At 37.9% G+C, this 109,870-nt stretch overlaps 13 protein-coding genes across 15 annotated transcripts; 5 read left to right on the forward strand and 8 right to left on the reverse strand.

The window, feature by feature from the left end:
- The first annotated feature begins 14,615 nt into the window (after window positions 1-14,615).
- LOC6561034 (zinc finger CCCH domain-containing protein 15 homolog) lies at window positions 14,616-16,266 on the forward strand. The gene is made up of 3 exons (XM_001987192.2): window positions 14,616-14,796; window positions 14,910-15,347; window positions 15,415-16,266. Exons 1-3 carry the CDS (start codon window positions 14,725-14,727, stop codon window positions 16,108-16,110), a joined length of 1,206 nt encoding a protein of 401 aa, XP_001987228.1. The 5' UTR covers window positions 14,616-14,724; the 3' UTR covers window positions 16,111-16,266.
- Window positions 16,267-17,001: 735 nt separating this feature from the next.
- LOC6561035 (nucleoporin Gle1) lies at window positions 17,002-19,401 on the reverse strand. Its single transcript, XM_001987193.2, has 2 exons — window positions 19,219-19,401; window positions 17,002-19,154 (listed from the first exon to the last, which is right to left on the reverse strand). The coding sequence occupies exons 1-2, from the start codon at window positions 19,219-19,221 to the stop codon at window positions 17,154-17,156; spliced, it is 2,004 nt and encodes a 667-aa protein (XP_001987229.1). The 5' UTR covers window positions 19,222-19,401; the 3' UTR covers window positions 17,002-17,153.
- A 182-nt stretch (window positions 19,402-19,583) lies between these two features.
- On the reverse strand, window positions 19,584-20,297 carry LOC6561049 (vacuolar protein-sorting-associated protein 25). The gene is made up of 2 exons (XM_001987194.3): window positions 20,217-20,297; window positions 19,584-20,158 (listed from the first exon to the last, which is right to left on the reverse strand). Exons 1-2 carry the CDS (start codon window positions 20,264-20,266, stop codon window positions 19,684-19,686), a joined length of 525 nt encoding a protein of 174 aa, XP_001987230.1. The 5' UTR covers window positions 20,267-20,297; the 3' UTR covers window positions 19,584-19,683.
- A 190-nt stretch (window positions 20,298-20,487) lies between these two features.
- On the reverse strand, window positions 20,488-32,046 carry LOC6561050 (latrophilin Cirl). Its single transcript, XM_032734369.2, has 12 exons — window positions 31,462-32,046; window positions 31,176-31,246; window positions 30,117-30,741; window positions 28,552-30,020; window positions 28,254-28,481; window positions 27,978-28,188; window positions 27,660-27,900; window positions 25,611-25,776; window positions 25,294-25,526; window positions 25,116-25,213; window positions 23,145-25,037; window positions 20,488-23,079 (listed from the first exon to the last, which is right to left on the reverse strand). The coding sequence occupies exons 3-12, from the start codon at window positions 30,512-30,514 to the stop codon at window positions 22,584-22,586; spliced, it is 5,433 nt and encodes a 1,810-aa protein (XP_032590260.1). The 5' UTR covers window positions 30,515-30,741; window positions 31,176-31,246; window positions 31,462-32,046; the 3' UTR covers window positions 20,488-22,583.
- A 544-nt stretch (window positions 32,047-32,590) lies between these two features.
- Window positions 32,591-34,273, forward strand: LOC6561051 (ryncolin-4). Its single transcript, XM_001987196.2, has 2 exons — window positions 32,591-33,720; window positions 33,783-34,273. Exons 1-2 carry the CDS (start codon window positions 32,591-32,593, stop codon window positions 33,913-33,915), a joined length of 1,263 nt encoding a protein of 420 aa, XP_001987232.2. The 3' UTR covers window positions 33,916-34,273.
- A 384-nt stretch (window positions 34,274-34,657) lies between these two features.
- On the reverse strand, window positions 34,658-52,196 carry LOC6560942. The gene is made up of 6 exons (XM_043214273.1): window positions 51,486-52,196; window positions 40,975-41,006; window positions 37,885-38,038; window positions 37,038-37,382; window positions 36,166-36,546; window positions 34,658-36,099 (listed from the first exon to the last, which is right to left on the reverse strand). The coding sequence occupies exons 1-6, from the start codon at window positions 52,194-52,196 to the stop codon at window positions 35,068-35,070; spliced, it is 2,655 nt and encodes an 884-aa protein (XP_043070208.1). The 3' UTR covers window positions 34,658-35,067.
- Window positions 52,197-53,294: 1,098 nt separating this feature from the next.
- On the reverse strand, window positions 53,295-62,951 carry LOC6560945 (mucin-5AC). Of its 3 annotated transcripts, none has more exons than XM_032734125.1 (10): window positions 62,643-62,951; window positions 62,407-62,580; window positions 62,188-62,331; window positions 61,805-62,128; window positions 61,394-61,540; window positions 61,114-61,314; window positions 59,045-61,033; window positions 57,373-57,477; window positions 53,965-57,308; window positions 53,295-53,903 (listed from the first exon to the last, which is right to left on the reverse strand). In XM_032734125.1, the coding sequence occupies exons 1-10, from the start codon at window positions 62,695-62,697 to the stop codon at window positions 53,547-53,549; spliced, it is 6,840 nt and encodes a 2,279-aa protein (XP_032590016.1). In that variant the 5' UTR covers window positions 62,698-62,951; the 3' UTR covers window positions 53,295-53,546. The 3 variants fall into 3 exon arrangements, with proteins under 3 accessions (XP_032590016.1, XP_032590015.1, XP_032590017.1); XM_032734124.1 differs by having other exon boundaries at window positions 57,587-61,033; XM_032734126.1 differs by lacking the exons at window positions 59,045-61,033; window positions 61,114-61,314.
- A 436-nt stretch (window positions 62,952-63,387) lies between these two features.
- LOC6560589 (protein transport protein Sec61 subunit beta) lies at window positions 63,388-64,376 on the forward strand. The gene is made up of 3 exons (XM_001987201.3): window positions 63,388-63,470; window positions 63,539-63,747; window positions 63,814-64,376. The coding sequence occupies exons 1-3, from the start codon at window positions 63,468-63,470 to the stop codon at window positions 63,899-63,901; spliced, it is 300 nt and encodes a 99-aa protein (XP_001987237.1). The 5' UTR covers window positions 63,388-63,467; the 3' UTR covers window positions 63,902-64,376.
- Window positions 64,364-65,851, reverse strand: LOC116805079 (rRNA N6-adenosine-methyltransferase ZCCHC4). Its single transcript, XM_032735030.1, has 3 exons — window positions 65,462-65,851; window positions 65,197-65,391; window positions 64,364-65,145 (listed from the first exon to the last, which is right to left on the reverse strand). The coding sequence occupies exons 1-3, from the start codon at window positions 65,842-65,844 to the stop codon at window positions 64,374-64,376; spliced, it is 1,350 nt and encodes a 449-aa protein (XP_032590921.1). The 5' UTR covers window positions 65,845-65,851; the 3' UTR covers window positions 64,364-64,373.
- Window positions 65,852-65,951: 100 nt separating this feature from the next.
- Window positions 65,952-67,271, forward strand: LOC6560590 (complement component 1 Q subcomponent-binding protein, mitochondrial). Its single transcript, XM_001987202.2, has 2 exons — window positions 65,952-66,249; window positions 66,393-67,271. Exons 1-2 carry the CDS (start codon window positions 66,048-66,050, stop codon window positions 66,974-66,976), a joined length of 786 nt encoding a protein of 261 aa, XP_001987238.1. The 5' UTR covers window positions 65,952-66,047; the 3' UTR covers window positions 66,977-67,271.
- Window positions 67,272-67,877: 606 nt separating this feature from the next.
- Window positions 67,878-68,619, reverse strand: LOC6560591 (TP53-regulated inhibitor of apoptosis 1). Its single transcript, XM_001987203.2, has 2 exons — window positions 68,382-68,619; window positions 67,878-68,297 (listed from the first exon to the last, which is right to left on the reverse strand). Exons 1-2 carry the CDS (start codon window positions 68,526-68,528, stop codon window positions 68,160-68,162), a joined length of 285 nt encoding a protein of 94 aa, XP_001987239.1. The 5' UTR covers window positions 68,529-68,619; the 3' UTR covers window positions 67,878-68,159.
- Window positions 68,620-68,885: 266 nt separating this feature from the next.
- LOC6559214 (eukaryotic translation initiation factor 3 subunit C) lies at window positions 68,886-72,374 on the reverse strand. Its single transcript, XM_001987204.2, has 3 exons — window positions 72,290-72,374; window positions 71,915-72,034; window positions 68,886-71,842 (listed from the first exon to the last, which is right to left on the reverse strand). Exons 2-3 carry the CDS (start codon window positions 72,005-72,007, stop codon window positions 69,149-69,151), a joined length of 2,787 nt encoding a protein of 928 aa, XP_001987240.1. The 5' UTR covers window positions 72,008-72,034; window positions 72,290-72,374; the 3' UTR covers window positions 68,886-69,148.
- A 535-nt stretch (window positions 72,375-72,909) lies between these two features.
- LOC6559215 (neuropeptide CCHamide-1 receptor) lies at window positions 72,910-96,389 on the forward strand. The gene is made up of 9 exons (XM_001987205.2): window positions 72,910-73,267; window positions 87,860-88,412; window positions 92,221-92,447; window positions 92,500-92,603; window positions 92,670-92,882; window positions 93,426-93,529; window positions 94,241-94,378; window positions 95,087-95,236; window positions 95,323-96,389. Exons 2-9 carry the CDS (start codon window positions 88,108-88,110, stop codon window positions 95,498-95,500), a joined length of 1,419 nt encoding a protein of 472 aa, XP_001987241.2. The 5' UTR covers window positions 72,910-73,267; window positions 87,860-88,107; the 3' UTR covers window positions 95,501-96,389.
- The last annotated feature ends 13,481 nt before the right edge of the window (window positions 96,390-109,870 follow it).

The raw sequence follows: 109,870 nt of genomic DNA on the forward strand, positions 1-109,870 counted from the left end.
GCTACATTTTAATTGGTCCTCACCCGGGGCCGCACACGTCGGCGTCGCCCGTTTGATAACGCTAGCTAGGAACGCTAGTAACGCTCTGGAGATCGGAGTCGGGATGGGGGTCGGGGTCGGTGTCGGGGTCGTGTGGCCTGCGTGGGCAGCACGATCCCTACAATTGTGAGTTTAACCCATTGAAATTCTATGAAATATTGCCAGAGATCAACTTGGGCGCTTATTTATGAGCTTAAAACCTGAGAGAAATGGATAGATAGCGACATGGGCAGGGGTGGGGGAGTTGAGAGGTGGAGAGATGATGGAGGTGGAGAGGAGGAGCACTCCGGAAGTTTCGTTATGCGTGCGTTCATTTATCACCAGATGCCAGTTAATAACTTTATCGATGCGGGCCTAACACATGTACACTGAAAGAAAATAAGTAAAGCAAATAATAAAAATAAGATTAATTTGAAATTTCTAAATCTTGAAACTAAAATTGGTTTTGATTATACAATAAACCCAATATAATCTTTAATACTTATTTTAACTTTGATTTGTTTTGATTCTAAAATATACCCAATATAATATTTAATACTTAGTTTAAGTATTATTTGTGGGTATGAGTAATAAAAATGTTTATTTGAATAATAGTCAAAAGTCTCTCTAATTTTAAGGATTTGTTTTCGAATAACACATTTTTAAAATTTGAGAGACTTTTGACTATTATTATATAAGAAAACTTTCAAGTTTTCAAAGCAATATTCTAAATATCAGATCAATATTTTTTCTGAGTGTGCCATGTACTGCGGTAGGTAAGCATTTTCTACTCGCATGACACAACTGAGGAAAGAAAAGAGTGTGCAGTAAAAGAAAAAGAAAAGAATTGAGGAAAAAAATAAGAAAAGAAACGTTAAGAGTGCGCTAAACCTCTTAAGTTCTATTCAGCTTTGACAGTTTTCTTAATATATTGTGGCTGCGCATCTATTCAAAAAAAAGAAGAGGAATAACAAAAATAGAGAGAGAGAGTGATAGAGAGAGTCAGAGTGAGAGAGAGAGAGGGAGAGAGAAAACTAGAAACTCCATTGTGGTGAGCAGATGAGGCCTGGACACATCTTGAGAATGTATTTGTTTGTTTGACTGCTCAACTCAGTTTGGCTGCTTGACTGTTTGACTGCTTGACTGTTTGACTGTTGTTCGACTGTTTGTTGTCTTTGACAGTTTGTCGCACTCGTCGACTAATGATTTGCGTTTGTCACACAACAACAAGAAGAGTGTCTGTTGGACTGAGCAAACATTGCGTGGGAGTTCGGTTCCAATGAACTTCACTTTGTTTAGCTGTAGTAGTTGTTGTTGTTGTTGTACTTTTCATCAGAAGCAGGCAAGTGACAAATGTTTAACGACTTTTTTCACTTTTCTTTCTGTGTAATGCAAAAAAATTCTCCGAATTGTAAGACCATTTGGAGCAGCATTATAAGCAACATAAACTGGGAGCAGAATCTTGACATGAAATGCTATTTTAAGACTTATAAAAACTTTTCATTACCCTGAACTGAACCGATTTTCTTGAATGTATTTTTATCAAGTTTTTTACAGTCAAATCCGAATTGGAATCAGAACCACTTGTCTATCAATTGAAATTCAGAATCTTAATTTAAACATTTTTTAATCAGCTAAACACTGAAGCTGATATTATGTTTCCTTAAAAGACCGAATGGGAATCAAATCATTTTTAATGAGCTTAGTTTTTGGTATATTTATTAATTTGTTTAATCTTTTATATTGTAATAATAACATACCATTAATTTCAAGGTACCAATACGTTATTGAATATCTTAAAAAAGTTTGAAAAAATACCAGAATCCTCATCGGAATTTTTATACTTTATTTTATCTGGCGAATGGTCCACATTTTTCAAGCTGAAAACTTTGTCAATACCAATCTTTAAAAATAATAATAAATAATTCTTCGTCTCAAGCTTAAGGCCAAAAAAATTGTAACATGTTCATTTCCCAAGTTTCTAAATGAAATATCTATCATTCATAATTAGTGCACCGCATGCACAATCAACATTTGTAAAAGCTTTAAATTGTTTAAACAATGGGAAAAAATGAAATGAAGGCATTAGGCATTAAAGACAATTGGTTGTATCTTCCTGGAAGGTTCACTGACTGACTGGTTGCCTTTTTGATGTACACCATAATGATAATGATAATGATGATGATGATAATGAGCAGGACGCCGAAGGAGGTCTGAACTCATAACTCATCATTAATAACCGAACCTAAATAAGACATTTTATTGTTGTGCACCTAAATTGAATTCCAGCTGTGTTACAGACAACCTAAACCGACAACGAACAGGAACCGTACCAGAATTACACAACCTGGTCGTAAATGATAAATGCCAAAGTTGTTCTTGTTGCTGCTGCTGCTGTCCTCAGGTGTTGCACATGTTTGGCGGCAGCAATGCAAAGGACACTGAGCTGCCACACATCGAATTGAGCTGTCTATCAGCATAGGGCAAACTGAAAGAGATCAAAGGAGCTGTTGTTGGTCTTACTTGTGTTATTGTTCTGCAACTCACACTTTCCACAGAACATTCTCTTTTTTCCGGTCAAGCCTACACAAGACAAACCTACACTCGGACAAACAAATTGTGCATTTTCTACAGCAGCAAGAAAAAGATTTGGAAAACCAGGAACCAAAAAAGAAAATAAGATTATCGCGCTAAAAAGAAAATCGCTATAAATTGTATGAATTTATAAACTATTTAAAATGTTTCTTTGAATATTTGAAAGACAAATATAATAATAATAATAATAATAAGAATAATAATAATAATAATAATAATAATAATAATAATAATAAAAATAATAATAATAATAATAATAACAATAATAATATAATAATATATAGTTCTGTCCACACATATGGTGATTTTACCTCGGAAATTATATATATATATTTTTTTTTAAGTTTAGCAAAATGTATCCTGGTATTAACAAAAGAATAATCCTAATTTTTAGAAGGGCATTATCATCCTTTTTAGAATTGTATACTATTTTAATTGGTTCCCTGCTTAAAAACGTTTTTTATCAGCTTTTCGATTACTTAAAGTAAGCTTTCTTTTAGTTATTAAGTATTCGAGATCCCAAATCAAGGCTGAAATCATCTTAAAATATAGCAGCTAAGAAACTAGGAGCAAGACTTTAGCTTTTTATTAATAATAAATAAAAACTATCCCGTTTTACACATATAATGATTACAGCGTATTTGCTTAAAAAAAAATTTAACTTAATAATTTATGTTATTATCTATTTCGATATTGGAGTAAAATTATTTTGGCTTGCTTAAATAGATTCAATATCGAATTGTGGTTGATATTTTAGTAATCAAACATTGGTTATTCTCACGGGCTTATGCCTGAAATTATAGCCACAATTTTTTCTCTGAGTGTACTTAAGTCAATCTCATTTCGCCGCAACCCCCTTGTCTATTTTGGGATCGCATGTAGGCAAAATTATTATTTTTGTTTTTTTTTTTTTGCCTTTGCAAAAGTCAGTTGCTCCGGTGAGATCAAAGCCGGCAGAGATGGCTCGGAGTGTTAATCTGGCAGCGTATAGTAAAAGTAGCAGAAGAAGAGGAAGATCTACTGCTACCTGTTTGTCGTCGACGCCGCTGACAGAAGACGTCATTCAACTGCTTCCACTACTCCTCCTCCTCCTCCTCCGGCTCCGTCTCTTTGCTTTACAACAGTTTTCAGTTTCCGTAATTTCGTAAAAGCGATTTGTGTTTTCCGAAACAATTCTGCGAAACAAATTGATTATTTTTGCCCTGCTGTTCTTGTTGCCGCCGGCAATCGGAAGACAAGTCAATTTTCTGACACCTTTTTCTACGAATTAATTTGTATTTGGTTTAATGGTCGTTTCTGTTCCATAATCAAGAGAGTGAAAACAGCGGAGTGCTGATTGCCAGCGAACATTTCGTTGACCCACAGATGCTGGCGATTACACAGACAGATATGGCCAGTTAGTTAGTAAGCATTTGAATGTTACCCCTACACTCAGAGAATTACCCGGCCTGCAATAAATGAATGGTAAATATGGAATGCCATATCTTTGGCGCCAAGGGTAGCTCAACTTACTATTAAGAAAACTTATTTCTAAAAAGCACTTTAAATTTGTATACTTATGTTATTTTGAATCATTAGTACTTTAATATTTCACATATACGATGCAGAATTTGTTCTTCAAATAAGTATTTTTATATTTTACAAATTTGTTGGGATTTTTGAAATTTGAGATCGATTTTTTCAGAGTGTAATCGGCAGATGGTATCACTTAATTTTTCTCTCAGAGATTAGTTCGCCTGTGTTTCTGGGTGTCGGTTCTCATTCTGTGAACGTTATTTTATGTGTCTGATCTCACTGCATATTTTTAATGATCAAATTTTAAGATATTAATCTGAATGCCAAACTAAGACCAAAAAAAAGCCATCGCTTTACAAAATTGCTAAAATTTTGACAAAAAAAAACGCTAATTACACAAAAAAAAATAAACAAAACCAAAAAGATAACAAATCATCTTGCAAGTTTCCAAAGTAAGTCAAAAAACTACACATTAACATCGAAAAAAAAAACAGAAAGCGCCGAGTAAATTACTTGGCTAAATATTTGGCCAACAAACAAAGGCACAAAAAAAAAAACGAGAGACAAAAATGTGCTGATTCATGAAATAAATCAAAGTGTGTGCGCCTCGAGCTACTGTAAATATGATTATGCGCTTAATTAAACTAAGAGCCAGCCACTGCAAAAGTCTCTTAACGGTGGCCCCAAATGGCCCCCCAGTCGCCAGTTGCCAGTTGTCCAAGGCTCCAGCGAAACGGTAGCCGATGACGACGACGAATGTTAATCCCACTTTACACATTACGGCCACTTAAACTTTGCCAGCCAAAAGACCGTTGGAGGGAGACGGTAAGAAAAAAAGAAGTGATCAGGCAATTTGAAAGCGGAAACTTTTTGGGGCCACCAACAGGCAAAAAAAAAACAAAAACAAAAACAAAAACAAAAAAAAACAGGCGGCAGCCAGATGTGGGCAGGAAGGGGACTCGGGCCGACTTCAGACGAAGACGGGTCCTCCTCAGTGCGAATGGGATTGAGGACCACCGTGAATTAAATATTAACCTACCTACATTATTACGTACGAATAGATAGAGAAGCTGAACCAGCCAGACCCAAATGACGTACACACAAACATACATGCAGACTTACAAACCAAAATAAAAACATCCGGATTGCTGTAGATCGTATAGATATTGTTTATGTGTGTTTTCGGTTTTCGGTTTTCGTTTCGGTTTGTTTTGCAACACATGCCCCAAAAAAACAAAAAAAATACTGTGCGGTCGCTGCTTACATTTATTGATTTCATCGCAACGACGACGACGACGACGACGAAGAAGACTCAAATCTCTCTTTAGGCAACAGAAAGGGAGAAGTGGAGCTGGGGTTAAAGCTGCATGAAGACTGGTCGCCTGTGTTGTGTTGTGGGGCAGCCGAGGCAGCTGGGGCAGATCGCATTAAGCGTAGAACAGTGGCAGCCGCACAGCCGAGAGCGATTTACCCCACACCCATCAACATTTCAACTTAATTCCTTTTTGGAGTTGCCTTCTGCCAAGTTGGAGCACCCTACACTAGGCATAGGCGAACTGATCAAACACTTGACATATCATGCAAAATGTGTGATAACTGAAAGTGTATATAAATTCAACAAATATAGTAAAATTCAGTTTCGAATCTCAGTCAATCTGAGTTATAAATTCTAAAAAAAATAAAAAAAATAGCTTTATTTATTTGTTGAATACAAGTTTAAATCACATTGAAGTTTTTTTTATTAGTCACTTTTCTCTGCGATTTTAAAGGTCGTTAAATATTTGTATATATTTTATTTATATATTTTATGTCGACTAAATTAAAAGAAAATTTGAAGAAAACAATTTTGACTATATTTAAAATTAAAATTAAATGATAACAAATTAGAAGCAAATAAATAAATTAAAATGTAAAATAATAAATATTTAACATTATCCAACATTTGTTGCAAGGATTGGGAAGCCCAGAAAAATCCCAACCAGATTAAAAATTAATATGAAAAGTAAAACACTCAGAAGGGAGTAGAGATTAAAAATGAAAGAGTAAAAATCAGATTTAGGCAAATCTCTGAACATGTGGAATAAGATAGATTTTAGCTCAGTTAAGCAATCTCAAAGATTCAAAGTTAAATTAATTAGAATGAGAGAGTTTCACCGAAATATTATGTCAAATAAGGATATTTTCGAAAGGAATCAGAAATATTAAAATCATTTCTTTTTCATTTATTGTATACAAAAACTATTTTAAATTAAATGTAATAAATATTAATATAAAAAAAGAATAATACTTAAGATAAGACAAATAATAATAATAACAATGCCCATGGATAATCTTAATTATTTTATATTTTAATAAAGAATAAACACTAACCCGGGGTATTATCGCATTATTATATAGAGAAATGCGTCTACGGTTCAGAGAAGAGAATCGCATCAGAAGAAACTGGAATCCAGCTGGGTCCTCAACTGCGCTAAGCGCCTTAAATGAATTTCATTTTACACAAATTACAGAAGAGATGTGTTTGTGTGTGTGCAAGTCTTTCACAGTATATGAATTCTATATAATTTTAGCTAGATTTGCAAGGCATTTTGAGACACACACATCGACGTTTAAATATAGTTGAAACTTTGGTTTAAAGTGCACTGAGATATTCAAGAAAAACATGGTTAAAACAGCTTGAAATTTTAGAAATCAATCATATCTGACCAAAAGTTACACACAGAAAATGTAGTTCTCTTTTTTTAAACTGTTTTTACAAATTTAGTATATATTCTTTATATATATACTTTAAGAATTATTTTAAAATAAAGTTTACTCCATTAAAAATTAGTATTTATATTGATAGATATAAGTATCTCACTTGAACTTTAATCATTCTTGGATTTATTTAATGATGTTTTTACAGCATTTTTGGGTGTATTTATATAAAAAATGTTCGAATCAACGACTATTTTTTCCAATTTTTATGAATTGTAAACTGCTTTCAAGTACTTTCAAGTAATTTTACTTCAATTCTTAAGAGTTACAACGTTGAATTCTTTTTTCACCCCTCTGATTAGGTAAGATATATGTTTTTTTTTTGTGGTCATTCCCACGTCTAATCATCCCACAGACAGTTAATCCAAGGTGAGGACAGGACAGGAAACGAGGCATTACGACATCAAAAATACGGTTATCACATCGGTTACGGATTACCACCCGCATAAGAGATGTCACTGAGGAGTTTGACTAGTTGTCTTCCAGCTTGGCAATTATCAACGCTTGTCTGAGGCAGAGACGGGAAAAGGGAATGGGACTGGTACTGCGACTGGGACTGGGACTGGGACTGGGAAAGATGACTCATGTATGGACACTTAAGTCATAATGGGCAACAGGCACTTAGCTGTGGGGCCCACCTTTGTGGATCGTGACCGAAATGACTTTTACAGGTAAAAACTTACCATTTAGGCCAAATTTAGACATTATCACCGATACAAAAACACACACAGTCACACCGACAACAGAGATCATTGTTCTTTGCGGTTGTGTAAATGCGTGTAATTCCATTTTATGGCTCCTGTGCACCGTTCTGCATCCGCACCATCATATCCCCCCCCCACACCCCCGCCCCGTCTTCGTCTTCTCTGATCGTGTGTAGAAAATATAACTAAAAAAAAAAAGAAATAAAGTAAAAAAATGACTTCATAAAATTGTATTTAGTCATGCTACATCACTTTGTAATAATTTTCATTTTGGCGCTTGCTTTGATCTTAAGCCGCGCAACCGCGTGCGGCGTTGTCTGCCCCTGCACCGCCCCTCCCCCTCTCTCTTTGGACCACCTCCGTGCCCCCCTCCGCTCACGCTCTCGCTTCCTGGCGCAACTGTTAGGCGGACGAAACTGCCACCGTGTGGCGTTTCAGATCTGCGCTGCGTTAAATTTGAAATAATGATCATGCTGCTGGTGGTTCTTTCTTCTCCTCCGCCTTCTACACTCTGCGACCAGGCATTTTAGCTGCCAGACCAGATACAAGCTCCGAACTGTACCCCGAACCACGAACGCCGAGCCCCGCACCACGACCCAAACCGTTGTTGGCAACTGTGCAATGTGATTGAGCAATCATCAATAATGCGAATTGAGCATGAAGAAAAGCGAAATTTAAACGTGGTAAGGGAGTTTGCATTTAATGTACATAAATCTGATGTACACTCAGAAAAACAAATGCACTGATATTAAGAAAATCACCATGTTTTTAACGCAAGGTGCAGCCTAAATATTCAGAAATTGTACTTTTGAAAACGAAGGACTCTCCTTAATTCGTGTGCTATTTTTGTTGAAATTAGACAAATAAAAAAACGAATTCGAAATTTCAGGCAGTTTTTTTTTATGGTGTACATTTTCTGTTACCTTTTTTGTTTCTTATATAATTACTACTACTACTAAAAATTCGTATTTTAAGTCACATATACTAATATTTTAGATACTTTACTAATTTATATAATTATAAAAAATCGACAATTTTACAGCGAAGCTCTAAATTAGTAGCCGAGGCAGTAAATTTAATTATTTTCTCTGAATTTTAGAAAGAAAGTATTCTCACTTGCCCTTTTTTATCCTTGTCAGCTATAACTCTCTATATGATAATCATGAAAATTATATAAAAAGTCAAAGTAACTTTGAAAATTGCATCTCAGCCCTTTGCCATGTCCCCAATAACATACATTTTTCCAAATATCAATACCAAATACCAACTACCCGTGGGCACTCCCCATATGGTTGATATTTACCCACAACACCGTCATGGTAACTTTTCAAGTAAATGGCAACGAGCCGTGTAAACTGACCACTGGCTCATATATCATTTAGGTCAATACATGTATGTAGATGCTTACATAGTTGACGGGCCGTTTTCCCTATAAATAGCACGTGTTGTATGTTGTCGTATTTACCCGTGTTGTTGTTGCTGTTGCTGTTGTTGTAGTTGTTGTTGTTGTTGTATCTCCGTCCATTCGACCTTAGCATGTGCTCGTGTTCCATGTGCAATGATTTCATGGAAAAGCATTCGACTCGGTTTTTATGGTCTCTTGTTGTCCGTCCTTCTGAACACTTTTATTCCTAACTAACTGTTCTGACCTTGTTGGCATTATTTTCTTCTTCTTTTTTTTTGTGCCAGTCTTTTATAGCTGTTGACGTTCGCTATTAACAAGATGACCATTTGCATCTATAAATGTATATGTTTATTTGTATGTGTGCATGTGCTTTTGTACACAAGATATCATTTCGGAGTTTGTTAAAGCCACGAAGACTTATTGCAAGGTCAATGAGATCGTGAAATTATTTATTATTACATCTACTGCAACTAATGAGTAAGTAGACATATAGACAGATTTTCATAATCATGGTTTAGCCTTTACCCCGTTACTTCATCCTTTACTGCTAATTATTTTTGATATTAAGCTTTTCGAGAACCTTGTCAAAATTACAATAGACCTTACCATATAATCAATTCAGAGTCCACTATTTCTGTTTTTAAGAACTCAGTTTTAAACTTATCGTCTGGAAAACAAGGTTCTTGCATGCATATTTTGTTTGGGCAACTTAACTTAACTAATAAGATCAATTCTTTATTGTTGTTTTTAATCTGATGGAGATTTTTCTGTTTTTTTTTTAAGCCAATTTTCCAAATTGCAACCTTAAACATAACATTTTTTCTTATATAATTAGCTTAAGTTTTTGTTTATTTTAATATAAGATGACATTAAATTAATATATAATTAGGAAAATGTGACACTTGATTAAAGTGCAACTTAAAATTGATCGCAGATTGAGCTTACCTCAGCCCATTGGCAAATCCAATCAAAAGCACCAATCTTCAAGTATATTCCTGCTGCTTAAATGCTCACATAAAGTTAACAGACCAATTAATTATGGTCATTGAGCATTGGGAGACTGTGTGACAGCCATGAAACACGAGCGATCGATGCAATACAACGGTGCCCCAATCCCATATCCCGAATCCCAATCCCAGACACACACACACACAACAGCAACGACAACTTGAAGTGGCAGGCTATGGCTGGAAACTTGGACTTGGACGTGGGACATAGTTGATGTGAATGTGGATTGGGATCAGTTGGGATCGGGAACGGGAACGGGAACGCGAACGGGAACGAGGGACCACACACATCGTGTGTGTGACGGCGATAAAAATCACAGCATGTTGCAAACAGCACAGAACAGCGATGCATGATGCTGTTGTTGCTGTGGGCAAATCTTTTGACAGTTGTGTTGAAGCATAAAGATGCCAAACAACAACAGCAACAACAGCAACAACAACAACAACAAGAACCATAATAAAAGCAACAACCACACGGCTAGTAAGTGCGTGAAAATATATATGTATAAATGTGAACCGCCGTCACAGAGGCCCCAGCACCAAAAGCGCATCAATCAAACGGCACCGCCAACGCCGCAAAGCAATCTCCAACGAACACACACACACACACACACATACACACACACACTCGCAGTTATTTCGATCAATCATTTATTATGGCGTCGCTGATGGCGGCCCCATCAGGCTTCGTTGGTGGGCACCGGAATCCCCCAAAGAAAATAGTAAAATATTTTCTATGGTACCCTTATACAAGTAATTATTATTTTTATTCATTTTTTGTCTTGTATCATTTTTTTGTGTTTGCTTTTGCGGCTTTATTGACTATGTTTTGGGGTGGCCTGGCCATTTGGAGCCACTTAAAAATTGTATTTTGAATTGCTTGTTCGATCCAAAAATAAGACGCCAACAAAATAGACATTTAAAATGCCTCACACATGCTGACATTCAACAAGTGATAATGCACATTAGATCGACAATTGAAGCAATAATGTTTTTAAGATCAGGTCTACATATATATCACCCAATTATATCAATTTCCTTAACATGTTTTTTGAATAACTTATGTGCATTTGATCACCATAAAAATGTACATCAATTTTGTATTTAATCTAACTTAAATCAGACCAGAATTTAAAAATAAAATATTAAATTAAATTTAAAATATAGTTGGAAAAAATTGTATATAATTAAAATGAAGTAATTAAATTAATAATTTAAGATGGCAAGAAAATAAAATTAAATTATTAAAGGGATATGTTAAGTCGTGTGGTAATAAACTGTAAAATAGTCCATCGTTTTAAGTATACAATAAGCCCAATCAAACTTAAAAAAATATTAAGCGTTTGAGGAAAATAAAATGTTAAGAACTCAGAGAGAAAGAGACAGAAATAGCGAGAAAATATAAAAAATCTCTGAACCCTTTGGAACAAGATAAGATTACCACAGATATAATTATTTAATTTTATGCACACTGTGAGAAAAAGTCAAGAATATTCAGACAAACCAACTAAGCTAATCTGTTGACCCTGATCAGTAAGGAAATAAAACTTGATTTGGCTATATACCACTTGAATCTCTGATGCAGGGTATAGAAAATATTAAAATTCTTTCTACGGTTTGATCAAATTAATTGCAGCACACAGCCAAATACACAACAAGATGCTCACAAATGAAAATACAAAAAAAATATGGAATAAATAACAACAGCAACAACAACGAAAAATTAAGCACGCAACTTTGGCCGCCCAAGTTGGCCAAAACGCTGTTGGTGGGCTGCTAACGTCGACGGCGGCTGCGCTGCTCTTGTGAGCGGTGAGTAAACATGAAATTTAGTTTGGCTGCTCTATTGAAATTGTTGTTTGCTGTAGCGCTTTTATTGCCACATAAATATGGAAATTTTTCATTAGCAATATCCGTTTCCGATTTATCTTAATGGAGTCCCAGAACTATCTTGTTGTTGTTGCTGTTGTTGTAATTAAGAATGGGCTACCGTTTTTTTTTTTGGCGTGGACCGGAGATTCCAACAAACATGTTGCATAAGCAACGCCGACGTCGACGTCGACGTCGAAATCAACGTCGAGTTGGGCTCTGTGTGTGGTCCTCTGATTGAATGTTAAAGCTTTGGCCAATGAAAGCGGCTATTAAGTCTGGCCAGCCAACCAAGACACAGTTGGCAACTTGGGTGGCAACATGCCATTCACCAATCACACACACACACACAAGGAACAGCACAGCATAGCACAGCAGCTCTGTGTCTGTGTATGTCGGCGGCGGCGCCGCAAAAAAGAAAGCGCGTGCAACAGCAACAACAACAACAACAACAGCAACAAAAAGCAGAAGGAGAAGCTGAAGCTGGAGCAGCAAGGGGGAAAAAACTCAACCGACCGGAACTGCAACTGGCGCTATATGCAATTATAAGCTGCATGTGTTCCTCTCTCCTTCTCTCTCTCTCTCTCTCTCCCTCTTCCTCTTCCTCTATGCATATACATATATATATATGTGCGTATATATATATATATATATGTGTGTGTGTGTTCAGCAACAATAACAAACAGTAGCCAAGATTTTCCTTCGCCAAAGATTGACAGAAGCAGCGGCAACTGCACTTGAAACTACACTGCTAGAAATTAAGCGAAATCAAAATAATCGTTCTTACAAGTATTTTTGTACCTAAAGCGATTAAATTTGATTTTTGATGAATCTATATCTATATGATATATGACATAAATATCGTATTTCATATTGATTACAAAAATCTTTAAATATTTCTTGAAAACGAAAATGTTTTAAAAGCAGACCAATAAAACTGCAAAAATCTCAAAATAATCTTAAACAGAGGAATTTCGGAATTGCAAAAAAGTCTTGACCAACATTTTTCGTTTTCTAGTCTAGGATTTTAATGTGATTACAAAAGTCTGTATAATTTTTGCAAGTGTAGTCGCTGTTTGGGTATTGGGAGCGGGGACCACCGAGCAGAGAGATGATGTGTCCAGAGATCCCAAGCTGCTAACTGCTGAGCAACATGTTGATGCTGCTGTTGTTGTTGCTGCTCTTGTTGTTGCTGTTGTTATATTTTGTTGCTCATCTTTGTTGCGCTTTGTTTTTGATCTTTCACGCTGTAAATTATACAGCAGCAGCAACCGCAAACAACATCAATTTTATTTGCTGTTTGTTGTTTTTGTTGTGATTGCTTTGATGCAAATTGTAGTTGTTGTTGTTGTTGTTGTTGTTGCCTGGCTGCTATCTGCTATCTGCCTGGCTGTCAACAACACAAATAATTGTTGGCAACATTGCATGTGAAACGGTTTTTCTTGTGTTGGCAACACAACGTTTGCTTGTCATCATTTTTAGTGCATGCTGGCGGGCATATTTTAATCTGTTTGATGCGACTACAGTAAAGTTTGCCTATGCGCAAAATTACTTAAGTTCCCATGGTATAGTTTTAGTTTTGAACTTCTCTGGAACCCTTTTGCTATGCTAAGTTATAAAACGCACCATAAAAAACCTTGCTTAACGATTTTTTCGCGCACAATAGCTTCCTAGAAGAAAAAACTAAATCCAAACGGCTAATAAAGATTGTTGTTTTTTTTGTTGTTGTTTTTGCTTTTCGAATAAAAGCTAAACTCGTTATTTTAGACCACACACACAGAACGGGGCTGAGGCTGAGGCGCCCAGAAGCCGCGGCGCACACTTAAAAAGCCAATAAAAAAAACAACAACAAATAATTGCTAATTTTATGCTCGAATAAGAAACGCAAAAGGATCAAAATGGGCACCTCAAAGCAACAAAAACAAGAACAGCAAGGGCAAAACAAGCGGCATAAATTAGTGCGAGCGAAATAGCAATATAGAAACGTCACGCACTATCAAACGAGAAAATGATCAATGGGGGCACATACACCAACTAACAGCGCGGCAGACAAAGACAGAGAGCCGCTGCGAGAGAGAGAGTAAGAGGTAGAGAGAGAGAGAGAGTGAGACAGGGCCACAGCCAGAGCCACACACAGCGAAGCGATAGACCACCCATGACGAAACGACGAATTAAAGGCCACCCACGAAGAGCGAGCACATGTGCATGTGTATGTGAGTGTGCGTGTGTGTGAGTGTCGTATGTGTGTGTTTGTGTGAGTGAAAAGGCCTTTGAAAACAAATTCAGTATTGGTTATGAGAAGGGGAGAGATATGCTGAGAAGATAATTGAAATATGTACAACCTGAACATGTGCGCTGAAGTGGGCACACACAGAAATTTACAAATTTGAAAATAATAAAAAGCGGTCAGACACAAGCACAATAAATAAATAAAAAGCAAACATGTGTCCGCAAACATATAAACATATGAAACAAATAAGCATATATATGTAAGGCAGGGCAAGTGAAAGTGTTAAATTGTGCGGCTACAAATGTTAAATTGTTGTCGTACAATTTCTGTGTTTAAAAATGTTGCATATTAGTTTTTAAAAAAAGTCACAATTTGTTTTGGCAAGCTGTTTTTCGGTTACTTTTCATTCGCAGCGCTGCCAGATGGATGAAAGTTAATGGCACCCTGTGTTGAGAATGTCGATATACCGATAAGTCTCATACAATTGGCAGTATTTGTTTGCCGGCGTTGCTGCTTTTTTTTGTGGCTTCTGTGTCAGCCTCTTTCAACTAGAATTTATAACAAATAATTGTCCACTGTCTCTGATTTAATTTTCAACTTTGTTAAATTTATTGTTGCACGAAGATGCCTCCAAAAAAGGCGCCAGCGGGTCCGAGCAAAAAAACGGAGCAAAAGAAGAAGGAGAAGGTCATCGAGGTAAGGCTCAAATTGCTTGTGCACGTCTGCCCGAACATAACCTCAATTGGGCAGCGACCACGACAGACAACGTCAACAAATTAGGAAATCTTCTTAATCTTTCTTCTTAACAGGATAAGACGTTTGGTCTAAAGAACAAGAAGGGCAACAAGCAGCAGAAGTTCATCCAGCAAGTACAGAAACAGGTGCAGGCCGGTGGTCATCATCCGCGACAGGAAGGCGACAAGAAGAAGGATGAGAAGGAGAAGAAATTGGCCGATCAGCGTGAATTGGCGATGATCTTCAAGCCGGTGCAGACGCAAAAAGTGGAGAAGGGCACCGATCCCAAGTCGGTGGTGTGTGCGTTCTTCAAGCAGGGCCTCTGCACAAAAGGCGACAAGTGCAAATTCTCTCATGATTTGACCCAGGAGAACAAGGTGGAGAAGCGATCGATGTATGTTGATATGCGTGATGGCGACGACGATCTGATGACAAACTGGGACGATGCCAAGCTCAAGGAGGTCGTCGACAAGAAGCAGTCGGGCGAAAAGCAACGACCCACAACGGATATTGTATGGATAATCCTCGATCTTCTCCATTGCCCACATTTATTGAACCAAACATAAATCTTCCTTACAGATTTGCAAATTCTTTTTGGAAGCGGTGGAGAAATCAAAGTACGGCTGGTTCTGGGAATGTCCCAATGGTGAGAAGTGCATCTATCGGCATGCGCTTCCACCTGGCTATCAGCTGAAGCGGGACAAGAAGAAGGAGGACAAACCGACGGAGATCTCGCTGGTCGATCTTATTGAGAAGGAGCGTGCTGCGTTGGGACCGAATCAGACGCGCGTCACATTGGAGTCCTTCCTCGCCTGGAAGAAGCGCAAACTGCAGGAGAAAAAGGAGAAACTTGTCGCCGAAGAGGAGCGCAAGAAGAACGACTACAGCAAGGGCAAACAATTTGGTATATCGGGTCGCGAAATGTTCAGCTTCAATCCCGATCTGGTCGACGATGGTCCCATGGAGGATGGTGACGCTGCCTTCGATATCTACAATCGTGACGAAGATGACGATGATAATACGGTCGAGTTTAAGGAACTCGATTTGGCCGCACTCTCGCTGGCGGCAAAGGAGGTGGACGGATCCGGCACCATTGCGTCCAGCACAAGATTGCTTGATCAGGCAACTGAAGCAGCGAAAACCGCACAGGCCGAGGATGCGGCGCCAGCTGCTTCAAGCGTTGATAGTGAGCCCGCCATCAATAAGGATCTGTTCGTTGATCTTGATCTGGGCGATCTGGATGATATAGATCTTGACGACGACGAGGACGATTAGGCAGCCCGATTAGCCAGCGAATTTAACGCATTGTTAAAGTTTTGATATTTGAATTGAAATGCAGCATAAACACACAAACACACACCTAATGAATTCTGCCTTTAGCAACTTTCGATCAATAAAATTGTGGCTTTCACAAGTTCGCTAAGAAATGTATCCTTTTAAGCTAAGTTTTAATATACATTTATATTTTTTCACACAAAATTTACATTAATTGTTAGGTACTAAAAAAAATTCACGTCCTATTTTATGCATCTTGCAGAAGTTGGTTCATTACACGTTCATTCCAAGCGGTAATTACCGAAGTCAAGCGCGAAAGAGCACGTATATCGATCCTCCCGTTTGCCACCATTCGCCGCAGTTTGCGCATAAACCAATTCACTTTTTTGCTCCTCGACTGAAATACGTAATTGAAGGCATTTTCCTCATTGATAAATAACTGATTTCTCATCGCATTCCTTCCATTTCCCACTTGCGAACAATTCCGTTTGCAATTTCCTCTTTTTGAATGCTTTTTGCAGTTGTTTTGTTTCTTACTTAAGCATTTCGATCTAGATGAGCAGTTGCCGCGAACCATTCTTAGTATAATATCGTATATTGAATAATTCTGAATTTATACAAATTTTGAGCATAAATTATAGGTGTCAAAGTTACATATATATATATTGTATATATATATAGTTAAAAGTCAAATATTGATAGTTGAGAGCCAAAAAGGCATGTAAAATTGCTCATAACTCGTCCATTTCCTCATGGATCTTGTTGAGTCTAAATCTTTTCTGTAAATTTAGTTCGATAGAATTCGTCCCTGTGATTCTAGCTAACCAATCCCTTAAAAGGATTTGGCAGAGACATTTGTCGCTGACTAAAAAGGATCGTTATTTTTAGAAGCTAGACATTTTTCATGGCGATCAGCTGACATTCTTAGGTATTGTGCAGTTCTTTGTTGTACATAAATTTATTTAACAGTAATTTGTGCATGCAATAGAACTAATCAAATAATTCTAAATATAATATTTAAACAAAAAGTGATAGCAATGCAGCTACCAAAAGTTAGGAGGCAGTACACCCACAGCCTGTGGAATTTGGCGTTCACGTAAAAATTTCGAGAGCAACATTTCGAGACGCGTCTTGGGACCGCCCTCATCGTAGGCCGTCAGTTGCGGCATATAGATTGTCTGGATGTACAATAAGAGTTTCAAGAAGTTTCGGCCATAGGCGCGCCACAGCTCGAAGCCGAGGGTTTGGAGCATCTCCATGATCATGGTGGCACAGATGTCGGGCAGCGGCGTTACATTCATTATGTGCGTCAGCCAACACCAGGCCTCCTCCAAGCCAAAGCAGTGTGCGGATCCATCCGCTTTGCGACCAGGCGTGATGATAACTGCCGCATAGAGTCGGGCAATTCCCGTCTGGCGCTTGAGAAACATATCCGGCTTTTCCAGCTCATTATTCTCGGATAGACGATAGCCCATTGTCTTCAGATATTGCTCGGGCGTCTGTCCCGACTGCTGGGGTATTACGTACGGCACCAGATACGGCGACTCCTTGTACATGTAGGCCAAGAAGATCTTGCCAAAGTCTGGCAACAGTCTCCAAAACGTAACAATCACCGAGGCAAATGGAAACGCTGCCTGAGGATTACTCGATATGGCTGTGTCCGTTTGGCTAACGAACTTCTTGGCCATCAGTAGAATGCAATAGTCTCGCGCGAGTGGATGATCATTGATCGTAATCGTTGTTCCGTCCGTTGTCCTCACCGGCTGTCCGGCAAAAAAATTGTATAACTTATCAAAATTGGTCGTCAGATGTTGGGCACTGGCCGCTGTTATGGCATTCAGTGGCACGTTGATCGTGCGCTGGCAGTTGGTGCGATACTTTTTCCATGCCTCGTCCGTTTGCAGGGGCTTCACTGCATCCACCTTGCCCTGGTAGAGCGCAATGATCTCGTTATAGAAGGCCAGGCGCGTGGGATGCACATAGCTGTGCGAGATAGTGCTGCCAGTAGCTGCTGTTTTTACTTGTGGCGCCGCCTGAGCATTTGCCACTTCTTGTGCCGCAGTCGCTGCTGCCGCTGCAGTTGCAGCTGCAGCAGCTGCATCAGCGGTTGCTTTCCGCTGTGCCGCCTCCAGTTCCTGTTGTTGCTGCTGCTGCTGCTGTTTCTGTTGCTCCTTGGCTTCGAGAATGCGCTGCTTTTCCGTCTCCTCGGCGAGCTGTTTGGCCTTGTTCAGCAACTGTTGTTCCTGCTCCGACAGCTGCTTGTGCAGATTCTCTTTGACTCTATCCAAACTCTGGCAATATTTCTCCGCTTTGAACACACAATCCAATTCGGGTGGCTCACAGTTGGCATTTTTAATCTTAGCCACCAGCTGATCAAACAGTTGCACCAAATCACGCAACTCTGCATTTTGGGCGCTGCATGCTTGCACCGTGTCCTTGTCCAGTGAGAGGAGCAGCTTCGTGACGGTCTCGTATTTCTTGTAGAATCTCTGATGATAACGCGAAACACCCTCGATTGTGAGCAGATGCAGTTTCTGGTTGTTCTGCTTGAGCAGCGCCTCCTGTGCCCGCTGCTGTGTCTCCATCTCCGCTTTGGCCAGCTGCTCGGCCTGCTGCCGCAAATGCTTATCGCTCTCCCATTTTCTCACACGGCTGCTGGCGAGTTGTTGTTGCTGTAGTTCGGCCTGCTTCTGCGCCGCTTGTCGTTCATGGATCACACTCTGCTGCCGTTCCTTGATCTGTTGCAGTTGCTGTTGCACACTTCGCCTGCACTCCTGGTCAAGTTCTCGCCGCACAATGCTGGCATTTATCTCGTTCACATCGGGAAAATTGCCAACGAAATCAACTGAAATTGCTTTCGTTTTTGTGTTCTCTTTCTCAACTGCAGTTGGCACAGGCAAAACGGATGCTGGCTCCTTTCGAACCTCCTGTCGTGGTGCTTTCAAATCCGGTCCAATTGTACGGGGTCCGGTGCCGTAAAGAGAAACTAAAGCCGCTCGTTGCAATACGGCTTGCACACGATCCCAAACCAAATCATCCACGCTCTGCAAGCAATTGCATGCTCTTAAGTACATACACAATACTTATTAGGATTCAGAGTAAACTCACCATGTTTTTTTTTTATTTTGAGATGTGTTTATATAGTCTTTGTTTAGTATTATACAGTGTGGATATTTAGCGATCTGACGCCGTCGAGGGAAATAAAAATCATATAGAATTTAGAGATGGGTAGCTGTAATTCATTTATGAACTAGTTCCAGTTGGTAAGCAGTTGAACTTGTATTGCATTTCTTTGAAATTGGTTTTTAATTTAATAGGAGGCGACCATTTGATTATATTAAAAATAATTCTTATTGTTTTAAATGTTTAATTTTTAAGCAAAGCAGTGATTTGCATCGTTCATTATGACCAGCATACACAATTTGGTGAACCGATAACATCGATGCATGGAACTGGGCTTAAAACAATCGATATCTGTATAATTTAATGTATTTTCGATCGCGTAAACAATAAGAACATAATAAATTGAGGGTTGCATTTAAAGCTATCCATATTTAAAGGACAAGTACACATTTAGAAAAATTTTGCTCCATAACTGCCATCCATTTCAATTAGCTCACATTTGCCCTTCTCCTCGAGCAGACGCAAGGCATTCAGTAGCACAGCCTCGTCCACATCGTGGAACTCCAACTGGGTGGTATTCTCACCCGAGGCTATCTCGTACAACGTACAAATGCTATTCGTTTGTCCAGTCTCCTGAATCCAGTCATAGACCATATTTCCGTATTCCTCCAGTGTGTGCCAATACACCTGCCACTCCTGCCTCTTTTTATCCAGCGGTGCAGCATGTCCCGTCTGCTGCAATTGCTCCAGGATTAGCTGGATGAACTCTGGCGAGAGGCGGCGATTAATTGATTCATTACAAAATAATGGCGAGGTTTGATCGTTGATGCCAAGCGTAAATTTATTGTTGTGTTTGAGGTATTTGAGAAAGAGATCTGTCCACACCTTAAATTGTTTCTGGCGTGTTTCCTCATGCGGCTGCAGACTGTGGACACATTGTGAGTTAGCTAGTTAGCCAATTTGTTGCTATTAAAGTTACTTACGTGAAGAAAGGTGGAAATGTGTATTCCCACGGCCATTGAAACTCGGCCATTGTTTGGCTTAGATTGACGTCATATAATTTAGCAAAGCTCAGCTGTTTAACTAGAGTTGCCATCAAGCAGTTATATATCGTTACTAATAGCGATAGCCGATAACATTCAATATTAAGCGCGTCACAACGAATCAATTTAAACTGTCATCGCAAACACGATGAGACTGTTGAATATTTTCACTTTTCTGCTTTATTTGTCTTAAATAGAAAAATTGTGTACATTAACATTTTTATTCCATACAGTTTGAGTTGATCTCATCTTTGCTATTATTTGTTTTCATGCAATTCTTACATTTTCATCCAAAAGTAAACATGTAGAGACAAAAAGAAGTTTGTAGATATCGGCATTTTGCTTTGCATCATATTCATAAATATCCATTTACATATACATATACTCATATCAGCTATATATTCGTGTTCAATATATTTAAAGTACTAGGAGGCGCAACACTATACATTCAATATTTCAGTTTCTTTGTTTGTTATTTTGTTAATATAGATTTTATTAGTTTTCTCTTAATTTTGCTTTACCAGCTGCTTTGCCTTATCTGCATTAATATACCACTGCCTGTTGCCATTATTCATTTTGCAATCCATTTTATATCTATTTAAATTTAATGCTGTTAGTAAATTTACGTTTCTTTACTTTACTTTTCTTCTTCTTTATAAAAATTAGGAGCATCGTGTGCTTTAGAAGTAATTTTCTGTGTTTTCTTGTGCTGTATATTTTGGTTTCTTATTTGCTGTGTTCCAACTGGCATTTGAAGTAGGCTTGATTTATTTATTTAATGGTAATAATGATATTTTTTGTGTGTTCATGCTGTGGGCTGAAGGAGGAGAGCTGTGTGCAGGCAGTTTATATTTAGTTAACGCATACATTGCGTGGTAAATACGAAATATTTGTTTAGTATTATTATGTTTTTGCACTTTGCTTTTGCCTTTATTTGGTTTTTTGTACACTTGCGTGGAAATTCTCTAGAGCCATCCACGTCGGGAAACAAAGAGTGTCTCTTGTGATAGTTCAGTTTTTGTGTTAGCTAGTTTTAAAGAGTTTTACAGTTAGTTCCTAGTTAACAAGTGAGGTTCGGTTGAAATCTTTTTTGTTTACTATATATGTAAGTAGGTATATGTTACTCTTCTTTCGGTTTCGCTCCAATTGTGGAGTTATGTACTTAGCATGCTCGTGTTGCTATTTCTAAAGATATTTATATATAGCAAAATAACATTTTCTTGTCTCGTACACATAGTAAAGCGATCTACTAATTCTCTTTATTTAAAAAAATAGAATAAAGAAAATTACAAAATAAATGCCCTATATCTGCTTGCTGTGCTTAAAGCATATTGATGAAAATGTACACTTGAAATGCTTTGCTGGTTCTCTTAAAATTACCTTTAAATGAAATGCAATAACAAATGGCATACAAATCGAATCCGAAATCAAAATAAAAACAATGCGCATAAGATTTGTTTCGCATGTCGGATCATCACCGTTGAAAACAAAAATGTCTGTGCATCATAGCTTAATTTACAGCACGTTTCGAAAACATGTTTTCAAAAAAATTAAAAATTTAAGGTCTTCTAAAATTTTTGTGTTTTTGGTTTATAAATTTGAAACAAATCTCAAGCTTAAATATATGTATGTATCTTAAGCTCTTAATAACCGAACAGAGAATCAAATAAACAATAGACAGCTTATAAATTACATAAAATACATAATACGCTCGCTCTAAATATCATTTACATACAGTTCTTAGACCTCTTACACATACGGTATTTATTATATAATATGCATTGTTATAGTTATTGGTAAACTATTTAAAAATGGCATGTGGTCGACATGTATGCGCTTCACATATCGTTAATAGATATTACATTATACATATACATACAGTACATACATTTATTATATATCGAGTTGGTATAAATCGAGACACGAGCATTCCATTCCGACAACATCCATATTTTGCATTTGCATATTGAATTTTAGCTTGCTCCGCATTGGTTGCTTGGTTGGTTGGTTGTTTAGCCTATGGTCTAATTGAGTTACATATACATATATAAAGTTTTGGGATTCTCGAATCACTGCACGTATAGCATGACATGACAGCATGTTGTTTCACACATATGCTCCATATTTCGACTAACGACTAATACTAGAGATATAGCTAAACCTAAGCTACAATTTTTGCCTAAGACGACGATCGGTTTCTCTCAGCCAACTGCCAACTGCATTTTTGTGGAGGGCTGCTTGCTCTGTCTGCTACTGCTACTGCTCTTGATGCTGCTGCTGCTGCTGATGGTACACCTTGATGGTCCTCTACTTGGCCAACGGCTCCAGATAACAGCGTACCGTATTATTCTCATCCAGCATGGCGGATAAATTACGCGCCTGCTGCTGCTGCTGATGATGGTGGAGTTGTGGTTGCTGGTGCTGGAGATGATGGTGTGTGGGAGCAGAATGTTGCTGTAGGTTGCTGTGTGATGTGTGCGACGACGATGATGTGGTGGACTGCGGTGATAGTTTCTGTAACTGCTGACGCTTCTGTGCGGGCGTCTGATTGGCCGGTGGCAGCGGCGGTCCTGCATTACCATGGCCAAATAGCTCGTTAACCGCCAAGCGTGCGCTCGGTGACTTGGCATTCAGCTGCTGCTGCTGTTGCCTGTATGCGCCACGCATGGAGCCCTCACCAACGCCGCCGCTAACCCCAAAAACCGCACCATTGTGCTCAATGGGATGGGCGATTGTTGCTCCTGCCGATGTTTGCGGTGGCGCTCCATAATCTAAAGGCAAGCCATTCTTGCGCTGCTGGCGTCTGCAAATTTAATTGAAATGAAGAGTTTATTTTTTAATAAACATAAACTGATTATCAGAACTTACTGAAACCGCCGCTTAAAATCCTCATCCTGGAGCGCCATTAGGCGACGCATGCGCTCATCACTTTGAGGTGGCAATCCATGCGTATCATCATCATCCATATCGCTCTCATTGTCCTCATCATCACAGACGCTGTCGTGCAGCTGCTCCGCTGCGGTCACCTCGTCGTCATACTCATCATCATCATCGTCGTCGTCATCATCATCATCGGCTGCACAGCGACGAGGCGGTTGTTTCTGCTTTGCCTGTAGTTGCTGTTGCTGGTTTCTGGAGGTGACGCTGCCACCACTAAGGCTACCACCACCATAGCGACTCCCGCCGGCGGCAACTGCGGCGCGCATGCTATTAAATACGCCCGTGCCGACGCTATTGTTGTACACCTCATCCACATCAAAGTCACCCACTTCATAGTGCTGGGCATCCGAGTTGCGGTTACTCAGTATCTCCTCGTAAACGGGGCCATCGCCTCCGACGCCGCCGCCATTGCTGCTGCCGCCACCGCCTTGATTGTAATAGGCATCGCCGCCGAGTCCCTGGCCCATGCCCATGTTCATGCCCAAGCCGATGCCCTGGCTAAGATCACAGTTGGAATGCTTATTTCTATACTGTTGGCGCTGCTGTTGCGCCAACAACTCCTGCTGATACTGCGCCATGTGTGGCGGTGGCGCTGGCAACTGCTGTTGTCCACCAGCACGTCGCTGCTGATGCTGCAGATGCAACAGGTGTGCCTGTTCTTCATCCGAAGATAACTGTTGCTGTTGTTGCTGCTGACGTTGCTGGCGCAGCTGCTGCTGTTGCTGCAGCTGTTGCTGATAGTAGGCGGCATTATTGGGTGGGTCCAGTGCCTCGGCATAGTGTGGATACGCTTGCTGGGCGGATGGTGGCGGCTGTTTCATGCCGCTGGTCTTCTTATATGATGGATAGAACAATACCTGCGAGGCAGGCGTGACGCGACTATGCAGCGAGCCGCTGGGTGAGGCGGGCACAGCGCCAGCGCCGCCTCCTCGCTTCTTCTTGCCATGCTGGTTATTATGCTTCTGTGTCCAATAGAACACCTCATGTGATTGCTGTGGCGAAGCGCCACCGACACCGACACCGCCACCGCCACCCGGAACTCCCGTATTGTTGTAGTATTCACGCTGTCCACCAGCCTGCGGATGCTTCCAGCTGTAGTAGTCGGGTTGATGATAATAGGATTCGCCTGGCTGTTGCTGCAGCTGCTGTTGATGCTTGTGGGCAAAGATCAGATGCGTCGAGCCGGCTGAGCTAGTGGGCGATGCATGTCCCACGCTGGCCATTCCCGTGGAGCGCAGTGTGCCGCGCTCCAGCACAACCGCACCAACTGGCGTCACCGGCTGCAGGCTGCCCGCAAGCAGGCCACTCTTTAGTGTGCGTCGCTGCTGTGCTTCACTTAGTTCGCAGTCGGAACCAGCGCCCATAATTATGGCATCTTCATTAGCTGGCTGATCATGCTGATGCTGCTGCTGATGTGGTTGCTCCTCATCGTGACCATCATCGCTCGAGCCCAGTGGCAATTTTGACTTGGACTTGGAAAGAGTGCCAGCAGAGTTGGTAGCAACACCACCGCTGACACCACCTGGTCCTCCATTGCCGGAAACAATGCCCGAGGAAATGGATGTTTTGGAGCAGCGCAGGCACTTTGGGAGCCAAGCATGCTGACGCACATATTTACGATACTCGCGCCGTATCTTCTCGTTCTGTATGCAATGGAACACAAAGATGTATAGGCCCATCAGCGTATTGAAACAGACAAAGCAGTAGCCATAGATGGCGGCCACATCCTCATCCAGTTTGGCGCCGCGTAAATAAAAGTAGGCACAGCACCAATCGGCGCTCAGCAGCAGCAAAAACACGAACGAGCAGCGTATGTCAAATCTAGAAAAACAATAAATTATTAAATTAAAGCAAGTGTATCGATGTCATAGACAGAGAATAGAGACGACTCCAACATACCGCACATTGGCCAGACGCGTGTGCTCCTTGGTCTTGAGGGCAGTGCGTGACTTGCGTCGCATGATGATCCACGACAAGAAGGTGTAGCTAATGGCCGCCTGTTCAGAGAGTATCACGGAATTAGGCAAATGCTTTCAACTGTGGGTTTTTCTTTTAACTACTTCACACAAAAACCTACCACAAAAAAGATCAAAATGGGGGCCACAAAGGTGACATAGAAGAGCGCATTGGCTTCCATTAGGACGCAGTAATCATTTCGTAGTGTGTAGGTGCTCGGATTGATGCCCAGTGAAATGGCAACCACACTCAGTGAGAGGCCATAGGACAACAGATAATAGCAATTCACCTTTGGCGTCTGATCCACCTCCAGCAGCAGCTCATCCGAAGTGAGCGTTGAGTACGAATGGAAGGCTGTGTTCGAGTTGTGTGTGAAATGTGGATGGATGGATGGATTAAAAACTGCGCTACGCTGCCAGATTGCCCATTAGTGCTTACCTTCATAGCAAAACCAGGCGGTGCCCGAGAGTATGGCACAGTGGAGAAAGACGGTTATGAACCCACAAAATATGCTTGTTTCGGTCTGTTCGATTCCCAGCAGAAAGAGCAGCTCAATGGCCAGCAGGCAAATGTAAATGCTGCTATAAATCGAGGTGCGTGCAGACTGCAGAAACAGAGAGTGCGAAATATAGAGATAGACATAGAAAGAGATAGAGAAAGAAAGAGGGGAGAGAATGAAAATTCTGATAAGTTTGAGTTTGTCACAAAAAAAATAGTAGAGCTTTAAAAAATGCGAACGAGGAGGAGCCAAGCAGAATTTGGAATCTGTGTTGAGAATCACTTCACAATTCGATTACAAATATTAATTCCGTTTCCACGACAAATTTTGCCTTGAACTTAATTTAGTTTACAAATAATTTTGGTGGTTTTTGGTGGTGAAAATATCCAGAAAATAAGTAAATAATATGACTAATACAACATTTAGCGCATATAAATAAAAAGATAATAGAAGGTATATGAATGTAGAAGAAGACACGAAACAAGCAACACAAATATACAAAATACTACACAATGAATAAACACAAATACATAAATATTTACAAGACAAAATTAAAAACAATTTTTTTTTATTATTATTTAATTAAAATACACAAAGAAAATGAGCGAAATGACAAAAAACGAAACTAAATGCATAAATATGATCTTGTTTTAAGTTAATTTTTGTTAGAAAATGAAATGCACATAAAAATTAAACATTTGTTAAGATTAAATTTTGAAGGTACTCACAACAAACGTTTTTAAAGCATGCCAAAAATGATATATTATTAAATGAAAGAAGTTTCACACCTACGTTAAGGAAAATGCGCTAAACTTAATTGAACTAAACACGAACTAAGTAAATAACTATAGCTAAACAGATGTTCTTCAGTTTTTAGCAATGTGAGGTTTAAATAAATTTTCATTTAAAAAAGATCAACTAAAAGTTGGATCAACGCTTAAAAGGTTACTTATAATCACGAATAAGCCTTTCACTAAAGTCTTCTTCTGTTTGGAAATTGTGTTAGTCAAGGTTTACATATACAAAATTTGTGTTACTTAAGTTTTATATCACATGTGCAGATATCGTCCAGTGAAGGCGTCTCTTTGCAATTCTATATCTAGCCTTCAGACAAATATAAATATATATATATATATATGTCTAATCTATGCTGTTATTGTATTCCTAGTATATCCTAGCCTAGCCTAGCCTACAATTGTGTAATTGTGTGCTTATTGTTTTCACCACCACCACCACTTATATTGCAAGTCATCCATATTAGCCTGCATTATAATGTTGTTCGAGTCCAACGCGTTGCTGCCACCATCCACATTCAGATTGTGATTGTGTTGCTGCGTATGCTGCTGTTGCAAGTGTTGTTGTTGCAGGTGTTGTTGTTGTTGCTGCTGCTGCTGTTGCTGCTGCTGTGACTGTTGTCGCGCCTGCAGATAATTGTGGCTAATGTTTAAATTGTTGCTTGCGGCGGCAGCATTGGCAGCAGCTGAGCCCACATTTGCCGCATGTTGCTGCAGTGCAGCAGCAATCGATGCAGCCGCTGCAGCAGCAGCAGCTGTTGTCGTTGTGGTCGCCGCATTTGCTGCACCTGTTTGCGGGCCGTGTGCATGATGTAAATTAAGATTTAGATTGTTCATTTGCATGCCACCGCGTTGCGTCTGATTTATGTTATTGTGACTGTGCGAGAGCACCACTGCCGCAGCGGCAGCAGCAACCACCTGCTGCTGTTGTTGTTGCTGTTGCAACTGTTGCTGCAGATTATAGTTTAAATTGTTGCGATGCGAATTGCGTATGGAGTTGTGCTGTATGAAATTCGTGTGCTGCTGTTGTTGTTGCTGCTGAATATTGTTGTTGTGATTGTTGTGGTTATTATTGGGGCCAGTTGGCGCAGTCAGTGTTAGAGATTCGTGTGTCTGATCGCGTATATTATTCTGCTGGCGTCTGCTGCTCCCCGCCCGCTGATGCGGCAGCTGGGTGGAATTTGCGTTTCTTACCTTGACGAAGACCCCGTTGAAGAGCTTGAGCGTGAGCAACGCTATTATGATGAAGACCACGCAAATCGCAACGCTAATGTAGATAAAGATGCGCATATTGCCATCGAACATTGTGAATAGCGAATGCTGATGCTCATCGACGACATCCATAAGTATCGCAAAGTTGGTCAAATGATTGCAACTGCAAACGCTGTGCGTGCGATTTGTCGACTCCAAACTGCAGCCATTGGCGGACCAAGCGCTGTAAGTGTCAAAATATAGATATATGTGTTATATATCAGAGTTGGATTATTAGTTGTGTGTTCATGGAGTAATTACTGGTCAATGTAGTTCCAAAATACGCAGGTGGGATTGCTAACGTTCTCCGTCTTCAGATGCTTCAGCACCAATTTAATTGGCTGCGACAGTTGGATGTGGCGTCCCTTGCCCAAGCTGGCGGATATCACCTTGCTGTTGAGTATGCGAACGCGCTGCTGCATCTCTCCAGCATTTGTATCGCTATCGTTGGACAATATTGCTGTATTGCGCACTGCATCGAATGAGAGAGAGTATATAAATATATATATATAAGGTATTATTTATTAACCAACTTACCATAACTACGTGCGCTCTTTAAATCGAAATGATCATAACTGGGCTTGAGTATCGACTCCAAGCGATCGAAGGCGGCAAACACAATGCGCACCAAGCCACCCTCGCTGTTCTCCTTCAGTGCGGTGCGCGGCAGCTCAATGCGATCGGAGCTGAGTGGCCACTGATCGGAGTCCGGAAAGACGACATTGCCCTGTATAGTTTTTGTCTCCAAAACGCGAACAGAGAGCACTGCAGCAAATATATATAATTAAGTATACATTGAGAATACCAACTAATGTTAATAATGCCGAATACTTACATATATTTTTGACCTTCTGCACCACATTACGCTCCCGGATGATGGTATCGGCAAGTAGAAAGGCATTGTATTCCAAGCCAGTTAGCAGGGAGGTGGCAACGCGCATTTGATCCTCCTGATTGAGATCCAACCAGGATGAGAGTTGTGATTCGTCGAGCAGATTTGATCCAGTTTTGACAACGCCATGCAACAGCTCCATAATGATTGCCTCGCGCTGACGCTGATCGGGAAAAGTTCCCTTGTCGTGCAGCATCTTCTCGGACATCCTCTGTATGATCTTGGTGGTGACAAGCATGTCGCCGCCATAGAGCGTCTTGCTGCTGGTCACCTCGGACAGATCATTGGCAATTGAAATTAACGACGAGTCCTGTTGATTGACACGCATCTCGAGGCTATTCAGCCACAGACTGCGGCACTGCGTCAAATCCGGTGTTAGTGGATGCCACGTGGGCTCAAAATTGCGCAGTCGCTGATTCTGATTGACTTTGTGGGCCATGCTTACGGGTGGCTCGCAACTGCTGCTGTTGTGCAGACAATCACCGCCAGCACTGGACGGCGGCGGCATTGGCGTTGTGCTGCTGGCAACTGGCATCTCATCATCGTATTCATCGTAGCCCGCATCGGGCACTCTCTTCATCAGGACACAACGCCACTTGGCGATGCCAGCGGCGCCGCCTGGACATGGTTGTACATTGACGTCGCCCACTCGTGTCATGTTCCAGAAGAGATTACGTGCATGCGTCGGTCCGCAGAATAGCTTGGACTCATCTTCTGCACCCATGCCAGCCGCATTCAGATTAATGTTGTTTATGGTGCGCACCACGCCGCCACCTGAACCAGGTGCAGTGCCTCCAATGCCTAAGCTGTTGTTGTTGGCAGCACTAGCCGCTGTGCCGGGCGTGCGATTTGGTGAGCTCTTGGTGGTCAGCAGTGTGCCATCGTCACTACCGCCCCCACCTACTCCAGTCAGAATGCGTGTATTCGACGGAGCTGTGACATTGCCAGCACTTCCACTGCTGGACTTGGTGGGTGCGGTGTCATCGGTGTGATGATGATGATGATGCAATTGCGGCGGTGGTCGCAATCCATCGTGTCGTCCTCCTGGATGCTTAGTGGTTGCACTCGTTACTCCCTTGAGCCTGCCACCCGGTAGCATTGCCGTGCTGCTGCTGGGCGTGGCATGCGTGGGCGGAACACCATTGATGCCATGAATGCCCACAACACCCGGCAGCGTGGGCAAACGCGGCGGCGGCTGTGGCGTTGGCTGAATTAGACCGCTTCCATTGCCAAAAATGGGCGGACCATTGCTGAGCACCCATGGCGGTGGACTTGGCCTATTCGTGGTCGTCGAAGTCTGCGCTGCCGAGATGCATTGATAATGCGCCTCCAGATACTTGTGCGTGCCGGGACATGGATCACCGAACATGCTCGTGGCCGCCAGAACACTGCAGCTTTGCTTGTGCGAACATCTGCGAATGCACAAAGCGATTCAATTGATTAGTTATCGACACTTATATTTACAATTGGCATACAAATTGTTCACATAAATCATATTCGAGACTTACTTTGAGTTGAGCACTGTGAGGCTTTTGGGAAACATGCAATTAACGCTCCACTCCACGTTGCCGTGATCATTGCAGATGGTTATTGAGAAGCGTCCGTAGTTGGCCCGTATCAGATTGATTAGGTCGCCCGGTTCGCATTCAATGGTGAGTTTCTTACCTTCGCAGGCGTAGGCTGTTTGGTATTTGGGTGCTGCAATAATTTCTACATGAGTTTGATTGATGCATATACAGTTTTGCGTACATATAGTAAATATAATAAGAATATATAAATGAATGTGGGGACAATAGAGAAAATAGTTATTAGCGCTGCGTTGATTTGTTGTAGTTTGGTTTTGGTTTGGTGTGTTGAATCTGTAAAGACACTTATTGGCTATATTTGAAAGGGCGATGCGGGGCATATACAAAGGTAATGTGGATATATCATGATACACGCTTATTACGCTGCCTGCGATATACTTAAGATGTGTGTTGGGTCGGATCGTTAGCGATGCTTTCTAGCAAGTAGAATAGTAGTCATAAATACCAAATCCTGCCAGGCACAGCTCCACTCAACTTGCGGATCGGCCCTCGTTCCGAGTCTTATCGTTTGCCGTCTCGTTAACAGTCGCTGGCCGAGTTTGTTGAACTGTAATACAAAAGTTGTATTTGTTTTTATTTGATATGCTGATAAGAAATTTGACACGACAAGCGGACTAAATTAGTAAAACTAATTGTTGACTTTACAACTTTTGTTGCATTCAGTTCTGTAAAGATTCGTTTAAGTGAAGAAGTTGAAGCTAAAAATTATATTAAAGATATTTATGCTTTGGGCTGCATTTCTTTTTTTAATATAAGTTAAATATTACATTTATAAGTCCGCATAAAAATGAAATAAATAGAACTGAAATAAAGCAGCGGATATAGAAAACTATATCTATATCCACAAATGCCTAAGCCAATTGAATTTGTTCTGATTTAGTTTCAGTTACATTGTTCAATTATGGTTTGTGGTGTCTGATTTTTGGCCACAATGAAAATAATTCAGTTGCATGACCTAATTAGGGGTTAAAGGTCACTTACCACAGTTCGCACTTCATCGTAAAGCTGCACAGCGAAACAAAGGTTGGCAACGAACCATGAACGGAAATCAGCTAAAGGTAAAAAAAAATAATGGCGATTAGTCACATTAGCCTCTTCGTTTACTTGAGTACATATTTACTTGGGATATCATCGAACCGAAGCAAAGATAAAGAAACAAAGAGCAAACAGCAGATAAACACAAAAAATGGAGTCTATAAATACACACACATATGTATATATAAATACACATATGCATGTATGTTTGTTTGTATGAGTTGGTACACACCCTTCATTTGCCGCTTTTCCAACGAAGACTCGACAGAGACTCGTTTTCTTTGTACACTCAAATTGCATTCGTTGGTTGCAGTGCAGTCGGTCGTCTCACATATAGAGAAAAGTTGACGCTGACTGCGCTGCTCAAGCACTTAGCACACACTCACGAACACAATCAAGTTTTTTCAGCTGCAGCAGAGACTGCGCTGCCTTGGCCAGCGGAGCACCCTGGCTGGCCTTTGTTCTCAGCCCCAGCGTATGATTTTTCAAGTACATTTTTCGACACAAAATTCATGTTTTTTGTTTTGCTTTTCAGCGTCAGTTAGTTGTTTATATTTAAAATTGTATTTTTAAGTTGATTTTGTTGAATATTTGTGTTTTCGTTGAGTTCTTACGGGGAATGCGACTGCACTTGCTGACGTATGCGCTGTATCTAAAATCGGTGGAGTTGGTTGTGAAAGTCGCTTCTGAAGAAAAACTGGTTTTGCTTTGAATTCCTAGTCGAGTTTATTGGTCACTCTTTGCTATTAAGTGGTGCCTTTAATTTAATTGATTATTTCACTCAATGGTTGAATAGTTTATTTGGTTTATTTTTCCAATAATTTGATCAATTAAATATGTTTATAAAATGACGTTTTCACATTTTTTGGGGACTTCACATCACGTACGACTTTCTTTCAGAAAAATTCTGTATACTCAAATGAGCCGTGCTCAATGTGTTGGAGAAGGACGGCAGTATGCAGGGGAAATTTGGTGCTGCCAACTTACTTGCAAGGGCGCACAGATTCAAATTTCTAAATGGGTGCAAGTGCAAGTACAAATAAAGGTTTTCTTACAAAAAATAAGTTATATAATAAAAACACCAAATATATGCAGGGCTAAAATTTTTCCGTATTTACTTCAAATAATAGCAATTAAATCAAACTGAAAATCTCAAGTACACGGTCCTATTGCTATAATGCATAATATAATGAACTTCTTATCAGACAATTTGCTGAACAGAACAACTGAACTTCCTGAATAATAATTGCTATAAAATAGTAATTTGTTTTGTAAGTGTTTAGTGTAATTCAGTATCGCGCTAAGTGCCAACAGTTAAAATCGCGCATTTAAAAATTTATTTATCTAAATCTAAAAGTATTATGGAAGAGCAAAATTATATTATTGTGTTTATCCTAATTTTAGTTATTCCGTGGTCCTTGCAAGCCACAGGAAACGTTTCCACTACTAAGAAAAAGGAACCAATAGTGCATCAACCAAATAGTACACAAATACAAATTCCAATTGCAAATCAAACAGTTACGCCAAAGCCAAAGTTGGCAGAATTTAAAATAGATGCACACAAGACAATCAGCATTAGTAAAGATGATCTCAATGATCTGCTGGACGTTTATATGGATAAATTGGCCGAAAATGCAGCGACCATTCAGCAAAAAGACAACGCAATTAATCGATTGCAATCCAAGGATAAAATCGATGACGATCAGCTTAAGCAATTTGAGGAACTATCTACAGTATGTAAAGCACAAAATGTATCTATGGGACTGATTTTAACCGAAAAAGACGAACAGATCAAGAGTTTGCAATTAAATAGCAGCATTTATGAAACGCGATTAAGAAGAAAACAACATTTGCTGACATTGTATAAAAAACAAAATGCATCTAATGCAGCAACGATAAGCGAACTGAGAGCTAAAATAAAAGCTTTGGAATATAGGATCAGGGAGAGAAAAGATGATTTGCTTGCCGATTGGGAGGCGGCTACAAATAGTTGCTTGCCCTATGGCAAATCCTTGGGTATCCACTTGATACAGCTGCCAGATTTTCGACCATTTCTCGTGCCCTGCGATGGTCTGTCTGCAGCTGGTGCCGGGTGGACGGTTATCCAGCGACGCTACGATGGATCTGTTGACTTCTATCGTAACTGGGATGGTTATCGCAAGGGATTTGGTAAACTTAATGGCGAGTTCTTTCTGGGCTTGGAGAAACTGCACAGATTGACCACATTTCAACCCCATGAACTTTATGTATCGTTACGTTTGTTCAATGGCACAAAACGATTTGCTTTGTACGATGACTTTGTTATTGGCAGCGAGAAGGAGGGCTATGAGATGAAATTGCTAGGTCATTATCATGGCAATGCGAGTGATGCAATGCGTACACATGATAAGATGAAATTCTCCACATACGACAGAGACCACGATGAGTTCACTCATATCAACTGTGCTGCATATCATCATGGTGCTTGGTGGTATGATTTTTGTTCCCGCAGGTAGGTCAACGGTTTATCTAACTGGTAATATCATATATTTAATATTCATTCCACTTTTCTAGTAATCTCAATGGCAAATACTTTAAAAGACAAACGGATAATGCCGAGGGCATTTTTTGGGATCGCTGGTACAGCTTCAAATCTTTGAAGTCTGTCCAGATGCTTATACGGCCAAAGAGCGCCAAGTTTAATTAATCCATGAAAAGGAACTATCAATTAATGTTAATAAAAGAAATATATTTCATACAATTTTGTATTGTGGATCAGTTGTCAATTTGCCGCCGTTTGTTTGATAATTATCTCGGCTGAGAAATAAGCCACCCAAAACATTTTGTAGCGTCTAATATTTCTACGCCCATTATTTCTCATTATTCTGTTTCTGCTACAGTGTAAATTTTATTTTTATGTCTAGCTTATAATTTTGGATTGTTAAATTTGATGGCATTGTGTTTGTCAGAAGTCATTTGAACAATTAATATTCCATTTTCTTGTAATAAATAAGCGAAATCCAATTCAGTTTATGTATCGTTCTAAAGAAAAGAACAAACGGAAATTGGCGCACTAAATGTATATACAACTTTATTAATATATAACATTCATTTATGTATTTTTATATCTATATTTGGATCAAATACTTGAAGTCGTGGGTTTGAATTCCCAGCAATGATATATGTTTAAAGTTTAATTTTGTTTTATATTAATATATGTTGTAAATATATAATATGTATATATGAAACTGGCAGAATAAGGCAGCTCTTAAACACGTCTGTATTTAAAATATGAGCTAGCTGCGATTTTAAAATTTGTATATATAGATCAAGCTTAAAATCTATAAATTGACTTTATATATTTTTATAAATTAAATAACAGTAAATTTGAATTATTATATATATATATATATATATATATATATATATAAATATATAGATTATGTGTATTTTGCACTTAACAATGTTGAGATCGTTAATCTAAAAGACCTTAAGCGTTGACAAATAAGTAAATATATGCTTTATGGATAAAGAGCGGATTATATTTACAAGCCCATTAAAAAATGTATTTAAATGTGATTTTTTTTTTTGGAAACCTAATGCTCTCAACTATCATTAGGGTAATTTACAACATCCACTTATTAATAGAAAATTAAGCGTTTGATTAGCGATTAGGCACAAAGTACTTTCGACTGGTGGGTAATTAAGTAAATGTTGATATATATATATATATATATATATATATAGACGATATGATAAGTACACAGGTTACAAGTAAGTAGCTCAAATAAACCTAATTCTATTTAATTGTTTTGTAAATATCGATGGCGATAGATTATTATTTGTTGGCTGATCTAATCTACGTCTCCTCCTCCTCCTCCTCATCGACATTCACCTCTAGCTCCTCCTCCAATTGCCGGGGCTGCTGTTGCTGCTGCTCCGAATTGTGTTCACGCTTCCGATGCCAGCGTAAACTGGCGAATTGTGCAAAACGCTTGCCGCAAGTGGCACACTTGTACTTCTTAACCGCCAAATGCAGTTCCGTGTGCTTCTTGAGGTTGCCATAGGTGGTAAAGGTCTTGCCGCAGACGGTGCACAAATGCTTGCGTATATTCAAGTGGGCATTCATGTGATCGGTGAAGCGATTCTTCTCATAGAAACCCTTATCGCAGATGGGGCAATGAAACGTGGACTGATTGAGATGCGTGCGCCGATGAATATCGAAGAAGGACCACGTCTTGAAGGACTTGCCGCACAGATCACAGATATAGGGACGCTCCCCGGTATGGGTGCGCATATGTATGGCCACCTCGGTAGAGGTAGCGAATCTCTTGTCGCATTGTTCGCACGCATAGGGAAAGTCCCGACGATGTCGACGGATATGCACCGTTAGATTGCATGGCATTTGGAATCCCTTGCCGCACAGGGTGCATATAAATGGCTGGGTACCATCGTGAGCCGCACGATGCACCTTGTACTGATCACAGGTCTTGATCAGCTCTCCGCACACATCACAGCGAAAGGGGCCGAGATTCGGTTCGAGAAATTGACCCAATTTCGCGTGCAGCAACGGAATACTGCTCGAGCCGGAGGCATTCGTAAGAATTTTACGCTTTTGTGCCGAGTAATCCTTGCGCAGCTCGAACAGCGTCTTTTCAAGCTGCGCAGGAGTATATGAGCATTGAAATGTTGTGTTGAGCTCCTCGAGCATTTGACCCAAAGCCTGACTGCGATAGGCATTTGAGCGAAAATCGGGATGATCCACATCCCACAGAGCTGGATAGTTGCGATAGATCTCCACAAACTGCAGCTGATCGTCGGGGGTGTCAAAGCTAATGCAGCTGGCATTGATGAACTTAGTCCTTTGAATGGTTTCCACGACGCCCTTCTTCTGCAGGTAAACAATAAAAGTTGTTAGCCTTTTAGCATTTTATCTCTAAATTCTTCTTTGAATTACCTTGCTTATCTTGTTGAAGATCTGCTCCTGCAGTATCTTGTGAAGAAACTCCAGATCATCGTAACACCAAAGCTTTGGCAGATAGAGACCCTTGTGCTTGATCACCATGCGCAGTTCCTTGCGATAACGAGTCCGCAACTTTTGTATCTCCTTGAAACACTCCTCGCCGCTCAACTCATAGTTGAGCTCCTCGCACAGCTCCGCCGAGATCTCCCGATACAGCTCCTTCTTGGAGCAATTGTTGTAGTCAAAATGTTGCGGATTCCACAAACTCTCCTGTCGCCGGAAACTGTCAATGATGAAGCTGAGCACCTCACGATATTGAGCCGATTTGGTCGTGGATTCATTATCACTCGATTTCTCGCTCTCTGTAGACTCGCTCTATTTATTTGAGATAAATGTAGGTAGAATGAATATTCATTTGTTAAATATAAAAAAAAAATAAAATCATAAATGGAAATTAAGTATTTAAAAATATATTTTTCTTCCGATTAGTTTTAAAATTATTCTTAATATTTCAAACTATATTGAAGATGCAATAAATTGATTTGAAATGCCATAAGTTCAATTTGGAAAATCAGTGTTTCAAAACTGGGTATAAAAAACTTATATTTTTCTTCTGATTGGTTTTGAATTGATTTTAAAAATTCTTTAAAAGTTCGTAAAGGATGCTTCTTTCACCGATTAGCCGACAAATGATTTTCCCTATCGAATAGAAAGTTTGAAAACTTTGAAAATATTTGAACAGAAGTTTTCACCACAATCGGAAGCTCAAGACATATACCCAACTTTGTCAATTAACTTAAGCGGCAAATAACTTTGGCATTGCATGTGGCATTGTGGCATTGTGGCATTGTGGCATTGTGGCTTACCTTTGCCTCCCGTTCGGCCCGCTTGTGCTCGATGACGCCACGCAAGAAGTGCATTTTTTCAAAGTACCAGAGTCGCGACTTGTACTTGCCACCCAGCGAGTTCAGTTTGCTGAGCTCGCGACGATAGCGACCACGTAGCTCCTTGAGCACCGCAAAGATTTCGGGACCAGTTAGGGGCATCTGGAAGACGGCCTGAAGTGGTGCCGCCAATTCACCGTAGACGCTTCGCTTGGCATTGTATTTGTAGTCGGGATGTTTTGGATTCCAGAGTTTCTCGTTGCGCTCATAGGCCACCAGTAGGGAGCAAACAAACTCTCGATTCCGCTCCAGTTCGCGACGCGTGCGCTGAAGTTGAAGAAGATGCAAACAGTTATGAAGGGGTTGGTGGAGGAATAGCAGGTCACCATTTGTGATTGCATAAGTGGGCTGTTGTATAGGGTATTCTACATTTGCCATAACGTGTGAAACGCATAACAGCTTCGTTAAAGAGCAAATATATACACTCTTGATCAGCACCAATAACCCAGTCGCTAAATATTCATCTGTTCTATGTGCGAACTAGTCACTTATTTTTAGAGCCAAGACTAAGCATGAAATACAATCGTATTTTATTGTATGTGTGAATATATAAATATGTCCATATCAGACCACTATATCATGTTGCATAAACTCAGCAGTTACAAGTGCTACAATAGCTCAAACAATTATTAATATCATTCTACAATATCATTTAGCTGCCAAGTGAGGAATGTTCACAATGATCTGCAAGGGTATTTAAGCATCGGCATGCCGATGCCAGCTGCATTTCTCTTTGTTGATTTTGTTATTATTGTGTTTGGTTGCTCACCAACTTCATGTCGACGCTGCTCGCAACGCTGCTGGTTGGCGAGGTGGGGGGCAGCGGCGTTGGCGGCGTCGCTGGCGGTGTTAGTTCCAGCACATTCTCCTCCTCCAGTTGCTGTTGTAATTGTAGTTGCAATTGTTGTTGCTGCTGTTGTTGTTCTTGCTGTTGTTCTTGTTGCTGTTGCTGTTGCTGTTGCCGTTGCTGCGTTTGTTCTTCTCCATCAGTAGTTGTGGCAGTTTGCTTTTCCGCGTCGCGAAGCTTGCGCTGCATTGCCTGCAAAAGCGAAAAAATCATTCGCATAAGTAAATACATTATTGTTTCTCATAGCTTTGCACACCAGTTCTGCACTCAGAAGCACTCAGTCGATGATCGTTTTCGATAATCATGCAGAGGGTCATATAACTTTGTCGTGCAGTTTACAACTCATGATATAAAACGCCTCTGATCCCATAAAGTATATAATTATATAGTCGCGTCGACATACACATGTCCGTCTGAACTTCCAATTTATCGGTCATTAGATAGTAACTTTCAGGAACGGCCAATCTTTCCAAAGCGGAAGTTTAGATGCTCTTATTTGCCGAAACAAAAAGGCTTTCCATATTGAAATTGGACACCTTCGAGCTACCGCCTTTAAAAGTAAATGGATATTTTAATAACAAAAACTTATGCTATTGCAATTAATCATGTATATATATATATAGTATATATCATATAGTTGCCATGCGAACAATTGATTGAAAGAGTATTTCTTGTGTGAGCATTTTGTTTTCTTTACCAAACTAACCGGAACAAACTAATTAGTTACGAGTTTATATATCATCATCAGCAGTATTGGACTACCATATCATATAGCTGCCATATGAACAATTGATCGATTTTTTAAAGTTTATAATTCAGTTTTGGAGCAAGAGTGTGTAATCTTTGGTGTGCCTTAGTCATTCTTGCTTGTTTGTACACTGCGTATACAGAAAAGGGAAAGTCCCCGCAACCCCCTCATATATCTTGTGGTAGAAGTGAGCAAATATCAGCGGCTATTGGCCTTTGGAATTCTTCACCCTCGTCATCGGCAACGCTTATCGCTCACTGCACAAAGTTACAGCTACATATACAACTACATATATATATATATATATATATATATATATATATATATATATTTATATATATCTTAATGTATACACATTCATACAGATCTAGACATATAAATCTATTGTTGTTTTGGATTTCCTGAAGCTCAAGTTCCCTGAAAATTGTCGTATTTAAAATAAGACATATATATATATATATATATATATATATATATATCTGTCTACAGACTGAACTACAAACATACTTTTAAATTTACTCACACATCAATACATACATTTGTATATTTGTGCAAGCATTTGTATGTTAAGAGTTTTGCTTTGTTGTGAATGAAATCTATGAATAATTCAAGGGCACATCGCATGTGTCATATGAACGCGCTGATTCTTTTTTGTTTTTTTTTTTGTATTTTTTTAGATCAGTTGAAGGGAGTTTCGCAATACCTTTTGTTATCGGTTTTTCGCACATAATAAAAAGAAATGAGATTGTCACCCAAGAAATATATACACATTAAATGGTTGAAAAAAAGAACAAAACCCTTTAGGAATGACACAAAAACTTGGAATACTCTGTACACATAAATTCATATAATAATATTCGGATGTAGAAAAATGCACATAGCATGAACATATGTAGATATTTATGCCCCAATAAATCTAAATAGCTACGTGGGCAATTTCAGATAAGGACAAACAGTGACCAAATGGGAAAGCTGAGACTAATTAAAAGCTTTGCTGGCAAATTATTTACATATGCATTTTAATTAAATCATTAATGCAAAAGTGTGGCACGTGACCGATTTTAAAGGATTCAAAGGGCGGATTTATCAAACAAAATTAAATCACTTCATAACATTTTCAAAAGTGTACAGTGTTTTAGACATTCAAAACTAACACTCGGAAAAGTTCACGTACACTCATTGTATATTTACATATGTATATATATATATACATATATATGTGAGTGTGTATTTATATAAGAAATGTTTGCGTGTGCTGCTGTGTAATTTGGTGAATATGATGCTTCTTCAATGATTCTTCTTAACCGAGTTTCATAAAATTCTTACAGCAGAACCAAATTAACTCAAGGTTTATAAAATCAGGGAAAACAAAATCATGAATTTTAAAAAATCTACATATTTCTGGCACAAAGGGTAACTGAACTTATTATACAAAAAGTATATTTCCAAAGCACAAGGCTGTGTATTTTTAAAAACCAGAGTTTTTCTTTTCTTAAATCTAGCGTAAATTATTAGCGTAAAATTAAGGAAAAATGTATTTTTTCCAGGTTGTTGGTTTTTTTTAATGTATTTTTTTGTTACTTTTATTATTGTAGAACATGAGTATTTTACGATATTATATGTGCAAACATTTTTAATAGTTTCTAAATGTAATTTGGAGAAACTTACGGTTCTACGCTGATTTTTTTTGGGGTCTGCTTTCTCGATTGGAATGATATAAATAATTTATATTGGAAATTTATAAAAATCGATATTTACGCAACGGTAAATTGATCAATAAAATATGTGGTCCACGAGATATGATATATATATATATATATATATATATTCCAATTTTGAGTTGGGTGGACAGATAGCTAAGGTTAAATCGACTCGCTAGAATATATAATATATACCTTATGGGATCGGCGATGCTTCGTTATGTTAACTACTAACTGACACAAGTTAATTATATCTCTTTTAAAAATTTTCCATTCAACATTATCAGGTTATAAAACGTCTGATTTTAAAAACTCAAAGTCAGATGTGAAATACTTTTATTTCCTGTTACGTCAAAACAGTTTCGTTGATAAGCCAAGAGCATTTCCCTTTCTTGTTTGTAAGTTTGTATTTAGGAATTCACATATACATATGTATATATAGTTAAAATTAAGAAGAAAAAAAAACAACACTTGAATTGTAGTTCATTGATATCGAATTACAACAAAGCCAACAATTCATGTTTACAATTTAACAACAGACTGTGTATTTTGTGGTGCGCTTACTGTCTGTATTTATTGGCCAAGTTAATGCAACTCTAAATTGATAATATCGTAGGTTGTTTACATTAATTCAGAAATGCAGAATTATCTAGATTTCACTTGTTATGCTGAGTGGCTTGGGTAACACAATAGTTTTGTTTGCTTTTCTTTTGAGCCATAATCGCAAATTGAAGTTGTCGCCTGATGATTGTCTTGAATTAAAGGCGACAAGTGCCACAATTGTCGAGGCTGTTTTTTTTTGCAGTCTTGGTTTTGTGTTCGTTTTGCAATAATTGCTACGAGAATCAATAAAATTAACGATTGCCTGCACAGATAAAGAAATGGAGTACACAACATGCCTCTGAATTGCTATTCAGTTAATTTCGAGTTATTTATATGAGCTCGTTAAATACCCTTTTCAACAAACTTGCAGTCTAATAGGCTGACAATTTTAAATTGAAGCTTTCCGTCAAAACACAAAAATATAATTGAGTGCAGGTACTGTTCTTAATTAGGGTAGTCCTTGGACAACAAATTGATTGCAGGTAATTTGTCCAATCAGTGCAAAAAGGAAAAGCTAACAAAATTTCGACTGATTAATGACAGCACATTTATTTTCAGTGCCCTTGCCGGTGGACTGTCCAAACCTTGGCCTTTCTATTGACTGAGGCGCAATGGTACTTTTTAGCTAACTGAACAACTCAAGCATTTCCGACCTTGACCTCAATTAAATGTGCAAACAAAATGCAAAAGAACAACAGACAGTAACAAATTCAACAACAATAACAGCCAGTGCATATAAATGTAAAAATTCATTTAATGTCTGCGCTCTAAACTGAAATCCAAATGTCGACAACCAAAAACCCAGCCCGAAATAAACACCCCAAAAAATTAAGCGTAGCAAACTTTGCTGAAATGAAAACACAAATGGAAGTGCTGCAAGACTAAAAGATTCCCTCTATCAAAAATTATATACAAAACTCAATTAAAATTGGAAAAAAAAAATAATAATAATATTTGAAAATAAACACTATTTAATGAATTTTGAATATCCCAAGTGGATTTGAAGAACACAAGCACAAACATAAATCTAAAAATCATTTAAAAATAATCTGAAAATGTATACACAAATCTTCATTAAATACTTTAGCCAATCGGCTATTAAAGTTTTTGACTTTATTTAAAGATCCTCAGATGTTTCCAACTTTTTTATTTGCGTATATCAAGTTATTTTTATCTTTTTACTTTTTATCCTTTTTAGCACAACAAAAACAAGACATATAAATGAAATCAATGAAATTAAATTCTTAATATTGTTAACAATTATGCTATGACAACTATGTTTATATGCCCACTTTTATTTTTAATACAATTAATGTTTTTGTAGCTGGAGCAAGTCTCAACCTAGCGCTAAATAAATAAATTAAAAATGATATATTTGCCTCCTCTAACAGTCCCAAATGGGATCTTTATGACGTAATTGTGTTTTATTTGTAAGTGGATAAAAATTAAACGAAATTAATTAAATCTGACTGATTAAATTGAAATTTAAAAAGACACATAAATAAATAAAGGATATAATATTTCTGGGTGCATTAAAATGTAAAATGCTCCAACATTTATGGCAAGGACTCAGATAGAAAACGTAACCAGATTTAAAGTAAAAAGGAAGGGAGAAGAAACACCCTTAGTACACACTTATTATGGTTGCAGGGTATGCAAAAATGTATGTATTTATTTTTGCCCCTCGCCGAAAGTTCGTTCTGCGGTTTTTGACGTTGTCTGCCAGGTAGTGAAGAGAAACTGATTGCTAAGGGTGGGGCCGTACATGGGTTCTGTTGCATGCCACGTTTACAATATGTATACACAATATATGTATATATATCTATATACATTTATTGGTAGTTGCCGCAAATGGTTTAGCAGCTGTTTGTTGTTTATTTCTGCAGCGAAGGCGCGCAGTTTGTAGAGCGTGCCAAACAATGGCAGAAAAACACTCAGACAGAAACGATGACGTTCGCGATGTGCTCCTAGTTTCAGTGCCCCTCCTCCAAGGGCTCCATTTGCTAAATATTGGGTGTGGTATGTATTTTGTGGCATGGCATGGCGCCATTTTAGGGGGCTTGACCGCTGCCCACTATTGATGGAAATGGGGGCTCTCTCTGCGTCATGGCGGCGTCTGTTTACTGAACACGCAATTGAAATAATTGATCCAGTTAACAAAATTGCATAAAAATTCAATAAAAAAGCACTCACAACAACAACAGCAAACAAAACAAGAGCAACAACTGCCTGCTCGAGTCTCGAGCGAATTGAAACCCGATCGCAGAACCATTTATCGAGTTAGGTTTTTATTTATAGGGTATAATAATTTATTCGTAAAGTTTGTAACGCATTGTAGGAGATGTTTCCGAAACTATGCGTATTCCTGATTAGCCAAGTCGATAAGGCTAACTATTACCCAAAGATCGTGATTCAAATTGGCATCGGTATTTCTGCTGCATGCAATACATTTGTCAGAGAGGGCTGTATCCGAGCAAGTAATAAGTTGTCCTAACCAAACTCTCAAATTATGCATGTTATTATGCTCCTAATTATCAATATCGTATCACCATATCATATAGCTTTCATAGCAAATTTAGTTATCGGTGGGTTGACTCCGATCTGCAAGGGAATATAATCTTCGGCGTGCCTTAGGTTGTCGTTATTAGTCTTGTTTCTATTGTGTTTATGCATATGGTCTCTCTAATGGAAAGGGGTCGAAACTTGTTAGAGCTGTGTAGGGCAGCGTAGGGCAGGGAATTGATTTGTGGAGGGAGAGACAGAAAATCACAAAAGTGTTGGGCAACACTAGAAATATAAATGGACCAACAAATACACTTATGAATGTAATATTATTTTAGAAGCAAGAAGAACCAAATCGGTTCAGTTTTGACAAAGTTATGGCTGTGGAAAATTTCCACGCAGCGATTTTTTATGGTAACATTTTTACCTCTTCTTGTCACGTCAAGTGACAATATTATAAACTCCACTGCAAGGGTATAAAAATGCTATGCAATAAAAGTGAAATAGCTGGAGATGACCTCGTTTCCACAATTAATAATGTAACATTCGAGGACACGGGAAAGTACGATAGCTGACTCAAAGGACAATTCAAAATCGAAAGCCATTTAGCACTATAATCACTCATTGGATTGTGTAACACTTTGGATTGAAAGTGTTTGTTGATAAGTGACATCCGCAGCGCAACACGCGGCGATTACAAAAACATGCACGGCGCAGGCAGGGTGAGAATGAGGGAGACGGAGTCCAAAATGGACTCATCAACCGAGCAGCTGCGTCATCGTTTTGCGACAGAGAGTCGAGTTTATTGTTAACAGTAGCTGGAGAGGAGGTATCTTTCATGCATACAGAAATGCACAGTTTGAATTGAAAATTGGCAAAATTAAAAGAAAAGTAAGAAGTGTTTCTTGCTTTCATAAATCATATTTTATATTATAAAGAAATGTATTTTTAACATGGGTAAAAAAATAGGAGTGCACAATTCAGATTCAGAATTCAGATTAATAATGTTTAATACTAATATAGGTAAAAAAAATAAGAGTAATGAAAGAATTATGTGTTGTTCACATAAAAATAAGCTGAAAATAATATCAAAAAAAATTTGAAATTAAATTTTCTTATAATAAGATGAATTACCTCTGCAATTCATTTTTCTGAGTGTACATGCTCAATTAAAAATGATTGTTTATTGCATTTGTCACTACCAGTAGCACATACATATATACATAAACATAAAAAACAGATACACATACATTCAAGTGTATGTGCGGGTAACGTAATCAATTCCTTTGATGATGACCAGTTTATGGAAGGCAGCTGGCTCTGGTTCTGGTTCTGGCTCTCGCTCTGGCTCTGGCTCCAATTTCTTATGTGCCCCACACAAATTAATCAACAGACATTTCTTTCTCAAATGCAGAGCCAATTGGCTAATTATCAGTTGGGTAAAACGTCACATACACCCTCACCCCATCGCCGCCTTCACCCGCATTCCACCCATTCAATCAGACCTCTAATTAGAACGCGTTCGCTAAGCGGAATGCGTGACTGTAAATGTGGGTGGGGTGCTGTTGTTGGTCTGGGTGTTGGCCTTAGTTTCTCATTCCGTTTTTATATGCGAGTGCAAATAAAAGATTCATGGTAATGCCATTAATACCACGTTTAATACCATTATAAAACACTGCCCCACAAAAGAAAACATCGTGGCTCTAAAACGGTGTCAAACTGTCGAGCATTGCATTGAAGAATTGAAGTTTAGGTTGATTACACAATGGATTGCTTTTTTTTAATATGAAAAAGCTCGCTGTTTGCCTCAGCTCAATTTGGGGCTTAACGAATATGTATGGAATGTTCTTGTATATAATTTTGTTAATGACTGAACACAGGGTATATGAGATATAACAAGGACTTATACTTTCAGAGTATAAAATTGCTCTGTTCGTGCGAGTTGAGTGATTTTATCACTCTAAAATTGTAGGGCAATTTTTATGCTGAGTGTAAGTCGGACTGAATCAAGTAGTTCAAAATACAAGAAAATAACATTTTTTTTTTAAAATAATATTGAGAGCAATATATAAGGTTTTGAAAACCGTAGACTTTATCAATATTGAACTTCAGCTAAATAAACCAGTTTTCATTAAAAAACTCTTATTGAGTTTATCGACTATAAAGCACCTGTCAACGTTTTGTGCCATTTTCTTTGGTCTCGACATGCGTGGCGCTTATTTGTATGCTACATAAACAAAATGGCAAAAATAATGCCATAAAAAATTATAATATGTTCACATGATAATCGCAGGCCAACCACAGCGCAAAAGGCCACAAAACATGCAAGAGTCCAAGCCATTCAATAGCTGAATAGCAGACAAATTGATACCCTAAACAAAATGGCAGAGTATGAAATGTAATATGCTTTTTTTGTGTGCAATTTCTTTTATTTCGTATTTCGTATTTTGTTTTTGTTTTATTCTTAAGTATCCTGCACAACTGCAGCGCAATTAAGTCTAATGGACTATGTGCTTTCCTTAATTATAGGGTATGAACACGATGCTCATGCCTAAACTGAAAGCCAAGGTGCCCATAAAGTAAGGTGCATATTATTAATTCCTAAGACTTTGAGACACGTGTACACAACCGACTGTCCCATTACGCGAGCCTACACTCGGAAAAATATATACCCCAGAATTTTGAAATTACGAAATTCACTCTAAGACATTATTCTTCAAATTTCAGACTTGATTTTTGTATTTTTTTTTAGGTCATTTCGGAAAGCACAATTAGGGATAATCATTACATAATTATTTTTCTGTTCTCCCTAATCCCTGCAATAAATGTTGGACCATTTTACAATTTAGTTGCCATAGATTTATCATTTTTATTTTGAATTTTAATAATTAATATTATATATTTAATTTTTTCTCAGTTTGAAAATTTAGTTTAAGATTATTATTTTTAAATAAATTTTTTAAAATTGTTGTCTGATTTTAATCCACATTAAATAAATTAATATTAATATTTATTATAAATGTTTATAAATTAGATACAATTTTTAACTTTTTTTTTACATATAAATAAACAAATAACTCTAAAGGTATTTATTTGGAAAATGTAAAATTAAATAAAAAAAATAAAATGATGTCTCTGCCAAACGATATGCTCTGTGTACGTGCCATCGATCCAAAGCGAACCGAGGATACCGCAGCACTTACACTGGCCAGAGATAATACACTAAGTATTCCTGATGCAATCAATTTCAGTCGCTAATGCGACGTTATTAACTTATTTGTGCACGTGAATGGCGCAACTTAGACTATAAGACAAAAACGAATAATTTCGCCAGTCAGTCTGTCAAAAGTCCGGCGGTAATTTAATTAGACTGCTTATAAAGATCATGACGGTAAATCACCTGATCGATCAGGTGGGTGGTTTGGTTATGGAATGCCAAAAAAAAAAAGAAAAACTGGTAGGTATCTATAAAACAAAAAAGGCAAAACTTGCTAAATAAATGTTAAATCAAACATGTTAATTATTTAATAAGTGCAACTGATAAAATATTAATTATTTGTTTTGGGTTTTTATTTAAATGAATGTTTTCACAATGATTAGCGTGCACATTAAACGATGGATTCGAACACACGCAAAAGACCTTGAGACGCAGCCATAAAAATAACGAAAAAAATACCATGTAGAGCAAGTTTAATTATCCTCTTCCTAATCTAAATCAAGACAATCAAGAATAGCTTTCACATTTGGTTTTTAATTTTAATTTTATTAGTTTGAACCAAATAGAAGTTATCGAGGGATTTATCAATATATAAGAAAATGTATATCAAATATTACAGCTCATATTGTGCTCAATTCATTTGAAAAACTTGTTATCCCAAATATATTATTAAATTAGCATGCACATTAAACGACCGATTCCACTATAGGAAGGGACCTTGAGAAAGAACAACAACGCCAACAAAAAAGACGAAAGAAATACCAGGTGGAGAAGCTTTATATATCCTCCTCATTATCAAAATCAAGATAATCAAAAATAACATTTAAATTCGTTTTGTCATTCTTATTTTTAACTTTTAAAAAAGTAGAGCATATCGAGGGAATCATCATACAGTTGCAAAACTTGTTATCACAATTAATCGTATATATCGTTAAACTCATACCGAACCAAAAAAAAAAAATTATAAAGAAAAACAGATTTATTTTTGATGACGATTAGCCGTACAGCAAACATTGTAAATTGTATTAAATTGATAAGATAACATTAGATATATGATGGTGTGTGGGTATCAAAAGTGATTTCGCTTTTGGGCGGATTACGTTCCAATTCGAATGGAATTCTTACATTATATTGGCTATCACATTGCGATTTCCACAGTTTACTTTTGTTTTTGTTTTTTTTTTTCCTTTCAGGTAAGTTGGGCAATGATTTATGAGTTCCAATCGAAACAACGTTGCGATAGGTTTTTATGACAGGTGCTCTAAATTTACCAATTTGCAGGTCTTTAAATCAACATTAAAACCTCCTTAAACCCAAAACCAGAGAACACCGTTCACCGCAGTTGGCCTTATCTACCGAGCTGTTTTCAATAGCAGACAAGCATCGACAAAAAAAACGAAGTTATTTGATTAGCCGCACACAACGGTTGCTGATAACATTCTCAAGTGGGTGAGTAAAAGATGCTCTATGTTGGATTGAATTGGGAATTGGGTATTGGATCAGAGATAGAGTTGTTTGCTCAAAGTTCGATCAAATGATCTGCTGCACGGCTCCATGGAAAATTACCTCAAGTGCTTCAAATAACGTCATTGTTGCTCATGTTGTTTTATTTGGGTCAGATTACGCATTTGAAGAGCGATCGCGATCGCGATCGAGATTTGTGATATCATAGAAAAGAATCAATTTAATTAGAGAATTTGAGAATACAATGAAAGATTTAGTTAATGTTGTGAAATTCGGTGGAGAATTAATTGCAGATAATGAAATATGCAAACAATTACGAATTTCTCTAAAATTCAACTTGTAAAATGAATAAAATAAATAATGAGCTTGTTTGCTAACTATTCGTTATATGTACTCGTCCCACTGTGCGTGTGGTGTGTATAGAAAATGTCAGCCTAATCGAAGCATAGATAATTTGCCCGGCCTGTTTACTTTCACGGTTTATAGATAATGGCAACGTCAACGCTTACAGGCAAATGCGCCCCCAGACCTACCCCGTATTGATAAAAAAAAAAAAAACGAATAAAATACAAGTGCTCCGACGTAAAAAACGAGTGCTATTAATCGTAATTGTATAGAAGTGTTTTCTTTTTCTGCTTTCTTTTTTTTTTTTTGGTGTGGCCTGTCTGGGACATAGTATCACCAATCGTATGGGTCTGTGTTCTGTTATTGTGCTGTCGATTTGGTTGTGATATCGATATTCGGTTAGGAGGTTTAAGCGATAATTCAACTTGTGTTGCATGTATAAAAATAGCAAATGCTTTGAAGTGACGATAATTCGACATGATAATATTGGAAATATTTTACATACGCACCCGTACAGCTAGAAACCTAAACAATGGTCGAATTTGTGTCAAATAATAGAATACATACATGTGAAACAAAATACCCTTATACTTTCGTCTAGCTTCAGTTCATTTACATTCTTAATAAATGTTATTAAAGTGTCCCACATGCTTGAATGCATTTTTCCGGATCACATTCGAAATTCACATTTGGCACCCGAGAATTTGATGCGCATTAAATGTATTTTCAAAATTTGTTTTCACATATGAATTCGTAAAACAAGCGTAAAGATTTTTACAACCAGCGGACATACATATAGATATATTTCTATAAATACGAGTATATATCTTTGGACATATACCATTTACGTCTATATATATAAGTATGTTTGTCCAATTTTGGCTCGAATGTGCTGTCAAGGTCGCAATTATCCAAAATTATTGGCACATGGTACATGGGCACATTATGAAAAGGCTAAAAACGCCCATATTTGCGTATCCCGCATTGTCAATGCACAGCCAGACTTCACAGCAATTGAAATATTAATTTTAGTACTTGGCCCTTTTGTGTTTTAATTGGAAAATTGTAGCTAAACTCCAATTAGACTGTTAGGCCACACTTTTCTTTATTTAGTTTTAAAGAAAAAAAATATTCAGAAATTGGTATGAAAAACAATTTTTGCATTGCTAATTTTTAAGTATATGTTATCATCTTACATGAATGGGTATTTTAATTACTTTTGAGTAAAAACTTTATTGGTATTTAGCGACGATAAGTAATTTGAAAAATAAAAGAAAATATAAACAAAAACTGTTCCAATTTTGTTGCTATCAAAACAAAACTTCCAAGTCGAAAGGCCTTTTTCCACGCATCTGCTGTTTTTATTTTGTTAGCGCATAAATTATTGTGTGTTTGCTTTGCAAAATAAAAGTTTGTTTTTGCTGTTTCTGTTGTCATGTGCATTGGTTGCTCTTGGCATCAAATATATATATAATATATACATATATCTGTATAAATTTTTCCACAAAAAATTTGTCAAAACCCAAACATGTGGAAAAGCGAAAAACTGCGTCGCATGGCCAGCAAAAGTAAAAATAGCGATCAACTTTTCGTGGGCTGATGAACTGTCTGCCGATGCCTCCGTTTAGCCGTTTAGCCACCTTTGGCCACCCCCAACTTGTGCAGCGGGTTAAGCAGGCAGCAATGGGGCTATGTGAGTAACGAGAAGATCTCAAAAGTGAGCAAAAGCTCGACTACGATATACCCTGTATGTCAAACAATTTCTTCTTATAGCCCGATTCCATTATGCCCAACATTTCTTACAAGCACATTACTAACATTTCGTGATTCCATTAACGTGTGAGTGGCAAATTTACTGCTTGACTTAAATAACACAGCTGATCAGCTTATATTTATTTGTCTATGCTAAATTAATTAATTAATCTATGCTAAAGAATATGATCAACTAGCCTCAAACAACACAATAAATAAGAAACAAATTTAAAAATGAAAAAGGTTTTAATTTCTCTTTTGCTTACAGCATTCCAATTCAATAAAAATTAAATTAAATTATAAATGTAATTTAAAAAGCTCCTAACTTTCTAGTAATATATGGTGCATATGATATTGTCTCACTTTTCATAACATTAACAAATACTCGGGGCGAATTTCTAACATTCGTAACATACTTTACGAATGTTGAATATACAGAATTTGACCGCATATGGGAAACTTTACAGGCCACAAATTTAAATCTGTTGACATTGGAGAATGTAAGAAATGTTGATAGTGACTAGGCAATTAGGCAATTAGTTTTTACTACCCAATTCAAGGAGCTAATAAAAAATAATCAATAAATTCATTTAAATGTAAATTAAAAGTTGCTAAACAACTATTCTGCTTGCTTGCAAACTTTTTTCTATTTTCCAATAACAACTTGTGGCTCAATTTGCACGGTCACTAGTCGAGCATACCATAAATGCTGCATGGAGATAGGGTATTTAAAAAAAAATAAATAAAAATGCGACACAGTTTTTAGTATTTTGTGGCATTGCCAATGTTGCCGCAAATGCGCCGTTATTTTGAAGGTCGTGTCCGGGCCAGTGTTGTTGTCGGGGCTTATTTACAAAGAGCCCAGCAACAACAACATCAGCAACAAATAACGGAAACCCCTTTTTGCATTACGGAATCGCAGGAAAAACAATGTTAAACAACGACAACATCAGCAAAATGCCAAACAGCGTAGAGGGAGGGTAGGGGCGTGGAGGAGTGGGTGGGGGAGAGGGTGGCAATGGACAGGTCAAAGAATCAACGATTAACTTACCACGCGTCGCGTCTCATAACGGTGCGGTGTGGTGAGTAGTCCCACCGAGTCCAAGGGTGTCGCTGTGTATGTGTGTGCAGGTGTATGTGGGTGTGCATAGGTGTGTTGCTGTGTGTGTGGAGAGACAATCGTTGAGTCAACATGCAGCAATTCAAATGCATCCATCGAGTGCAGCAGTCGCGGACTTCGCTGCTCATCCGTCGAGGGTGGCGGCGAGGGTGGCAATGGATTTTGCATAACATAAACATAATCAATTTCAGCTGTGGTTGCTGTTGCTGTTATTCCCGTGTTGCCAAGCTGTAATTGCCAGGCATTGTTGCTGTTGTTGCTGCTGTTGTAGTTGTTGCTTGTTGTCTGCGCAATGTTAACCAAATCCAGAGCCATGTCCATTTCCATGTCCCAAATGGGTGCAGTATTCTCATTCACATTCACATTCTCATTCCAATTGCTCGCTGTTTTTTTCAAGCGTTTATTTGTTGTGGTCAAAGGAGTAGTTCCTGCTGCTGCTCCCGTTGTGCTCGTGTCCATATTCATTATCATTAGATTTAAATCGGTTTGTGTGGTTTGCTCGATTTTCTCGTCGCTGGCAGCAGCAGCAGCGGCATTTTCATAGCGCCTTCGCATATCCTGCATGTGCTGCGTTCGTATGTGGTCGATGAAGACTGACAGCTGCAGACAAATTGCCGGACAGAATGCACAATTGAAGCCAAAACATTGGACATCGGGTGAGGTTGTAATCTCGCCACATTTGTGAAAATATGCATAGTCCTCGAGCTGCCAATGGAGAGGGGTTTCAGTTTCAATTGCCATCGGCTGCAGCGATAATACTGAGTTTGCTATTTCCACGGCCATTTCAACCAAAACATGTATCAAAAAAACACACACACTCCCTCCTTGTAAATTGGGAACACACACTCACACTTGGACGACACTGCACGCCGACTAATCGCTAGGTTCCTTATGTACTTATTTATTTAATATTTTGTTGTTGTGTCGACAACAAGAACACCAAACCAACTAAACAATCGCAACGGACGCAGACGAAGCGAGCAAGCGATCAAGTGTAAAAAGTGCGTTGCGGACCCCCCTTTGATGAGTATGCGTTGCAAACAGCCGGCAAACGAAAACTGTTGTTGTTTTCCGATGTTCTCTTGCTTATAAGAATGCCGAAATCATTTAGCACACATTTCTAAGGTAGCGCAGTGCGCAACTCTCTCTTGCGACACTCTCTTGGAGCGTAAGCTCTAAGAGTGGCTGTGACGTCACGCAAACTTTTGGTGAATGCTATATTACCGCTTTGTTTTATTTATGTAAATAAATAATAAATTAAGTTTCGTTAAATTTTGTTGTCTGAAGCCAGCAGTAGCTGTGTAGTACTGAAATATATATGAACTTTGTAGGTTTGTAATTTGCTTTGACCTGTGTATAAAAAAATATTAAAACGTGCCGCACGAATTTTGAAGTTGGGACTGCCAACTTGTTGCTAAATAGCGCGTTCTTATTTGTTGGACGGCGAACGCTGATCGATAAGAACGGCTGCAAACGAAAACTGCATGTAGAAAGTTAAACAAATCTTTAAATTTGTACAGTAATAACAATAAGTTTATTACATTTTATTATTATGCTAAAAATGCCATTTGAATTTAAATTTATTATATTATCTGCATTTATTTTTTTTCTGTATAATTTTCGAATCTCCCTCAAAATCTTTTGTTAGCTATGTGGAGTTTTCGACTTTTTTCCGTGCAATTGGTTGGATTCTGAGATGATCCCATAATCCTCCTTAAATGCATTTAAATCTAGCCTTGTTTCGCGTCACCTGCCTGTTCCTAAAAGTATTCCACCGTTTTATTTTGCTTCAGGGCAACTTACCCGATCCCGCAACCTAATTTGTGCTGAATCAAGAAGGAATTTTATATGAATTTTTGCAATTAGAAGCACTCGTTAATATATTTTATATAATAAAATATTTTATTAATTAGCAATTCATATTAATTTTAAAACAAAGATTAATGGCAAATTTCAACAAAAATTATTTCGAAACCACAAAAAATGTTTTACATATGTGCATTAAATATAGGGATCCTTTTATGTCTTGTTTTTAAAGTTATTTTTTTCTGTAAAGTAACTTAATGTACTTTTCATATATTAATTAGTGATTTAAGTATAAATAATACGTTGATACTAAATAAGTGTGTTATCCTAATTTAGGATTTCCCCATCGTCAAGTTCGTCTTTGATCTCGGCAGCTACGACGGTGCCACCAATCGCATCCGGCAATATGCACTCCTCCGGCTGCGAAAGCAACTGATTGACAATGAAAACATTACGATTCGAGGGGGAATTTGTAGCTGTTGATGCAGATGCACTCGATCCGAGTATAGGGACACCGTTGACAACGCCAACGGGTGTCGCTTTGTCTGCCGAGATTATTGCTGCTGCCTTTTGGGGCAAGCCTTTCGAATTGCGTGACGGATAGACCGGTATCATGTTGCTCGAACCCACTCGCTGCGGCGCCAGAGCAACAGTTGATTGTGCCACCGAATTAACCACCGCGATCTGCAAAAAGGGACAATAATTAGAATATGCAGATAGATAATGCATATTTGATTTGATTTACCTTGCTGCTGGCATTGGGCACCATAAGGAAGCGTGTGCGTTGCAGCTGCTGCTGTGCAGCAACTGTTGCAATTGGTGTTCCCGCTGGTAACGAGGAGCTTCTCGAGCTGCTGTTACTGCTGCTGCCGCTGCTCCCTGCTGTTGTACGCAGTGGCGATGATTGATTCGTTCTGTACTGGTAGCCAATAATGTTTCTCTGCTTATCGTAAATGGGTCGTCGAGGTTCGGGCGTTGATGACGTTGATGTCGGACGCATAATAGCCGACGTTGTAAGATTTCGACTTAGTGACTTGGACTGCAGCAATTTGCTGTTGGATGAGGTTGTCGATGTCGCTGGTGCGGGCGTAAGAATGGAGCGCAACTGTGGACTTGGCGAGGTATTGGTGACTGCATTCAAATAATATACATAATTCTCCAGCAACTTGGTGCCCACATCCACATCGATGGGTAATAACGTGCTCGTATTTACGATCATCTCGATAACCAGCTGTCGCTCCGACACATTCATTGCGGCCGCTCGCCTGGAGAGGTTCTGCAGCACCGCATCGAAGTGCTGCACGCGTGTCTGGAGCTCCATGCGCTGCTTATCCGAGGGACAAATGGGTGGCAACTGCAGCAGCCTGGGTATGAGATTGCTGGTCACAGTTTGTGAACTGTTCACTGGTAGCGCTTTTGCAGGAGCAGCAGTAGGAGCAAGAGCAGGAGTACCCACATTTGGCGGATGCTGTTTCTTTGTGAGCTGCTTGGCTAAACGATCAAGATTATGTGCAGTGGGTTGTTGTGGAGCAGTTACAGCGGCCAGTGGAGCAAGCACTGCTGCTGGTGTCGGTGGTATCGCCGTCGTCATCGTCACCGTTTGCAGTACTTTGGGCAGACCATCCTTGGCCGTCAGCTGCTCAAATTTGGCGAGCACCTTTGCCGGTATATTCTTGTCGTGCTTCGAGATGATTCTGGTCGTGATGACCATGCACTGCGGCAGCTCCAGCACCGGCACCTCAACCTTTTCATGCATCCGTGTCGGATCAATGGCTGGTATTGGCCCATCCAGATTTTGGCAGCAGTAATCGAGTGGCTTATGACCAAATGAGCACAGCGAGCGCTTCGGATATAAATATGTAAACATTTTCGTTGTGCCACATGTGAGTGAATCTCTAACGGCGCCGCTGCTGGCGGATTGAATTGCTGAATTACTGCTGTCAGTGGTGGTGATGGCGCTGGTGATGGTGGTATTTACAGTGGTACTGATGGTATTGCTTAGAACACTGGTTGGCTGCATGCAATTATCTGCTGTTGTCGCTGCTGCTGCCATTAAACTATGCATTGTGCTCGAAATAAGAGGAGCTTTTTCTGTTCTTATTCTGGCTGCAACAAGGGGCACATCTACATCCATTTGCTCCGGCTGTGGCTCATCCGCATCTTGCTCCGACTTGATTTCCAGCGAAGGCAGCGGCACCGGCAACGGCACAGATTTAATCGTTGACAATCTGGGCAGCAATTGTTGTATTGCAATCAAAGATGGCACATTTGGGATTGGTTCCGCTGCTGAGTCTAACTCGGCTTGGTCAGTTGGTAATGGTTGCTCCACAACCTGCTGTTGCTGATGAGCCTTTAGCCAGTTTTTGAAACAGTTGCGATTTAGACGCACATGCAACTTGCGCAGCTTTGGCGTCCGCAGTTGTGGCTCTAGATGCAACTTATTTGTAGTTGGATGTTTTGCTGGTAGTACGCATTGTTGTTTTGTTGTTTCTGTTGCTGTTGCTGCAACTGCCACTGCTGCTGTTGCTGCTGCTGGTGATGATATTTCGGGCAGCACCACTGTGGCAGCTGTGATGAGCACGGGAAACGCAATACTTTTTGCTTCCGGCTTGGCGGTGGGCGTCTCTTTCAGTCGTTTAACACTTGCCGAGTCCACATCGAATTTAGCTGGCACTTTGCGTTTGCGCGACGGAAGATGTTTCACTGGTTGTTGCTCAGGCAACTGAACAGCAGATGTTGCTGGAGCAGGCGCAGGAGATGGAGTGGGAGATGGAGCAGGTATGGGAGCTGGAGCAGGTGTGGGAGCTAGAACACGAGCTGAAGCAGGAGCAGCAGCAGCAGCCTGACACTGCGCCTTTTCCTTAGCCGGGTGCATTTTTAGCTGTCGTCGTGCTTGGCGCTGCGGCTTTGGTTGCTGCTGCATTGCCAATTGTTGCTGTTGTTCATTAGAACTTTCTTGTTGTTGTGTAGGCGTGGGTGTGCCCGCTGTGGAGCGTGTGTGACTGCCGCCACGTTTAACATGCGGCGTTGCCAAAGATGGTTTCGCAATGCGAGCAGCTCGCTTTGTGTCGCGAGTGGAGGGGGAGGAGTCTGGTGTGGCATTTGGGGGATTTGCTGACGTCATGGCAACTGTTGCTGCTGCTGCTCCAGATTGCAACGTTTCATTTGACTTGAGTTTACCCATAGTTTTGTTGGCAACTTTTCGCACTTCGTGCTTCTTGTTGGGACTCGTTGCTGCTGCCGCTTCGATTACTTGAATGATATTGTTGCTGGTTTTGACAGTGATTGCAGATGCATTAGCTGCTTCCAACAGATTTGCTGGCACTGATTTTCTGGTGGCCAACGACGAGCTTGTAGCTGCTGCTTCAGCTTTAGTAATCAATTTTTTGCTAGTCTCCTTCTTTGGTAACGACTTCTTAGCTGGTTGCGTACTTAAAACTGAAGCTGCAGTTTTGCCTGTTATTTTGGTTGCGGGTACAGACTTACGTGGCTTTGCCTTGCTGCCTTCTGCTGGCATGTCTGCTGCTGCTGGCAAGGATTTGGCAACAGGTCTTAATGTTGCTACTGCTGCTGCTGCTGCGGATGCTTCCGTCTTTTTGGAGCTTGCCGCCTTTACGGAAATCAACCTCTTTGCAGTTTCTGCTTGGGTTAATTTTTTTTTGGGTTGTGGCAAAACTGCATCGGGCACCAATGAGACAGAGATATTAATGCCACTGCCAACTGTTGCTGATTCCACTTTCTTGAAGGGTTCCACCGTTGGATTTGCTATGGCCGTTGTCGTTATTATTACCGAATTGTCCACTGCCAGTGGCCGTTCGGGGCTTAGGAATGTGGATACACTGCATTTCACCGTCGACACTTTTGGCAAGTCGGACTTTCTGCCCAACATTGCCGGCACCTTTTGCGTCGCTGACAGTTGTTTCTTGGACGTTGCCGCCTTGGCTGCGGGCACTTCATTGATCGTTTGCTCTTTGGTGGTTTCCTTGTTGTCCTTGCTGTCATCATAAAACACAATTGTGTCCACAAGCTTGCGGCGTTTTGTTAACGGCTGCACATCCACCTGTATGGGTTTGCCCATACGTCGCAGCACTGGAATAAGATTGGTTTATATTTGAATTTGAAACTTGAAAGCATAATTTGATACACTACTTACCCGCCTTCCCGGTGGACAGCTCCCTTTTGGGCGGTGCTGGTGGTGCCATTGTGTTACTCTTCCGGGAATTGCTTTCTTTCGCCGACAGCTTGCTTTTGCTTGCCTCTGAAAGACAGAAAGAGCGGATTTGGAGAACCAAAAAGAGTTAGATAACGTGTTGAGTATTCAAAATGAGCTTGTGTAAATTAAATATTAATTAGTAATAGCTATTAACCATCTGGTTGGGAGGCATCCACATTCGCTTCCGCTTCGGAGCTCACGGAATTGATGCAACCCTCAACGGTGCTGACGCCATCGACACTTCTCACGACACCTGTTGTTTCTGTGGGATTAAGTTGAGTAGTAAAATTATCCGTTTGCGGCTGTTCACTGCCAGCAGCTTGATCCGGCTTAGAATCTGTTTCAATTAGTGGTTGATCCTTGGTTGCAGAAACCCTCTCATCTAATAACTGTTGATCGATGCCAGCAGCATATTCCTTCGTCTCTTGTGGCTGTTGATCTTTTTCGGGAATGTCTTCTTTCTCATCTTGTTCCGGTTGCTCCCTAGCCTCAGTTTCAATTGGTTTAGGCTGCTGCTCTTTCATCTCCGCATCAATTGGCTGTTCATCTTTGTGTTCATCAAAAGTTTCATCGACCGGTTGTTGTTCCTTATTCTCCACACCAATTTTCTGAACATTTTTCTCAGCACCTTCCTCCGTCTCCGCTTGTAGTTTTTCTTCACTCTCTGTCTTGTTTTGAGGTAGATCCTTATCAGCATCTTCCTCCACTGGTTTCTGTTCTTCGATTACAGACTCGTTTTCATCGTTGCTTAATTGTTCTTGATCCACAATAGTCTGCTTTGGTTGCGATTCAAACGGAGATTGGTCTGTGGATTTTTCCGTCGTCTCACATGGATCAATATTTTCGGAGGATTCGTCTTTACCAGCAGATGGTCCTGAATCCGTTGGTTCTTTATTAGCAGCAGTAGCTTGGTCTTGATGGAAAAATGTAACTACCTCTGTTGGCGTATCCTGTGTGATGTCTTCCAACTCCTGCTGAGGAGGATCAACATAGTTTTCGAACTTATGGCACAAAGTAGTTTTAGATTTGGCTTCCACTCTTTTAAGCAATACGCGTAGCTTGCGGCATGAACCACTTGAAGAGCAGGTGATGTGTGTGTCTGGAACAAGAGCGAGTTGCATGTCATCTGAATCTGAAGTGACTTGATTCTCCACTGCCTGGCTGCTGTGATTTTTTGAATCCTCAATTGGAATCCGCTTTTCTATACTCCTTTCCACAATTTCCGACTGATCGATGGAGTCTGAAATTGGAGTATCATAAACAGTTTGATCCGCCTCGCTTTTGTCTTTCTTGATAGTTCCCTTTCTTTCACTTTTCTTTGGCTTTGGCGTTGATTCCGTTTCATCAGCGCTTTTATGCTGCTCCTGGGATTTATTTTCCCTTGATCGAATACGCCATGGCAATGCGATTTGGGTCTGTTTTCGAGAACGAGTCGATCGCCGGATTAAGTCCCCTTCTAAGAAAAAATTCTGAGAGCCTAGAGATAATATATCATGTGGATTCACTGACTCCTCGCTGACTGGTTTGGTTGGTGACATCTGTTCTTCAGACGATTCTTTCTGTTCTTTCGCAACAGTATCATCTGAAACATTTTCAGTCGTTAATTTCTCACCTAATGTTTCTATTTCTATATTCGCAACGTCTGCTAGCTTTGCAATGTCGGCCTTCAATTGAGGAGCCTCTGCACTTAAGGGTATTTCATCGACCAGTGCAGTAATCGTTTCAATATGGATTTTATCCACAATGGTTCCTTCTGGCAATACTTCAGCCTCAATCGGCTTTTCGATATTCTTTTTTTGCCTTGTTCGGCGAGATTTCTTTTCTGTTAAAACTACGTCCCCTTTGCCATCGTCTTTTGCTGTTTTTAATGGCTGCTTTCGTGAAGGGTTTTTGGCCAAAGTTGCAGTCGTAGACGCTTTGGAGCTGCGCAAATGTCTCTCACTTAAAGATTCTATTTCATCTTTAGCTATTTCTGCCACTTTGTTCTCAACTGTTGATTGTTGTGGCGTTTCATCATTATTATTATTAATATACAATTCTTTCGAGTTTGCAGACGAATCACTGCACTCCTCCGATGTCTTATCGGAGATGCAAGGACTATTGCGATTTTGCGTTGGTTTCTTCGCTAATGCAAGATCATCCTTAAGCAAGCGCTTACCGCTACGACTTTCCAGTCCCGACGAAAGAATTTGACTCTCTGGCAATGGACTAGCCATGGCTGAGGCAGAGCGTAACGCTTTTCTCGAAATTGCGCTCATTGTTGTTCGATGAGGCGTGTTTGAACTTTTCTTGGATGTTGCCACAACAATTAAGTGATTATTTTCTGTTTGGTTTGTCATGCTTTCTGCTTCTGCTTCTGCCTCTGTCGATTGTTGTTGTTGTTCTTCTAGTTTTTCACTTAAATTTTCATTATTTGCCTCCAGTATTAGTTCAGATTGTTTGACATCATCTTGCACAGTTTCTATCACATTTGAAGAGGTCTTGTCCTGGCTATTATCCACGGTTCTGTCTGCGATTTCTCCGATTGCTGTGCTTAAGATTGTATTTTCAGTTTCTTCGAAAGTTTTCAAGCATGTTTCTGGTGCGACGCACTTCACAGCACAAGTATCGATATGGCATTCAACAACACCTTCAACAACATTTTTGACATTCAAAATTTGGCAATTTGTTTCAACTGTTGGATTAAGCTTTTCAATCGAGGATGCATATTCTACGCACAGATGTTGCTCAGATGCTGCTGCTGTTGATTTAAGCTCACTTTCTGCGTTCATTGTGTCTTTAGTATCCGGTTCTCTTGAATCCATTAAATTATCTTTAAGTAATTCTGATATCACTGGCTCTTCCGTTGCAGCACAACTGATAGAATCGAATCCTTTTTGATTTTCACTTTTAGTTGTGTCTATTTGTATATCCAATTTGTTGTTAGTTATTTTCGAGCTTAAATTATCAATTACACTGACAACAGTTGAGTTTTCACAGTCAGGCAAAACCGTACTGGGCTTCTCAGTTTGATTCTCCGAAACTGAAGCATTCGCTGAAGGAAACTTCTTTTTTTTAGGTCTGCCACGTTTGCGCTTGATTTTTTCTGGTATTGCGGGAGATTTCGTATTTAATGAAGGTTCCTTATTGGGTGATTCCTTTTCCTTTTCCGTTGTTGTTGTTAGTGTTGTTTCTGTTGATGTTATTTTCGTTGGCGACAGCGAATTGCATTTGCTCTGTTCGTCTGTTGTGGCGGCTCTACTTTTTGACTGCCTCCCACAGCGACCACGTTTCGCAAATGCTTCATCGCTCTTGGTCCGACGCATTGGCGCAATCTCATCAATTTTCTCGTTGGTGTAGGTTAGCTTGCGGACGTGATTCGCGTAGAGAGATGAGTTGGCCAACAGTTTGGAGGGCGATATACTACGCTGCTTTGAACCGGAACGTTTCTTAAATTCAATGGAGCGGTCCGCATCAGTCTTAATGATTTTAGCGGTCAAATTTTGGCTAAAACGCCCTAATTTTTCATACGTAAGATTATTATCATCGACATGATCGGCACGAGGCTTTTTATCTGAGACTCTACTGCTGGAGGAGAGACCATCACGTTGAGACTGCTCGGCTGCAAAGATTTAAGACGATTTAAATGATAAATGTGAAATGTATACGCCGGAAGTGTAAATGGAATTTGGATAAACTTACCCATTGGCAGCGCCTGATCAACGACATCATTATTATCAGTTGTTTTCGATGTGGAGAATGATTTTTCATTAGAACGCGATTTTCGAGCGCCACTTTGATTATTTAAGTACAAATGCAGACGCTCGGTGGCGGCGTGCAGCGTTTGCTGCTGTTGCAGCTGCAACTGGCTTTCGTCATCGGAAACAACAGGTGTCACAGTGTCTACACGGTTTGTTTGACGCACATTATAAATATAATCAGAGGGTTGGCAGTATCAACTAGTCGCTTAATGATGACTTACCCGCCACCGTATTGCTATCCGTTGATATATCAATTATATGCTTGGAGCCCTCGCCATCCTCGTCCTCGGAATCGCCATAGCCATAGAAATCCGATTCGTATTCATAAGACAAGTCGCTGTCCGAGTCATCGGAGAAATCCTCCAAATCTGCAAAAAGCGAACAAATGGATGAAATCTTATAGATGCAGTTTAAATTTAAATTTATTTACAGTTTAAAATACTTAGTTTTTAATTGCAAAGAATTGAATGAAAAGTAGATTACTTTTACTACAAATATAATATAATAATAATTATATATAATATAATAATAAATACATATATAATAAATATACTAGCATTTTTGATAAACTTAAACAAAAATTCAAATTAAATTTAAAATATTGTCTACAAATATATGAAGTTAAGACTTACGGAGTGGATCCTCTTTGGGCTCATGCTTGGGCGGCTTGAGATCCGGTTTCTGAGCTTTTATAATGGTTATTGCTTTCTTGCAACTGCTGCTACTGGTACCGTTTGTCCTAAATCCCAGCTTGAGGCTATCAGTCTTACTGCTTGGCTTCATCGACGCAACACTTAAATTTGATTTGTTTGCCTGCGGCCGACTTTCAGCACTTTTCGACTTGGCAACGATGCTGCCACCTCTGCCTCGCTGCAGTCCGTCACTCGCTGACTTCTTGGCTGGCTGAGAGTTGGTCCTTGCCAGCGACCTGTGTGTGGCGCCCATCAGCACATCCCCTATCGGAACATAAATACATATTAAGAGATTGACTCAATCAGTATTTCTGTTTACATACCCAGATCATCTATTGAATCGTATGATTCGAAGCGATCACGTCTTTTGTTCACTTGGCGATTGTACAATGCGTCCAGAGCATCGTTCGAATCGCTCGATGGTGAACTTAAGCGACGTCTACTTCTTCCTTTGGCATTTGAGCCGCCTAATAAAATACAAATGCATATGTGCACAAATTAGAAATTATAAAAGTAGCTTTTGCATTTGTAATTTGACTTACTTTCGGTGAGCATCTCGTCTTCCAGAAGCTTGCCATCGAATAGTTTTTGAAAAATATCCGGATCAATGGATGAGGAACCACTCGAATCGGATGAGATGCGTCTCCGCCGTGGAAGGGGCACTTGATATGAGATCGCCCCAGTTGCCGCGCTTCTGTCGCTGCTTGTCTTAATGCCTGGCAATTTATCGAAAATTATTGCAAATGGTAAATAAGCAAATTGGCATTTTGTTGCCCACCTGGCAGCACCAAGTCTTTGTACTCGTCCAGATATTCGATTTCAATATCCTCCATATTTTGTTGAATTTGTTTTGCCACGGTTTTTTCGCTTTTTTTTCCTTATTGCTTTTATATTTGACACTGAGTTTATTTATGTTTGGAGTTTTGTCATGAATTTACGCACCATAGCAACGGTGCGGCAAAATCGCATACACAGCGTATTCATGCACAGCGTATTCTAATTAATAAACACCCCGCTCACAATATCATGCACAGTGTATTCTAGCTTATAAACACACCGCGCACAAAATCATAATTAAATTAAGCTCACAATCTGCGAAATAAAAATATTTAAGAGTCCCACAAGAAAAATGTAATTGATATACATCCATTGGAACTGGCGATTGCTATTGAAAATGATATCGATGATTACACGGCATAATCGATAGCAAATTATAAATATATGCACATTTGTTTTTTTTATGCGTCAAAGTATAAATGTATAGTAGATTAGACCTGAAATATATAAGTATTTTTTATTTTTTTTGGTTTCCATTAGTTTTAATAGTATTATTTATAAGCTTCTTTAAAATGGCTTTAGCGCCAAATCCTTGTCATTCCATTGACATGACAAGAGCAATAAACTGGAATAAATAAAACTTATCGAATGGTCGCTGTCATAGTTACGTTCGCGAGCGAATGGCAGGTGACGTGGAACACGAAACTGACACGAAGAGTTGTCAAATTGATTTCATCGCATTCAACACTTTTCCAGGTCAGCACGCATTCACTCACGAACTCAGTGCACATTTCGCTCTGAATTAAAGTTAAACATCTAAATTAAAATGGTAAGTTAAAAAGTGCTAATCAACTAGAGAAGAGAATTTAAACGAAAGGTACCAATTGATTATTATAGCCTGCACCTGCAAGTTCCACATCCGTTGGCAGCGGCTCACGCTCGCCCAGCAAATTGTCGGCGCCACGTAGCGCTGGCGCTGGAGGCGGCAGCACTCTAAAACAGCGCAAGACAACAACAACAACGGCGGCCAGGAGTCGTGCACCCGGCGGTGCAGGCACTGGAGGCATGTGGCGCTTCTACACGGACGATTCACCCGGCATCAAAGTGTAAGTGAAGATTACATTTTTTGTCAGCTAACTGTGATTTTGTTGCTTCTCTTCCCGTTCTTCCAGTGGTCCAGTTCCCGTGCTGGTTATGTCGCTGCTGTTTATCGCCTCGGTTTTCATGCTACACATTTGGGGCAAATACAATCGTTCTTAGACATTTTCAACATAGCGCATTAAAAGATACTTTCACCTCTCAACGGACGCGCGACCCAATTGTCGACGTCATCAGATTTCATACAAACAGTTCAGCCAAAACAACAACAAACAACAACAAGAGACAACAATTTTAAGATCTGCATTCCGTTGGTTGGGGGCAATAAGTGTTTTCCATTTGAAATTAATTATTGTCTAAGCTTAAGTTACCCGTCGTTAAATGATAAACAAAAAACAAGCAACAAAATTGTGAATTTTTGTCAAAATTTTCTTTAATTTCTATTTACATACTTTGCTGCAACAAAGTTCTTTTATTTGATTGAAAGAGTTTCTTTGTGGCAAATAAAATCCATTCCACAATTTATGGTGGTCATGTTTTTCTCCATATGCATTCATTTTGATTAATTTAAACATTAAATGTGTGTTAAGAGCAAATATGAATTTCGGCATTAAAATCGAGTTAAAATGACAAACTACTTTAACAATTTTCTTTTCCTTTGTTTTACTCCCTTTCTCGCAACGATCGTTGTTTGTCCCATGAATTGGGTTTCCTTCAAGTAATTGGAGCGCATTGGGCACCTGCGTTCCGTGTGCTGCTCCTTGCCACAAAGAAGGCAGCCCAGTTTTTGCGTCCCCTTTCGATTTCGGCACTTCAAAATTCCACAGTTATTCTCAATATGTCCACGTTGTCCACAAATCCAGCAGCGCTGCTTGGACTGATACAAGGCACAGTTGTGATTCTCACGTTGGCAGCAGCGTCTGCAGTTGGGGCAGTGTACATAGTTGGGTTTAACGCACAGATCACACAGCTGGCAGTGGCGATAGCTTTGTCCGTTTCGGGAGCAACAATCACCACAACGATCACAATGCACATTTTCTACGGCCGTAAAGCGTTCGCATTTCCGACAATATTTGTAACCCTCGCCGGGTGGCAGCTGCAGCAGCTCAAGTGGCACATTGGTAAAGACGCGCACCGGGGATCCGTGACACCGTCGTGATTCGCCCACATTCGTGTAGCGACTGTGATTTGTGTAGTTGAGTTTGTAATCACAGATCTGCATTTCGGGCATATCATCCACAATGTAATTGGCCATGTAGTAGGGATACACCCAGAAGATGGGCAGTGGAGTGGCGGGCAGGTTGTTAATTCGATTATGCAGACGGGTGAGGGATCGCAATGTGTTTGCTATCAGCTCCGTGCGACAGCCAAAGGGAGGATCCGTCACAATCATGACGCGTTCATCGCTGCAAGAGATTAACTTTAGATTAGGGGGAAATTGCTGCTTATCTACTCACCTGTTGCACTTGAGGAACTGCTCGAATGGTTCAGGATTGTAAAAGAAGTGATTGTTGCACATGTTGTATTGACAAAATTCCTTGGAGCTCAAATAGACAACAAATCGTTCATCAAAATCCAGCAAAAAACTTTTCATTTTTGTGGTGCGTCGAAGGTAAAAGTGGAGACGAGGTGCACCCATGCAAACCACTTTGCTGTGGGAGGCAGAAAAGAAAATGGAGAATTTTCTATGAGAGATTATATGCAACTATCAATCTAACTTACTGAATTCCTAGCAAGCGACACTGAATCGCTAAGAATTCCAGGGCGCTCGGATCGAAAAAGTACTGTGCATGCACCTCGTCTTGCGAGAGTGCTTCCATATTATTTGTAGGATCAGAATCGTCATCGTTTCTCGTTGACTGCGGATAATCGCGAACATTTTCTAACAATCTTTGAAGTTTATTCCTTTGCCATTTATTGAATTCCATGTGGAAATTACAGAGCTTTGAGTTGCGATGAGCAGAGCAGGCGTAGTACCCATCGTTGGGCTTCTGACTTTGTCGATAGAATAGCACTGTGGGACCATGTGGACAACGGGGATGCACCCACTCATCATCCTCAATTTGCAGAAGCAGTTTATCCCGAATCTGAGAGTATTTCTCCATTCAATTTGTTTCAACTGCAACCGAAATGTGAATTTCTGCTTGCGGCGTTGCCACCTAATGTAATCAAAACGTATATCGATATGTATGTGTGAGTTATCGATATGTAATTAGAATACTCATTGCAAGTTGCAACACGAAAGCAGCCACACATTTTTCCATTAACTATTATATTAAGAGAATATTCAATCTTATATAACCACAAGATGAACAGCCTGAAGACAGCCACTTTGCGTTTCGCCAATTTGGCCAGCTCTGCGACGGGTGCACTGGGCAAACGTGATTTCACCCGCAGCCTGTGGCACATGACTAAAACGCCGGCGGACGCAGTTGGCGACCACGTTACCGTATTGAATGTGCACAAGCCCAGCATTAATTGCACCTGTGGCTGCAACGTGCACACCAAGGGTAAGTTGGTTAAGATAGAGAAGATGTTACAGATGTGGAGACATGCCCCTCTTGCGACTGTTACATAACCTCAAAAACATGCGATTGACAACAGTCAGAGGCGAAATTCTGAAATCATGTTAATAATTTATTTATTTCAATAGGCGAACGCGAGCTGGTCGAGTTCCTCACCGAGGAGATTCTCGCGGAGCGTAAGGTGCAAAAGGGCAAAACGGTGCCCACCACATTGGACGGCTTTAGCGTGAAGCTGACCGGCTCCGAGGTGGAGTTAAGCAAACAGACGGACAAGGAGAAGGTGATCATTAGCCTGAATGTGAATCACACTGTGGATAGCGAGCAGGAGCCAGAGATTAATCCCAATGCGGACAAACCCGAATTGGGTGAAATGCGCAGCAAGCCGCAATTCGAGGTGGATATTGTTAAGGGCAACACAACCCTGTCGTTCACTTGCTCCTATTTGGAGGGCGAGGCACAGGAGGGTGAATACAACGATGTCTTCTCCATCGATGAGATGTCCATTTACGAGGGCGAATGGAATGAGAAAATCTATGCCGTTGCTGGCGATGTGCTCGATGGTTATCTGTATGATCTGTTGATGAATCTGCTCGAGGAGAAGGGCATCAGCAATGAGTTTGCAGAGAAGCTTTCCGACTTGGCCACCGCTCACGAGCACATCTCCTACATTGCCTTGTTGGAGAAACTGTCCAAATTCACAGGTAGCAAGTAATTTCCTTGCTGTGTCTTCTGTTGCTAACATTAAGCCATAAGTTGTGTAGATTTATAAGTTTTTCATCAGCAGTCGCCGCTATATGATTTTTACCAACTCGATGGTATTTCGCACTGAAAACGTTTTTTCATCGTTTGTGTTTTTAGTCCGAATCCAAAATAGTATTTAAGTCAATAGATTGATAAAAACAAAGATTGTTTTAACATGGTGTAATTTGCCAATTGTTTATCCAAGTGTGGCAAATGCTCTGATTTTTGATTAAGTGAAATAAACAAGAAGAAAACACTTTGTTCAATTAAAATGCATTTTATTTTTTAGAAAGTATTTGTCTCAGTTCAAAAGCGCGACGGTCCAAAATTTGGCGTCTGTGGCCTGTTTGGCGGCAATGTTTGTGGTCGCCTAGGTCCACCCAATCCAGATCGGGATTCAAAGGGCTCCGCATGGATGAGTTGTGTGCAAATGGCGCAGACAACCAGCACGAAGATCAGAAGAGCTGACTGCAGTTTCATCTTAATGACTGTGACTTGATTTTGAGTCTATTGAAGAAGAGCATTTGCCAGTGGCTTTTATACCAAGCAGTAATGAGCCGAAGATGTGCTCCAGGGGAAACACCTAACCCGAGGGTCAGGTCTGCGATAAGAACGCTTGGGATTCACATTTTGGAATTAATTCTAATAGCTTCATACACAAAGCTTAAAATATACATATATGGATTTGTGTAAACATATTTGCTATCTGATTGGTCGTGTATATACCCTGTAGTTTAGCACAAAACGTCTACAGTCGACAGTCGACTTAGTCAAATGGAGATAATAAATAAAAAGAAGATAATTTCTAAGAATTTATTTTCATGCGAAATATTTGCACATTATATATACAAATTTCATCAACTACATATTAATTTAATTTCACATACTATTTACAAACTTTAATCGTAGTAATCCCGTTACAGGTCTATTTATTCCACTTAATATTAATTTCTTTGAACGTTTTAATATACACTTTGTATTTGTTTCTTTTCTCTTTTTATTTGGTTGTTTTTTTTTTTTTAGATTGTGGAGCCGCGCTTGTGCTTCCAGGGGAATGCGTCTTCACTCCCATTGGACTGCTGCCCGTGAATGTGGGACTCGGACTTTGCTCTGATCGTATCACCATGGAACGGCTGTAAGTCCCTCGTCAGAGGTCAACTTTTGCCCTGCTGCTTGCTGGCTCCTGCACCCGGAGAACTTCCTCCAATGTTGTTGTTGTCGTATTCAGTGGGGCCGGTGCTGTAATCCGTTTCAATTTCACGTAATTCAATTTTCTGCTCACGCATTGCACGCTGTGCGCGGGGGTTTGGAGGAAATATTAACAATTATTGTGTGTGGCTTAATTATTATTATTTATTATAATGTCAATCACCCACCTTGACGCACTCCTGATAAACCTTGAAAATGGGCGCACAGACGGAATCATTGGTTTGGCCTTTGAGAAAACGTTCGGAGAACCAGTTGTTGAAGCAAGCATCGTATTGCTTTTTCAGCTCATTGCAATCGTCCCCAATGCTGTTCATGCTGCAGTGTATTTAATTTTTAATTGATAATTTTCAATTGTTAAATAATATGGTCAATAAAACGTGAGTCGGCGGCAGACAATTTGCCGATACAATTATATCGATACATTGAAAAAATCGATATTTCGCTTGTACTTTGGAATGTCCCTTTGATAATGGCTGGTACGCTGCTGACTTCCAAAAAGCTGATAAATGACTGCAAATGAATTAAAAACTTGTTTCACCCATCGTATTATCATTATTAAAACGACTGCTTTTAGTTTTTCTGTTTTTTTCTTTTCTTTTTTTGTTTAATGTTTATTTTGATGAAAGACTTGCGCACTTTAGATTTAAGTTGATACAAAATGCATTTATCAATTAGTTTTAGTTTTCTTCTTTTTTAAGCAAACAAATTCACAGAACAGTACGTAACGGAAAATGGACTGGCAACGAAATTGGAAACTGCTGCCCAGAGAGATTCGCGGATGAATATAGACCTCCGATCCGGTGTGGTAATCCGAATCGGAGGTCCATCCACAAACGTAAGGAGCAGCTGTTCCAAGTCCACATTCCCATTCAATCAATTGCCGCGTGTTATCCATAGAACTGTTCCTGTTTCCGATTGTGTCTGTGTGGTGCGTCTACTCCTCGTCGATGGTGTGGACTTGTTGTTGCTGCTGCTGCTGATTTTGCTGCTGGTTCTGCTTATGGTGTCCACGCTGGTTGCGATTGCGCTGGCTGCGATTATCGCGTCGCTGTCCGCCCCAATTGCCGCCCTGATTGTTCTGGTTGCGATTGTAGCCACGATCCCGATTGCCCATGTTGCCGCGCTGGAAGAAGTTGCCCTGCTTCATGTCGAACACCTTCTCATTCACATCGACCAAATTGGTCACCTTATCCACAAATTGCATGGCGAGTGCCTGCAGACGCGACGGTTCCGAACGGTGCATAACAACCGTCTCGCTGGGATCATCCAGACTGGCCATCAACTCCTCATTGATGATCATCTTGCTGATGATCGAGTGCACCTTGGGCAGCGGTAATTCATACATCTGCGACAGCGATGGTATGCTGATCGAGGTGTACACATTGGAGTAGGTGAACAGATACGTGCGCAACGATTCCTCCTTGATGAACTTGACGAGCATTTCGCGAACGCGCTCCGACTCGTAAAACAGATCCCACACCTTGGTGTTCATCTTCTTGTTGACGATGAAATTGGCGCATGCCTGCCAATTGCCGCAGCGCATCGCTTTGGCAGCGGCGACGACATGTTCACGCATCGATTCGGGCGGACCAACCAGAGATTGGCGTTCCGAGGAGCGCAGCTGTTGGTAGAACGTTTTGCTGATCATGCGACGACGTGCATCGAATTCATGCGCTGCTATATAGGGTATCTCGAGAAGCATCGCCGACACCAGATAGACGCACTCGAGCAGCTCTAGATTTATGTGCATGTGGAATGGCATTTGGCGCTGTTTCTCGATCTTCTCCTGCTCGGCGGAACGTTCATGCTGACGCTGTGGGAGCAGACCCTGGGCGAGCAACTCCTTCGGCTTGCCGGTGACCATCAGATCGACAAGACAATGATGGGCATCCTTGATGTTCTCCTGCCTGAAGGCGCACAGTCCCAAATTGGCCATCATGCGATTGTAGAGGATGCGCGTCGATGGATCCGCTGCATCGATGTTATCCTGCAGATGGGACATCAGCACCAGATCACGTGCCTGGAACCAATTGTCGTGCATTGCATGATGATAGATGTGCGCTAAGATGGCACGCGTCCTAATCCGATCCGTATCGTCCTTGGCATAAATAAACTTGCATAGTTTATCCATAACCTCCACAGAGGATTGGACGGGTGCTGCTGGGGTGGCACCCGCTGCTCCTGTCGCTGGCTGCTGCTCGCCACGCTTGCGCTTGAGCACTTCCGGGTCGAATTTGTAGTAGAGATGCTCGATCTTGCGCAGATAGATGCGACAGCGTTCATTATTGCTGCCGGAGAGCTCAAAGTATTGGACAACCAGCTCAATGGTCTTCACCACATTGACCTCATCCTTGAGACGCGATACGTAATCATTCGAATGTGGATCGCATTCCTTCAGCAGTTTGGTGAACTCATCATCCAAACGCTCCACGGCCGCAAGGGGACAACCACGGACATAGAACGGTGCCGTCGCATATTCTTCGTGCTCCTCGGCGATACTCTCGTTCATATTGATATCCGGATTGGCCAGCAGCAACTTCATCATGCTCTGCATCACCTCCAGCAAGAGCGCCCAATGCTCCAGCTTCATGGGCTCCGATATCTTCAGATTATAATCAAAGATCGCCGAAATGATACTGAAGTGAATCTTGATGGCGACAGCGGTGCCCAGTGAATGCTGCTCGGAAATGTCACGCAACTCGAACAACAAATCGATTTGGAGACGACGATCTGTGCGCTTCTTGCCACGTGCCGACATGATCTCGATCAGTTTGGCCAGGACGAGGGGTACATCGATTTCGGCATCCTTTTCAAACATTTTCGGTTTCTCAACAACGTTGCCCTTGACGACGGTTTCCCATCCTTCGCCATCCTCATCGTCATCAGCACGTTTGCGCACCTTGTGCTTCTGCTCCTTGCGCTTATCCTTACGTTTATCGTCGTCCTTGTCCTCCTTTTCGGTGGTACGCTTGAGGAAACGTTCGCGCATATTCTGATACATATTCTCGTCCTCAGACGATTCCGTCTCCGATTCGGTGTCCGGATCCCAGTCAATCGAATCCTCGGAATCATCATCATCTGCAATTATTTTCGTTGGTTGCACCGACGATTTCGCTGCCTTGGGCAACTCGGCCATTTTGGCGCCGACTCCAAAACCGGTATCGCTATCATCACCGGCACGATCGGCATCGCTATCGTGGACATCGCCTTCACCTTCATCCACATCGCTCTCCTGGTCGGGTGCCTCACGGAAACGGGCCAGATCGTCCTCAAAGTCCTTAATATATTTGCGTACCTTTTGACGCAGTGTGCCCAGCGATTTCGAGTTGTTCTTGGAGAGGTTTTTGCGTCCCTCCCGATCCTCCCACACCTCATTGATGAAATCCTCCAGTTCGGCCAGGCAGCGTATGTAGAAGCGCGGCGTTATTCCGTTCTCCTCCTTGGAGATGACGGGCAGCGCCTTGGTATAGGCGCGTGTCAAATCCTCAAAGCTGCTCAGCGTATTGGGTATATCCTTAATCTTCTTGTGGTTGCGTATCGTTTTAATGATGCTCGTTAGATTCTCGTAGCGTTTCTCCTTTGTAGAGCGCACCACACGTTTCACTTCCTCCTCATCATCGCTAAATTGCTGCGAATGGAATGCAAATTTTTATTTTTAATCTATTTTCTATTGCGCCAAAAGCGCGAGTTTTTTCCTTACGAAATTTTGGGCTTTGTTGTTGAATTGGGTTGGGACTTCTTCCTCACTGGATTCGGATTCCGAGTCCGAGCCATTGGCAAAGAAACGCGACATGGTGTTTACTTCTGCTTATGCCGTTTGCTGCAACAAAATAAAAGCCAATATATATATACATATGATAAATGCACATTAATTTTTAACTGGGGTGTCAACTGTTCGTTCGGTGTTGAGGTTATGTGCAAGCGGCCAACATGGCGTTTGCCAAAAAACATTGACAGCCAGCATTTGGCGCAAAAACAATGATTTCTTCTTGTTGCTATGCACGCATTGCATGTTGCACTTGTAGCGCCAACTTGTTTAGATACGCACTAGTCACGGTATTTTAATAAAACTTACAATTATTACAGCAAACGATGTCATTCACAAGACATCAAAGAAAAGAGGACTAATACAAGTATTTTGCTATCGATATGTGTAAGTCTATCGATGTTTTCAAACGATACCTTTTAGTACTTTTCAACACTTGTCACTTTTCCCAATGTTATTTATTAGAAAATAATAACATTTATTTGTAGCAGAGAACAGACTATCTGATCTTGCCAAATAAACTATTTGTATGCAATTATAATTTTTAACATAATGTGATCACTAAATAATATTTAAAGAATATTCTATTTGTGAATTGTTACCAAGCCGGGTAACGTCATTTTTAAATTTGTCAGTGCCATTTGAGTCGGAGCAATGATAGTATTCGCAACTTTTGCAATTCTTTGAAGCCGTAACAAATATTTATTTAAATATTATTTTAATATGCAAACGAATTCTCTTTTAAAATGACAATCTGCAGAAATGCAATAAGATAATTGATAATTGAAAATATAAAAAGTACAACTGCGCAGGCGTCTCTAAATGCCGGCATTTGGCATTGTGATAGCCGCTTACCCCCTGGCTTACCCTAGCTAATGGTTTGTTCAATTTGGTTTGTGTATTGTCGACAGCTTTTTGAACGCGCCAACAAGTCGTCTGCGTTCGCTTGTCGTGGCAAGTTCACCAGCTGCCACAAACGGAACGGCGGAAGCGGCAAATCTTTCGCATAGCGCGAAATTCAAGCGTTGAAGTCAGTTTCCGGATATGCCTGGTGTCTGTTGTCTGTTGTCTGTGTCGAAACGTGAAAGTGATTAAAAAATTTTGAAATTTCAACAACAAATTTGCAAAGTGATTTTTTTCGCTTATTTTCCGTTCGGTATTCGAGTAAAGGCAAAAACACAAACGTAAGCACAATAAATGATAATTGAAAATTGATGTAGTAAATGTGTGTTTATCTCAGTGTCGCTCAAAATGCACCACTCGTCATGGAAATAACACATTGACCAGGTAAATTCCGGCAATTACAGCAATTTGCTGACATCTGACAGCTGAAATCGCAGAGATTCATTGATTGGCAAATTAATGAATTTTCTGTGCAAATTAAATGTCACACATTAAATGCAGTAATCACTTAAATCTTCAATGAACCGTTTGCTTTTAATTTATTTATCTTTTAATTTTTCAAAATGCAATATCGGTAATAAATTGCCGTTGCAGTAGAGGCTAATATTTATCTACATAAATTTCGATAACAAGTGTTTTCCTTTTCCCAAATGGTTCTTTGTTTTCCTTTCTCGCGTTATGCTTCCGCTAATTAAAGCGCTTAATTTAGTTTTTCGGTTCTGTTCTGGAGTGAATGCTAATTTTTGGCTGACCTTTTGCAACAAATACCATCAAACTTTGAATCCCAATCGTATATTGCGGAAAAAAATGTATAATAATAAATTATTGAAAACAAAATATATTTATTTTGTTTCTGTGCCGTTATTTTCAATCGCAGCAGACCCTAAAAAACCCATTACATATGTAAGCCAAGTAAATGACGACAAAGTCATAACTCTGTACTGGGATTGGCTACACAATCCTTGTATTGCTCTGGCAAATTTATGAGTGGGATACAAAAACCGCAATCGTGCCACTTGCCACCTCTGGGATATATGAAGATGAACAACTTTAAAAGTGCACAGAGGTAAACGGAGTGCGAAGAGTGGTCCTTGCCAAAGTGCAACTGTGACTGAAGAACGAGCGTGTGGCATCTATTAGCCAGCATTTGGTACGTCGCTTAAACGTGCTTTGGGCCAAGAAACTATAAACGCACCACAGGCGTACGGGTGATTTAGGTGATTTTGAGAGGGAATTTCGGGGGCCAAAAGACAGTTTATGAAAATGTTTATGGAGTCTGCATACACTCAGCAAAAAGTTCAACCTGCAAACTAGAAAGGTTTTCTTGATTATTTTTAACAAGTAATTTTTAATATTTTTTTTTTAAATGAAATTACAATAATTAAAAAAAACATAGCCTAGCAAAAAAGAAATTTTTTTTTTTTTGGTTTTGACAAATAATTGCTAAAAATACGAAAAACATTTATTAAAATTAGATATCAAGGCTGAAATGTGTATAAGTCCAAGAAATTAAATGATATGAACTTATAAACTATTTGTATATGTGAAATATTATTATTATTTAATATTATTTATTAACTAAACTAAATATAATAAATTATAAAAAATAGAAAAATCAAATGTAAGACTTATTTGTAAGCAAGAATCTTTTGGATATATTCTTTTTTTATATAATAAATACATTTTATTAACAATAAGTTGAGCTGCCCTTGTCGCCGAAACTATGGTAAATTTCTAAGTTTCAGTGAAATTTTTTTCGGAGTGTTATTGTTTGGCTCATGTACATATTGAGTGTCGAAAGGCTGGTCCGAGCTAAATATATAAACCGGGACGGGTGTTCCATAGCATCGGATTTTAAGTATTTTTGTTTATAATTTGCCGAAGCGACAGCGCTAAACAGATAGCGTCCAGTAAAAATAAACAAAATAGTTGCTAAAAATCGTAAAAATCACTCACCTGAATTACAGCTATTTACTTCGACGTGCTCGTGCCAATCGTGCTATCAAATCTTATTTTTGGGTTAGTCATTTTTTTCTCTTTCTTTTATAATGATACACACCCCCGACAAATTAGACAAGAACATTCCGTATGCTAATAAAGAAATAGTGAAAGTGAGCTAAAAGACACCCTGTATCATACATCAAATTTTGTGTTCCTTCTGTACATTTATTGAGTTTTATTTGCTTCAACTATCAAAAAAAAAACTTGAGTATGATTCATGATCACATTTTGTTTTTACTCAAAAGTCGGAAGAAAAGCGTATTTTTTGCAATAAACAAATTAACGCAGCAGAGCAACAAAACACGAAAATAAAAAAAAATATAACCGTAATCACGTAACAAAAAAATATATATATCGAAAAGATATAATGAAATTTTATGAATGGATATTGAGTTTTTGGCCACTGTTTACAATATCAGCTGCTAATCCTTTCAGCATTAATTGAGTAAGACAGACGTCCATTAAAAATAAGCAAAAAAATATAATGGTTTTGAGCAAGAGTAACTACAGGCAGAAGCATCTTGGGCGCACATAATATATATATTCTTGGCAAGGAATAACAGACGAGTCGATATAGTCCGTCTATCTATCCTTATGAATACGAGGATCTCAGAGACTATACGAGCCAGAGACTCAAATTTGGTGTATAAGTTCTCGCGCAGATCAATCTTATTTCATTTTATCGCTAACTGTCACAGTTTCGGGAATATCGATATACATCGGTTTCCTATAGCAATAAAAGCCAAAATTTTAAAGGCAGGCCCTTTCAACTGATATATAATATACATTGACATTTTATTGATTAACTGAGCTTTTTAATGTCAGCCCAAATATATTTCGTCTTCCGACCCTACTTTCTGGCATGATATGGGTCGTTGTCATGTTTAAACACCCTTAATATGGATAGTTTATTATCTGCGCAAGCCAACATCACATTTTCCCATATTTCCACTTAAATATTTTGATCGATGACTGCTTTTACACTCAGAAGAAATCGACCTGTATATTGGTGCCAAGGGCAGCTCCAGTGATTATTAATAAATGAAATTTGTGAAAATTACTGTTTTTCTTTTCTAAATTAAACAAAATTTGAAATAGATTTAGAAAAAATATGTCTAGTTTCCAGGGATTTTTTATGGGTACATTACATTTTTTCTTGTTAATTTTTTTATGAAGAACATTTAGGTGTATAACTGAATATATAATATAATTAAAGAAAAATGCTGTTTCTGAAAAGTATAAGTCGAATGATCTGAATTCATTTCTACTTTAGAATTTCAGAATAGATCTTTTCTAAAAATATGACTTTTGTATTCCAATTTTTAAAAATGTTTTTTATTGTTAAGACATATATTTCTGAAAAATATATAAGCTTTCAAATATCAAGAAATTTGTTTTTCATTTATTTGAATAATATTTCTAGAAACAAGAAAAACATTCTAGTTTTCTGGGCGACTTTGTTTAAGTGCGAATTCTTAAAACTCACGGCGATATTTCTCTGAATATAGGCTGCACATCACTATAAGATAATAAAACCCAAACAATTATTCTTAAACCTCAACACAGAAAACATTAAAACGAAATTAGGGAAGTAATAGTTCTTTTTCTTTTGTATGTAGTTTGTAACGAAATTAGTATGTTTTCCGCGAGAGAATAATAGCTCAACATGTAATAAATTTTCCATCTACACTGGTCAAGCGCAATTCGACTGTGAGATATTATAATTGGGCATATACTATCCGTATATGTATGCAAATATGTGTGTACTTCCAGTTGAGATTAGCAAGTTGATTACTTGATTAATTAGGCAGTCAAATGTTTTGAGATTCATCTATGCTCGCACGTGGCCATTCTGTCTTTAGTATTATTGCCAAACTTGGTAAGCTCATTAACCCACCCACTGAATATTTACTGTTCTGTGTTCTGTGTTTTATTCAATATGCCACCATATCCTGCATGGCTTCCCATTATAATTGCAAAGGAATCCAGCGTTTCTCTTTAACCTCCTAGGACTGACTATCATCAGTTGTTTCTGCTTGCTACTGAGCTCATCTCGCAACTAATTCTAACGAATGGCACTCATTTAATTTCTGTGTGCCATAAATTTTTATAATGCACATTCGTTAACTTTTCTCTATATGTTCTGATCCCGCTGCATGTGAGTTTGACTGTGATGTAAGCAGTCGCCACAGTCGCCACAGTCGCTGTTAAAAGTTTCGCCATCAAACACTTTGTTCATTCGCGGAAAACTTAGTAAATCAACCGAGGCGTAAGCCAAATGTGCAATTTATCCGTTTTAATGAAATCTGTCCAACTTCATGATTAAATTAAATAAACATAAAATAGTTTTTCTCTTGCTAGTTTGTTGGTATTTCAATAATTAATCACTGAAATTAATTAATAAAAGACGAGCTAGAAATGAACTGGAGCTTTTAAAATAAATATTGTATTTATCAATTTATAAAAAAAAAACTATTGAGCAACTGTTTAAAAAGTCTAAAAAGTCAACAAAAGCCTATTAATAAACTTTTTAATACTTAAAGTACACCTGAATAAATTTAATTATTATCTATTAGTTGAATTTATTTAAAGCAATAAGTTTTTATTGGTTATTTTGTGATCCTCTTGTTATTCTTCAAATAACACTTCAACAAATTAAATGCCACTTAGCAAACTTCAAGTGCTTTATATGTTATACGAAGTTGCTACGTTTCTATCAATAGGCACAACTTGACGCAAACAGGAACATATATAAGACTTCAGGATGAGGTATGAGATGTAATGAAAAAGCCAAAAGAAAAACACAATTTGTAAACTTGTCAAAGTGTAAAAACTTTTCGACACGCATTTATTGCTCTACTCTTGAAGCAAACGAATCAAGCAACGTTTTTAGCAGGTTTTTATAATTCTGTAATGAAGTTTGCCACGCAATTATATATATCTTTCTGATCAACATTATTAGTCGAGTCGATATAACCATTTCCGGCTGTCTGTCTCTTTCTTTCAAAACGACTCATATTACTATATCATTTAGCTGCCACAGGAACCATCGAAAAACATTTTAGCTTAACAAGTTATCTTAATTAAACATGCCCAATTTTTGAACTATTACTGTCCTCACATTTGGACCAAAAATTCAAATCCGACTACTATATTATATAGATACCATGGTAACGATAAAAGTTCAGTTCTTAATATAAAGTTAGAAGAATATTATTTTCCCAACACTTGAACTTTTACATAATGTGGGTAAGATAGGAAACATTGGTCAGATTTTTAAATGTATAGGGAAATTAAGTAGCCGGCATTGTTGCTACGCTCTGTCTTATTATTTTTATTTATATCTTTTACTTTGTTGTTTAGTTTGTTTGCCAATGTTGTTTTGCGTGTGGCTCTGGTAGACTATATTTAATGCCTTGGGCACCCGCGTCGTATGCTTAATATTAAACAGAGCCGTGAAGAACGCATATCGGCAAAAGCGTTTTGTTTACTTACCACTCAAATGTGTGCTCTATTTCAGAGCTGCACTCCTGACATTCGCCTGACATTATTTTGGTTTAGTTTATCGGCTGACTAGCTGGCTGACTGAATGAAATTGTTGGATAAGTCGACAACAAGGTTCAATGGGGAGTGCCCTGTGTTAGTGGTAGTAACTGTAGTATGCGGCACACATACGCACACATACTCAAAGGCACTCTCACACGTACGCACACATAAAGTCAATCACCACAAAACACAAAAGTAATGATGCTGAACTATGCAAGTGGCTTTTGTCTCTCCTTCACACTGTGTGAGTGTGGCTTTGTTAAGCCATAGAATTAGCTGTTCTATTCCTATTGTTTTTGTCCTTTGATGGGCTTAACTCAAACTCAGTTACGGATGGTCGAGTTCCATAAAATGCCAAATGAATAGAAAAAAGAGATTCAAGATTAAATGAGTGTTTAGTTGTTATTTTGAGCTTTAAAACAATATCTTTGCTCGAGACATTTTCAAAAGTATACCATGAAAATGTCATTAAAATAATATTGAACAATATTTTGTATATGTATTGACAATTAGCAATGTTATTTAATCGATATAATTACACTTAAATATCTATATTTCGAAAAGAATTTACTAATATTATATCAAAATATTTTAATGTTAATATATTTGTTGTGAATTAATGATTTGAACCATAAATTATTAGTTAAACGAACAGCACTGGGATAATAAGGATTAATACAAATAATTAAATGTTTACTTTACTTTGTTTGTATTTTATTTCAGCTTAGATATTCATATGTTTAATACGCATTCACACTCGTTCTCTTTTAAACTCATTTTCAGCTTAGATAAATAAGTGAATACACATTTGCATTCGAATGTTGCCCATAAGTGTGCTATGTATAATTGTTTTTTTTTGTGGTTGCTCTGATACCATCGAAATCAGCAATTAGCGTTATTAAATTGTTTGAAATGTAAAACTGCAAATTTACTAATGGCGCACTTTAAATTGAAATGTTTATTTATTTATTGTTTTTTTGTGCTTTTTGGAGCTTTTGCCTGAATTTATAAAGAGCTGGACAATGTTCAAGATGAATATGCTGATGTTTCTACCACTTTTTTGTTTCGGCGCGTTTCATAAAATAATGCTAAGGTTCTCATTAATTAAGTAACTGAAGCAGACACTTTTAATGCAACGCTCGTCGAAACAGTTTTGATAAACGCACGCCCTCTGAATTAATGAAATGGCAGTCTGACCTTTGTCCCGGATAAACACTCAAAGTGCGAATACAGTATCAGTATTAGTATTAGTATTAGTATTCGTATTCGTATTCTTATTAGTCTTAGTATCAGTATTAGTGTTAGTATTGGGAGTGCTCCTTTTCTGCTCTTTGCTAAAATTAATTTATCATTACATGTCTCTTTTCATTTCCGTTTCACTGTTCATATATATTTTGCTGCTTTATGGCAGCTTTTGTGTTTGGCACTACAATAGGTTGTTTATGGCACCCAGAGCGATGCTTGATAATTGATAGCACTTAGGATTTTGATTAAAATCAAGTTAAAACATATGTCAAGTCTTGCCGACTGTTCATCAGTTAGATATGCTTGATAAATATATTGACTTCTGGTCAGTAAAATAGTTAAATCCTTTTAAAATACCAAATTTTTAAAAAAGATTAATTTAATTTATTTTATTTTAAAGTGAAGAATTAATATAAATGTCCAAATATTCAAAATAATTTATTATATATTAAATTTCTATCCGTATGCTTATCTTATAAACTCTATGTTGGTCTTATTCTTCACTCATTCTCAAATCGATTTAATATGTTTTTAAAAAAAAAGGTCGGTGCTTAAACACATTTATTTTGAAAATTTGAAAATCTCTGTCAAAGTCATTTTACTTTAAGTTAATGCTATGGGCGTTCTTTCTCAAATCAATATTATATTTTACTTCAGTTTCATTATGTTGAACAATGTTTCCAATATAAACTTTTTATATATAGCAGAAAAAATGTCAATACCGAAATCAGCCCAGGCTCCAACGCCATTGCCTTTAAATATCTAATAATCTGTGTCAAAGTGCTCAGCTGTATTAAGGAATCTGTATACATTTTTAAATCGTCAAGCTTGACTAGGCCAAATGTCAGCTCATAACGCAAATTGCATAAGCCAAATTGAATTTGCCGCATAATTCATGGATGATGAAGCTGCTGGCGTTTATTCGCACACTTAATGAGTATGATGCTCTAGCTCCAGCCCCCGCTCACACTGCCTGGTGCTTGGTGCCTGGTGCCTGTCCACCTCCGCCACCTGTCATGTAAGCTGTCATGTAATTTAATACCAGCTGCCGACACCCAACCAATTAACTGTGGGCCATTGGTGCCGCAAATGGAGTCCAACCGTCTGCCAATGGAATGGGTGACAAATTACAAAATGAAAATGATATATGCGTATGTATATCTGTGTTTGGGGGCGGCACAGGGGGCGTGGCCTACACTCAGTGATAGAAAGACGAAAAGCCTCTGTCATTCAGCAAGCGACCATTGAGCACAATTTATGACTAGAATTTCAAACTGTTGCTCTTGATGAAGCTGGAGGAGCACCGTATGAGCACTGGATGCCCTGGAGGCACTGTGACCATCAAAGAGAGATGTCATCAAAACAAGAGTGGCAAAGACTGAAAAGCGTTTTCTCGTATTATGCAAATTGGCGGCCTTTGCGCTTTGGCGCGTTCATCCAGCGAATATGCTTCAAATATATATGGACGACTATAAAAAAAAACCACGACTAGAATTTGAATTAATGAGGAACAGAAACACATTGACAGGGGAAAATTGTCCGCACATTAGCAATTTACAGCAGGACAAGGGCCCTTAAAGGCGCCTAAAAGTAGGCAACCATCTGGCAGAGGTTGTCTAGAGGGTATCAGACTCAGTCTCAGCGGGATGCTGTCCGCTTGTCACATGCACGGCTCCATCAAAATCGATTAAATATGTCTGTATTCAAAGACACCGTCTAAATTTTTTTAGAAACGGAAAGGAAAATTTACTAGATGAAATGCTGCTTGGCTTTAAAGAGGATACACTGACAAAATAAGGAAGACCCTGCATACGTCGATGCCTTATTTGACTGCGGTTTAGAACCATTCTAATCTTGTATTTATTGTTCGACACTTGGAAAAAAAAACCCTCTGAACCTTAAGCAACCTAAAATTAAAATTGCCTTGAAAACTAAAAAAATGTTCTGGTTTTTGGAGACATTAAATAAATAAAAAAAAAAATAAATAAATAGCACAAATTCTTAGATTGAATGTCTTTTTATCTATTTTTTAAAATGATATACTTCTTAATAATGGAAAATGGTTTTAAGAAGTAGAATTTAATTAAATTTAAAAAAATTCTTTCTGAATTCGGAAAATAGTAATGAATTTTTATCTTTTGACTGTAAATCGTACATTATATAAAATATCTAAATTGTTTGTATTTGTCAAATATTAAAATATTAATATTCGATATTAATACAAGTAAGAAAAAGGTATTTAAGATTGCTGCACTGCAATATATAAAAAAAAACCCTCACTGGGAATTAGATATATTTTTAATAAATTTTAGATTTTATTAAATACCCGCCGAACTAATTTCAGAGAACTTTGTTAGAGCTACCAATTTCTGTGCAGTGTACATAGTGCCAAAGTCGGACATTTAACATATCCATCATTCAGAAGTTATGATCAAGGCTTCATTGTGCTATCGCAAAGTTTTTCGTTTTGTATTTAATCCCGTAAATACATATCTCCCGTTTCAGAATCATTTTATGGATAGTATGTGTGTATATGTGTGTGTGGGTGTGGGTGTTTTAAATTGTCTTGAACAACAACAACAATAACAAGAGCTGTCATTGACCGGCTTTATGTCGGAAAATACCATTACTCAAGTGCATAAATCAACCGCCGGGTCCTCATTTACATGCACGGGGAGTCGAACAAGTGAAGAACGCGAGGAAAAAAATGAAAGAAAATACAATGGCAAAAAAAATCCACAACAAATGGGCACTTTTAGTGCACAATTAGCCTGTGTAATGACAGTGCCGAGAATTTTGAGCTGTTTAAACATCAAATGGTGTAAAATTCATTGGCATTAATAAAATTCACACTCAGTCGGCACTTTAACCAAATAAAGCTGATGCGATGATAGCAATGTGCCTCACATGTCTTTGTATGAGAGACAGAGACAGTGGAGAGAGAGAGAGAGAGAGAGAGAGAGAGAAAGAGGGGAAAGATGGGAAAGATTGGTGTATTATTTGCTGAAAAATAATACTTTTCTGGCAGTTATTGCCCAGATGAAAGTTTAGGCCCCAAAATAATGAGCACTAATTGCTCACAAGAAGATTGCTGTCTGTGCAAAGTGAGAAGGGCGGGAAACTCTACCGGAATTCTACTGGTTGCCCCCAAGCTGATCGGAATTTTACAGTTTATGTCTGCCACACACAACGCACAACTTTAGTTGGTTTTTATTGCATTTTTATGCGGAAAAATCTCTGAACAAAATTACATTCTTGTAGATGAATGTTTTATGGTAAGACTATCGCCGTTGAGGGCCTCAAACAGAAATATTCTCGCATTTTTGCGTAGACATTCGATATCCGGTGCGAGCAATTTTAAAGCATACTTTTAGGCAATGACAAATAATGCTTTAGTCGTTATATAAATTATAGATATAATGGCCACGTTTTCCACTTTATGTCGCACATTGCTACCCATCTTTGCGCAAATCTTTTTTTAAATCCACGCGCAGACTGCGAAATCAGATTAAAGCCGTAGAGCTGAAGATAAACCATACACTCCATTTAGCCGCAAATAGACAGCTGAAATGCCAACAAATACGTACTATAAATGGAACTATGTTTTCAAATGGCCTGAAAGCCGCTTTAAAATGTGCTTTATATGGTACTCACTAAGAGCTGCCCTGCGAATCAGAATCTCGGTGAATACTTATACGCAAATTGAAGTGCTCGCAATTAAGTGAATTCGCAATTGTCTGCCTCATATGTAATTAAGTAAGATTAAGGGTCTATCTGTGGCTTGGAGTGTGCATCTGAGTGTTATAAAATCATCTGCTAAACAGTTAGTTAACTTTGAAAAGCTGACAATGAAATCATACAGATAAACATTAAGCATTAGTTTTGTCTGCTAGAATGTATAAGTTTAAACCAACAAATTTTAAATATGTTAAATGTAATTAGGCATAGGTCACCAAGCAATATAATATTTTAATTAAAATAAAAAAAACGAGTTTACAAATGTTTTTAAATAGAAAAAATATGTGTAAATTAAATAAAATAATAAAATTGTTATTGAATTGAATAAAATATTAATTGATTCTTATAGAAAATATATTTTTAAATAAAATAAAAAAAGATTCATATTTTAATCAAATATGTATATTATATTCGAAAACATTCTCATATATTTTTTTACCTTGCGCATTTTCATATCCTTTACTCGAAAATGTATATGTAATAAATGGACTTTAGTTAAAGCTCTCTTAATTTATTTACATGAAATTTAATATTATTTATATTTATTCCTAAAAACTCATTTGGCATTACAAAGCTTCTCATTTTTTTTTATAAAGAACCTCTTACTTGTTCTGGCCATATTCAATTACGTATGGCAAAATAAATGGCCAGTCACAAATCTTTGTGTGTCTGCACCCCGCTAAAAAGCAGGAATCGTTTAGATATATATATGCCTTCAAACATTTTTCATGGAGTATTTCAGCTCACATACATTTACGACTGTAAAATGCTGGTAATTTATTACCAAATATTTTTGGGAATGCTTTTGTTTGTTTAGAGAGAAGAGCTAATGACTTAACTGCATTTATTAGGAAACGAACTAAGCCACAATGGTTGACAGATAAGATTCGCAGTCGTGAACATGAAATATTTGCGGACTGTTTGTGTTAAGATAAAAGTTGCGTGTGCCCCAAAAATACATGCGACAGATTTTAAGTGAACTGTTTGATAAATTGCATTGATTTATTAAATCAACTCAGTCATGTGAGCATGTGTTGATGCGTATGTGAGTGAGTGTGTGTGTGTGTCTGTCATAGTGTGTATGTATGTGGGTGTATCTGTGCAGACACTCGATGGGAGTCCATAAATACGTTGGCATCCAGATGGTCGCCAGATAAGCAAACGAGAACCTTTTCCCGCCCAGCAAGCATGTCATAAATCAAAGCACTTTTTTTCTTTTTTTTTTGGTTTTGGCGTGGAGCGATTTAAGCTCGTTATTGATACAGGCTAACAGGTTTGTTTGTTGGTCTTAATGGGACTGCTACCAAAAATAGACGAGTCTGTCTGTCTAACAGAATTATGGTAAAAATTATTTATCAAATTAAATCGTCAAGCGAATATATTTTTATACCTTTGCAGAGGATATTTTTATTTTGTCGTTTGTTCCGAATAAACTTCTGATGCCATAAAGTATATATCAACTATCTTATATAATAACAGTCATAGGAACTATTGGTCAAAAGATTTGTTCTTGTGTGAACAAAAACTTAATAACATTGGGTTACTATATCAAATAGCAGTTGTAGAACAATATATGGGTTTTAAATATAAAAATAAAGTCAAATATATATTTGTTATATACTCCATTTTCAAGGGTAGGTAATCATAGTTATTAGTTGTTATATGCTGTTTTTTTCAATAAGTTAATAGTATTTTTTATATAAATATAAAATAAAATTAATATTATCTATACAGTCCGTTCTGCAAGGGTAGTGTGCGCTCTTATATGTTATACCCTGTTTTTCATTCCAATTATGAAGCTGAAACTTATGATTTATGTAATTTGAATGCCGTGCAGTTTGTAAAATTCAATTAGCTAAGCGAATCACAAACAAATTATACCCATAAGCAGTACATATATAAATATGTATGGGTGTATGGGTTGATAGCCTTGAAGAGCTGGCCAAGCATTGTGTTAACAAATTAATTACGAAAACGGCAAACAATGGGACAACAATGTTGACATTTAGCTGCTCAACAAATAACTTTATCAAAGGTTCCATCATGTCACAGACGAACTGAAATTTTCTACTTTAGCAAAGTTGATTGAAATTGAAACAATGCAGCTGCAAAGCACTTAATTAGCCAGGACCCAAAATCAAAGACGACAACTTTGCACTATTTAAGTCACTTCCAGCGTTCACATTCATCCAATTTACATTATTTACATTTGTAATTCTGTTGCAAGACTTTACATTTCAATTAGTTGCCGCATTTCCGAAAACTCAATTTACCTGCCATTTCAAAAGATAAACCTAAATATAGAGAGAGAGAAGCCTCGTAACTGGAATTGCGAAGTCTGAGTAAATGTTTGTAAATTTGGCACATTTGCCAAAGGAACCACTTGAAATGTGTATAAGTATAAAGTGTGTGAATGAATCTTTCAGTGTCCTTTGTATGTCAAGCAAGTTATTTTAAGATATAATTTATATTTATCAACTCGATTTGAGGAAATATATTTTCAAACAGAATATTATAGCACTTAGATGGATATTTAACTATATTGATTCTGAGTAATTGACTTTTATTTATTAGCAAAAAGTTGTTAAGCAAAAATGCCGCGAATGTGGCCAATCGTAATATTGCTCCAGAGTTCAGCAGATGGTACCCATTAGTCAGGAGCACATACAGACTTGATATTCATTTGCTGCCCATTTTTGTTGTCTGTAGTTAATTGCCTCTAATTAAATGTGATAGTCCTTAATAGTAATTTTATGCAGCCCGAGAAATAAGAATAAGCTGACTGTCATAAATTCATTAAAAATCAATTTTTATCATCAAGTGCACAACGAGGACAAATGTATGCCACTTAAAAAAATACAATCTATTATCACAAATTGCCTTCAAAACTTGAAGCTCAGCATTTTGGCAAAACTTTGACTTCATTGTTAGGTGCCTCAGTACTTTAAAGCTTTTTATGTGGTAGTTAGTTGGAACTCAACTTAATTAGCTGTGCGCCATGACTTACCACATTGACGAGTAGACAAAAGCAGCAAGTCATGGGAAAATCCAACAATATTCCCCCAAAACACACCCATTCTTTTTGATTCCTGGATATCCTCTTAAAAATGTTAAGCGTCGCTGTGATGAAACTTGCCATTTAAAATTTTAAATCTGAACTCTGAAAAAATTGAGACAATTGAGATTGTTTTTTAATCCTTGATAAATATAATTAAACTAGCTTCATTCTGATCTGTAAATGAGCGGAGTAATAGAAGAACTTTTGAGATTTTTTTTTATATCAAATACAAACAATTCAAAATGTTCAATAGTTACAAATTAATTATTTAAAATTAAAAGGAAGTAATTAAATTGTAAATTGAAAATTAAAATAATTAAATATGGTACATAATTAAGAATATATTGACTATAAAATTATACATGAAATATATCAAATTTACTGGTTAAATAATTAATATTTTTATTTATTTTTAGTTCTTCACTTTTGCTGCCATTTTACAGGTAGCTTTCTTGCAAAAATATTAATAGAACAAAGTGCTCGAAAAGTATGATTTTCAATTTGAACAATAGAGTAACTTCTAATTAAAGCAAACAATGCGAAATTTATACAAATTATGCGTGCTATGTGCTTTTGTAAGCTAATTGCAAATGGGCTTCACGCAGACTTCAAGTTACAGAATTATGGCTCATCCAACTTGATATCCTTATACCACACAGCTTCCGTTGGCCCAGACATTTTCTAGGAGTGCACTGGCTGGGATACTGTCATTTCACTTCCAGCCATTAACCACACACACTCGCACACCCAGTCACACATAGAGTGTGTCATAAAATGTTAGTGACGCCATGGCATAATTCTCCACGTTCTTCACTTCAGTGGGTTCTCTTTCTCTGCGGCTTTCACTTCTCTGATGGGTGTAAAGGACAGCAAAAGGTTCTTGGAAATTGAAATCTGTACGTAACTTTGCCTCGGACTTCTGTTGTCATAAAAATATGAATGATGCCATTCGCTATTCGTCATTTGCCATATTCACTCTTTTCGCCCAGGTTACAATTTTGTGGATATATTTACTGTCTTACTTTGGTCAGAGTGCATACACGTCTGCTATCCAAATATTATTAAAACACACATGACAGCTACTTGAGTTTTTAGTGAACTGCATAAATAAAACTTAAAAACATTGAATGCAGCGGCAGAGATTGCTAATAAGTTTTCAAATCCTACCTTTTAGCTAAATTAAAATATTTAAGTTTGGAATTTTCAAAGAAAGGAGACTGAAATCATCTCTTTAATGCTGATTGCATATATATATTATCGGCAAGCTCAATGCACAATTTCACATTTTCAAAGCTGAGCTTTTTATGCCTCCGCAATCCAATTACAATTTGTTTAACTACAATGTATATAATCAACAATACGTTTATTTCAAATTGTTATATTTGCAGCTTACAGCAACGAAAAATCAACAAAAATATTTGCAATATTTATCACTTTGAATTTCAATCAATGCGAATATTGTAAAAAGCGGATGGGTATAAAAAAAACGCTTTGAAGTAAAGAAAAAACCTCAAAAAAAAAATGTATCAGGAAACCAGGAAAGCGGAAATTAAATTAATAGATTAACCTAAAGCCGTTTGTGATAACGAAAAAAATTAAATAAAAAACGACAGCAAACAAACATAAGTATTTCGACATGATGACGGGTCTACTGAGTGATATAAGCAGCATTTTGGACGAATCGGAGTCGACTCTCTCGCCGCTGAATGCAACGCGAGTCCTCTTTGAGCTGGCCATGACGACAACAAGCGAGACAATGATCCTTGATGAAAATGGCAGCATATCCTCCACCGAGACACCTTATGTTCCTTACGCCCGACGACCGGAGACCTATATAGTCCCGATTCTGTTCGCCATCATTTTTGTTGTGGGCGTGCTCGGCAATGGGACACTGATTGTTGTCTTCTTGAGCGTGCGACAGATGCGAAATGTACCTAATACGTAAGTATTTTTCAAAGATTCTGCTTAGTAGATTACATCTAAATTTTTCTATACTCTATTATTACTATATATATAGTATTCTGATAATTATAAATATGTTGTCCAATATCCAAGAATTTATCTTAAGGCGATTGTTCCTTTCAGCTTTACAATACTCTTATGTGTTTAGTTTAATTGGGATAGCTTATTAAACATAAAATTTTGTTTATAGAAGTAATCATCTGCCGAGCGATTCTTCCTATGAAGGATGTATGTTATAGTAAACCGATCTTCTATGATTTTGTCCAGATGTAAATAGCATAACAATCTGAGATAAAGTTTTCTATTTAAAAGTGTTCTTTTGCCAGCTCAGATATCTGATTAAAGGGTACTCCATAGTCGAAAAATGTATTTTATTTTGGCACATTTAAATTGAGTTTAGTTATGCGCAGCAGGTGTGTGTGGTTTTGTAAATTGTGTGTGGTTAATTAAGTAATTAAGCTAAAAGTCAAATGTCAGGTGGCGCAGCCAAACACCTAATTACACTCCAAAAGGGGTTTGTGCTAAATGGTGTGGTTTTCTCTTTACTAAAAACATACACACAAAAGCACAGACAAATCTACCAAATTTAGGGTATTAACTATTGATGATGTTGAAAATGTGGAAAATAAATGCATTTGCATAAGTTTCGTGTGATAAATCAAAATGTTGTTAGTGATTAATGTTTAATGCCCTTTAGTTTAGAGACATTCTTGCATTATCATTATTATGTGCGACTTTGATGTTCTTTAAGCATACAAAATCGCAAGATTTATGCTTTAAATGAAACTTAGTCACGAAACCGCATATTGAATAGCGATTTTTCCCAGTTTATTGCTTTTGTGGTAGTAAAAGCGAAGCATACAATCCTTAAAATGGCAACTAAGTGGATATTTATACTAAATTTTATGTACCTTTTTGATCGAAAATTCATGAAAATACATTTAAATTATTATTTTATGCTTGTGCTTCGGATTATAATTGACCCGACTTTAATACTTAAGGAAACAAATTTGATGTTTTCTGGGTTTCAGGGCGATTTTAATATTATGTCGAGTTTCTAAAGACTTAAGCCAATATTTATGACTATACTACGCAAATAATGACAATATATTTTGATGATTTCTGAAAATCCCAGCACATATATAGAAATTAAAAGAACACAGTTCAATTCACTTATTGCGTTTAAAACTTTTGTTGGCAAACTGTTGACTATTCGATTACCTATATATATATTTTCTTAAAGCACTCGTCAATGTTTCTTGCTGGCAGTTTTGACGTCAATCCAATAGAAACTCTGATAAAAGAGTCAATGTCAAGTGAATTACCAACTAATATACTGAGTTTAAATTATTTTACTTCAATGAGCATCTATTGAAGCGAAATAATTGCCAAAAACTGAACTGAAGTAAGTAAGAATGTTGTAGTCAATTGAGTTCAATTACGAGATACTGTGAACCCAACTTCTCAATATGTTATTATAGTTTCATTGCCGAATGTCTCTCTTTAAAAAGTTTGGCACTCTCAATTCTAAGTATGTGTGAAAGTGCTATCATTTCTTCTTTCACATGTTTTTATTCACAGTAAAATTATCAACTTGATACAAACTGGTACAGATGCATTTGTATCTAACGCGTATTTTTAGATATCGGGGCGCAACAGATACATTGTGTCCCTTTCTCACATATACACGGGCTGATAGTAGTCCGATCAATATGAGAATACGTGTTGGACTATATATATATATATATATGTATATATATATATATATAGGGTGTTTCTTATTCGATCATGAAGAAAAATTTAAATTTGATCAATAATATTGGTAGGTTCTGTCGTTAATATAATTGCTTTTATTGCTATCGGTAATCGGTAAGTATCAATATTCGATAAACGCGGACAATTAAATGAAACAAACTTGAACATTTTTAATGTTTAGCTCCTTTATTCTCAGAGATCTGTGTTTTTATACAGACGATCCTGAGCAAGAATACATATACCTTATGGCATCGGATATGCTTCCCTCTGCCTGTTACATAATTTGGCACTAAGCCATTGCCCATTTTCAATGGGTCCAGGGCACGAAAACCAGCTAACGTAATAAGCCAAATACGGATGCACTTTGGCGAATACGTGTGGCACACACAAACTATATCTTTTTATATGCACAACATACGCTTGCGGAGGATAACCAGAAATGTCAACTGATCGCATTAAACTGAAATTACATTACCATGGCCAGGACTCCGAATCTCATTCAGAGAAGGCGAAGCAAAAGCCAAAAGTAGCACAAGCACTTAACTTGACTCTCGGTGGCAGATGCTTATCGGGCGGTGTCGTAGCAATGCAATTTGTTGCTGCACAAACAAAATGCCACATACAGCTTACTTATTACTGACAGTGACGTGGCATAAAAGTAAAGGCAATAACTATATGGGATCTGTTATTCAGAATGAACAAATGCAATTCATTTTGCAGCTGTCGCAGATGACCGACATACAATTACCTACACTGAGAAAATATCGCCCTGAAATTTTGAAAATACCCATACTTTTGGCGTTAAGTATAAAGAAATTATATTCTTTCAAATATAGTTTTTTCTAAATTATAACAATTATTTATATGTTTATTTGTGTACACAGAAATAAGGATTTTTTTCGTATATATACAAATTATTTCGAAACAAACAAGATAAACTTTCTAGTTTTCAGACAGATATTTGAACTTGTAGAAAGATTTCTTAACTGAGTTTATATAAATTTCAATCCAAAGCAAATTAAAATACAGCAACATTTTAATCGTAGTCGGCAAGTTCATCCATAACTTAAGAATAGAACTGAGCCAAATTAGGCTACCATAAAAAATCATCTTTTTTAAAATGCTTAAATTCATCTAATTGGAATGTTGTGGGACAAAATTGCGGAAAAAGCGTTTTACTAGTTTACCATTTAATACAAAAAATCTACATGTTCTAAAATGGTTGGTGTGGAATACACAACCGAGTCTAAAAACACATTTCATATTAAATGTTCATCACGTTTTGGACAGACGAGTGAACATTTTTATGACATTTTTGCGCGATAGACGTAAGTCTTACAACTTTTACCGCTAGCATAGTCATTAAATAAAACACTTTTATAGCCATAAGTAATAAGCTTTAAAGTCAAAAGGTTATTTCATATGTAGTAACACAGAAGAAAATGGACACGTTTCATTTTAAGGGTTAAAAACATTCTCAAATTATGGGTAATGAAATGACGACATCATTTCATTTACACTCAGTCCTTTTTTCTCTATGTAAATATATGACTTAAACTATGCATATCTGCAAATGATTGAATCAACAAGTCTTTTGTTAGATCAACATTTTACAATTTAAATTTAAGAAATGAGTTGCGAAAACATTTTTAGTTTTCTGTGAGCCAAAGAAATTACAAAAGTGCTTTTGGGCAACTTGTGAATTATTTTTAATAAAGTGCCGTATAAATCAATTTTATCGGCACAAGACGACAAAATTTAAATTTCTACACGGCCAAAATGACAAGGACGCGCAAATTTGCCCAAAAGTTAAGACAACATAAATCAAAGAAGGATGTAACACGTGTCACACGTGTCAGCAGCGACCCTTGGAAGGACCCCAGTTCAAGTATCATCTGGTGTATCTAAAGAGTAGCCATGATACATATATTCTTGCGTTGTGGCAGCTTGAAGTTTGTCAACCATTTATCCTGCAGATTATTATGCAGATTTCAATTTATGGCTTTCCAATTCTTATCCTCATTCCTTGCAGCTACATACTCTCCCTGGCGCTGGCAGATCTGCTGGTTATACTAACAACTGTGCCGCTGGTTTCCACAGTTTATGCGGTCGAGTACTGGCCCTGGGGCAGTTATCTGTGCAGCCTCTCTGAATTTATGAAGGATGTGTCCATTGGCGTCTCGGTTTTCACACTGACGGCTCTGTCCAGTGATCGCTATTTTGCCATTGTCGATCCGTTGCGCAAATTTCATGCACATGGTAAGAAATAATAACACATTTAAATAATTTACCTTTAAGCATTTTCCCTTAGGTGGAGGACGTCGGGCCACTCGAATGACCTTGGCCATAGCTGTTTCCATTTGGCTGTTGGCCATTATCTGCGGTCTGCCAGCGCTACTTGGTAGCAATTTAAAGGTAGTCAGTTTGAAAGGAATATAATTGACTTGTTTGCTTATTGCAGTTATTATTTTTATTCATTAGCCACTTGGCATTAATCAGGAGAAGTCAATTGTTATCTGTTATCCGTATCCGGATGCTTGGGGCATTAACTATGCCAAGCTGATGGTACTGCTGCACTTTTTGGTCTACTACGCCATACCTCTGGTGGTAATAGCAGCATTCTATGTCCTCATTGCGTTACATCTGATGTACTCGGCCAATGTACCTGGGGAGATGCAGGGTGCGGTCAGGCAGGTGAGTTCATTATTGATTGAATTGATGGCGATTGATAGTGAAAGCATGTGATTATTGCATAAGTACAATGATTGATTGTCAACGCCCAATTATTGATGATGCTAGAATGCAGAACGACATTATGATGTGATAAACATGTGCGTGATTTGAAACACAGAATTAAAAGAAGCTTGTCAGGCTTATTCCAAGGATAATAAATGCTCAAATTCACTTTTGAAGCTCACTTATTCTTTAGTCAAATTGAACATTAAACCAAAGTAACAAAACATTAAACATATGTATTTGTCAATGGCTGATCGAATTTATTACTCAATTTAAAGGCAAAGCAATAAATTGAATCATATTTACATAGCAATAAATTGAATATTTCCGTGGTTCGAATTCAGTCTCGCCATCGTTAAATATGCAGAGACATTTATATACTCATGCTGAATCTATAAAAGAAATTTTCATATTTTCGCCTTAAATGAAAATTGTATCCAACAGATTTATTGTTATTGTTATTGTTATGCTGTTCTTGCTTCTTTTTTTTTTTTTTGTCAGGTTCGAGCGCGTCGCAAAGTTGCCGTAACGGTGTTGGCATTTGTTGTCATCTTTGGTATTTGCTTTCTGCCCTATCACGTCTTCTTTCTCTGGTTCTACTACTGGTAAGTGTCGACTTTTATCCAGCACACACAATTCCAGCAGCAAGAGAGGAGCAGCAGCAGCAGCAGCAGCAGCAGCAGCAGCAGCAGCAGCAGCAGCAGCAGCGATGTGCGACATGGGATTTATGAATGTGAATGTGTGGATGGGCTCCGGATACGGCGGCCCATCGATGCCCACTTTGTCAGCCAGATAGATGTGTCTGCTGTGAGTAATGCGGACACCATTCGTTGCGACTCTTTTGTCCTGGTCAATCAATTTCGAACAAGTCGCTGTCGCTGGCTTCTGTCTCCATTACGTTAACACACATATGTATTACATGCACTCAGAAAAAAAACATATGAGCTAAGAGCTTAGCCAATCGCCATAAAAATTAATAAGAATTAATTTTTTTTGTTACATTGTTTTGAGGAGCAAATAGCAATATTAATATGAAAAAACAAATGATATACAGTTTCAATTATTTTAAACCTGTTTAGTAATTGTTTTTTAATATTAAAAAAAAATAGATTCATTCCTAGACAGGAAAATACGTTTTTATTTAAAAGATTTGTATACTTTCAGAAAATGACTTTGCCTGTTTTCCAACTCTGTTCATAATACAAGGGTACTTTCATTTAAATGCTATATTTTTCTAATCTAATGGCAAATTTCTAAGCTCTTCGTCGAATTTGCTGTTCGGAATTTACATAGATATCCTTTGTTTCCACTTACAGGCCCACTGCACAGGAGGATTATAACATGTTTTGGCATGTGCTGCGTATAGTTGGCTTTTGCATGTCCTTTGCCAACAGCTGTGCCAATCCGGTGGCCCTTTACTTTGTGAGCGGGGCGTTTCGCAAGCATTTCAATAGGTATTTGTTCATTCACATCAATGCAGCAGAATAGCAGCATGATAGCGTTAATCGATAACCGATTACCGATAACAATGTAAATAACTGTTTACTGAAATTTGTAACTTACAACTTACAAATAACAAAACGCAACACAAACTAACAACATTTACCTCGCCACTATAAATGCATTTCACCCTGACACACAACAAACTCACATTTCATACTCAGAAGTTGGAATTGTTGTCAGAAACTTGAGATGATTTTTGATTGCAATTCTGATGGAATTTTGTCTGCGTGGCTTGTTATCTATCTGGCGCTCAATTGGGCTTTGGGGAGAAACTGAACAAGAAGTTTAGATGAGAGAAATGTAAAGGAATTTGTGTGAAAGAAGCCACGAAATAAGCATGAAAAGTTGAAAGCAAATGCCTAAATTGCAGTTCACATGTTCAATGGAGGAACTGAAGTACATTCCACAATGCCAATTCGCAATAAATGTATTTGCAAACTGTTTGGTAGTTAGTATAAAATGTTTTGCTTGAATTGAAATCACAATTTGCTTGCCAAAAAATCCAATCAAAAATCATTGAAATTTCTGGAACTGATCCACTCACACAACATCATTAAAATTCATTTTATGCATGAAAAATGATTTCCGTTTGAATTGAACTGCATCAGCGACAACGACCACTCAATCCCAATCCCAATCCCAATTTCAATCCCATACAGATATCTATTCTGTCGTGGTGTGAGTGGACGGCGCAAGAAACGCAACAACGACACATTTTGCATGCATCGGGATACATCGCTGACCAGCACCGCTTCCAAGCGTTATCAGTCGCGGCACTCCTGCTATCAGAGCACAAATACACAGCGCAGGTGAGTGTGGATGGATGGCTGTGCCAGGTGTGTACAACTAGGAGATTCTTATGCCACCAATCCTGTATCCCATCATTCCCATCTAGCTGTCGGCTGCAGGAGACAACCATAACGACCCTGCCCAATGGTGGCACAAATGGAGCACCCATCACGGCCGTCTCTCACAATGATATGTCGAGCTATGAATTTGCGCCGCTGGGCGAGTTTGGTCCTCTGAAGGCATCGCAGCTGGCACAGCGTCAACAGGAGTCGTTATTAAACTAAGTGCAGGTCAAGCCCCCAACGGAGATTACAGGTCAAGTCGAGTACCAACAGCATACAGCATAATTTAATATATTTTGGAACTCTAATTCACTTAAATATTTCATACAAGTAGAACCACTTTGCAGAGGCAAAATTGCGAGATTTTCGTTTGCTGAATTCTCTTTTAACTCCTAATCCACAAACGAAATACGAACTAAAGCCAAAACCTATCAATTTAAGCACTCACCTCAAAATTGCTTGCCGAATTTATAATTGAAAGTAATGTAAGAAACTAAAATATTTTATGCAAGTAGAAAAACTTTGAAGAGAAACATCTTGTAAAATGTTGTTTATAAATCACTTTTAATTCCAAATCGAAATTCGAACAAAAATTAAAAACTATCAATTTAAGCACCCACCTCAAAATTGCTTGGCGAATTGAATGTTGAAAGAGTTTTAAGTTATATTGTGTTATATACAGTTGATGATCGTTTAGTTCTTGAGCTTGTATATATCTATTTAAAATGATGCTAATGTGTTTTTCAAGTCTAGTCATAGGTATTAAGCAGTAACAACGGTAACAATGTGAGTGCCATATTAAAGTATTGCAGCCGTTACACGGCTTTAAGCTAACCAAATAACACAATTTAATTAAATTTACAAATTTCAAATAAGATTTATGGGTAAGATTTAAGCGAACGAAGGACGTGCTTGACATGTACTAAAAGGAGCACACGCCAAACAAACCAAGCAAATCAATTCGAAATTCATTTGTCCTTGTACAAATACATAAATCAACACAAATAATAATATACAACTGTGTGTAAATATATGTACATGTACTTATTGTCCAATGTCCAATGATTTAAGTGTCGATTGTGCAATAAATTTCAAATTTGTGTGCGTTAAACTTTAAAATTGTTTATTCATGTCAGAAGCTGAAAATTTGGGTGATGGCCAAAAAGGAAGTTTGTTATTTTAATCTATACATATTTTATTTTATTGTGGTGCCAAACTTTAAGGCATAAACTTTTCATGCATTGAAACATGACCTCAAATTCAACACCAGGAAAAAGGAGTGTCAGAAGTAATCTGCTTTTGTTGGGACCGGAATGATCTACTTTTATTTGGGATTGGATGTGCCCTTTGATAAGGATGAGGTGGATTAATTTGTTAGCTTGCAGCTACGCAAAAAAGGAAAAAGGGTGTGTGCCTTTAAGCCGTGTTTACCACAATTTCCGGCCAAGTAGCCTTTAACTCAAACTGAACGCATATATTTAATTTACTTTATATTTCTGTGTGGGAGTCATAAATGAAATTGCGCCAGCATTAACAACAAACAGGAACAGCGTTGACAACAAGGGGGACGAATCAACCCAACTCCCGGTTGTCAGCTTCGCAACCAGGATATGCCTTTTGGTTGCTCATATTTGGTATTTGCAGAGGGTATATCATTTTGATGTGCAGTTCACAAAGCATCGAAGGATATGTGAACCTTTAAAATATATATGTATTTATCTATATAAGCTTACGAAGACAAAGCTTGCAAATGGATTACTTTAATTTAATAATTAAATTTAGCTGTTCTGCAAAGGTATCTAAACTTCCGCATGCCAAAGAAAGCTGTTCTCTCTAGATGCTTATTAAAAATAAGGAGGGAAAACCCGCTTTGCGTGGAGTGAAAGCTGAAGCTGTGGATAATGATGAGAATGCGGTTGACGATGATGATGCTTCAGCTGCCACGTCAAGTTGTCATCTGGGGCAACTTGGTGAGCGTTTACTCGTGGCTTTATTAACCGTCCAAAAGGTACACTTGACATTGCTTATTTGCGGTTGTCATTTCAACGTTCTGAATTTAAATTTTCGAATTTTCCAACAATTGAAATATGCAATTGATATCACACGAAATTACTATGTTACCAATTAGTTGCCAAAGTGGCTATCAACTATGCAAATGCGTTTTAATTAGCCTAATTGCGTGGCTTGAGTTTGCAGTACAAGTTTTATACCGCAAATTGTGTCTGATTAAGGAAAATTTAAGTTTCCACATAAAATCGGAAAATGTAACTTTTCGTTATCAAAACCATTACAGATAATTTTAATTTTTCTTTTCCATTGTATGGCATCGAGATCCCTTTGCCTTGGCCATTTAATTTGATGTTATGCACAGGTAATTCGATAACCCTTGAACAATAAAATATCTTCATTTCATTATAGCGATTACCTTTGTTATTCAGCCAGATTTACAGCGAAATACACACAAATACATTTCAAAGGCGTATTTTAGGTGACACGTGGAACTCGACATCAGATACTGTGGCACCTTTTGTTTAAATTTCCGTTGTGCCAAAAACATAAGCCAAAGTTGTCAACAACTAAGTTTGTTAGTTAAGTGTTTTGTTAAGGTGTGAATTAAGTGTGTTTGCCATGAAAATAAAATACTTGTAATGGCATTAAGTTATTCATTTCTTATTTAAACGGCCATTAATACATTAATTTGAGAGACGACACTTAAAAACCGCAATAACACCAACAATAAGGAAAGCCATAATGAATGGATATAATAACAAAACACACACACAAACAAATAAGCCATATACACCAAATACACACACACACACACACACACACACACGCATGTGGCGCAATAATAATAATGGCAAAGGCATATAAAACATATGGGAGCAAGTAGTAGTCAGCAATGGAGGGAAGCTGTGTGTATGTGTGTGAGTGTGTGCGTGTGTGCTGGGAGGCTGTGAGTGTGTGGGATTGGGTGTTTATTGTGGCAAATAAATAAAACGATTCGAGACACAAATGTAAATACTGAACCAAAAAAGAACGTCAAGGTGCAAAGTTTGGGGGCAACTTACGTTTGGTGTGGGAAGAAATACAATGTGGGGGATGCTTGCTAATCGTAAATTGCGGAAAAGAACAACACGCACAGCAGAGAGGAGGAAGCTTAATCTAGCGCACACAATCAGTGTCACACACACTCACACACACACGCACACACACACTCGCACACACTCACACACACACACACTCATCCACCCACTCACGCACACAAAACTTATATACTTACACACATTAACGGCATAAAAATTGACACTCAATAAGCATGAGGGCACTTATGGGGCAGCCAAAACACACACACGAGTGCCTACTTTTGTCTCTAAGGCTACACTCGGCAAAATATATGACCTAGTACGTATCGCACTCAATTATTATTCGTGTTTTCAAGTAGAAATAACTTCGAAATATAAATATAAATAAGAAATATATTTAATTCCATGTTAACAATAGAAATATCTTCAAAATTTAATATAATTAATAAAAATTAAAAATTAAATCTTGGCACTTAGCGACAATTAAAATAATATTTGAATTACTTGAAGTTTTCAGAAATATTTGTAACTTTCAATCAGCTTGTTCTTAGAGTAATTTAAGCCAATGCTTAAAACTATTAAGTTATGAAAAAATAAATTAATACAATTATTTTAACTAAGTAAATAAATATATAAATTGTTCTGCAAGGCAATTTGTACCATGACATTTTGGACTTTTAAATCCATTTTTTTACAACTTCATTTTTTAAATTTTACTAAAATTGACCTAAATTTTTAAAAATATTACATTTTTTAACGTTTTTTTCAAATGCTATGCATTTCTTCTTTTTCGACATTTTTTCTATTATTATTATATTATTTTGATATATTTAGAAATGATTTATTTATTTATTTTATTTTCTAATTTTTAATCCGCTTTTTAATTAAAAGCGATATTTTTCTGAGTACATTGTATATTTTTTTTTTAATATGAGCACGTTTGTCGCCTGACTGAGGCGCCACACCCCCCGTTGACGTCGTCTGCTGCCGGCACTGACATCCCCGAACCGAAAGCTGTCACCAGGACAACGTATGCTGCTGCCAGCTTGCCATGCATTTTAAATATATAAATACCTATAAAGGAATTATGGATACAATACGAAATCATGCGAATGTCACTTTTCACCAGCATGTGCTTGGCATTCAAGTGTGAAAATGTACTGTAAATACACACTGTTGATAAATAAGAACTTATCAACTTAGGGGTGATACTTTGGGAAACAATAAGCACCATAAAATACTGGTCGATTCGATATAAGGACCTGTCCTCTCAATGGTAGGCAAAAGAGGGATTTGTGGCCAGAAGTAATCAAGCACTTCTGCAAATGCTGGCATTGGACCAAGAGCTATTTCTAATATTTCACGTATATATATTTATTTTGTTTTAAAATTTGAAATTAATTGAAAATAGTTTTTATATATACTCGGTATGCATCAGCATTACTAGCCGAGGCGATATAGTGATGTCCCTCTTTCTCAATTATTTAGTCTTAAACTCGTACATTCTTTTTGATTAAGCAAAATTCAGATCAAATCCGTATTAATATTTGTGTAAAACGTAAATAAAATATATCGAAATTAAGTACTATTAGTGCAAATAACATACGCACTCAATGTTTACAAATAACCCACCCGTTTAAATAAGCACTCGAACTAATAACAAGCTATATCAAACGTCACATGACACTTGTGCCTCGTCAGCACATTTCACAAACTTTGGACTTATTCGCCAACCACTTATCGTCTTGTCAGCATATTTCCTCTAGAGTTTACAGCATCAGTTCTAATAAAAAATAATAAGTAATTGGATAATTTATATAAATTTGTGTAAAACAATTTATGCTTATATTGTAATTGACCGATTTTAATTTATAATAATAAAATATGTGCAATTCACTTTTCTGGCAATAGAATTTAATAAAGTAAAACGAACATTTTTATTTAAATTATTTATGAACAAAAAAATATTGAGTTCCCAGCAGGACGTAAACAAAGCAGACAAGCTACGATCTACCCTTATCTCGTATAAGGGTTTAGAATCTTTCTTCTTTTTTGGTTAAGCTAACAGAAAATGCATTTTATCTAATATTCATCATTCATTTGATCAATAATATTTCTACATTGTCTCAAGTGATTTAAAGCCACGTGAGCTTCCGTATATATTTCCGTCTCACGTAAATACTTATCTCACATTTATTTCAATTAAGTCAATCCAATAAACCCCAAATCCAAGTCGATTAACTGGCTAATAAATACCGTACACGTATAATCGCACGCCCCATTTAAAGCAGTTCAACAACCACGCACAAGTCAAAAATCATCACCTGCTGACTGGCAGTCTACTCTGCTGAAATTACACTCCTTTTGTCACGCCCAGCCAGTCCCAGCCCCAGCCCCCTCAGAGTTCCCCTCAGCGCATCCCACACAGACAACCGGTCACTTTATTATAAGCCTGAGGCTGGGAGGCGCACAACCTAACAATTTATACGATCCACACTCGAGTTCGAGTCTATTTTAAGCACTTACAAGTTTATTGCCAAGCCGGTCAAGTGGTCAAGTCCTACGTCTGGCAATACTGACAATCCTAGCCGAAATCGTCTTTGGCCGCACTCCTCTTGTTGGTGGGCAGCAATCACAATGGGCGGTCCCACGACGGGTGGTTTATTTGGCTTAAGGGTGGTGGGGTGTATCTATCTGCTTGCATGCAAAGGGTATAAAATACAGAATCCTGAAACCATGCGAAGCAAAAGCCAGCAGTAAGCAGAAGTTAAAAAATTAAGCATACGACTCGTGTGACAAGGACACGTTGACGCTGACAATTTAAAGTAAACTCGATGAGTTGATGAGTAAGCAAGCACCACCTCTCCCCTTTCCTTTCAACAACGATGCGTGGCATCTTTGGGGATTATCAGAATGCCACATTTATGTTCAGTGCATTTATTGCTAGCTCATAAACAAAACTACCAACAATAAATAAAAACAAGTTGAAGTGAGATACCCCGAACCCAGATTTAAATACATTCTGATAAAAAAAAGTCACCGCAGGGAATTTTTTTGTATACAAAAGTTAATATTTCTACTTACAAATATTCTGAAAGTATAAAAAAACTTTTCTAATTTAAAAACATATTATTTCTACATGTTTAAAAAATATTTCTAAAAACGAAATCATTTCTAGAGCTTTTGTGTTATTTTCCTTTTAAATTTTCCTTTGATATGAAAATTCACTTACAATGAAATTTGTACAGTTCAGCAATTATATATCATCTTTATTGCACTCGATGGTCGATATGTAACGATATTTGCGAAACGGGAGGAGTTCTCGATATAAGGGTAATTTACTTATGGAAAAGAGAACTTATATTTCAAATTTGAAGTCTCAAGCTCTTAGAATTTCTGGGTAAGAGGGACAGACTATAAAGATATTTCAAAGATAATTCTTCTGTCTGTTACATACTTTTGCATCAATTCACTCTACCCATTTTCAATGACTTCAGGGTATAATAAAACAAAATATCGACACGAGGATTTTGTTCTCTTCTCACATTATTTATTTAACAAAATTTTGTTTGCATAGCAAGCGACCCAAAGACTAATCAAGAATATATATATATAACACATACTTCTTCAATGCGTAATGCACGGCCCGATAAAAAGGCAAAGGCATACAAATTTTAAACAGCATATAAAAATAGGCAGCGCGACCCGCATCAAATAAGCAAATAAGTGGCAAATGGAGAGTCCTTTGAGGAGACATGCACACAAAATTCGAATACTAAGCAATAAAAAAGACACACACGAGGATTGTCACATTATTTGTAGTTGCGTTGATTGTAAAACAAATGCAGAGCTATTAAACAGATTAAAGTGTTTCAATTTATTCATTCGGCATTCAAATGTACCGAGAGACCAGACCGTATTGATAAAGTCAAAGTTCGCATCGAAAGTTCAACTTGGCAAATGAATTTGCATATGTGGAGGTGTAAAAAAAATAAAATAAATAAGGGCATGTTGGGCAGCGGTCAAGCTGGAGTTCAGTTAACAGATCAAGGCCGCCAACTTAAGGTTGAAAGCAGCAACTAAAATACTTAAATATTCATTTTACAATAGAAAAATCCACATTAGTCTGCTTTTGGAATTCTAAATTAACAAATAACATATGCCCCATTTATTAGACATGTTATTTTATGTCTAAACCACATAACCAATTTTGCTGAGCATTTGAGCAATTGCAATCAATTCAACAAAAATAAATAAATAGACTTTCATGTTGGACCATTCCAATTTAATAGCAAAAGAGACGCCGATGACATAAACCCCACTCTTAACTCCCACGATTGTAGCCCCTTCCATTTGTATCAGCTGCAATTCAAAATGATTGAATGTCTCGTTGGCTTCGAGTAATTTGATTGAAGAGGGTTTTCTTCTTGCCAGTTCCCAGTTCCCATTTCCAAATTCAGTTTACCCTTTCGCGCCAACGCACACAGCAAACAAATAAAACAAACGATGCGCATGAGCCTAAAACCAAAAACAAAATCTTTATTTTAACAGCTACTTTTTTTTTAATATTTTCCTTTTACTATAAGTCCCAAGCAAAGGTCGCCAGTTGGGCGCCCCAAACTTTGTTTGAGTCCCAATTTAACAGAGGCGCTAACCAAAGGCCAAAGGATTAGAAATTAATTAAACAAGTGTCCGACTTTTTGGTCATGTCCAAATTGCTAAGTCATGTAAAATGTGCCAATTGCTGTTAGCTGGGGAGAGTTTAAGCCAAAATGCTATTTCCAAAGACAGCTGGCAACACAATATATACTTGGTTATTAGTATCCTCGGCCTTGACTCTATGGTCTTAATTAAATTTTAAAATACATTTTTAATGATTTAATGTAGTTTGGGGGTTGACTTGTTTATTATCAATTGGTTCGTCTTACGGTTTGGGTCGGAAAATGAGATTAACTGGAATTCAACGAATTTCTGTTTAAATTATTATTACCCATATAAAATTTATCATCATCATAACTATTGCATTTTTCACTTTGGCAACCACAGCCACAAATTTTCTTAGCAACTTTTCTGCCTGAAATCTTTTCACTTTATCGATATTCATTTGGTGTCCCTTAAGCGCTATATGTCATTAAGCCATTATTCGATTCACTAAGCCCAAATGTCATATGAATGCCACATTCATGACAAGGCAGGAAAGTTACTTACAATATTACTTACATACACTCAGAAACAAATTAGCCCCTAAATTTTGAAAATTGCCCTAAAAAACCTTTCTTGTTTTTAAAAATAATTTCTAAATATACGAATATAAATTCAGAAAATTGCGCTAAAATAATAAAAAATAAATAATTTCTAAATTTACAAAATGAAAAATTTAGAAATTGGTCTAAAAAAACAATTAGGATTTTATAAATATTTCTTATTATTAAATTATATATTTCCAAATAGTTGAAACTTAATCATTAATTTAATATTTAATATCTATAATATTTAATAATAATATAAGGATGTAATGAAAAAATTCTAAACTAAAAAACTCTCTGGAAATTAGATATCATCTTTCAAAATTGTAGAAAAGTCGAGTCTAAAATTAAGATAAGAAAATCTCTGGTTTTTAGAGAGACACCACCTCTCTGAATAATAAGGTTAGCAAATCTTGGTGACAAAAAATTTGGTATTTTCATGGCAACATTTTTCTGAGTGTAGCAGTTGTTGCCTCCACAAAATTATTAATGACAGTAGGAAAGACGAGCGAGAAATGTCTCGACTCAAACTTGTAAGCATTCGAACTCAATGGAGCTTCAACATTTTTATCTACATTGAATTGGCTGGCGACTGCAACTGTCAAATCATTTACCCCAACCCATTTTCTAACTTTTTCCGGTGGGAATGGGAAATTGTGATGTGGTTTTTATCCACCCAATGTGTGGTTGGGTGGTGTGGCAGCTGCAATGATGACAGGTCAAATCTTGACGGCTACAACTTTCCAGTTTTGGTCAAAGTTTGCGTTGTGCTCGCGAGTTAAGTTTGAGTTGGTTGGAGTTCTGCCTTTCCACTCGACTGCATGCAAAATAATGACAAATTATTTTGGGCTAAAACATCCTCGTCCCCAAAAAGCCAAGTGGGCGTTTAGTACGTGCTTCTGGATTCCGTTTGTCGGAACCGGAGGACGGATTTTGTGTTCTGGCAATTTTCTACCCAACTTTCGTTCTGGTCCTGTGGCATTTGAGTTATGTATGTTCTTTTTGGAGGGGCGCACATGTGCTGGGCGGCAGGCACGTTTTATGGGCATGTTAACACCGCATTCAAATATGCATTAATTTAAACAAAGCTGATTTTATTCATAGTTTGCGGCCAACAATGTCTGCTCTCGAGCAGATTAGATCATCGACAATTTATAAATATTTTGAGCCAAAATAAATGCAAAAAGCAGTGGGAAAACTCTAATAGAAGATGGCAGTTACAAAGTAGATGAATTCTAAATTTTCACAGTAAATTGTCTTCTCAAATGTATACAAGGTATTTTATTTTATTTTACATTTATTACAATGTAGTATTAATGACTGAGATTTGCTTTTGCTTTAGTCAGTTATGATTGTAGAAAAGAAGTAGAGGTAGTTAATAGATAACTTCAAACTTTGACTTTTTATTAGAGTGTTTCAAGATGATAACCATAGCCAAATTTTGTAAAAGTAGCTAAACTCTTAATACAATTAGGAATTTTTTATTTAATGCATAAATAAATAACTTCATAATCGCATAAGGATCAAATGTGCCAAAATAAGATTAATTCGACTATTCAGCGAAACTTTGTTTGTAGTTTACTAAATAAAAACATTATTTAAGCGTTGACTTACTTACTTGAACTTCAAAACTTTCAAGGTTATGCAGCAAAAATAATTGTAAGTGTGGCAACATCTCTTTTGACACGCTCCACTGTGTACACTTACAACAAAATACACTACAAGTCATCAAGTCACCCTTAAACCTAGAAACTAGTAGCCTTTGGAAATAATTTCTAAATTTCTAAATAGATTTTATTGTTTACTTCGCCAGAAATATTTTCTAAAAATGCAATCCTATTTATGGTAAAATGCTTGTATATCTGAAATCTTCAAATACAAATTTTTAAAAATAATATATGTAACAAAAATGGTAATCTTACAGTTCTGTACACACATAAAAAAAACCTTCTGGAAATTAAACATGGCTTCAGATAAATTGGCTTTTAGAACAATACAGCTTTTTCAAAAATATAATTTCGGATTACTAAACGGAACCACCCTTTTTCTGAGTGTTGTAACAATGTGTTTAACCCAAATGTCAGAGTAGTAGAGAAGCTGCAGCTGCCAAAAATTTAAACGGACTAACACACACATACACACACACGGAGCAACAAACCCACACACAAATACACACAATCAGGAAATAAATTATTTTTCTTTGCAATATGTAATACAATATGCATTATCATCGCGCGGTTAAGCAAATATAATAGATGGGAGAAAACAAAAAGGAAAAGAATGTGCAGCAAGAGAAAAATGAAAGCTGACACAACAAATGTCAAAAGCAAAGGTTTTCATCTTGCTTATTTGTGTTTCTTTTTTTCTCAACTTAAGCTGAAAGAATTGTCCCAAAGCTGTCAGATTCAGTTGCCTGCAGATGGATTAAAATATCGAAGCAGCGAAGCTTTGACGGACATATACTCACTCACACAGATATAGACACACACACACACACACAATTGACAAAGAAAAGAGTTTGTTGCTTATTGCTTACACTCGGAAAAATTTTAAGAATCCACATGAATACTAGAAAAATGTTCTTCTTAAAACAAAACATATTGGAAATTTTAAGGCTATTTTCTGTATGTTTCTAGTCATTTTTTAGATCACAAAATTGTATTTAATATTATAATATTTATGATTATTATGTTATAATGATTATAACCAACCGCAGAAAATATTTATTTTAAACATCATTTTATATTGAATTAAGAAATATATTTATAATAAGGCTATAAATAGTAAAATAATATAGAGAAAAAATATTTCTAAAATTCAGAAAAAAGTGCTAAAATGTTCTGGACTACAAAGTTTTTTTTAACATTAAATAATATAAATTTATAAACTATTTGTAATTTTGCTTTATGTAAAATCTTAAAATACTATAATAAAAACAATGTTCTATAATAATATAAATAACAAACAAAATAATAAATACTGTAAGAACTCAGTGTACACACATAAAACCATTCCGGAATTTTAGAAATATTTTTTCTAATTGTAGAAAAATTTTGCATTGAATTAAGAAAATAAAGATTCTTACTTTTAGAATTATAATTTATTATAAAGAAGCTCAGCTGCGCTTGGCCACTTTCTGGATTTCAGGGCGATATTTTTTTCTGAGTGTATACATGTGTATATATTTAGGGTAAGGCTAAAAAAGAGTTGCCTGATTATTGCATACGGTTGGGCTACAGGTGGACATTGCTGCCCCTTAACGTGAACGTGTGTGCAACAGACAAACAGACCATTTTTGTTGCAGTTGCATATCATTTGCATATCTCAAATGCGCTGTCCTGGATCGCAGCATACAGACGCTTATGTCACTTCCATACAACAATATATACACTATAGGTACATACGAGTATGTAGATATGTGCGGCCTGAGGCATGCAAGGGACAAATCGTTAACGATTCTTTGCCCCTTTCCCCAACTCACGTAATTTATCGGTATGCGCAAATATTTGATTTTCGAGTGAGTTGCCACAAAATCCTGTTGACATTTGAAAATGCGTAACTTTTAAGCACAATATCATTTTTGGGTTGGCGAGCTGTCAACGTGGTCTTAGCGTCCATCAATTAATCAACTTCGGACAGATTAGCAACAAAATAAATGACGGAGCTTCAATAGAGGTCAACAGGTTATTAAAAAGTATTCTTAATGATCCTTAAATTTAATAGCTTCAAGATTTTGACCCAACCATCAATAGGATTCAATCACAGATTATTCAAGCTGAACATATAGATGTATAATTTTTATTTACACATATTTCGAATTCCAAATTCAACAATTTGACACATAAAATAAACGCCATTTTGAGAGCTTGCCAAAGTTGCTGCTTGGTTGATGTCTCGGCTAGTTGCGAATGCTGGGCACATCGTTAAGTGTGGAGTGGCTTCGTTAAGTTCGCAAACTCTACAACACGTTCGATGAGTTTTTTTTTAGCTGGAATCTGCACAAAATAACAATACTTGTCAAGATTGCTTAACCTCCAGATATCCTGTAACTAGTTTTATTAGTCGATATTCAGCAATATAAATAAGTGATTTATGTTGAAAATATAAAATCTTGATTGTCGTGTAATATTTGTACAGCACTGAAGACGAATCCCGATGGGATTCGAAAATGATTGGAGTTAGCACCAATTAATAAGCAATAAATAACTAAAAAATACTAACTATTTGTATTGCTCTGATTGGGTTTTTATGGGTTTTCCAATCTCCATGTAAAAAATGCTAAAGCTTTTTGCATCAAAGTACCGCAGAAATCATGTGAATCGTATAAGTATTTAATTTAATATTAAAATGCTTTAAAATTTAATATAATCAATTTTTTACTTTTAGTGTTTTTTTATTTTGCTGTTTTTACTGTCTTTATTTAAAATTAAAAAGGCAAAATAAAAAAAAATCATATGTCATCTAACTTTATTATTATGACACCTTCTTTAAGCTGGAATGTCGCACGGCTCACAAAACGCTTGGCAACCCTAAAAGCACAACAAAAACACTTCGCCAGTCTTTTGGCTTAATGTGGCTTTAAAGCAGCCAGCCACGCGCACCAAGTCAAGACTCTCTTCTTCTAAATTGAACGCTGTCTCTCTCTCTCTCTCTCTCTCTCTCTCTCGGTCTGCCTCTCTTTTTGTGTTGGCTCTCTCTCTCATGCTGCGTGCTCTGCACTTGTCCGAGCTTAAAACGTGTTTTTAGCTGCTTTGCAAACCATTCTTCAGTTTTCAGTTTGTTAGTTCAATTCGAAACGCGTCTCAGTTTGGTTATTGCCTACGGTTCGACGACGGCTGCAACTCTTGCTCAGCCAGCCAGCCAGGCCAAGTGCAATTTTTTCGCGCAGTGTCTGTGAATGTTCGAGTGTTCCAGTGTGTGTGCGTGTGTTTGTTAGTGTGAGTCGTGTTTTGTTGAGTGGAGCAAGTGCGTCCGATTTTGCGATCGGATCGGATCGATTCGTTCGTCGAACGGTTTCCATTTTCAGCTAACGTATTTTTAGCTTGTCATTTGCTTTATGTATGCAAATCGCGTAATTTTACATTACGGTTTTTGTTGATCCACAACGTCATAAAAAAGTGACCAACTAATCACACAGCACCTCTCCCACCACCCCCCGCCCTTGTTATTGTTGTTGCTGTTTTTGATTTCGAATTTGTTGTTGCGCTTTTTACTTGGGTTTTTTGTTGGAAAATTTCACTTTGCATTCAAATCAAGTTTGTGTGTTTTTCTATAGTTGAGTGTGGTCACACTGTGCCCATTACTATTACAACTGCACCATCAACTACTGCCATTTTTGGCTCACTGCACTCGTTATAAGCCAGGCCAAGCCAATTAATGGCCCATTCATAGGCATATTGTGCTGCTTAGTTGTAATGCGATTAATTAGCATAAAGTTTTACAGCGCCCCCGTCAATTGAAGTCTTACGACCTCCACAATTAGAAACCGTCAAGAATAAGCACTTAAAAGAACAAAACATATTAATTAAAAATAGTAATTAAAAGCTGCCAGCCAACTAATAAACGAAGGTCGCCAACAAATGACTTAAACTCTTTTCCAAGTCGTTTTTACAATTCGGAAAGAGTATGCATTTACTCTCTCTTTCTCTTCCTCTCTCTTTCTCTCTCTTTCTGTCTCTTCGTGGAAACTTGTTTGGCACTTTCGGTGAATTAGTCTAACTAATGGCAAATACCATTTTCGAAATAGAAATGACAACAGCAACGCAAAAAAAAAAAATATAAATATAAAAATTGCAAACCAAAAATCGCATAAATAATTGTAAAATACACATAAAAATTAGAAACCGAAAATGAAATGAACAAATAAATATTCACAGTATAAATTATCGAATGAATATATAGCATGACATTGCTCAAGGTGAATGTTGCCATTATATTTTGACAGAATCCACAAGTTAATGGTCACATTTGTTTGGCAGTGTTTGAAAGTACATTAACAATAACAATAATAATATTGCATTGAATGCATAAGCTAGATTTTTTTATAAATTAAAAAACAAATGTTTGTTTTCTTAATTGTTTGCGACTGTTTAAAACTTATTTAAATAATGAAATAAATGAGGTTAACACACACATAAGCAATAACTGCACAAAATCGTTATTTGTAAAAATACACCAATAATTATTATACAAGCCCTCAAACACAACTTTTTCCACTGACACTTAATCTATATCATAACCAAAATAACCTTGACCTTTTC

The sequence above is a fragment of the Drosophila grimshawi genome, unplaced genomic scaffold, assembly GCF_018153295.1.
Source record: "Drosophila grimshawi isolate 15287-2541.00 unplaced genomic scaffold, ASM1815329v1 contig_1369, whole genome shotgun sequence".
Lineage (NCBI taxonomy): Eukaryota > Metazoa > Arthropoda > Insecta > Diptera > Drosophilidae > Drosophila > Drosophila grimshawi.

Bases quoted from the DNA above. Each gene is read 5' to 3' on its own strand.
- LOC6560590 (XM_001987202.2), top strand. From the start codon at position 66,048: ATGAACAGCCTGAAGACAGCCACTTTGCGTTTCGCCAATTTGGCCAGC. The intron at 66,250-66,392 runs GTAAGTTGGTTA...TTATTTCAATAG, and splicing joins CTGCAACGTGCACACCAAGG to GCGAACGCGAGCTGGTCGAG.
- LOC6561034 (XM_001987192.2), top strand. From the start codon at position 14,725: ATGCCTCCAAAAAAGGCGCCAGCGGGTCCGAGCAAAAAAACGGAGCAA. The intron at 14,797-14,909 runs GTAAGGCTCAAA...TCTTCTTAACAG, and splicing joins AGAAGGAGAAGGTCATCGAG to GATAAGACGTTTGGTCTAAA. The intron at 15,348-15,414 runs GTATGGATAATC...TCTTCCTTACAG, and splicing joins AACGACCCACAACGGATATT to ATTTGCAAATTCTTTTTGGA.
- LOC6560942 (XM_043214273.1), bottom strand. From the start codon at position 52,196: ATGGCCGTGGAAATAGCAAACTCAGTATTATCGCTGCAGCCGATGGCA. The intron at 37,383-37,884 runs GTGAGCAACCAA...CTTCAACTTCAG, and splicing joins GCAGCGTCGACATGAAGTTG to CGCACGCGTCGCGAACTGGA. The intron at 36,547-37,037 runs GTAAGCCACAAT...TCAAATAAATAG, and splicing joins GGGCCGAACGGGAGGCAAAG to AGCGAGTCTACAGAGAGCGA.
- LOC6560945 (XM_032734124.1), bottom strand. From the start codon at position 62,697: ATGGAGGATATTGAAATCGAATATCTGGACGAGTACAAAGACTTGGTG. The intron at 62,129-62,187 runs GTATGTAAACAG...ATGTTCCGATAG, and splicing joins CGATTCAATAGATGATCTGG to GGGATGTGCTGATGGGCGCC. The intron at 61,034-61,113 runs GTAAGTTTATCC...AAATCTTTGCAG, and splicing joins TGATCAGGCGCTGCCAATGG to CCGAGCAGTCTCAACGTGAT.
- LOC6559215 (XM_001987205.2), top strand. From the start codon at position 88,108: ATGATGACGGGTCTACTGAGTGATATAAGCAGCATTTTGGACGAATCG. The intron at 93,530-94,240 runs GTAAGTGTCGAC...TTCCACTTACAG, and splicing joins TTTCTCTGGTTCTACTACTG to GCCCACTGCACAGGAGGATT. The intron at 94,379-95,086 runs GTATTTGTTCAT...AATCCCATACAG, and splicing joins TTTCGCAAGCATTTCAATAG to ATATCTATTCTGTCGTGGTG.
- LOC6561050 (XM_032734369.2), bottom strand. From the start codon at position 30,514: ATGCCCCGCATCGCCCTTTCAAATATAGCCAATAAGTGTCTTTACAGA. The intron at 28,482-28,551 runs GTAAGTATTCGG...TATTTGCTGCAG, and splicing joins GCAGAAGGTCAAAAATATAT to TGCTCTCTGTTCGCGTTTTG. The intron at 25,777-27,659 runs GTAAGAAACGCA...CTGTTTCTGCAG, and splicing joins TCAACGGGGTCTTCGTCAAG to TCTGCACGCACCTCGATTTA.
- LOC6561051 (XM_001987196.2), top strand. From the start codon at position 32,591: ATGGAAGAGCAAAATTATATTATTGTGTTTATCCTAATTTTAGTTATT. The intron at 33,721-33,782 runs GTAGGTCAACGG...CCACTTTTCTAG, and splicing joins TATGATTTTTGTTCCCGCAG to TAATCTCAATGGCAAATACT.
- LOC6560591 (XM_001987203.2), bottom strand. From the start codon at position 68,528: ATGAACAGCATTGGGGACGATTGCAATGAGCTGAAAAAGCAATACGAT. The intron at 68,298-68,381 runs GTGGGTGATTGA...CCCCGCGCACAG, and splicing joins TTTATCAGGAGTGCGTCAAG to CGTGCAATGCGTGAGCAGAA.
- LOC6560589 (XM_001987201.3), top strand. The intron at 63,748-63,813 runs GTAAGTGAAGAT...CCGTTCTTCCAG, and splicing joins GATTCACCCGGCATCAAAGT to TGGTCCAGTTCCCGTGCTGG.
- LOC6559214 (XM_001987204.2), bottom strand. From the start codon at position 72,007: ATGTCGCGTTTCTTTGCCAATGGCTCGGACTCGGAATCCGAATCCAGT. The intron at 71,843-71,914 runs GTAAGGAAAAAA...TTCCATTCGCAG, and splicing joins ACAACAAAGCCCAAAATTTC to CAATTTAGCGATGATGAGGA.
- LOC6561049 (XM_001987194.3), bottom strand. From the start codon at position 20,266: ATGGCCGAGTTTCAATGGCCGTGGGAATACACATTTCCACCTTTCTTC. The intron at 20,159-20,216 runs GTAAGTAACTTT...ATGTGTCCACAG, and splicing joins ACATTTCCACCTTTCTTCAC to TCTGCAGCCGCATGAGGAAA.
- LOC116805079 (XM_032735030.1), bottom strand. From the start codon at position 65,844: ATGGAGAAATACTCTCAGATTCGGGATAAACTGCTTCTGCAAATTGAG. The intron at 65,392-65,461 runs GTAAGTTAGATT...TGCCTCCCACAG, and splicing joins TGTCGCTTGCTAGGAATTCA to CAAAGTGGTTTGCATGGGTG. The intron at 65,146-65,196 runs GTGAGTAGATAA...AATCTCTTGCAG, and splicing joins CAGTTCCTCAAGTGCAACAG to CGATGAACGCGTCATGATTG.